This window comes from Giraffa tippelskirchi, chromosome 9 (assembly GCF_054371585.1).
Source record: "Giraffa tippelskirchi isolate mGirTip1 chromosome 9, T2T-mGirTip1v1.2.pri, whole genome shotgun sequence".
Classification (NCBI taxonomy): Eukaryota; Metazoa; Chordata; class Mammalia; order Artiodactyla; family Giraffidae; genus Giraffa; species Giraffa tippelskirchi.
In genome coordinates this window covers 119,800,245-119,912,061 of record NC_137283.1, presented here as the reverse complement: position 1 = coordinate 119,912,061, position 111,817 = coordinate 119,800,245, and the positions used below count along the sequence as shown (strand labels likewise).

General features: G+C 37.4%; 1 long non-coding RNA gene across 1 annotated transcript; it reads right to left on the bottom strand.

The window, feature by feature from the left end:
• Positions 1 to 4,721: 4,721 nt before the first annotated feature.
• On the bottom strand, positions 4,722 to 90,057 carry LOC145521823 (uncharacterized). The gene is made up of 5 exons (XR_014065717.1): positions 89,920 to 90,057; positions 79,374 to 79,472; positions 78,710 to 78,801; positions 53,669 to 53,835; positions 4,722 to 5,869 (listed from the first exon to the last, which is right to left on the bottom strand). It is a non-coding gene; the product is annotated as an uncharacterized LOC145521823 (long non-coding RNA).
• Positions 90,058 to 111,817: the final 21,760 nt, after the last annotated feature.

Below are 111,817 nucleotides of genomic sequence, written 5' to 3'. Positions count from 1 at the left end.
TTCTTCCCAGGAGCAAGCATCTTCTAATTTCATGGCTGCAGTCAGTATCTGCAGTGATTTTGGAGCCCCCCCAAAATAGTCTGTCACTGTTTCCATCATTTCCCCAACTATATGCCATGAAGTGATGGGACCAGGTTCCATGATCTTCATTTTTTCAATGTTGGGTTTTAAGCCAGCTTTTCCACTCTCCTCTTTCACCTTTACCAAGAGTCTCTTTAGGTCCTCTTCACTTTCTGCTGTAAGGGTGGTGGCATCTGCAAATCTGAGGTTATTGATAGTTATCTCTACAATCTTGACTCCAGCTTGTGCTTCATCCAGCCCAGCATTTCTCATGATGTACTCTGCATATAAGTTAAATAAGCAGGGTGACAATATACAGCCTTGACCTACTCTTTTTCCTACTTGGAATCAGTCTGTTGTTCCGTGTGCAGTTCTAAAACTGTTGCTTCTTGACGTGCATAAAGATTTCTCAGGTGGCAGGTCAGATGATCTGGTATTCCCATTTCTTTAAGAATTTTCCACAGTTTGTTGTGATCTCCACAGTCAAATGATTTAGCATAGTCAATGAAGCAGAAGTAGATGTTTTTCTGGAATTCTCTTGCTTTTTCTATGATCCAGCAGATGTTGGCAATTTGATCTCTGGTTCCTCTGCCTTTTCTAAATCCAGCTTCAACATCTGGAAGTTCTCAGTTCATGTATTGTTGAAGCCTAGCTTTGAGAATTTTGAGCATTACTTTGCTAGCATGTGAGATGCATGCAATTGCGAGGTAGTTTGAACATTTAAAGCCTAGTGTGATATTAAAATAGCTACATTAACTTTATTTGGTTAAGGTACAAGTACTATATGCATAGTACATCTTCTTGTATCCTTCTTGTATCTGTTATCAAGCTTTCTGTATTCTTGTATAAAACGTGTGCTTCTAGTATAAAATATATAACTGGCTTATTGGGTTGCATAACTTGTCAATATTAGTGTTTTGCTTATACTTAATCCTTTACATGTCATATTATTATTCATATGCTTTGTTTTATCTCACCATGTTACCTTTTTGTGTCTATTTGATCAATCTCTTTAAAGTTACTCTTTTTAATTTCTTGCATTTTTGTATACATATTTCAATTAGCTTGTTGGGTCAAACAAAAAAAAATGAAAATGCAGAAGGTTGTAAATAAAACTTTATTTGAAGTCCTAAAAATTTCAATTCAAGAAACAGATTTGGGTAAATATGTGAGTGTTCTGGGGAAGAGAAATAGTCAGGGACTTACAGTAGGGCAAAATACATAAGGTTGTACTCTGACCCAGAAAGAAAATTTCTGTCCTTAAGGTATGGCTGTCACGGGTTGTTTTATGGTGTGTGCACGCTCAGTCACTCAGTTGAGTCCAACTCTTTGCAATCCCATAGACTGTAGCCCTCCAGGGTTCTCTGCCCATGGAATTCTTCAGACAAGAATATTGGAGTGGGTTGCCATTTCAACTCCAGGGTATCTTCCTGATCCAGGAATCAAACCCATGTCTTTGAGTTTCCTGCACTGTCAGGCAGATTCTTTGCCACTGCAACTTCTGGGAACCTCACAGATTTGCATTATTGCCCTCTCTCAGCACCAGGCTTCAGCTGAGGTATCTTTCTTTTCAATTCATCGTACTCAAGAATTTTGCTCAGTTGAGCGTAACATCTGGCAGCAAGAAAATCATTTTCCTTCATCTATTTATGATGCTTATGGACAGAGGTTCGTGACATTGTACAGGAGACAGGGATCAAGAAAATCCCCATGGAAAAGAAATGCAAAAAAGCAAAATGGCTGTCTGAGCAGGCCTCACAGATAGCTGGGAAGAGAAAAGAAGCGAAAAGCAAAGGAGAAAAGGAAAGATATTCCCATCTGAATGCAGAGTTCCAAAGAATAGCAAGGAAAGATAAGAAAGCCTTCCTCAGCGATCAGTGCAAAGAAATAGAGGAAAACAACAGATTGGGAAAGACTAGAGATCTCTTCAAGAAAATTAGAGATATCAAAGGAATATTTCATGCAAAGATAGGCTCGATAAAGGACAGAAATGGTATGGACCTAACAGAAGCAGAAGATATTAAGAAGAGGTGGCAAGAATACACAGAAGAACTGTACAAAAAAGACCTTCAGGACCCAGATAATCACGATGGTATGATCACTCACCTAGAGCCAGACATTCTGGAATGTGAAGCCAAGTGGGCCTTAGAAAGCATCACTACGAACAAAGCTAGTGGAGGTGATGGAATTCCAGTTGAGCTATTTCAAATCCTCAAAGGTGATGCTGTGAAAGTGCTGCACTCGATATGCCAGCAAATTTGGAAAACTCAGCAGTGGCCACAGGACTGGAAAAGGTCAGTTTTCATTCCAATCCCAAAGAAAGGCAATGCCAAAGAATGCTCAAACTACTGCACAGTTGCACTCATCTCACATGCTAGTAAAGTAATGCTCAAAATTCTCCAAGCCAGGCTTCAGCAATATGTGAACCGTGAACTTCCAGATGTTCAAGCTGGTTTTAGAAAAGGCAGAGGAACCAGAGATCAAATTGCCAATATCCGCTGGATCATCGAAAAAGCAAGAGAGTTCCAGAAAAACATCTATTTCTGTTTTATTGACTATGCCAAAGCCTTTGACTGTGTGGATCACAATAAACTGTGAAATATTCTGAAAGAGATGGGAATACCAGACCATCTGACCTGTCTCTTGAGAAACCTGTATGCAGGTCAGGAAGCAACAGTTAGAACTGGACATGGAACAACAGACTGGTTCCAAATAGGAAAAGGAGTATGTCAAGGCTGTATATTGTCACCCTGCTTATTTAACTTCTATGCAGAGTACATCATGAGAAACGCTGGGCTGGAAGAAACACAGCTGGAATCAAGATTGCAGAGATAACTATCAATAATCTCAGATTTGCAGATGCCACCACCCTTACAGCAGAAAGTGAAGAGGACCTAAAGAGACTCTTGATAAAGGTGAAAGAGGAAAATGAAAAAGTTGGCTTAAAGCTGAACGTTCAGAAAACTAAGATCATGGCATCTGGTCCCATCACGTCATGGCAAATAGATGGGGAAACAGTGGAAACAGTGTCAGACTTTATTTTTTTGGGCTCCAGAATCACTGCTGATGGTGACTGCAGCCATGAAATTAAAAGACGCTTACTCCTTGGAAGGAAGGTTATGGCCAACCTAGATAGCATATTTAAAAGCAGAGACATTACTTTGCCAACAAAAGTCCGTCTAGTCAAGGCTATGGTTTTTCCAGTGGTCATGTATGGATGTGAGAGTTGGACGGTGAAGAAAGCTGAGCGCAGCAGAATTGATGCTTTTGAACTGTGGTGTTGGAGAAGACTTGAGAGTCCCTTGGACTGCAAGGAGATCTAATCAATCCATCCTAAAAGAGATCAATCCTGGGTGTTCATTGGAAGGTCTGATGTTGAAGCTGAAACTCCAATACTTTGGCCACCTCATGCGAAAGGTTGACTCATTGGAAAAGACCCTAATGCTGGGTAGGATTGGGGGCGGGAGGAGAAGGGGATGACAAAGGATGAGATGGTTGGATGGCATCACCGACTCGATGGACATGGGTTTCGGTAGACTCTGGGTGCTGGTGATGGACAGAGAGGCCTGGCGTGCTGCAATTCATGGGGTCACAAAGAGTCGGACACGACTGAGCGACTGAATTGAACTGATTTATAATGCCTCTTGCCATCCTCATCTTACTAGACATTATTTCTCTCTCATCCCCATGTGTTTCAGCAGGATTCCTGAAATAAATTTGCAGTTGATGCTTCTGAAGTCAGTGCCCCAAGAGCATAGGAGGACCAACACTTGCTGTGTTGTCTTTTCTCAGCTTTCAAATACCCCAGCCCTTGGATGTCTGCCATATCTTTTTCTGTATAAATATCTTGAACATAAGCTCAAATAATAGCATCATTTCCAGAATATCTATGACACTTTGAAACAGATCCAATAATTTGGAGTCATCCAAATTCACTCTCTGAGATTACATGTCTTCAGATTTCACTGGACACAAAACATAACTTCCAAACTAATAACAGCTAATCACCATTATACTGAAAATTCATCTGAGAAGTTAAAACTGGTACATAGAAGTATACTGGTAGGTATAAGTTTCCTTTTCATGTCAGTCTATAATGTCCTTCAATATTTTATTTTCCCAACTTTATCTGATCAGACATTCATCTAAAGAAATCTCTTTCTCCAATTTAATCAATTTACATTATTTTCATTCTTCCACTGCTCCTGTTTCAGTGGTAACCATTCTAGTTTCTTCTTGTAAACTTGATTCTAGAATACAGACCATTATATGTATAAGCCTTGTTAATTGTTTCTTTTACCTTAGGGTTTGTGATAATTTGTGTCAGTAAGTTATGTACTTTCTTCACTATAAGAAGCCTCATTCTTCCTTTTCATTTGTTTCTTAATAAAATCTACCTTTTTATGAACAATGCTATGGGTTGGATTTCTGAAATGAGATTCTCAGAGCTTTTATAACTTAACAAATCCAAAATGTTTGATGTCTTTTAGTGGCAAGCGACACTAGAGATTATGAACAAAATATAGGAATCAGACCCTGAAGACAGATCAGGAAAAAAAAAAAAAAAACAGAATAGGGAAAGGACTTAGGACAGCTAATCTATAGTGCCTGCTGACATCTGACACTGATAAGTCCCTTTCAGAGTTGATTAAGTCACATAGTGAAACAGAAAATAATTTTTATTGGCGATTCCTTTGGCTCAAAGTAAGTTTTTACTAAGCCTAAATGATGACCTTTCCTTTACACTGGTAATGCTCATTACAGCTCTTTCCACTTGGGAAAAGCTGTGCCCCAATGACAAGCTTTAGCAACCTATGCACAAAAGCCTGGGTGTAGCTAAACAGCCTGCATATTGATGAGGCTGGTGCTTTTGCTGAGGGCTTTGTTGTTGTTTAGTTGTAAATCCTCTCTGATGCTTTTGCCACTGCATGGACTATAGCCAGCCAGGATCCTCTGTCCATGGAATTTCCCAGACAAGAATATTGGAATGGGTTGCCATGCCCTCCTCCACGGAATCTCCCCAACCCAGGAATCAAACCTGTATCTCCTGCATTGGCAGGCAGATTCTTTACCACTAACCCACGAGGGAAGCCTGTTGTTGATGGCTTCAGGTATATAAATCCAGGTGGGGGAAAACTGCTATACATATACTGAAGAGTCTCACCAGGATGGAAATTCCATACGTCCTTCCTTTACAAAGGTATCATCAAAGTCTAAAGTTTCCTGCCTTGCCAGAAGCTTCAGTATGCATATATTTTTATGAACTTCCAATTTTACTAATTGACTGTATCTCAAGAGTTCAACTGATACACAAGATTTTGGAGTTTAAAGTGTTAGGGAACCATTGACCAAAACCACTTGCCTTGGCCAGGCACAATGATAACTGCTTGCATGAGGCACCTCACAATAGCAGGTGTCAATAAGGAAGGTGATGCGGCTGCAGAAAATTAACAGGGAGAATTCAGGACGGGCTGAAAGGAGGAAGGAGGAAAAAATGTGTCTTTCCAGCCTCCCAGAAACCCTGAACCTGGAATCCATCTTGGCTGAGAGACGCAGGCACCACCAAGAAGAATCCTGAATCAGACAGCATATGGGCCAAACAAGATGATTGGCCAGAAACGACCTGGAAACTAACCCCATTACCATAAAACCTGAGGCAGCAAGCCACATGGCAGAGTGGTTCTCCTGGGTCCCCTTACCCCTTCTTAATGAAGTCTTTCGCTTTGGCTGTACTTGTGTCTCCTTGAGCAATTCATTTCTGAGTGTTAGACAAGAGCTCACGCTCAGATCCTGGAAGAGGCCCCCGTTCCTGCAACAAAAGTGAACAATACAAATCAGTTCTGTTCCATATATGACTTCTGAACAAACTGATATTTCAAATAAATGACTGGAGAAGTGGGAGATAAAAATATCACCCTTATTTTATTAAAGAAATTTGGTTCAAAAAAATACAGCTAAATAAATTTATTAAAAAAAAAAAAAAATACAGCTTATAACCACAGGTAAAAGAGCCCCTAATCCTGACTGCCAAAGTTAAATGTTTATCTGCCAGCCACAGAAGGTTATGGGAAACAAAGTCATCTCTTTCAAGAGGAGATTCCTTTTACAATCACAGCACGGAGCAGTAGAACACACTTTCAGAGGTGTGTTTGGCTCATTAAAAAGGAAGGAGTTAGGAATGAGGATTACATATCCAGGTCCTTATCATACTTTATCATCCACCATAAGCTTCAGTGACCCAGGGTGAAAATGCCAGAAGACATAAGGTTTGATGTTAAATCCATCCATACACATGGTAAAGCAGCTACACTCTACAACATAGGCTGCAGCAACTACCAAGGTCAAATTGGAACAACGTTCTCAATGCTTAAAACAACATGTTCTAGTTTTTATTTGCATGGAACATGTGGTTTTAAGCACTGGGAACATTGTTCTATCATAAATCATATAGTTGATTCAGTTCATTGTACAGCCGTAACTAACACATTGTAAAGCAATTATATTCCAAAAAAAAAAAACAAAAACACACGTTCTGACCACCGAAACCTCATCTCTACATGTTATCTTTCCACTATCACCTTTATTGCTAACAAAGCTGGTTTTGAAGATTAGGCTGAGGAGAGAACCAATATCATGTCTACTATTATAAAATCCAGAATAAGATCAGTGTATCCACTAGACCGGCCTTGCCGAACCCAGAGGACAGACCTGTACTGTGATCCACACTACCTCTAGGAGCAGGGCACATGCTTTCCTGGCAAGTCAGTTTCCCAGAGGAATCAGGAGGAACTGAGTTGAGAAGGTACCATTTATTCTGCCCAGATTTATTGATCAAATAATCCCCACTTGCCTAGAGAAAGTGAATGAAGGGAAAGGGAAAAACTAAAATTGTTTAGAAAAACCTCTTTTCATGAAAGTCAGAATTAGCAAGATACATTTACTAGTCACAAGACTCCATTTTGTTCAAATTCATTGGCATAAATTGTTTTATACTTTCGTCTTACATAAATTTCTGGAAGCAAAAGCATTTTATTTAGTGATGAAGAGCAACATAGTGGTTAGGCAAAAGGGCCCTAGGACATACTGCCCCAAGTTAATTCCTGACTCATTGTGTGGCCTTGGTCAGATCTGTGTCCTTGGGCAACAGTAAACTGAGACTAGTAATAGTCTCTACTCTGTTAGGTGAGCGCAGATTAAATGAGTTTATACATGTGAAATACAAATTGCTTTTGTTATCTGTGCACTTTCTCTTAGCTTATTTATTTCTGTTGTTTTTGTTCAATTTGACCAAAGTTTATCTGATCAGTTTTTCAAAAACCTTTGCTATTTTCAAAATTTTACTCTGTTTTGCTGCATCATGGCATGCTGTGCCTGCTCAGTAGCTCAGCTGTGTCCGACTCTTTGTGATCCCATGAACTGTAACCTCCAGGCTCCTCTGCTCATGAGATTTTCCAAACAAGAATACTGGAGTGGGTGGCCACTTCTTCCTTCAGGGGAACTTCCTGACCCAGTGATCCAACCCGCATCTCCTGCATTACAGGCAGATTCTTACTTCTATTTTGGTATGACTTTTCTGTTTATCTTTCTTAAATTTATATATTGAATGATTATTATCAATAATTTTCAAACTTTCAAAAATTTCCATTTCAAATACCTGCATTTAAGTTTGTAAATTTTCCTCTAAACTGTTATTTAGATTCATCCTAATGTTTTAATATCTCATATTTTCATTGCTATTTAAAGTATGTCTTAATTATTTTCTTATGCTCCAAAATCACTATGGGTGGTGACTGTAGCCATTGAAATTAAAAGATGCTTGCTCCTTGGAAGAAAAGCTATGACAAACCTAGACAGCATATTAAAAAGTAGAGACATCACTTTACCAAAAAAGATCCATATAGTCAAAGCTATGGTTTTTTTCTGTAGTCATGTATGGATGTGAGAGTTGTACCATAAAGAAGGCTGAGCACTGAAGAATTGATGCTTTCAAATTGTGGTTCTGGAGAAGACTCTTGAGAGCCCCTTGGACAGCAAGGAAATCAAACCAGTCAATCCTAAAGGGAATTAATCCTGAATACTCATTGGAAGGACTGATGCAGAAGCTGAAGCTCCAATACTTTGGCCACCTGATGTGAAGAGCCGACTCACTGGAAAAGACCCTGATGCTGGGAAAGATTGAGGGCAGGAGGAGAAGGGGGCAACAGAGGATGAGATGGGTGGGTGGCATCACCGACTCAATGGACATGAGTTTGAGCAAACTCTGGGAGACAATGAAGGACAGGAAAGCCTGGCATCCTGCAGCCCATAGAGGACTGCAAAAAGAGGTCACGTCTGAGCAAGTGAACAACAACAACAATTTTAGCTCATTTTTTTGATTCCTGAATTTCTTATAAAAGTTATTTTTCATTTTAAATATGTGGACTTACTTTACTCTTTGGTTTCTCACTCTAACTCCTTTCCAATTTTACTCTTAAGATCAGAGATGGAGGTATGATTCACATTGTATTCTAGGTATTGTATTCTGTAAAATCAAATATCCATTTCTAAAAGAATGTAATTTTTGTCATAGTTATTTTTATCTATTAATAAAGTTATCACCAATAAAGAGATATATGAGTATATCTATAAACATGTATGTACAATTTGCATTCTTACAGTCTCAAATGCGAGCATATCTAAACTATGCTGCTTACACTGCATATTTTTTACTCAAAATAACTAGATCTGCAGACAAAGCCACATGATTTAAAAATATAAAACAGAAAAAAAATATAAAACAGCTTGTGAGCATATTTTAAAAGTAGGTATTAGAATGAATTTTCTATCATTTGTTTCAAAGTGAAAACAAAATAAAACATTTGCTAACCACAGATAAAAAAGAGCTAAAAATAGGGCTTCTCAAATTGCTACTAGTATATTTCTATTTATTTCCTCAAATCATCATGTTCAAGTACTTAACAAAAACAGATCTTTAATAAATATTGAGTATAGAGATATTTAAAATTTTTCTATTATTAATATGTACAACCAATGAGGATATGAAAAACTAAACTTAAGTTTATGTTCTTATGACAAAAATAAATACAAAACAAAAATGGAAAATTTACGATTTTCATGTTAGTCATACTATCCTCATAGAAGTCTATAATCTTTAGAACTTTATTTTCCTTTTTATAAAATTGGATTAAACTCAGCTTCATTGAGGTAGATGTAGGAATAAAGGTACATAGATTGATAAATCCCCAATGATGAATACTGCTAAACTGTAAATCTGATGAGTTTTAATACTTTGTGTTTTTAATTCAAGTTTTTTGCCCAAGAAGATATGTCACGAAATTATAGTGAAAAATACATATTTCTCCAGAAATCTTTACATCACTTCAAGCATATTTTTAAAAGGGATTCCTTCAGGTTATCCTGGAGAAGGGAATGGCTACACACTCCAGTATTCTTGCCTGGAGAATACCATGGATGGAGGAGCCTGATGGGCTACAGTCCAAAGGGTCGCAAAGAGTCAGACATGACTGAGCAACTAACACTCTTCAGGTTATATATTCCTGAGAAAATCTGAGCAAGGGACAAGCACTTTTTTCACCATATGATAGCAGAAAAACAAAAAAAACCCACATTAAATATGTAAAATGCACATAGAAACTTAAATTTCATTTGAGCTCAATCTGCAAAACCCATTCATATAATCTGTCAATTTTTGGATTTTATTTCATTTTAAAGTGGTATATGAGACCTGATAGAGCATTTACTTCTGCACACCTTAGTTTCCTTAGTACCCTATTATGTGTGTTGAGTTTTGCTAATGTCTCTGTTGTCCATTCCAGTAGGGCCTCTGTTGAACTATTTTCTATCATATTTTCCCATTTTAATTCCCAACTCCCCTTAGATCACTGGTTGCTTAGCTTGTAATCTGTTTACCTTTTAACTACCAGAAATCCCCTGAACCACCATTTGTTCCCAAGCCCCTGTCTGATATTATAAAAGGTAGCTACAATTCCTTGCAGTTGCAACCTTTTCTAAATTATCCTTGTTGATGTCTTTGTTTGGTGTAAGAAATAATTTGTGACCTCATGCTGTATTCCATCTTAAAATGATCCATCTCTATTTGTTTTTTGTAACATTGTTACCATTTGTCTAAAGATAAATGCCTATCTCGGGCTTCCCAAGTGGCTCAGTGGTAAAGAACCCGGCTATCAATGAAGGAGACACAGGTTTAATCCCTGGGTCGGGAAGATCCCCTAGAGAAGGAAATGCCAACCTCCTCCAGTATTCTTGCCTAGAGAATTCCATGGACAGAGGAGCCTGGCAGGCTACTGTTCATGGGATCGCAAGAGAGTCAACATGACATAACGACTAAACCACCACCAGTATTCTTGCCTGGAGCATCCCATGGACAGAGGAGCCTGGTGGGTTACAGTCCATGGAGTTGCAAAAGAGTTAGACATGACTTAGCAACTAAACAACAACAACAAATGAGTATCTTTCCTTCTTGCGTATATAACCCACCCAGTGCTTATACTCTGGTGCTCAAAGGGCAATGGTTGAGGACCAAGGCACTGTTCCACTTTGCAGGAAGCAAGACTCCTCTTCAGAAAGCAGTAGAAATTCTGGAGGTATAGAATGATCATGGGTACTGACATCAAGGTTCTACCATATCTTTGTCTCTACTTTGAAACCTTCAATGCCCCCAAATCTACATTTGTACAATGAAGGTGATGCATTCTTACATCGGAGCAGCATTTAATCAGTAAAATAGTAAATACTCTAAACATTCCAAATAGGCTGGGCTTCCCTTAGTAAATGATGTACTTACAAAGTGCTCCATATTCTCATCAGTATTCTGGTATTGCCCATATTTTTTTTTTTTAACTGTAGCCATTCTAACAAGCATGTGGCAGTATCTTCAATTTTTTTCTCATGGACAAATCCCCAAATATTTCATAGTATATTCTCACTACAACTTTAAATTACAATGTGTTACAAAGATGGTTTCTTTTTCAATAGAGTTTTTCATTATAATCCATATATTTAAGAGACTGAGAAACTCAAATTAACCCTTATTTTTGCAGTTGAAGGAAGAAGATAGTGTAAGAACACCATAAATATCTCATAGCATAGAAATGATTTTATTGATCTTTAAGAAATAACCAGAATTTACACCTACAAGATTTTCTTGGAATCACATTCACTTTGAGGTTTTATATAAATTACACATTTTCCTTTTAGAGAGAACAAACTAACAAACACTAAATATCTTCTAAGTTTGCAACGACATGTCACCATGGACTTAATGCAAAGCAAATAAACTTATAATAAATTTGTTAACCTTTATTTTTTTATCCAGACACATAATGTTCTGTAAAGATAACCTTTCAGATGAGTGTGTAATTTAATGATAGAAAATAGTTCTAAAGTCTCTTTGCTTCCCAAAGCACGTTTTAAAAAGAATGATTCAGAAACAAAAATATAAACTAAATTAAAATTAGGTGGCAGATGCATTAAGAAAATCATTTTATTGAAATAGTTACTATGACTCATATTCTGTGAAGGAGTTGGATGGATTGGAAACTCAAATTGCTTGCAAACAGCTATTGATGCTAAATATTGGTAAAGGTCTCATCTAGTAAAACTACAAGTGTAAAAAGATAAAGCTGTGTTCTGAAAAGAGATGAAGTGAAGGGCAATCAATACTCATTCTTTTGTTGTAGACTTTGAGAGAAATCTAGAAATAATTGAGCATGTGGCACTAAAATCCTCAACTGTTTTTTAGTCAATGAAACGAGTATCAAATTAAGAATAGTTTGACTAGAAATCCAGTCAGAATGTTTTAATACGTTTATTAAGAGAAGATGTAATTAGGTTCCAAGACATGTAGATATATTTCACATGTTAAGGAAGCTAGTATTGAAGGAATTAATACTGTTGGAACTCAGGGATTTCTGGAGACAGGAAAAGTCATTTTAAATATCACTGGGCTAGTCACAGTGGCAAGATACTGAAGAAGAGGAAAAAAATAAAAAACAACAACTCTGTCAATTTAAAGACTTTCCCTCACCTTTTCAATCTCAGTCCTTCCCGTTAGATATCAAAAGAAATTCAGAAAAAAATTGAGCCAGTAAGAGTTTAGGCTTGCACTGGATTCTGATTTTTGGGAAAACATTTGATAACAATGCAGCATGAGTGGTTTCTGCATGGGCAGTGGTACCCGTGGTGATAGAGCAAAAAGTCTTTGGAGCCAGACTCCATAGGCCATTATTCTGGCTTTAGCACTCTCTATATGTGGCCCAGAAGGGACCATGTAATATCACAAATAGCCGAAAACTTGTTTTTTTCATGTGAGATGAATATACCTCAGTTATTAAGCTGACACAAGAATTAAATGAGAGAACTGATATGGATTTCCTAGTGTATAGTAAGTGCTCAAGAAATATTAGCAGTTTGAATGTTGACATTTATTATTTCGACAGATGCAAGACAGTCTGCCAGGCTGGATATTTTCCAGTTCCATTTATGTCTTTACTGACAAGTTTATTGTAGAATTCAAACAACTATATATATATATATACACATATATACACCATGCAATCTGGCAACCATAGTTATGTCAACATACCTATACTCAGCGTACTGCTGCTGCTGCTAAGTCGCTTCAGTCGCGTCCGACTCTGTGCGACCCCATAGACGGCAGCCCACCAGGCTCCCCCGTCCCTGGGCTTCTCTAGGCAAGAATACTGGAGTGGGTTGCCATTTCCCTCTCCAATGCACAAAAGTGAAAAGTGAAAGTGAAGTCACTCAGTTGCGTCCGACTCCTAGCAACCCCATGGACTGCAGCCTACCAGGCTCCTCCGTCCATGGGATTTTCCAGGCAAGAGTACTGGAGTGGGGTGCCATTGCCTTCTCTACTCAGCATACTAAATTGGTGCAAATTATGAGGCTTCATATGATCAAGAGAAGTTAAAATCAGTAACTACAGTCATCTGAATGTTCTGTTTATGTTGATTTTGCCTTGGTTTTGGCAAACTCATTATATCTGAACCTAAACCTGTTGAAATATGAGATTAGGGTTTATCTTCCATATTGTTGACAGGGTTTTAAGTTAGTTTTTCTTCAATTTGTTTCCTCTTTAAGAATCTGTTTATCAAATATTAACTCTCCAAGTGTTCTCTGATGTCAGCACCTGATTTGGGGTAAAAGTGATATTATATTTGCCCATTAGATCTAGATCAACAAATGCAATATATCTAAAATATTCTTATTTTATATAGAAAATGGACATTCAATAAGTAGAAATATAATGTGAAGATATCTTCACAAAGATCATGTATCATACTTTTTGTCAACTTATAGACCTTTCTATAATAACTTAGTCCACACCATTGCATCAGTAAGCACAGTATTCTGCATATAAATCAAGCATGATTTCTTGACAGAAAGATATTTGAGTTCTCAGGGTTCAACTTTAGATAAATAAGTTATAGGAGACTATGTAAGTGGTTGCCAAGGGGTAAGGGGGAAAAGGAATGATTAGAGTTTGGGATTAGCTGATGCAAGCTATTATTCATAGGATGGATAGAAAACAAGGTCCTACTGTATAGAATAGGGAATGATATTCAGTATCCTGTTATAAGCCATAATGGAAAAGAAGATGAAAATGTGTATAACAAAAAAAGCCCTAGAAGATTAGAATAAAACTACAAGGACCTCAGAGGAGTGCTGTTTAATCTATTTTTATTTAAAATAAACTGCAAACATTAATAATACTTCTCACTTAGTATTATTAAAATTAATCATATTTTAGGAGCATTTGGCAATATGTTTACATTTTGTCAACATATGTTAAAATGCACTTAACAACAATGAAACTGGAAAATCATTGTTTTGAGATGACTTAGTCACCACATTTTTCTTAATTATTTCATATCTCATTTTTCTCTTCATGGTTCTGGAGCATCTAAAAGCAGATTCTGCTGCTTCCTTTGTATTTTAGTGCCTCTTCTCCTCACAAAATGCTTGATTTGTACTTCAAATTGACATTCTTACGTGAGCAATTAAAGATGATGCTTTTGACAGTTAATGATGGCTTTAGCCTAAAACTAAGCAATTCTTGAATCTTACTCTACCAATAACCTTTAACCATCACTCCACTTCCCTTTTGGGCTTCTCAGCTGGCACTGGTGGTAAGGAATGCACCTACCAATGCAGGAGACAAAAGAGACACAGGTTCAATCCCTGGGTAAGGAAGATCCCTTGAAGGAGGGCATGGAAACCCACTCCAGTATTCTTGCCTGGAGAATCCTATGGACAGAGGAGCCTGGCAGGCTACAGTCCATAGGGTCACAAGAGTCAGACACAAATGAAGTGATTTAGCATGCATGCTCTACCTCCCTTCAGCCCCACCATCAGTGTAAGAATCTAAAGTAGCTATTTACAAAAATGAGTTGCTGAATAGGAATCAAAGTACCACTTTCAATAGCTACTAAAGTTTTGGAAACTTCAGTGTATACTTCTAGGTTAGGGGTGTAGGTGGCTCTTGGGTAAGGATCAAGTAAGACTTTCTATTTACTCATTTACTCAAATTTAATTCTTGGACCCATCACACTCTGGCTTACTTGTGGAGAGAAAGAGAAATATAGACAACTAATATGCATAGAAATTTCTTGAGAAACTACTTCCTTGGAAAATGTTGGGCTAGAAGTGAAATAAGAGAAGAGAGTTACAATTCATTGTTCTAGCTGATGGCAGACCTTATCTATCTCTGCTCACTGCGTGGATGAAGAACGAGCAACGTGGACAACATTTGAACACTGCCCTTTGAGCACAGGAATCCCACCACTTACATTCATAGCTCCATCAGTATTTGATTTGCTGCTCAATCAAATTGGAAATATGTTTTCTCTTGAAAGTGATTTAAGAAGGAAACATCAAACTTCCTGGAGGCAAGAAGGGTGATAAAGACGGTTTCTTTGTAAATTGTATTAGGACTACTGTTACTGTTTATGAATTCCTTACCTCCATATATTTTTAAACTATTTGAAAGAAGTAAGTTTTTTTTTAAAGAAATTAAATAACTAATTATATTTTTTAAAGGTCACGTACTACAACCCAAACTGTTAATGTGTTTGGTGCTTTTCAAATGGATAACTGGGCCTGGTCTGGCCCAATGAGTTCTGGAACTTCTTAATCATCCTAGAGGGCAAAATGACATCAGGAAGATACAAGCCTTTGCTGTACAGGAATTTTGCAGCAGACTTAGGTGTTTCCTGTTACATAATAACTCATCAAAATGGAACAGTAAAATAGGGTTTAAGTGTTTTATACATGTATATACATACATACACACACACACACACACACACAGCACGTGCGTGCTCAGTAGTGTCTAACTCTTTGAGATCTCATGGACTGTGGCTTCTCTGTCCATGAGATTTCCCAGGCAAGGATACTGGAATGAGTTGCTATGTCCTCTTCCAGGGGATCTTCCTGACCTAGGGATTGAACATGTGTCTCCTGAATCTTCTGCATTGACAGGCTCATTCTTTACCATTGAGCCACCTGGGAAGCCTATGTGTGTATATATGATTTATATTAATTTAGTCTCAAATGTAATATATTATTAACATTCAAACATTTCCAATCTCAGAATCATCATATGCTTGACAAAAAGCTCAGATTTGAAAGTACAGTTCTCCCAGTTGAGGAAGGTGCTGATAAAGATCCATATTTGGGGATCCTGCATGGCTATTTGGTTAAAATCCCATTCATTCCATGAGTTCTTACATATGCAGTTGACTCCAAATGTTATTCTACCACTTGACTCATCAGTTCATCATAAGCCAAAACTAAAAATATCCATAAAGTGGATGAAGGACTCAGAGAACTGAAAATAGAGCCTTGAAGACTGACTGAAAAGAGTAGATGAAAATTACTTTCTGCTGAACAAAGTATTAAAGAAAGAAAGCAACAATACAATAACAATGAAGGTGGCACAGATTCAATCCTTGGTTGGGGAACTAAGATCCAACTTGGGGTATGGCCAAAAAAACCTTAAATTAACAATAATAAAAATTAAAATTTAAAAATTGAGGTCATTTATGAATTCCATAAATATATTGACCATATTTCTAACTATAATGATTGACATATTCATAGTATATAGTATTTCTTCCCATTAAAATTTTTAACATGTAACCAATCATACTTAAAGAAGAAGTTTAGGTAAGTTATACTTCACATATGAGAACTTAAAGATTAGAAAAAATATAGATAGTATGAAAAATGTTTGTTTTAATAATTAAAATTAGAGTTAGTCATAAGTATTGTTGAAATTGATGGATTTTTTAAAACATTTACTCTGACAATTGCTTGATATATACTAGTGACCGTTCATGTATTGATATATGTATACATACTACTTAGAATAAAATCTTGCCTTGGAGAAAGCACAATAAAACATACAACAAACTTAGGTTAATAGATTTATGGAGAAAAGTTATGCAATAAATGTAAAGATAGATCTTATAAATAAAATCTTACAGATTAGATTCCCTCAACTGACACCAAATTCTTCATAGTCATTTATAGTTGAAACTTGAATGCTGATAAAATGCCTAAAGTTCATACTGTTAGAGAAGACTATATGTTATTGTTAAGAGCAAGACTGATCTACAATTACATTACTATATTAAATTTAGCATATGACTACAAATCTTTTTTCCTCTTCACTTTTAATATGCTTCATGAAGAATAAACAAAATAAAATGCATTAATAAAGGAGGTAAAATAATGTTGTTCTCTCAACACTTGTCTTTTAAAATTATTTGAGAAATGACTTGAGTCACTCTTGACTAAATCTCTAGTATTAAAAATCATAAACTTCCTAAAATTTAAAACATATATTAAAAATTCTTTATAGGAATTAAAGACTACTTTGATGATTTTCCCCAAAACTCCATGCTATAATTCTTGCTATTTAACATGCAACGTCTACAGGGTATTTAATAGCTTATTGTCTTGATATTTCCCTAATGCATAGCTGAGTGACTTTTTATTTCCTTCTTTAGGCTTTTGTGTTCTTTATTCAGAACAATCATTAATGAAGACAATTCTTTTTAAAAGCTCTTCACTTACTTTAAGAATCCAGGATAAAACACAAATAAAGTCTATTGTTCAATGGTCAATACAATAACTGGTTGGTGTAACATATGTTATGGAACCTATGCTCTGATACTCAATGAAATTCTGTTTACTTCTGGTCACCAGCTGACTCTCTGCCCTGTGATGGGCACATGAAGAAAGTCTGTCAGTGCTCCATTTCTCAGGATTCAGTTCAATTCAGTTCAGTTCAGTCGCTCAGTCATGTCCGACTTTGCAACCCCATGAACCGCAGCACACCAGGCCTCCCTGTCCATCACCAACTCCCGGAGTCCACCCAAACCCATGTCCATTGAGTCGGTGATGCCATCCAACCATCTCATCTTTTGTCATCCCCTTCTTCTCCTGCCCTCAATCTTTCCCAGCATCAGGGTCTTTTCCAACGAGTCAGCTCTTTGCATCAGGTGGCAATGCCAAAGAATGCTCAAACTACAATTGCACCCATCTCACACGCTAGTAAAGTAATGCTTAAAATTCTTCAAGCCAGGCTTCAGAAATATGTGAACTGTGAACTTCCAGATGTTCAAGCTGGTTTTAGAAAAGGCAGAGGAACCAGAGATCAAATTGTCAACATCTGCTGGATCATCGAAAAAGAAAGAGCTCCAGAAAAACATCTATTTCTGCTTTATTGACTATGCCAAAGCCTTTGACTATGTGGATCACAATAAACTGTGGAAAATTCTGAAAGAGATGGGAATACCAGACTATCTGACCTGCCTTTTGAGAAATCTGTATGCAGGTCAGGAAGCAACAGTTAGAACTGGACATGAACAACAGACTGTTTCCAAATAGGAAAAGGAGTACATCAAGGCTGTATATTGTCACCTTACTTATTTAACTTACATGCAGAGTAAATCATGAGAAATGCTGGGCTGGAGGAAGCACAAGCTGGAATCAAGATTACCGGGAGAAATGTCAATAACCTCAGTTATGCAGATGACACCACCCTTATGGCAGAAAGCAAAGAAGAACTAAAGAGCCTCTTGATGAAAGTGAAGGAGGAGAGTGAAAAAGTTGGCTTAAAACTCAACATTCAGAAAACTAATGTCATGGCATCCGGTCCCATCACTTCGTGGCAAATAGATGGGGAAACAGTAGAAACAGTGAGAGACTTCATTTTTCTGGGCTCCAAAATCGCTGCAGATGGTGATTGCAGCCATGAAATTATAGATGCTTACTCCTTGGAAGGAAAATTATCATCAACCGAGATAGTATATTAAAATGCAGAGACATTACTTTGCCATCAAAGGTCCGTCTAGTCAAGGCTATGGTTTTTCCAGCAGTCATGTACGGATGTGAGAGTTGGACTATAAAGAAAGCTGAGCACAGAAGAATTGATGCTTTTGAACTGTGTTGTTGGAGAAGACTCTTGAGAGTCCCTTGGACTGCAAGGAGATCCAACCAGTCCATCCTAAAGGAGATCAGTCCTGGGTGTTCATTGGAAGGACTGATGCTGAAGCTGAAACTCCAATACATTGGCCACCTGATGCGAAGAGCTGACTCATTGGAAAAGACCCTGATTCCCAGGATTAGAATTATTAAGTACTGAGCATTGGGGAAATCAGAGCCCTCTGGCTATCATTCCAGTACTTAGAGAAAAGAGCAAATTTTATATATATGTATGTATATCTATGAATATAGGCTATGCATATGGTGGAAAAATTCTATAGAATACAATGTGTCAATATCTAACAAAATTGCATGGACATTTTTACTTTGATCCAGAAATGTTACTTCTAAGGCTCTACTTTGCATATACACATCTGCAAACACAAAATAATAATAAACAGTCCTGTTTACTGCACTGTTATTTGAAATAGCAAATTTTGGATAAAAACTAAATATCTATTCATAAAAGACTGATTAAATAATTTATGCAACAGCCACACAATGAAGTGCTATTCATTTAATATAATAAAAAGATAATTAACTTTGACATTATATGGAGTATTTTCCAGCTATATCAAGAGTTTATATAGTATGATATCCTTTGTGTAAGAATATAGAGGAAATTATGTATGTATTTCTTCTTATATGCACATATATGTCAGACATGACTTAGTGACTGAACAACAACAAATTATCATATGTAATATATTACACATAGAAAGAATGATAAACAGTGATTAAAGCAAAGGATTAATTTGATGGTAGGCATAAAGAAGATGGAAAAGATGAAGAGATGGAGGTGAGAGTTCACACATAAATGGCAATGAATAAATGTGGAGGAATGATAGAAAAATAAGCATTTACAACCTCTAAGGTAAAAGTTGAGTCAGACAAGCATTGTCAATAGATGCTGAAACTGTTGTGTGAAGAGTTGTCAGAAAACAGGATATTTCTACCTCTTCAAGTTAAAGCGCAAGAGATTTCTAATTAATTACTAACAAAAATAAATGATTAGTTACAACTAAAAGATTTGGTGGCCAAACTTTGTATTATCAATGATGAGACAGCTTGACACAATGTTCTTATTCTTGTGAAACAGTAATAAATATATAATAACACCTCTGTACTGTTTTTGCCAGAATTATTAACTTTAATCTATTCATGTGAAAACAATTATAAAAAACAAGAATATGATGCATTTAACAGACTAAAGCCCTAGACTTATCAAAAAATTCAATATTATGAGAAATTTAGAAGATAGTGGGACAGTTCAACATTGAAAAAAAACAGAAGTTAAAAAAATAAATATAATTTACCAACTGCAATTGGTCCTGAAGTTTTACCAAAAAATTCTAAAAGACATTTCAAGGACAATTAAGACATATGAATGTGTGAAAATATAAAGTAGACATCATATATCTAGTGGTGAATCTATATATACAAAGAGGATTTTTCTAACATAATTATAATATATATATGTATATATATATGTATATATATATATATATATTCTTCTCCATCCTCTACCTTCCCATCCCACCATTTGCTCAAATCCCTATAGAGGACATCATTGCAAAGTTGACATTTAAATTAAGAGACATTACAAAAATTAAACAATTTATGAAATATTTTCTTAGCGGGTTTACTCAAATATGCTGCTGCTAAGTCGCTTCAGTCGTGTCCGACTCTGTGCGGACCCCATAGATGGCAGCCCATCAGGCTCCCCCGTTCCTGGGATTCTCCAGGCAAGAATACTGGAGTGGGTTGCCATTTCCTTCTCCACTGCATGAAAGGCAAAAGTGAAAGTGAAGTCGCTCAGTCATGTCCGACTTTTAGCAACCCCATGGACTGCAGCCTACCAGGCTCCTCCATCCATGGGATTTTCCAGGCAAGAGTACTGGAGTGGGGTGCCATTGCCTTCTCCTTACTCAAATATAGATGTTAGCAGAAAGTCTGTCTGCAAAACTCTCATCTCCAAATGCCTCAACATCCCTCAGGAGCACTGCATCATTCAGGGATTGGAGTTGTAAGAGAAACAAAAACAAATCACATGGCCCAAATCTAGAAGAGGACTGACATTGTAACACCTAGGCTACTGAAATTGAAAAAGAGAATGCTCCCCACCCTTATTAGAATTTTTTTAACTTAAAATGTGAGAATGAGGTCTGAGCAGTCAAAGCCAACAGCTGTCGACTACAAGTGTCATGGCAATTTCTGGCCCCAGAACTGCACACTATTTTCTTTACATTTTGTGACTTCAAATAAGCCACATGAACAATTTTTGGAGATTTAAATTTTCTCTTCTAATCAGTATTCTCCCGTATACTTTTATTTTTATAGAATGAACTATCTTTGATTACAATTTTCTTGATTTCACATTCATCTTTATTGAGTGCACACAAGTGATACTTGTTCATTTTAAATTATAAATCTTTTTCTGTATTAATTTATTTCTCATTATTTTCCTGTTATTCAATTTCTAGTCATATTTCTACAGAGTTAAATTAATGTTAAGGGTGAGATACTAACCTCCAAAGCAAAGAGATTTTGATTCAAGGATGATTCATCTTTAATAAAGAACAAAGTTGTCACAGTAATACATTAATTTTCTGGAGCGCAAGGTGCCTTTTACTCTAGCAGCAACATATATCCATCACTTTTACCCTTCATTAGTGAGATAAAATAGTTCTTGATGGGCATGAAAGAGCACTATGTTAATAAATGATCATATTTCTGTTCACATAAAATGAACAGAAAATATAAAAATCATCTTGTAAATATGAGTTTTAAACTTGCCTTATTAGGGTTCAAAAAATTCATGTCCTTAATTCATTATGTTTTTCAGTGATTCATATATACTATTGATCCATTGATCCTTCTGAATTTTTTTCTTTTATAGAATTACATCAAGGAACTTTTTCTTCATAACAAGGCAATCCTAAAATCTCAAACCTCACTGTTTAGTTCTCACTCATCTAACACACGCAGACACACATACACATTATACAAAGCGTGATGGTTGGCTTCATTTGGCTGGGCTTTTTCTGGATTTGGTGGGTTGTCACTGGGTCTTACTGTGTTTGGCTTTGCTCCATGTGAGCAAGACTCCAGGCTGAAACATCAAACACTACAACCTACTTTTGTAATGGCAGAAGGTAGAAGTTCAAGGTGACTGACAGAAAGTTGCATACTTCTAGTAGCTTCTGATAAGATGAAATGTCTGTTATATCATTTCACATTCCCTTGGCCAAGACAAGTCACATGTTAAAGCTCAACATTGTTGGGGCATAAAATTATACTTTTCCCATGAGTGGAGGCAGGTGTTGGTAAGTGGATGGTGAATATTTGGAGACTAATAGTATCTACCATAGAAGGTAGCCAAGAAGCTAATTTGTTTACTGTCTTTGCAACCCTATGGACTGTAGGCCACCAGGCTCCTCTGTCCATGAGATTTTCCAGCAAGAATAATGGAGTGGGTTGCCATTTACTTCTATAGGTGAATATGCTTGTTAGTAGATAGGAAACTATTCACCTACCTACTAATTTATATGCACATTGTCTGAATGTCATTCAGATTTACCCCTATCTATTTGTGAATGCTATGAGATGTATAAACGAGTATTCCAAAAACTGGTATCTTGAGAGACTTAAAAAATGACAGCAGCAGCAACTTGGCACATTTATATACCATAAGAGTAATGAACAAATCTATTTATTTGTAAACATTTCACCTTCAAGTGCCTGCCCTTCAGCCACACAGACATGATTTGAAGACTTTTAAACATCCAGGAATTTAATCACAAATATCTTCTAGCAGCTGGCCAGTAATAGCATTTCTCATTGTCTCTCTTTTTTCTTTTTCTTCTCTCAAAAATACACCAAGTATGAGAAAAACCACCAGAAGTCACAAATTGCAACCTTGATAAACGCGGTGCAGTCTCAGAAACAGATGGAGGTGTGTGAGGCTCTGTGCATTCCATGATGCTGCTTTTCTCTGGTGTGATCACAAGAGGTGATGATCCTGGAGCCCATATGCTGGTTCTGCAGTACCACCCAGAGCCTCACCTTCTGTGTCCTGTACTCTATTCAATGAGTGTGAAAACATTTAAACCCTGCTAGGCATGTGTTTTTGTTTTTGTTTTTTTATGATTAGTCAGTAGTGAAATGAAACGGGCCCTGAAGATAGTAAATCAAATTTAACAAGGAACCAGAAACAATTCTCCCCCCGAGACAAGGCTAGCATTTTGTATAAGTACAATCACAGGAGAGCATGGTGACTATGTAAGATGAGTGTGTTCAAGTTAAGTCACTTCAGTCATGTCCAACTCTTTGCGACCCCATGGAGTGTAGCCCTCCAGGCTCGTCCGTGGGATTCTCCAAGCAAGGACACTAGAGAGGGCTGCCATGCCCTCATACAGGGGATCTTCCTAACTCAGAATCAAACCCGCATCTCGTAGGATGGCTACCACTAGCACCACCTGGGAAGCCCATGTTAGATGCAAGTTGAGGCAAATTCCAAGATTGAACTGACTTTAATGATAATGGCATACTAAGATGCAAACCTAGAAGAAAAATCTTCTTGAGAGCAAGAATTTTAGCTACATCTAGTCCATGTAAGATCTATTCTACCACGTGAAGTAGGTGTTTTAGAGTCAGATGATTTACATTTAAGAATGGAGAAAAACAATAAGAGTAAATTAAATAGTACTAGATCAGAGATTCTAAGTAATCAACCAATATTATAATCATAGGAATCAAGGAAAGATGTTATTGACCAGGGATGAGACAGCACATTGAATTTTTAATATTACAACCTGTTTCACGCATCCACATTTAACAACTGCTAGGTAGATAGATACCCAGAGGAGTTTAAGGATGAACACAAGTCACGATCCAGTAGGTCTTCTTCCCTACATAACACATAGAATGTGGCATACACTTGGGGGAGAATTAGGTTTGTTAAGGCAATTAGTCATTCTTTGCTACATGCATATACTTTTTAAAAGTGGACAGTGGGATAGTGAATTAGAGATAAGGATAGAAAAACTGTTTACAATCTCAAAAGTAAGTAGGACAAATATAAGTTTATTATTAAGGGCAAGGATTGTGTCTTTCTCATGGGTATTATGGCTCCATTGTTAAACCTTGCGAGATGTGTGTGCAGGCATGTCCAACTCTCTGTGATCCCATGGACTGTAGCCCATCAGATTCCTCTGTCCGTGGGATTTCTCAAGGCAAGAATACTAGAATTTGATGCCATGCCCTCCTCCAGGGGATATTCCTGACCCAGGGATCAAACCCAAGTCTCCTACATTACAGGTGAATTCTTCTCCACTGAGACACCAGGGATTCCTGCTAAACTTTATTAGGTAACTAACAAATATTCACTGAATAAGATGAAATACAAAACAGGAGGAATTAGAGTAAAATTCTTATTCCCCAATACGCCAAGAGATAATGGGCATGATTTGGCAGAATCATGGAAGAGAAATCCATGTGGGAGAAATTTTTAGAAAATAGAAGGCATATTATGCATAGCATTTAAATTTTCAGTGTTTGAAAAATAAAGGCTAAATCCCCAACTTTAAGTTCAAGATCATAGGCAAAGAGAAGTTCCATAAGTTTATTTAAGTGATTAAAGAAGTATAAATACCCCCTAAGGAACAGCATCTTTGAGCAATATGTAGCTTGAGTTGTAAAAGAATGACTGAAGGTAGAAAAATGACTTGAAGACTCATAAGTATTCCGGCATCAGTTGAAGAAGGACTAGTGTAGATCATGGGAAGGGAATGCAATGATCAGACATAGTTTTGAGAAAAAAACAATAGAGAGTACCAGAGATCCCAAGCAGCCATCTACATTATAATTGAAGTAAACAAGGAAAGATGTTTTATTGGCTGATGAGATGGTTAGGAGAAGGTAGCATACTGAATTGTTAATATTATAACTTCTTTTGAGCACACAGATTTAACAAATGCTATCATTTTGCTATGGACTTCCCTGGTGGCTCAGATGGTAAAGAATCTGCCTGCACTGCGGGAGACCTGGGTTCAATCCCTGGGTCAGGAATATCCCCTGGAAAAGGGAATGGCTACTCACTACAGCATTCTTGCCTGGAGAAATCCACAGACAGAGGAATCTGGCAGGCTACAGTTTTTGGGGTCATAAAGAGTCGGACATGACTGAGTGACTAACACACACACACACATTTTGCTATATTTGTTTAAATTTTCTTTTAAAGAAATAAAACATAACAGATGCCTTTGAAATTCCTTCATTTCATTAATTTTCCCCATGATCAAAGGCAGGCATTAAATTTGATTCATGTTTACAGCTTATGCTTTTTTACCTTTATTAAATCTGTGTGATTTCATAAAGTATTGATTATGGTATTTAAAATTTATCTTTTATTTTGCAGCTTGCTTTATTGAACTCAGCATTTATGGTTATCCATGTAAATATTTGTGATATAGGCATATGTTGGTGATATTGAGGGTTTAGTTCTAGACCACCACAATAAAGTGAATCACACAAAGTCTTAATTTCCCAGTGCTCATAAAAAATATGCTTACACTATATTGTGGTTGTTCAGTCACTAAATCGTGTCTGACTCTTTGTGACCTCATGCACTGCAGCACACCAGGCTCCTTTGTCCTCTACTATCTCCCAGAGTGTGCTCAAATTCATGTCCATTGAGACGATGATGCTATCTAACCATTTCATCCTGTGTCACTCCCTTTTCTTTTTGTCTTAAACTTTTCCCAGCATCAGGATCTTTTCCAATGAGTTGGCTCTTCCAATAAGGTGGCCAAAGTATTGGCGCTTCAGCTTCAGCAACAGTCCTTCCAATGAATATTCAGGATTGGTTTCCTTTAGGATTGAATGGTTTGATCCCCTTACAGTCCAAGGGATTCTCAAGAGGCTTGTACAGCACCACAATTTGAAAGTATGGTCTTCAGCACTCAGCCTTCTTTATGGTCAAACTCTCAAATCCAAACAAGACTATTGGAAAAACTATAGCTTTGATTATAGAGACTTTTGTCAGCAGAGTAATCTCTCTGCTTTTTAATATGCTCTCTAGGTTTGTTATAGCTTTCCTTCCAAGGAATAAGCTTCTTTTAATTTCATGGCTGCAGTCACTGTCTACAGTGGTTTTAGAGTCCAAGAAAAGAAAATCTGTCACTGCTTCCACTTTTTCCCCTTCTATTTGCCATGAAATTATGAGACTGGATGCAATGATCTTCGTTTTTTGAATGTTGAATTTTAAGTCAGCTTTTTCACTCTCTTCTTTCACCCTCATCAAAAGGCTCTTAAGTTCCTCTTCACTTTCTGCCATTAGAGAAGTTTCATCTGTATATCTGAGCTTATTGATATTTCTTCTGGCAGTCTTGACTCCGGCTTGTGAGTCATCCAGCCTGAGGTACTCTGCATGTAAGTTAAATAAGCAGGGTGACAATATAGGGTCTTGTCACACGCCTTTCCCAATTTGGAACCAGTCGGTTTTTCCAAGTCTGTTTCTAACTGTTTCTAACCGCATACGAGTTTCTCAGGAGACAGGTAAGGTGCTGTGGTCCTCCAGTCTCTGAGAATTTTCCACAGGTTTTTGTGATCCATGCAGTCAAAGGCTTTAAAGTAGTCAGTGAAGCAGAAGTAGATGTTTTCCTGGAACTCCCTTGCTTTCTCCATGATCCAACGAATGTTGGCAATTTAATTGCTGATTCTTCTGTCTCTTTGTAACCCTGTTTGTACATCCAAAAGTTCTCAGTTCATGTGCTGCCAAAGCCTAGCTTAAAAGGATTTTGAGCATAACTTTGTTAGCATGTGAAATGAGCACAACTGTACAGTAATTTGAACATTCTTTGCCATTGCCTTTCTTTGGAATTGTAATGTAAACTGACCTTTTCCAATTCTGTGGCCACTGCTGAGTTTCCCAAATTTGCTGAGATGTTGAGTGCAACACTTTCAGAGCATTATCTCTTGAGATTTCAAATAGCTCAGTAGGAATTCTATCACCTCCACTAGCTTTGTTTGTAGTAATGCTTCCTAAGGCCCACTTGACTTCACACTCCAGGATGTCTGGCTCTAGGTGAGTGACCACACTATCATGATTATCCAAATCTTATCCTTTAAAAGGTCTTATTAAGACCATTTTTGTATGTCTTCTGTGTATTCTTGCCACCTCTTCTTAATCTCTTCTGCTTCTGTTAGGTCTTTACCATTTCTGTCCCTTATCATGCCCATCCTTGTATGAAATGTACCCTCAATATTTTCAATTTTCTTGAAGAGATCTCTAGTCTTTCCCATTTTATTGTTTTCCTCTATTTCTTTACATTGTCCATTTAAGAAGGACTTTTTATCTCTCTTTACTAATCTCTGGAACTCTGTAATCAGTTAGTTATATCTTTCCCTTTCTCCTTTGCCTTTTGTTTCTCTTCTTTCCTCAGCTATTTGTAAATCCTTCTCAGACAACCACTTTGCCTTCTTGCATTTCCCTTTCCTTGGGATGGTCTTGTTCACTGCCTCCTGTACAATGATATGAACCTCCATTCATAGTTCTTCAGATACTCTGTCTACCAGATCTAATCCCTTGAATGTATTTATCACCTCCATTGTATAATCATAAGGGATTTGATTTAGGTCATATCTGAATGGCCTAGTGGTTTTCCCTACTTTCTTCAATTTAAGCCTGAATTCTGCAATACATTTTGATTTCCTAGTGCATATTAAAAATATGTTTATACTATACTCTAGTCTGTGCTTCCCAGGTGGCACTAGTGGTAAAGAACCTGCCTGCTAAAGCAGGAAACATAGGAGACACCAGTTAAATCCCTGAGCTAAGAAGATCCCCTGGAGGAGGACATGGCAATCCACTCCACTGTTCTTGCCTAGAGAATCCCATGGACAGAGGAGCCTGGCAGGCTATGGTCCATAAGGTCACAAAGAGTTGGACAAGACTGAAGTGACTTAGCGTGAACACGTACTCCAGTCTATCGTGTGTTCAACAACATTATGTCTAAAAACACAATGTACATCACTTAATCAAATATAATTTATTGCTAAATAATGCTAACCGTCTTCTGAGCCTTCGTTAAGTTATAATCTTTTTTACTGGTGGAGGGTCATGCTTAGATGTTGATGGTTGCTGACTAACCAGGGTGGTGGTTCCTGAAAGCTGAGGTGGCTGTGGCAATTTCTTAAAATATGACAGCATTGAAGCCAGCCATATCAATTGACTCTTCCTTTCATGAATCATTTCTCTGCAGCATGCAGTGCTCTTTGATAGCATTTTACCCACACTAGAACCTCTTTTAAAATTGGAGTCAATCTTCTCAAGTGCTGCCACTGCTCTAAGCTTACTTTACGTAATATTCTAAATATTTGTTGTCATTTTAACAGTCTTCGCAGTTTCTTCACCACAAATAGTTTATTTTCAATAAGGCACATTCTTTGTTCATTAAGAAGTAATTCCTTGTCCATTAGTTATATCATGAAACTGCAGCAAACCATTCACATCTTCAGGTGCCACTTCTAATTCTAGTTTGCTTGCTATTAATATTTCCACCACATTTGCAGTTACTTCTCCCACTGAAGTCTTAAATCCCTCAAAGTCATCTATGAGGGATGGAACCAACTTCTTCCAAATCTTCTATTAATGCTGATATTCTGAACTCTTCCTATGTTCTTAATGATGTCCAGAATAGTGGATATTTTTCAGAAAGTTTTCAATTTGCCTTGCCCAGATCCATCAAAGCAATCACTATCTATGGCAGTTGTAGATCTATGAAATGTATTTTTAAATAGTAAAACTTGGAAGTCAAAATGACTGTTGGATCTATGTGCTACAGAATTGATGCTGTGTTAGAAGGCATTAAGTCAGCATGAATCTTGTACTTTTCCATTGGAGCTCTTGGGTGATCAGGTACAATGTCAATGAGCAATAATATATAGAAAGGAATCACTTTTTTTCTGACCAGTAGAACTTAACCGTGGGCTTAACATATTCAGAAAACCATGCTGTAAATAGATACGCTGTCATCCAGGCTTTGTTGTTCCATTTATAAAGCACAGGCAGAGTAGACTTAGCATCATTTTTAAGGGACCTAGGATTTTTACAAGGGTAAATAATCATTGGCTTTAACTTAAAGTCACCAGGTGCATTAACCCATAACAAGAGAGTCAGCTTGTCCTTTGAAGTTTTGAAGTCAGGCACTGACATCTCCTCTCTAGCTGTGAAAGTCCTAGATGGCATCCTCTTCTAATAGAAGCCTGCTTTATCTACATTGAAAATCTTTGGTTTAGGGTAGTCACCTCCATGGATTATCTTACCTAGACCTTCTGTATAACTTGCTGCAGCTTCTACATCAGCACTTGCTGCTTCATATTGTACTTTGATGTGATAGAGATGACTTCTTTCTTTAAATCTCATGCATCAGCCTCTTCTAGTTTTAAACTTTTCTTCTGCAACTTCCTCAACTCTCTAAGTTTTCATAGAATAAAAGAGACTTAGGATCTTGCTCTGGGTTAGGCTTTGGCTTTACAGAATGTTGTGGCTGGTTGATTTTCTATCCAGGCCACTAAAATTTTCTTCCTATCAGAAATAAGACTGTTCTGCTTTCTTATCATTTGTGTGCTCTCTGGAATATCATTTTTAATTTCCTTCAAGAACTTTTCCTTTGCATCCACAGTGTGGCTGTTTAGGGCAAGAAGCCTAGCTTTCTGCCTATCTTCACCTTTCATATGCCCTCCTTACTAAATTTAATCATTTCTAGCTTTTGATTTAAAGTGAGAGATGTGGGACTCTTCCTTTCATTTGAACAATTAGAGACCACTTTAGGATTATTAATGGTCATAATTTCAATACTGTTGTGTCTCGGGGAATAGGGAAGCCAAAGGAGAGAGAGAGAGAGAAACAGAGTTATAGCTGGTTGGTGGAGCAGTTAGAACGCAGACAACATTTATCAATTAAGTTAATCATCTTATATGGGGGTGATGTGTGGTACACCAAACACAATAGTAACATCAAAGATTACTGATTATAAATCATCATAACAGATATAATAATAATTTAAAAGTTTAAAATACTGTGAGAATTATCAAAATGTGACAGACACAGAGTGAGAAAATGCTGTTGAAAAAATGGTACTGATAGACTTACTTGGTGCAGGGTTGCCACAAAACTTCAATTTGTAGAAAAATGCAACATCTGAGAAATACAATAAAGGTTTGCCTGCACAAGTCTCATTCAGTCTGATTCATTCACTGTTATTGATTTATTGACTTTGTTTATGGCATCTTGGGTTTTCAATTGTAACGTCTAATCTGTTCTTATAGAGTTTGTAGTTTGAGGGTCTTATCTAAGAGATTCATGCTTGGCTTGAAGTAATAGTGCTTCTGGTTATTATTTGTTTATTGTGCTTATTGTTTTAAATTTACTTCTAAAATGTGGAACTTAAATAGAAAATTATTTATAGTATGGTATGTAAGTTGTTGCTGTTTAGTTGCTCAATCATGTTCGATTCTGTGACCCCATGGACTACAGCACACCAGGCTTCGCTGTCCTGAGCTTGATCAAACTCATGTGCATTGAGTCAGTGATGCGATCCAACCATCTTGCTCTCTGTCATCCCCTTCTCCTCCTGCCTTGAGTCTTTCCCAGCATCAGGGTCTTTTCCAATGAATCAATTCTTCACATCAGATGGTCAAAGTATTAGAGCTTCAGCTTCAGTGTCAGTCCTTCCAATAAATATTCAGGACTGATTTCCTTTAGGATGGATTGGTTTGATCTTGCTGTCCAAGGGACTCACAAGAGTCTTCTCCAACACCACAGTCCAAAAGCATCCATTCTTTGGTGCTGAGCCTTCTTTATGATCCAATTCTCATATCCATACATGACTATGGAAAAACCATAGCTTAGACTATATGGACCTTTGTTGGCAAAGTAATGTCTCTGCTTTTTAATATGCTGTCTAGGTTGTCACAGCTTTTCTTCCAAGGAGCAAGTGTCTTTTAATTTCATGGCTGCAGTCACCATCTACAGTGATTTTGGAGCCCAAGAAAATAAAGTCTGTCACTGTTTCCATTGTTTTCCCATCTATTTGCCATGAAGTGATGGGACTGGATGCCATGATCTTCATCTTTTCAATGCTGAGTTTTAAGCCAGCTTTTTCACTCTCCTCTTTCACTTTCATCAAGAGGCTCTTTAATTCTTCTTTGCTTTCTGCCATAAGGGTGGTATCATCTGCAAATCTGAGGTTATTGATGTTTCTCCCAGGAATCTTGATTCCAGCTTGTGCTTCATCCAGACCAGCATTTTGCATGATGTACTCTGCATATAAGTTAAATAAGTAGGGTGACAATATACAGCATTGACATAGTGTTTCCACAATTTGGAACCAGTCCATTGTTCCATATCCAGTTCTAACTGTTGCTTCTTGACCTGCATACAGTTTCTCAGGAGGCAGGTCAGGTGGTCCGGTATTCCCATCTCTTTAAGAATTTTCCACAGTTTGTTGTGATCTACACAGTTAAAGGCTTTAGCATAGTCAATGAAGCAGAAGTAGAAGTTTATATGTAAGTTAGGGACATAATTTTCTCCTTTTCAATATGTATCCATTTATTAAATAGTCAATATTTTATCCACTTACTTCTAATGTCATCTCTATTATACAGAAAGTTATCTTATATTTATCTGTAGGTAAACTTTTTTTTCTGATATATTTGCTATCCTTGCTCTAACACCACAATTATTTTTACTTTTATAACATGATTAGCAGTGGTGACATTACCACTTGTTAACATCTACCAAACGCTTGCTGGGAATTTAATTGGATTATGTTGAAATTGTGAACTGAATTTTGGGAGATGTGACATATTTATGATACCCTCTTCCCATTTATGAAAAATATATCTTACAGGTTATTTAATTCTGACTCCATAGTCATCATAAAGTTTTTACAATATCCTACAAAAAAGGTTCCTTTTATACTTAGCTATATTTATATATAGATTGTAACTTTAGCTGCTATTTTTAACTGGATCTCTTTAAAATTTCAATTTCTATTTGGTTTTCACTGGTGAATAGAAACATCATTGATTTTTTTTTACTTTCCTTTCTTACACACATCATATCATAGAACTCCCTTAGGGGTTCCAATAGTTTGCATCTGTTGTTTTTAAGGTCTATGTAAGCAATCCAATCACTATGAAAATGTGCAAACTTTATAAGAATTATTACTTAGACATATTTTTATTTATTAATTGCATTGGCTACAACTGCACTGTCCACTATATTTAGTCACCACCCATGTATGGCTATTTAAATTTAGTCAGTTAAGTTTAAATAAAATTAACTACTTAGTTGCTCAATTGCTATAGCAACATTTCGAGTATTTCATAGCCATATGTGGTTATTGGCTACCATGTCGTACAACACAGAAATAGAACATAACCATCATCACAGGAAGTTTATTGGGCAGCCCCAGGCTAGACTCTTCAGTGTAGAAAGGAATAGTACATATAAGATTTCTCACTATATTAATTTCATAATGCTGTATAACTCACAAACTTTGTGACTTTAAATAGCACAAATTTATTATCTCATAGTTTCTGGATGTCAGATATCTGAGCATAGAGCACAGTGTGACAGAATCCTCTGATCAGGGTCTTACTAGGTTGATATCAAACTGTGGACCATGAACGCACTTCTCACCAAGAGACGGACATCTTCCAAGCTGACTGGTTCTGGCAGCATGAATTCCTTTGTGGTTGTAGGCGTGAAGGTCCCCAGTTGCCTACCAGCTATCGCCCATGACTCCTTTCAGTTCCCAGAAGCCACCTGTAGTTCCTTGCCATGAGGCCCTTATGGGAAGTTTACAACATGGATGTCTGATACACTAGCATTTTATAGTAAGAGTTAAACACAGTGAGCTTACACATTCTCCTCTATGAGTTTTTCCAGTTTTGGACTATTATAAATACATCTGTAGACATTCTTGTATGACTTTATTGAACATATGTTTTTATTTATCTTCGATAAATATGTAGAAATGGAATATCTGGGTCATAAGAGTATAGATGTTTAATTTCTTCGAGCTTATCAACTGCCAGTTTTTCAAGCTATTGGTACCATTTTACATTCTCATCAGGACTGTATAAAGAAATTTTCCTTTTTAAATCCTTTAAGATTGCTCCATTATTTGTATCTTTTACTGCATATATTACTTTTATTTTTCTTCTTGTACTTTAGAACTTTAATTTTTATCTCATCTTGAGTGACAATTATCCCCTCATCATCAAGCATTTTTGTAGCCCCTATCTAGCCTCCTGGAGGCCTCTCCTTAGTAACAGTTTTTATTACGACTCTCAGCCCTTGAGATTGAAATTTTAATCTGGTATATTTACCATTTTGGCTAAGGTCTATTTGAACAGATCTCTTTACTTTCTTCAGCTTCTTCAGGTAGAAGTTCAAACCTCAGACCTGGGCAACAATTTCAACTCTTTTCAGCATCCTTTCCCAGGAGAGCTAGAAGAATGGAAACCACTGATTCCACCTTCAGTCTGGCTCTGGTCCCTTGACATGTGTGTCCTATTTTCCATTTAATTAACCAGAAGGAAAAAAAAAATTCCAGACCACCTTTTCATGGGTCCATTTGCAAAAGCCTGGCAAGCATACAGAGTTAACTGTTGGCTACTATTCTTTTTATGTTAACTGGGTCTCACATTAATGCATTGCCCTTGGAGATGTACAGCTTGCTCTTATACACAACTCTGCCTTTTAAATGCATCTTAACATATATTTCTATCATTGCTGTTTCTTTGGAGTTGCAGGTGGTTGATTAATGTCTGAACTCCCAGAATCATCTTGAATGGAATGCCTTTGAAGTTTTTAACTTTTGCTATTGAAATTAATATAATTATGTTCATGATGATTGAAAATGTGTATTAGGGAAATAAATAACCAAGCAAAAACTTCTCATACATATTTACTTAGGTTTACCTGGAAAATTTATTTCCTTATCTTTGTTCTTATGACTCTTTGCATCATTTATACAGAATCATAAATGGAGAACATTGATAAGATAGTTTGTTTTGATTTATTTTTATTAACCAATTTAATGGAATGAGGCTCACGGTGTAAAATATATTTTCAATTATTATTTTCCTATAGCAGTGATGTAATTGCACTTATCCTTTTATATTCACTTTCCAAAGATCCCTTATAGTCAACAATAAATATTTTCCCAACAACTAGCTATGATCATGATATATAGCCTATATGGAGGTTAAACCAATGATTTTGATAAAGCAACTATATATTAATCATCTTGTCACAGAGAACTATGATTAATAGATTACAGTAAATGGTTCACCCTGAAGGTTTCTTAAAATGATGCAGTTATATGAGGTAACAACTGAAATGAGAGTTTTAAAGTCCAAAGAGTAAATTGTTTTACATTTGCTACACAAATATTTCAATACAATCTGCTTAAGTTTTATTGATTTCCTGCAACACTGATATCATGAGAAAGCCCTTCTAGTGGTAGCATCCATCTCAAGAAGGAGAAGGTCAAGATTTATTTCAATGGACTGAAGTTTTATAGAGAACTAGAATTCATTACCTATATCTATTACTGCTAGAGATTGCATAACATAAAATCTAATGGAATACTTTTGAGAAAAAAAAAGTCTGGGTGCACAAACAAAGATAATGCAAGGGGGAAAAAAGATTGTCAAAATCAAGAAAGATTTCTAGCCCTATTGGAAAGTTGAGATGCTGGCTAAACCACTTAAGAATTTCATGAGCCTTCTTGAAAATATTTGGAGACCAAAATCAGAAATGCGCACTAGAGTCATAGTCCTGTTTAGCAGGAAGGAATATGGTAGTAATAAGTGGATATAACACTCTACCATTGAAATAATAAAAATTATGTAAGGCCTGGAAAACATTAAAAGTAAGGAGTAAATGAAAAATTTCCAGTGACAAATACATGGCAGAAATATAAATCCACACTAGACACATGTGAGCGTGAGCTTTAGGTATAGCAGCTGCAGCTTTGGCTCACAAGTATATTGCTGATGATTTCCCACATGATGCAAATGTGCAAATTATGGATAATCTACTGGAAGGTACATTTATAGCTAGCTGAAGCAGAGATGAAATAAGGATGTTGGGAATTTAGAGAAAGCAAGGGTAACACTCTGCTGATAGGTAGTACTCATGAGATAGTGTGCAGTCTGTGTTCCCGGTCAGTTCAATATTGGTCTGCATCAGAGACACAAAGTTTAAAGTAGAAAGGAATTAAGAAGATGATTTTAGAAGGGAGTATGAAATAAGGCTTCAAAATAATAGATGCCCTGGGGACAAAATTCTAATTTCTTTGGATGATAGGTATGTTTCAAAGACCACTTAATGAAAGATTAGTATGCATTAGCAGCCTTTTTCTTTGTCTTCTCAAATGGTAGGCAGAGTAGTGGCTCCACAAAGTGGTCCATGTCTTAATCTCCAAAATCTCAGAATACTTACTTTGTGGGGCAGATGGGCTTTTCAGATTAGATTAAGTTAAGCATCTTCAAATGGGAAAAATTTCCTGGATGTATCTGGATAGGCCCATAATAAGATTCTCATAAGAGGGGGCAAGAGGATCAGACTCAGAGAAGAATGATAGGAAAGCAGGTGTTAAAGGAATGCAGTTGAGTCAAGCAGTACAGTGACCTCTTAAAGCTGAAAAAGGTAAGAACAAGTTCTCTCCTAGAATGTTCCAAAACAATACTCCTGCTGACTCATAGAATATGACCTCCGGAAGGATAAGAGAAAAGTCTATGTTGTTTTAAGATGTGAAATTTTTGGTAAATTGTTACAACACCAATAGGGAACTAGCACAAATATGTAGTCATACTCTCCCCCAGTTGATTTGATCTCACAGATCATTATTCTACAAACCTAGGACAAATTGATCAGTATTGTGATGAGGATGAAAGAAATATTATGTCTATCTACTTTCCTCTCTTCATATTCTGCTTTTACCTTAACCAGAGCCTAGGGACATCATCTTTCCTGTGATAACTTCTCTGAGATCTAAGATTAACTTTTCCTAATTTTACTATATGCAGAACCAGGCTTGTGACAGTATTATATGCTCTATGAAGGAGTGCAATATATGAGATCTTCTGGAGAGATTGATTGCTTACATCTACACTTGCTCCACACAGAGAATCTGAAAAGACCCCTATCCAAGACTAACTGTTGGTTTGAAAAAAACTTGTCTCTTACTCTCCATTAGGTTTTAATAATGTTAGACTTTCAATATCTTAAATACTAACAATAATACAAGGATTACACTTTTGGATTTTGATTTCTTCCTGGATATTTGACTATGAGAAGGACATTGTAATTTTTAACTTCAGATCATTTTATGAAACACTGGTTCAATATCAAGGTAATGGATGTTATCAAAAGATCTCTACAAAATGTCTGGAGAACTATTCTATACTATGTATTAGTCTGATCTGTTTGCCATAGAAAAATATTATGGACTGGGTGGAATAGACAACAGAAATTTATCTTTTAATAGTGTGGAGGCTGAAATTCTAAGATAAGAGAGCCAGCATGGCCAGGTTCTAGATAGGCCTCTCTTCCTGGTTTATAGATAACCATGTTTTCATCGTGTGCTCACATGGCCCAGAAAGCATGTGACAAAATCTCTGGTGTCTCCTCTTACAAGGGAACTGATCCTGCACCATGAAAACCTCACTCTCATGACCTCATCTAAGTACTCCCCAAAAGCTCTACCTTCAGATACCATCACTACAAGAGGTAAAGCTTCAACACATAAATCTGCAGTGAAAACACATAATTCAATCCAGAGCAAACCACAAAGCTGGGTACTATTTGAACTAGAAATTAGAATAAGGAATTTTCAACTTGAAGTATGATGAGAACTTATATTTACTTTCTTTAATACATTTTCCTTAATATCAAAGCCTTTTGTGTGAAAATATCAACTATTCAATAGTGGCTTCCAGAAAATGCACAAGGGATCAATGAGTGATATTTAGTGTGAGGGCTACTGAAAGTGGGAGCGGGATGTCCAGTTATAAGAGCAAACAGCTTGGCAGGATTATGGAGGAAGTCCTTATTTTTCATGTTTCCTTATGTGAGGAAGAATTTTCTCTCCACTCCCAGAAGGAAAATACAGTTTTTTTTTGTTTTTGTTTTTGTTTTTAAAGTCTAGACTATTCTTACCCAAATCTACTGCTCAAAGAGTAATAGGTGAGGTTGGAAGAAGATACTGGGTTCCTACTCATGAATCATACATGAGATCTCTCTTAAAGCAGCTTACCCTTAGAAATTAGGCTTTTTCTGCTTATGTGTGTACATTTATTAAGGTACTCTTGGAGGCATATTATTTGGGCAATTGAAGAATTATGAAAGCCTAGTTTTGGCTGTGGCTCTGAGCCATATTTTCCAATTCCGTATTTTCCTTTATCAATAATAAAACTCACATTTCAGTATCTTAGTGTATTAGACCATTCAGGCTGATACAACAAAAATACCACAGGCTGGACGGTTTAAACAACAAACATTTGTTTCTCACCATTCTGGAGGCTGGGAAGTCCAAGAACAAAGTGCAGGCAGATTTGGTGTCTGGTGCCAGCTGCTTTCTGGTTCATAGATTATCATCTTGTTATATCTTCACATGATGAAAGGAGAGAACCCTCTGAGGTCTCTTTTATAAGGACATCAATCCCATTCCTTGAGGTTCCAAACTCATGACCTAACTATCTCCCAAAGACCCCAACTCGGTATACTATCACAGTGGGGACTGGGATTTCCACATGTGAATTTGAAAGGGATACGTTCAATTCATAACAGTTCATTTCTTTTGCAGTTTTTTCAATTTGTTAGAAATTATACTGGAGAGAAAAGAATGAACAGTTATCATTCCTAAAGCTCAGTTCCTAAAATTTGTAAATCAAGAGGTTCTGCTATAAAGAGAAGAATGTTTTATAGTTACATACACACACAAAAGGCACCAGCCTAATTTTTGCTGAACTCTCTGATAGTGCCTTGTTGTTCCTTACAAGATTAACAATGCTTCATATTTGTTCATCTTTTCCAAGTTTTTAGGTTGATCATACATCTTTTCTCCTCTGATCTTTGTAGACCTTGTAATCTAAGCAGGCAGGTATTTTTGCCTCATTTTATACATGAGGTAATGTGAATTTGGAGAATCTAAAAGTGGCATTATAAGAACTAGAAAACGATTGAGATGGAAAATGGAACCCACACTTGTAACTCTGAGTTCACTGCCCATCAACTCATTAACTAATCAATAAACTAGTTCAATAAAATCAATTGATTGTCAGACACTGTGCAAAGTCCTACAGATACAGTGATGAGCTACATAGACATGATGACTGCTCTTACAGACAGTTTATGGTCTAGAAGGTAAAACAGACCACAGCATTTTAAAGTTATTAAAGTTAAAAATGTACAATCATAGGAGAAAGTCAGGATGTTAGGGGTCACAGTAGAGAACACCTAAGCCAGTCTATACCTTTGACATTTCTCTAAATAGTAGAATTTTAATGCCAACTATGTATCCAAAGGTCATCACTATTAGACATAAAGGATCAGAGTAGCTACTATATATTTCTATCTAACAAAAACTATTATAAAGAAACTCCAGTCATTCTTCATTATTTAACTTATTCATAAACATTCAATACAAAGGATACAAATATGAATATGACATGGCTTCTATCCTCAAAGCACTCACAACATTGTAGGAGATATATATATGTCAGTGTATAATTGCTACAAAATAGGGCACTTTTTGATGAATATGTGTGCCAACTGCAAGTATCCAGAGGTATCACTAAGATAGTAAACTTTGAGCTAATTCTTAAAAGATATGTAAAAATTGATAAAGTAAAGAAGATGATGATATACACAAAAAGAGACAGCATGTGAAAAGACAATCTATTGTTATAGTCGTGACATATGTAGAAGATGGAAAATGTTTAATTTTCTTTCACTGCTGGATACTTAGAAGGAATATATAAAGAGGTCCAGAGTTCTATGGGGAGTTATTCTGAGGTGAGATTGCAAAGACAAAATGATTATAACCTTAACAAGGAGGCAGTGGAGCCATTAAAGGTCTTTTTAAATATAGGATTATTATGAAGATATTTTAGGATTCTGCATTGTAGATGGGTTGTCAGTGAGTGCAGATAATAGATGCAGAATTTAGAACACTTTCTAAAAACATTTTTCAGTGCTTTAGTGTTTGCGATGAACAAAAGTCATAATGATTAATGCTTAGTTACTACAAACATTTTAGGTAGAATAGATATCCAGGTATGGAATTGTGACTATGGTAATAATTTAACTAAATGTGACCATTGAATATTTAGTGATACCAATAATAGATTTTTCCAGAGAGCTAATTGTACCTGTTCAAAACTCCTAGAATATAACTTGGTTGAACTGAAGTTGAACTTCAAGATTTGAAGGATAAGAAGATCAATGGGTTTCAACATTGGAATTATATCTTATTGCAAGATTGTAATTATAGTCTGAGTATAGGAGTTTTGGGAGCAAGCATCTAAACAATATAAACAAAATAACTAGTCTTTGGTTAATTTTACTTTAGGGTAACTAGTGTTCTAACTTTAAATTTAAATATTTTATTTTACTAAGATGAGTACATTCTTTGTTTTTACTAAATAGCATATAAATTTTACACAACAAGAAATACAGCTTACTGCATTTCTTTTATGCTTTATTTTTTAAGTTAATCAAATAAGTTGCTATTTTTAGGAAAAATACTTGTACTATGTAGCCAAAATCAGAAATAACAACTTAAGCACAGAATTGGTGATCCTCACTGTTTAGTTTAATGTATTCTAAAGAGCCATTATACATGTATTAAATATAAATGTAATGAACTTCTGTAAATTATTTAAAATAAAATCGGATGTTAAAGTCACATAAATAATTATTAAATAATACAAAATATTGTGACAATGAATGAATATACAAAGCCACTTCATGCTTGAATAAAAATTTTAAGCTAAAAAGAGCATTTTCATTTGAGTATCTTTGTAAAGTGCAAAAATATTGTCAAATAAATGTAGGGAAATTAACAAAAAGATGACAATAGCTTTTAGAAATAAATTTTCCATTTTCTCAAAATGAAATTGCTAAAACAGTTGTAAAATCCTAGTTGTAGATTTTTGACAACACACTCCCATGAGAGTTTCCATCTATTTCTAAGGAGTTTAGTTTTCAAAGTAACTCATGTTAGCTTAGCAGGAGATGTTAGTTGAATCACACATAGATCATCATCAGAAGTACCTATCCTATTTTAAGCTCAGATGAGGTTCAAAAGGAGTGCATGAAAGGGCAGGGCTAAAAATTCACAAGAGAGCAAATCTGCTAAGAATGCAGCTTCTGCAATCAGAAAGACTCAGGTACCAGGCTTGTTCTAGCACTTTCTGGCTCCATGGCCTTGAGAATTTAACATTTTGTGCCTAATCTCCTATTTGTAGAATTAGCCTACTAATAGTAATCATAGGGATGTCAAGAAAATTAATGATATGAAAGAAGTACATATATAAGCATAGTACCTAGAACATTGTAGGTGTCCACTAATAGCAGTCAGCAATTTTACTTATAGTATTATTCTTTTTTAAATGACAAAGAAAGTGGAAGGAAAAGTCAAAGGAAGAAAGGATAATAAAAATAGCAGTGAAAAAAAGATCTATTACTCATGAAAGAGTCAATTATTTTGATAACAGACTTGTCAAAAGCAACAATGAAAGGCAGAAAATAGTAAAATATTTTTGAACTACTGTGAGAAAATGACTGTCTACCTAAAATTATGTACTCAATAAAAGTATTTTCAAGGACACGGATGAAATAAACAATTTTTACATGAATAAATCTTGAGTGTTTTTGCCAAGGATTTTTCAATAACAGAAATTCTAAAGATTATATTTTGGGAGAACGAAAATGATCCCAGAAAGAAGAATAAGGTGGTTAAACATGAAAACCAAACCAAAAATGTCAGTCAGTTAGGTATATACTTAGAAAAAGTCTATATGTGATGATGACTAATTTATAGGGTCAAAATATCAGAAAAAAAGGTTTGATGACAAAATAATGTAAATCCAGTTGCCCAGTGTCTACCTGCCTGACAATGTATCCTTCATTAGATTTCTTCCTATTTCTGTCTTACTTTTCTACTCCCTTACTTTTGCTACTGTCACCTACTAAATAAAATACTTTTATTAAAAATTCAGCATCATTAATAATTAGGATAAGTCAAATCAAAACCACAATGAAATACTAGTGGACATAGTTTTAAAGGCAAATAATAATGAGTGTTGACAATGATAAACAAAATGTGATATATCTATCAAATGGAATATTCTGCCCCCAAAAACAATGATATACTGATATACAGAATTATATGGTTGGACCTTGAAAACATTACAGTAAGTCTAAGTAACCAATTAAAAAAAAAAAAAAACCCAGATATTTTATGACTGTATTTATATGAAATATCCAGAATAGGAAGCTCTTTAGAGACAGATTAGTTGCTGTTCAGGGCTGTGGATGGGTGAAGAACTTTGGAGCTTTTGCTAATGAGTATATTTCTTTTAGAGTGATTGAAATGATCTAAAATTGACTGTAATTATGACTGTATAACTCTGAATAAAATCATGATCATTGAATTGTATATTTTTAATAGATGAATAATATCATACATGAAATATATGCATATATTACATTCTCAATAAAGCATACATACATTGATATATTAAATTTTATTCCACAAAAATGGAAAAAACTGCCAATGCACTTATAGAATGTTGTTCAATCATACCAAAAAAACACAGAAGATAGCAATGAAATAATATTTAGCATGAACTAGATAGGCAAAACTTAAGAAGTCTGAAAACACTAAGTGTTATTGAAAATGGGGATAAAATAGAAAGACTATTGCCAGGAGCTGGGAGAGGGGATGAATGGGGAAACTGTATGGATACAGAGTTCCAGTTGGGGAATATGAAAAAGTACTTGAGATGGATGGTGGTTGTGACACAATGTGAAGGCACTTAATGTTAGAGAAATGTACACTTAGAAGTGGATAAAATGGTAAATTTTGCTATGTATATAATAGATTCTTTAAAAGCAGAAAGAGAAGAAAGGAAGGTGGGAAGGAAAAGAAACTGGAAATCAATGGAAATCTTTGTCCACGGGTGTCTGAAGTGTATATCAGAAAAGAAGTTAAAAAGTGGAGAACCAGATTCGGAATCTGACATGTGATGCAGATCCTTCCCCTCCTATTGGTATCTTCTCACCTCAGCATATCTATGATGCCCTCACTGGCTTGTTGATCACAACAGTGAATGCTTCCCTGCCTGGAGCTCCTGAGGAAAGTTTTCTCTCATTCCTGTTCAAAGAAGAATCACTGAATTGAAACCAGGAAACCACAGACTTCTCTCTCTCTCTGACTTCATTCTGTGTTCTTTGCTGTCCCTAAGCAAGCATGCTTTCTGCCTCTACTTTCTGTCCTCATTTATTAAATTGGTTATGGAAGGTTAATGAGGGGAGTCTACACTTCAGGTATGCAATGCTAATATCCTCACTTTCCACCTACAGGTATCCCTCTCTTTGGCTTGAATTGTGTGGTATCAGAGTTGAATAAAACTCTCTTTAATTCTTCGATTTCTGAGTTGCATCTAGAACTAAAAAGAAAAACAATAGCTTTGATATTGAAGAAATCAAGGAGAGTAGCATCAGTCTTTCCCTTCCTATTGTAAGGGGACTGAAAAAATTAGCCATAAAATTATTTCTGGTTCATCAAGAAAAATATAAAGCAACAAACACAATTCTATTTTGATACTGAAGTTTGGAGTGGAACAGAGGAATTTGGAGAAAGTATTGTGTTTTTGTTCCTATGAATTGTCATTATTGGCACATTCATTATGTTATAAGAAATCAAAAATATTTAGTTCTTTTAAGGTTGCTTGGAATCAATATACTTGGAATCAAATAAGAGATTTAAAGAAAAAACTAGCCATTAAATATCTACTAATATCTGTCAGACACATTTCTCATTAATGTCAATAACTTCCTTTTCAAGAGTTTTAGCATATTTCCCACAGGGGACGCCTATACGGTAGTAAAAATACAAATGAAAATAAAAGACCTTGAAATGGTAAAATAAATTAAAATTTTAAAAAACTAAACAGTATCAGTGTTTGAGTTTTAGCTAAAATTCTATCGCTATCTAATAATGGGATCTTGGAAAATCTGGTAACGATATGTAGGTTGCAAAGTGCCCTGTTCAGTTCAGTTCAGTTCAGTCACTCAGTCATGTCTGACTCTTTGCAACCCCGTGGACTGCAGCACACTAGGCCTCCCTGTCCAGCATCAACTCCTGGAGTTTACTCAAACTCATGTCCATGAGTTGGTGATGCCATCCAACCATCTCATCCTCTGTCATCCACTTCTCCTCTTGCCATCAATCTTTCCCAGCATCAGGGTCTTTTCCAATGAGTCAGTTCTTTGCATCAGGTGGCCAAAGTATTGGAGTTTCACCTTCAGGATCCTTCCAATGAATATTCAGGACTGATTTCCTTTAGAATGGGCTGATTGGATCTCCTTGCAGTCCAAGGAACTCTCAAGAGTCTTCTCCAACACCACAGTTCAAAAGCATCAATTCTTTAGTGCTCAGCTTTCTTTATAGTCCAACTCTCACATCCATACATGACTACTGGAAAAACCATAGCTTTGACTAGATGGACCTTTTTTGGCAAAGTAATATCTCTGCTTTTTAATATGCTGTCTAGGTTGATCATAACTTTTCTTTCAAGGAGCAAGTGTCTTAATTTCATGGCTGCAGTCACCACCTTGTAGTGATTTTGGAGCCCAAAAAAGTAAAGTCTGCCACTGTTTCCACTGTTTCCCCTTCTATTTGCCATGAAGTGATGGGACCAGATGCCATGATCTTAGTTTTCTGAATGTTGAGTTTTAAGCCAACTTTTTCACTCTTCTCTTTCACTTTTATCAAGAGGCTCTTTAGTTCTTCTTCACTTTCTGCCATAAGGGTGGTGGTCATCTGCATATCTGAGGTTATTGATATTTCTCCTGGCAATCTTGATTCCTTCTTGTGCTTCATCCAGCCCAGTGTTTCTCATGATGTACTCTGCATATAAGTTAAATAAGCAGGGTGACAATATACACCCTTGACATCCTCCTTTCCCTATTTGGAACCAGTCTATTGTTACATGTCCAGTTCTAACTGTTGCTTCCTGACGTGCATACACTGTTACAATGGAGGATATCTAAGATATTCCAGTTTTAATTTCAGAGTCTTTACAGTTATGTCAGGTATCTAAGTTGGTGCTTTATACAATGTTAAAATCTACACCTTAAGAAACGACTGCCATATGTTTTCAATCTATTATTTGGGCTTGTGTAGACAAAACTTGAATCATCAGCATACTTAGATTATCCCCTGTTCCTAAGCAATAAAAGATGCTGCTTTGCATAGAATACATTATTTCTGTATTTCAAAATATGTTTACGTTTGGCTTCCTGCTAAGACAACATATTCAGTATGAATATGCTGCTGCTGCTGCTGCTAAGTCGTGTCAGTGGTGTCCGACTCTGTGCGACCCCATAGACGACAGCCCACCAGGCTCCGCCGTCCCTGGGATTCTCCAGGCAAGAACACTGGAGTGGGTTGCCATTTCCTTCTCCAATGCATGAAAGTGAAAAGTGAAAGTGAAGTCGCTCAGTCGTGTCCAACTCTTCGCGACCCCATGGACTGCAGCCTACCAGGCTCCTCCGTCCATGGGATTTTCCAGGCAAGAGTACTGGAGTGGGGTGCCATTGCCTTCTCCACACTATGAATATCTTAGCTTTTTATTCTCTCCCTTCCCAATATTTCTGATCTAGTCATTTGTTATAATGAAGGACCAATCAATAAAAGAATGTTAAGAAGAATGTTAAGACTCTCGATGACTCTTGATAAAGAGAAGAGTGAATAAGTTGGCTTAAAACTCAATATTCAGAAAACTAAGATCATGGCATCTGGCCCCATCACTTCATGGCAAGGAGGTGGGGAAACAATGCAAACAGTGACAGAGTTTATTTTCGGGGGCTCCAAAATCACTGCAGACGGTGACTGCAGCCATGAAAGTAAAAGACGCTTACTCCTTGGAAGTAAAGTTATGACCAACCTAGATAGCATATTAAAAAACAGAGACATTACTTTGCTGTCAAAGGTCCATCTAGTCAAAGCTATGGTTTTTCCAGTAGTCATGTATGGATGTGAGAGTTGGACTATAAAGAAAGCTGAGTGCCAAAGAATTGATGCTTTTGAACTGTGGTGTTGGAGAAGACTCTTGAGAGTCCCTTGGACTGCAAGGAGATCCAACCAGTCAATCCTAAAGGAAATCATTACTGAATATTCATTGGAAGGACTGATGCTGAAGGTAAAACTCCAATACTTTGGCCACCTCATGCAAAAAACTGATTCATTTGAAAAGACCCTGATGCTGGGAAAGATTGAAGGCAGGAGGAGAAGGGGACGACAGAGGATGAGATGATTGGATCGCACCACCAACTCGATGGACATTAGTTTGAGTAAGGTCTGGGAGTTGGTGATGGACAGGGAAGCCTGGTGTGTTGCAGTCCATGGGGTCACAAAAATTCGGACACAACTGAGCGACTGAACTGAACTGAAGACTGCCTCATGGTTCATCCCTAAAAAAAACTTTAGGCAAGAGGTATATTTAGATTTTTTCCACTACATTCATCTCTTGCTGGAGACTGGAAACAGAACTCACCGAGTTCAGTAATCTTCAATAAAATATATAGTCCATAGAGTTATATTAAGTCTAAAGACATCCCCAGGACTGGAATGAGATTCTCTGCATGTTGGAGTCTCTGCTATCTAGCACCAGGTGAAATATATGACAGATTTTCTATAAATGTGTGTTAAACTGAATTTAACTGAAGGAAGCAATGAAATGAAGAATAAGAATAATAATAAAAACAGCTTCAAATCAATTAGGCCAAACACATTTTGAGTACACTGCAAAAGTTACCCCACAAACGTCACCAACTTTACATAGATGTTTTAAATAATCAATCTGAAGCTGCATTTGTTCAAGGGGAAAGAATACCACCCTAAAGATTTCATTAATATATTAGAGTCTAGTTGCATATCTCAGGCTTGATAAACCAGTTTCCCCTCAGATTCAAGGTTTGGTCCCATGTTTATTCAATCTCATAATTTGCCTGGAACTCAATGTTTTCTCTAAGCACTTGGACTTCATTAGAGGGTAGGAGAATAAAACTTGTAGGTTAATAGAAATGAACATGGGCTGTGTATTATAAGAATTATTTGTAAAGTTGTAGAATTCTCAATTTATAAGAACTTGACTGCCTTTTTGAGTGTTCTTTGATTGCAATTTTTAAAAAGGAATCAAAGAATAGATAAGTGAAAAATGAGTATGGTTCATTCAATCCCAGCAGCATTTTAAACACTGGCTGAATATACAGTCATGACAGGCCAACAGATTTAAGTTTAAAAAATAGACATTATGAAAATGAATTACTGAATGTATCAAAGTTTTATCAAGTTATTACTGAATTCCAAATACTTTGTCCTTTGGCCTAAAATTTACAGAATCATTCAAAGACTATTTGCTTCAGTTGAATTGTCAACTGAATATTCTTCAGGAATGTTGTATACAAAGGGCATCATGTTTATACTCCTGAGGATCTACAACAAATATTTATGGAGCAGTTTCTATGTGCTGAGCATTGTTTTAGGGTAAAGCCCTGGAGATAAGGCTTCAACTACACTTGAGAGCCACACCCTAGTAAACTATTCAAATAGATATAAACCTTCCCAAAGTAAATAAAATGTGTATAATTAAAAACAAAGTAACATAAACAAATAAGTAAGACATATTCATTTAAACAAATAAACCAAGGGGATTTCCCTGGCAGCCAAGTGATTAAGGCTTCACCTTCCAATGCAGGGAGTATGGGTTAGACCCTTGGTCAGAAGCTAAGATTCCACATGCCTTGTGGCCAAAAACCCAAAACATATAACAGAAGCAATACTGTAGCAAAGTCAGTAAAGATTTTTAAAATGATCCACATAAAAAAATTATTAAAAAAAATAAACCAAGTCTATGGAAAAAAAATTGATTGATGATTTAGAAAGCGATTACAAAGATCTTCTCTGAAGAAGAGTCAGTCATGTGAAGATGGGGTGAAAAAAGCATTCTAGGCAGAGAGAAAATCAATTGCCAAACCTCAAGCACAGGTTTGACTGATCTTGTTTGAAATACAGAGAGACCAGTGTTCCTGGAATTTACCACAGAGAGGAAGGGAGGATGGAGATGAAGTCAGTGAAGGAGGCTGAGATCAATCAGGTCATGTCTTCCAGGCAAAGGGGAGGAAAATGGATTTTACTTGACTTGAATTACAAAGAGAATCCATTGGAGTGGGGGAGGGGTGAGGAGCTTCCAATTGCCCAGGTCCACCTGGAGGGTAAACTAATGCTAATAACTTCCTCCAACAGTGTGATTGTTATTCTTTTTCTAAAACTGAGGCAACTACTAGCAACTCCATGGCCCAAATGCATCACAGAAGTCTGTGAAGATAAAGCGTTATTCACTCAGTTGTGTCTGACTCTGCAACACTATGGACTGTAGCCCACCAGGGTCCACTGTCCATGGAATTCTCTAGGCAAGAATACTGAAGTGGGTAGCCATTCCCTTCTCCAGGGGATCTTTCTGACCTAGGGATCAAACCCTTTTCTCTTGCATGGCAGCAGTCAGATTCTTTTACCATCTGAGCCACCAGGAAGCCCAATTACTGTATAACAGGCATTTAATCAAGTGCTTTGAATGAATTACCTTATTTAATTTTCACAATAATTCTGGGTTATGTATTAATATATTTTTTTGTTTGGAAAATAAAACAGATCAAACATCTTGACCCAAGGCATACAATTGGTACATGCCAGAGCCAGAATTCAAACCAGGTCTGTCTCCAAGTAAAAACTCTTAACTAGACAGTCATGCTGTTTCCATGATCATGAAAAGGGAAGCAAAGTGCTAGTAAAATGGAAGGAAAAACAAATAGTCACTAGTAATCCAGAGTAAATTCACTGCATCCAAAGCATTGACAGGAACTGATTCAAAATTAGCCATACTTCTAAGATGATAGCAGTTTCTCAAATAAAATTTAATGTAACCTACTTTTGTGCTTGATAATATCAAGTTTCTTTTCTCAGGTCTAAAGTCCTAAAAACATCCTTAGTCCTATAAATACCTATAGTACTTCTGGGTAATATTTATGAATGTATCAATACAGTGTCAAAGTTTAAAAATTAATCAGCTGGATTTTTTTCACAGAAATACCAAATAATTTATTACTTTTGTCTACTTATTACTTTTTGTCTAATCATCTATTCTGTCCTACTGGTTTTGTTAGGGGAAGCACAGTGATTGAAACCGCCCGCCCTGGCCAGGCACCGTATAACCATTTGCATGAGTTATTTTATGACAGAAGGTCCTGGTAAGGAACAGGGAACTAATAAGCCTCCACAAACCTGAAGAGTTCAGGAAAGGTCAAAAGGAGACATCACCTGTCCGACCACCTCCCAGACTCCTTCTCTCTGGCATCCACCTTGGCTGAACAAGTCGTGCACCACTAGGAAGGACTCTGAGCCAGATGATTGGCTAAGGACAACCCGGAAGCTAATCCCATCACCATAAAACCCGAGACTGCAAGCCATGTGGCAGAGCTGTTCTCCTGGGTTCTCTTACCCTACTGCTCTCCACCCCAGCGCCCTTTCCCAATAAAATCTCTTGCTTTGTCAGCACATGTGTCTCCTCGAACAATTAATTTCCGAGTGTTAGACAAGAGCCCAGTTTCAGGCCCTGGAAGACGTCTCCCCTCCTGCAACAGTTTGACAAAACTGGTCTTTTATTTTGGCATAAGGTAAACAAGTATTACTCAATAAATAATAGGAAATCAGAGCCTTCGAGGCATATTTCAGAAACAACAAGTTCTTTTCACTCATTTATAACCAGCTGCAATGTGACACACCCAGCTGGTGACAGGCCATTAACTACAAGTAGATTAATCACATTAAATATCATGCTTTTATGTACCATTAGAAATATTGCTTGAATAAATCACTTTAAGTATGTTAGAAAATGGGTGAACTGAAATAGTTAACATCTCTAAAATTTTCAGGGTTAGCCATTAGTTTCCATATTTCTTATAGTGATGGTCAAATTCAAATAGACCACAGTTATAAAATAACACTAGAGAAAACTCACCGCTAGCACCAGGACTAATACAGTGTTCACGAGTATGGTGAATACTAAATATAGGTATGGTGTGACTGCTAGAACCAGAGTTCACAAATATGTACAAAAGTCACAGACTCTCCCTTAAGAAGCTCTCATGAAGTATCAGCTCTTTACCTCTGAAGAAGCCATAGAACCTGACTATAGATGAAAAATCAGTGATCAGAGTCAACATCACTAATATTGGGTACAAACCAATGATATGTGCTTCTTGTAGCACTGCACTGAGGATCCAGCATAAGGTCAGTGGCATTCTTTCCAAAAATTCATAACCTGAACCAAAGAGGAAACTATTAGACAAACCCAAAATGAAGGAGAATCTACAAAAATCACTGGCCTATACTCTTCTAAAATATCAAGATCAGTAAACACTAAGAAAAGTCAAAGAATTTTTCCTGATTAAATGAGATTAAAGAAATATGATTACTGAGTACGATGAGTAATCCAGTTTGAGTCCTGGACCAAGAAAAAAAATGGCTATACAGGGCATTATGTGAGAAATTCATGAAATTTGAATAGAGACTGAGAATTAAATATGAAATCATATAAGCTAAAAGAAGATGTAAGAACATGTTTTTGTTCTGTAAAATTCAACTTCTCCTATAGAAGTATCTAAGGTCAAAGGAGTCTCGTGTCTCTTACTTGCTCTAGAGTGGTTCAAAAAATACACTTACGTTTTAATTTACATGAATATACATCATTTTAGTTTTACACAAATGCAATCACCATCTGCAGTGATTTTGGAGCCCAGAAAAATAAAGTCTGACACTGTTTCCACTGTTTCCCCATCTATTTCCCATGAAGTGATGGGGCCAGATGCCATGATCTTAGTTTTCTGAATGTTGAGCTTTAAGCCAACTTTTTCACTCTCCTCTTTCACTTTCATCAAGAGGCTCTTTAGTTCCTCTTCACTTTCTGCCATAAGGGTGGTGTCATCCACATATCTGAGGTTATTGATATTTCTCCTGGCAATCTTGATTCCAGTTTGTGCTTCTTCCAGCCCAGCGTTTCTCATGATGTACTCTGCATATAAGTTAAATAAGCAGGATGATAATACACAGCCTTGACGTACTCCTTTTACTATTTGGAACCAGTCTGTTGTTCCATGTCCAGTTCTTACTGTTGCTTCCTGACCTGCATACAGGTTTCTCACGAGGCAGGTCAAGCGGTCTGGTATGCCCATCTCTTTCAGAATTTTTCCACAGATTATTGTGATCCACAGAGTCAAAGGCTTTGGCATAATCAATAAACAAAAATAGATGTTTTTCTGGAACTCTTTTGCTTTTTCCATGATCCAGCAGAAGTTGGCAATTTGATCTCTGGTTCCTCTGCCTTTTAAAAAAACAGCTTGAACATCTGGGAGTTCGCAGTTCACATGTTGCTGAAGCCTGGCTTGGAGAATTTTGAGCATTACTTTACTAGCATGTGAGATGAGTGCAATTGTAGTTTGAGCATTCTTTGGCATTGCCTTTCTTTGGCACTGGAATGAAAACTGACCTTTTCCAGTCCTGTGGCCACTGCTGAGTTTTCCAAATTTGCTGGCATATTGAGTTCAGCCCTTTCACAGCATCATCTTTGAGGATTTGAAATAGCTCAACTGGAATTCCATCACCTCCACTAGCTTTGTTTGTAGTGATGCTTTCTAAGGCCCACTTGACTTCACATTCCAGGATGTCTGGCTCTGGGTGACTGATCACACCATCGTGATTATCTGGGTCGTGAAGATCTTTTTTGTCCAGTTCTTCTGTGTATTCTTGCCATCTGTTCCTAATATCTATAGCTTCTGTTAGGTCCATACCATTTCTGTCCTTTATCGAGCCCATTTTTGCATGAAATGTTCCCTTGGTATCTCTAGTTTTCTTGAAGAGATCTCTAATCTTTCCCATTCTGTTGTTTTCCTCTATTGCTTTGCATTGATTGCTGAGGAAGTCTTTCTTATCTCTCCTTGCTATTCTTTGGAACTCTGCATTTAAATGGGTGTATTTTCCTTTTCTCCTTTGCTTTTGGCTTCTCTTCTTTTCACAGCTATTTGTAAGGCTTCCTCAGACAGCCATTTTGCTTTTTTGCATTTCTTTTTCTTGGGGATGGTCTTGATTCCTGTCTCCTGTACAGTGTCACGAACCTCCATCCATAGTTCATCAGGCATTCGTCTATCAGATCTAGTCCCTTAAATCTATTTCTCACTTCCACTGTATAATAACAAGGGATTTGATTTAGGTCATACCTGAATGATCTAAGGGTTTTCCCTACTTTCTTCAATTTAAGTCTGAATTTGGCAATAAGGAGTTCATGATCTGAGCCACAGTCAGCTCTGGGTCTTATTTTTGCTGACTGTATAGAGCTTCTTCATCTTTGGCTGCAAAGAATATGATCAGTCTGATTTCAGTGTTGACCATCTGGTGATGTCCATGTGTAGAGTTGTCTCTTGTGTTGTTGGAAGAGGGTGTTTGCTATGACCAGTGCGTTCTCTTGGCAAAACTCTATTAGCCTTTGCCCAGCTTCATTCTGTCCTCCAAGGCCAAATTTGCCTGTTAGTCCAGGTGTTTCTTGACTTTCTACTTTTGCATTCCAGTCCTCTAAAATGAAAAGGACATCTTTTGGGTGTTAGTTCTAGAAGGTCTTGTAGGTCTTCATAGAACCGTTCAACTTCAGCTTCTTCACCGTTACTGGTTGGGGCATAGGCTTGGATTACCGTGATTTTGAATGGTTTGCCTTGGAAACGAACAGAGATCATTCTGTCGTTTTTGAGATTGCATCCAAGTACTACATTTCGGACTCTTTTGTTGACCATGATGGCTACTCCATTTCTTCTAAGGGATTCCTGCCCACAGTAGTAGATATAATGGTCATCTGAGTTAAATTCACCCATTCCAGCCCATCTTAGTTTGCTGATTCCTCGAATGTCAACATTCACTCTTACCATCTGCTTTTGACCACTTGCAATTTGCCTTGATTCATGGACCTAACATTCCAGGTTCCTAGGCAATATTGCTCTTTACAGCATCGGACCTTGCTTCTATCACCAGTTACATCCACAACTGGGTATTGTTTTTGCTTTGGCTCTATTCCTTCATTCTTTCTGGAATTATTTCTCCACTGACCTCCAGTAGCATATTGGGCACCTTCCAACCTGGGGAGTTCCTCTTTCAGTATCCTACCATTTTGCCTTTTCATACTGTTCATGGGGTTCTCAAGGCAAGAATACTGAAATGGTTTGCCATTCCCTTCTCCAGTGGACCACATTCTGTCAGACCTCTCCACCATGACCCAGCCGTCTTGGGTGGCCCCACACGGCACGGCTTAGTTTCATTGATTTAGACAGGGCTGTGGTCTGTGTGATAAGATTGGCTAGTTTTCTGTGATTATGGTTTCAGTGTGTCTGCCCACTGATGCCCTCTCGCAACACCTACCGTCTTACTTGGGTTTCTCTTAACTTGGAGTGGGGTATCTCCTCACGGTTGCCCCTCCTGGCCTTGAACGTGGAGTAGCTCCTCTCGGCCCTCCTGCACCCTCACAGCCACTGCTCCTTGGACATGGGTTTGCTCCTCTCAGCAGCTACCCCTGACCTCGGACGTGGGGTAAATCCCGGTAGATGGTACCAAGTCACCTTCTAAAAATCTGAATAATTTACCATATTCTTTAACAATGTATGAGAGTCCTATTTGCCTTCACACTCCTCACCATTGAACATTAACTATTTACATTTCATCCAATTTGTGTGTATCATTATTGTTTTAATATGACTTTTGCAGATTACTGATGAGGTTGGAGATTTTTCAATTCATGCATTGGTCATTTGTACTTATTTTCCATAATGTCTATATTTTTCACTTGCCCATTTTTTTCTATTTTTCCATTTTATTGTTGAATCATAAAGCCTCCTGTATATTATGGTAGCGGAGAAGGCAGTGGCACCCCACTCCAGTACTCTTGCCTGGAAAATCCCATGGACAGAGGAGCCTGATAGGCTACAGTCCATGGGGTCACTAAGAGTCGGACACGACTGAGCGACTTCCCTTTCACTTCTCCCTTTCATGCACTGGAGAAGGAAATGGCAATCCACTCCAGTATTCTTGCCTGGAGAATCCCAGGGATGGCGGAGCCTGGTGGGCTGCCGTCGATGGGGTCGCACAGAGTCGGACACGACTGAAGCGACTTAGCAGCAGCATATTATGGTAGATAATCCATTCTGCATTTAAACAAACAAACAAAAAAAGGCTTTTTCACCCTGTGCTTGTCCTGTACCTTTGTTTATGATGTCTATATGAATTTTTAGCTTTGTGTAGTGAATTTTTTCAATCTTTTATTTACATGTTCTTAATTTGACATCTTGTTTAATAAGTTTTTCCTGTCCCTAAATTGTACACATATCCTTCTACATTTTCTTCTATTACTTTAAAAATATATATATCCTAATCAACTAGTAATTTTATATACTATGAAGTAGCTATTGAAATAAATCTTGTTTCCAAATAAATATTCATTCCTACTTCAAATAATGCTTAATTTTACACTCCTTACTAACTTGAAGTTTAATCTTTTTCATATTGTGAATTACTACCTAGGTATTATCTGTTTCTGTTCTCCTCATTCAATATCATCTATGTATTTTCCAAACAATACTATGTTATTTTACCTCTGTGACATATTAAAGTTTGTGTCAGAACAATATTCTGCTTCCACTTCCTGAATTATACATGTGATGCAATAATTAAGAACACAGATTGCAGAGCCAGTCCTGTTCATAGCACTTTCTGACCGCTGGGGTGTCAGTTGAACTTTCTGTATCTCCTATTCCTATCTCTAAAATTTGCAAGAGAATAGGATTACTACCATCATTATAGGATTGCTAGGAGTATAGCATTATTATTCACTGTGATAAATAAATTAGTTGATACAGGTAAAATTATTAGATCCGTATTTATTTTATAATAAATACTCTATGAATGCTTCCTATTACTATTACACCTTACATTTTATTTTAGAAAAATATGATCATTCTTTTGCAATTTTTGCTTCTTATAAATTTCTGCTATTTCAATAAATATTACCATGTATTTATACTTTGTTTAACAGGGCAGTGGGCACAAGGTTAATCAGACCTGAAATACTTTTTGTGTAGTTTGGTATTACTGAGTAATGGAGCCCTGCCTTCATAAGAAAGTTTATAAATAGAGTCCAATATATCACTCCCTTTATTCTGGACTTTCTATGGTGAAAGCTGCCCACTCCAACCACTGGCAAACAGCTCACAGGACTCTGAAAACAGTTAGAAAATTTCCTCACTGGAAGAATTTTGTTTTTACTACACAATCTCTCAACACATGTATGTTTGTCTCAGTGCACTGTGACTGAGTTACTGTGTTTTATCATCTGCGAGGAGGTTGCCATTTGGTGTACATCATAAGAAGAGCATCCCTAGACAATATTCCATAATTGGCAATCTCAGAAGAGAAAGTCATAAATGACCACCATCCCCATCTGTTTCAAGGCTGCATTTTACTAAAAAGGCATAATAGATTAATGTGCACCATATGAAAGAATTTTTGTTTAACCAAATTCAGTAATGCCTGTTTTTAAGGGTTCTCACTAAAACATGTGGTTAGGTGAGATGGTATAATTAAATCCACATTGCTATGGTAAATATGATAACTGTACTAGCCTTTTGTATAAAACATACTACTGGATTTTGTGGTCCAATCATGCTGTTACTGATTGTCTTCTTGATTTAATAAATAGCTCCCTAAACTGCAAGTAATCTAATCAGTCTTTTGTATTTTTTATATTTATGACATCATTTCTGTAGAACTAAAAATTCAGTTCACTAGTTATTGTCATAAACATGCTGTATTAAGTACAAGGAGTGATAATAGGCTGTATTTGTTCTATTGTTTTACTTTGTTCAACCAAGTGACAGCATGAACTTGCATCTAAAACACAAGTTATTGTACACCTCAGGCCAAAACATATGCTGGTTCTGGAGTATAAGCTAATAGTGTAGACATGGGATAACAGTGAACAGCTCTCTGAGTTCCAGTGAATAACGCAACTTTGTAGTTCATCTGAGAGAAGCACAGTCCAGCATCATCACAGCAGTGTATCCATCTGTGAGTGTTAGTAGCTCTGAATAAGCCTATTGCAGAGACTGTGTCTAAGTTCACCAGTTATTGAATGTTGCACACTGCTTTGCCTGTATGATAATAAAAGGGACCATAGACAGGACTATTGTTTTAGAAGGGTACCAATAGTGAGTATCCTGATGCACTGTGTCATCAAAGTGTACAATATCACTGAAAAAAAAGGATGACTTTCAACAGAGGGCTATTATGTTGAGCCATGCTAGGTACTTTGAGACACTTGTGAAGAAAAGAAGAATACATTTCAATTATTCACCAGAGATAGTCTCCTAGATGTTTTGTAATTACTGGGTCAGTCATTAAAAATGTGACTCATATAGAATGCATTTTTCAATGCAGAGATTAAATCTATGGTTTTTAGTTGAACAATAAACAATAACTACAAAAATTGAACTTAGAGTCTTTAGAATTCATCAAAATCTTTGAGCAATTTCTCTTCTCTAACCTCAGAAACACATCTGCAATATGATTATATCCCCCATGTGACATACAAGATAAATGAGTCTTAGAATTGAATAGATTTGGCCAATATCACAACTAACAATTTTGGAGCAAAATTCAAATTGGTTTGTCTAATTTCAAAGCCTTTAACCTAACTTGAAATCACGCTTGTCTTATTGTAAGTTCAATTTTCCCTCCAACAAATTCCTCCTTGTTTGTCTGCTTACTTTGAAAATTTATCAAGATATATATAGCAAACTTCAGACGCAAACCTCCAAGTTTAACATAGGTTAATCTCTGCAGAGTTGCTCCAAATGTTATCTATTGGGCAAATGATTCTACAGCTTTCTTCTTGTAACTTGATAAATACAATGAATTTATCTATGTTTTATTTATCTATTCCATTTTGATGAATATTTAGATATCAAACTTTGCCATTTTAAATAAGTCTGTAGGAAATAGCCTTCTGCATATCTTCTTGTGCACATACACAAAGTTTTCCTAAGGTATATACCTAGGTGTATTCTCAGTGGTCAGTCCACATAGTCTAGTTAATTATTTTAAATACAACCCTTTTGTACAAGGTGATTTTGTCCAATATTATACAACATAATATTCCATCATCAATATAGAAATAGGCCTATTTATGCATATTTGCCAATACTAAATTCTTCTGAAAAAATTGTATTGCCTAATCTAGCATTGCTATGTATTGAATATATTCCCCCCAAAACTCATAAACTGAAATACTAATCCTCAATGTGATGGTACTATTCCCTTTGGGAAGTGATGAGATCTGTGAGGTTACAAAGACAAAATAGATGCCTGTGAATCTGGAAGTGAGTTTTCACCAGACACCACATCTGCCAGAAGCTTCATCTTAGATTTTCCAGCTTCCAGAATTGTGAGAAATAAATGTTGTTGTTTAAGTCACCTAATCTATGGTATTTTTTTTATTGCAGCCTGAAGTAAGACACACAGATGCACATTTCTATATATGTATGGCAATTTTCAAAGAATAATAACAGCACAGTACTAACCATGTCCAAGGCAAATTATTCAACATCACAGTAATCCAAGTCTATGCCCCAATCACTAATGGTGAAAAATATGAAGTTGAATAGTTCTATAAAGACCTACAAAAACTTTAGCATTAACACCTAGAAAAGATGTCCTTTTCAACATAGGGGACTGGAAGCAAAAGTAGGAAGTCATGAGAAACCTGGAATAACCAGCAAGTTTGTCTTTGGAGTACGAAATGAAGCAGGGCACAGGCTAATCATGTTTTGCCAAGACAACGTACTGGTCATAGCAAACACCCTTTTCCAACAACACAAGAGACGACTCTATACATGGATATCACCTGATGGTCAATACCAAAATCAAATTGATAATATTCTTTGCACCCAAAGATGGAGAAGCTCTATACAGTCAGCAAAAACAAGACTGGGAGCTGGCTGTAGTTCAAATCATGAGTTCCTCATTGCAAAATGCAGTCTTAAATTGAAGAAAGTAGGGAAACCACTAGACCATTCAGGTATGACCTGAATCAAATCCTTTATGCATATACAGTGAAGGTGACCAATAGATTCAAGGGACTTGATATGATAGACAGAGTGCCTGAGGAACTATGGACAGAGGTTCATAACATGGTATAGGGGGCGGTAACCAAAACTATCCCCCCAAAAAAAGGAATGAAAGAAGGCAAAGTGGTTGTCTGAGGAGAGCTTACAAATAGCTGATAAAAAAGAAAAGCAAAATGCAAAGGAGAAATGGAAAGATATACCCAAACTGAAGGTGTACCGGGCAGCGATAGTGGTAAAGAACTCGCCTGCCAGTGCAGGAGATTTAAGAGACATGGGTTCAATTCCTCAGTGGGGAAATTTCCCTGGAGGAGAGCACAGCAATCCGCACAAGTACTCTTGCTTGGAGAATCCCAGGGATAGAGAAACCTGGCTGGCTACAGTCCATAGAGTTGCAAAGAGTCAGACACGACAGAAGCGACTTAGCACGCAGCACACACATATCCAACTGAATGCAGAGTTCCAGAGAATAGCAAGGAGAGATAAGAAAGCCTCCTTATCTAAACAACACAAATAAATAGAGGAAATCAGTAGGATGTGAAAGACTAAAGATCTCTTCAAGAAAACTGGAGATACCAAGGGAATGTTTCATGCAAAGATGAGCACAATAAAGGACAGAAATGGTATGGACCTAACAGAAGCAGAAGAGATTAAGAAAAGGTGGCATGAATACATAGAAGAACTATATAAAAAAGGTCTTAATGACCCAGATAACTACAATGGTGTGGTCACTCACCTAGAGCAGACATCCTGGAGTGTGAAGTCAAGTGGGCCTTAGGAAGCATTACTACAAACAAAGCTAGTGGAGGTGATATAATTCTAGCTGAGCTATTTAAAATCCTAAAAGCTATTTTTTAAAGAGAAGTTGTTTTAAAACATCTGTGTAAAATTCCTAAGGATTCATTTTTGTGTATGGTGCTAGAAAATATTCTAGTTTCATTCTTTTACATGCAACAGTCTAGTTTTCCCAGCACCACTTATTGAAGAGGATGTCTTTTCCTTCATCTTATATTCTTGCCTCTTTTGTCAAAGATAAAGTGCCTATCATGCTTAGATTTATCTCTGGGCTTTCTATCTTGTTCCAATGGTCTATATTTCTATTTTTGTGCCAATACAATACTGTCTTAATGACTGTAGCTTTGTAGTATAGTCTGAAGTAAGGAGGTTGATTCCTTCAGCTCCATTCTTTTTCAAGATTGCTTTGGCTATTTGGGGCCAGAAACTATAAATCTCTTAGAAGGAAATATAGGCAGTGTACTCTTTGTCATGAACAGCAAGATCCTGTCTGACTCACCTCCTAGAGTAATGGAAATAAAAACAAAAGTAAAAACAAAAGGACTTAATTAAACTTAAAAGCTTTTGCAAAGAAAAGAAACAGTAAATAAGATTAAAAGACAATCTTCAGAATGGGAGAAAATAATTACAAATGAAACAACTGACAAAGGATTAATCTCCAAAATATATAAGCAGCTCATGCAACTCAATATCAGACAAACAAACAACCCCTCCCCCCCCAAAAAAAAGTGGCAGAAGATCAGAAGACCTAAACAGACATTTCTCCAAAGACATACAAATGGCCAACAACACATGAAAAAATGCTCAACATTGCTCATTATTAGAGAAAAGTAAATCAAAACTATAATGAGGTATATAGTTTTGACCTCACACCAGTCAAAATGGCCATCATTAAAAAATCTACAAAAAATAAGTGCTGAAAAGGATGTGAAGAGGGAACCCTCTCACACTGTTGGTGAGAATGTGAATTGATACAGCCACTGTGGAGAACAGTATGGAGGTTTCTTTAAAAAACTAGGAATAAAACTACCGTATGACCCAGCAATCTCACAACTGGGCATATACTCTAAAAACACACAATTGAAAGAGACACATGTACCCCAATGTTCGTTGCAGCATTTTTTGCGATAGCTAGGACATGGAAGCAACAGTAGATGTCCACTGACACATGAATGGATACAGAAATTGTGGTACATATATACAATGGAATGTTACTCAGCTATAAAAAAAGAACACATTTGATTCAGTATTAATGAGGTGGATGAACCTAAAGCCTATTTTATACAGAGAAAAATGTCAGAAAAAGACAAATATTGTATATTAACACAGGCATATGAAATCTAGAAAGATGGTACTGATGAACCTATTTGCATGCCAGCAATGGAGATACAGACATAGAGGACAGACCTGTGGACACATTAGGGGAAGGAGAGGGTGGGATGAATTGAGAGAATAGCATAGAAACACATATATTACCATATGTAAATAGATAGTAAGTGGACTTTGCTGTGTGACACATGGAGCTCAACTCAGTGCTCTGTGACAACCTAGAGGGGTGGGATACAGACGAAGATAGGAGAGGAGTTCAGGAGAGAGGGAGACATACCTGTGGCTGATTCATGTTCATGTATGGCAGAAACCAACACAATATTGTAAAGCAATTATCCTCAAAAAAAAAAAAAAGAAAAGAAAAGAAAAAATACCTTAAAAGGGCTTAGCAGGTGGTTCAGTGGTAAAGAATCCACCTGCCAAGCATGAGACACAGGTTTAGTCCCTGGGTTTGGAAGATCCCCTGGAGAAGGAAATCAAAACCCATTCCAGTATTCTTGCCTGGGAAATCACATGGACAGATGAGCCTGCTGGGCTCTGGTCCATGGGGTCGCAAAGAGTAGGACACAACTTAGCAACTGAACAACAACAACAAACAACTCGATATGCCAGCAAATTTGGAAAACTCAGAAGCAGTCAAAGGACTAGAAAAGGCCAGTTTTAATTTTAGTCCCAAAGAAAGACAATGCCAGTGAATGTTCAAACTACCATACAATTGTGCTCATTTCACATGCTAGCAATGTGAACTTCCCAATGCTCAAAATCCTTCAAGCTAGGTTTCAACAGTACATGAACCAAGAACTTCCAGATAGACAAACTGGATTTAGAAAAGGCAGGAACCGGAGATCAAATTGCCAACATCCATTGGATCATAGAAAAATCAAGGGAATTCCAAAAAAAGAATCTACTTCTGCTTCATTGACTACCTAAAGTCTTTGATGGTGTAGATCACAACAAACTATGGAAAATTCTTAAAGAGATGTGAATACCAGACTCCCTTACCTGTCTCCTGGAAACCTGTATGCAGGCCAATAAGCAACAGTTAGAACTGGACATAGAACAACTGGCTGGTTCAAAATTGGGAAAGGAGTATGACAAGACTCTATATTGTCACCCTATTTATTTAACTTATATGCAGAGTATATCATGTGAAAAGCCAGGCTGGATGGATCACAAGCTGGAATCAAGATTGCTGGGAGAAATACCAACAACTTCAGATTTACAGATGATACCTTGCTAATTACAGAAAGCTAAGGGGAACTAAAGAGCCTCTTGATGATGGTGAAAGAGGAGAGTGATAAAGCTGGCTTAAAATTCAAATTTCAAAAAACTAAGATCATGGCATCCTGCCCCATCACTTCATGGAAAATAGATGGGGAAAAAGTGGAAACTGTGGCAGATTTTATTTTCTTGGGCTCCAAAATCACTGTAGGTGGTGATTGGGGCCACAAAATTAAAAGACACTTGCTCCTTGGAAGAAATCCTCTGTCCATGGGGATTCTCCAGGGAAGAATACTAGATTGGGTTGCCATGCCCTCTCCCAGGGGATCTCCCCAAACCAAGGATTGGGCCCAGGTCTCCCTCATTGCAGATGGATTCTTTACCATCTGAGCCACCAGGGAAGCCCATGACAAACCTAGATAGTATATTAAAGAGAAGACACATCACTTTGCCGACAAAGGTCCATATAGTAAAAGCTTTGGTTTTTCTATGGATATGAGAGTTGGACCATAAAGAAGGCACTGAAGAACAGATGCTTTCAAATTGTGGCACTGGGGAAGACTCTTGAGAGTCCCTTCAACAGCAAGGAGATCAAACCAGTCAATCATAAAAGAAATCAACCCTGAATACCCATTGGAAGGACTGATGCTGAAGCTGAAGCTCCAATACCTTGGCCACTGATGTGAAGAGTCGACTCATTGGTAAATACCCTGATGCTGGGAAAGATTGAGGGCAGGAGGAGAAGGAGGCAAAAGAGGATGATATGATTGGATGGAATCACCAACTCAATGGATATGAGTTTGAACAAACTTCAAGAGATAGTGAGTACAGGGAAGCCTGGCTTGCTGCTGTTCATGGCGTAGGAAAGAGTTAGACGTAATACAGTGACAAAACAACAACTAACCATCAAGATTAAAAGATAGAACATTATTGGCCCCTTAGAAGTTGTATGTTTCGGCCAAATCACATCACTTTCACCCTCTAGGATGACTTCTGTGTTCATCATTCCCTTTTCTACATAGATTTACCATATGGGTATGAAGGTCTAGTTTTGAAAATATGGGAAGCAACCACACACCTAGTAATATAAGGAAAAGAGACATTGTTGGTATTAGAAAAAGGCTTTCAGGAGAAGCTCCATTGATGGGATTTTGGAGTCCCTGAGAGCATGAGAGCCCCTCCTTGGGAAGTCAGTGGCTAAGGCCACTAACACCAGCCTGTATTACCTAATTTGATCAGAACTTTGGCTTACAACTAGAAATGCTTAAATACTATCCAAAAACTTTAAAACAAAGGTAGACTTCTATTGATAATTGATATTCTCTAGCAATCATTAATTGATGTTATATAATTAAAATTTAATAGAATAATAGAAAATTTTTATTAAGTTCTGCAGACGTTATATGCTATAGGATCCCAGAACAATCTTTCCTGACATCTCTTCTTATTCTGATTAATATTATTTTTGTGTATGATTACTCTTCTAGAGCCTGAATGAATATGAAATTTATTACTCACGTTTAACTATATTGCTTTTAAGTCAAAAAAAATCTCAAAATAAAGGGAAAAATTATACTTGCTAATCAGTCTACATGACAGAATATAAACATGGTGGTGGTTTAGTTGCTAAGTCGTGTCCGACTCTTGCGACCCCATGGACTGTAGCCCGCCAGGCTCCTCTGTCCATGGGATTTTCCAGGTAAGAATACTGGAGTGGGTTGCCATTTCCTTTTTCAGGGGATCTTCCCGACCCAGAAATTGAACCTGGGTGTCCTGCATTGCAGGCAGGTTCTTTACAAACTGAGCTATGAGGGAAGCCCGAATATACACATATGCTGATTTAAAATAATATTTTTCACCCATAATAAAATTTTTGGTAATACTCTAAGTAAAATAAAAATTTCAGGTTTTAAAGAGCTTCAAACCAGAAGATTATTAAATTTTAAAAAATTCAGACTTCAAAAAATTATAAAATAGAATGATAGTTTAGATGTGGAGAAGTCAGGCATCCTCATAAGCTGATATTTGGAATTAGAGCCTCCTTGGAGTAAATTAAATTATAGTCAGACACAACTGATGCGACTTAGCAGCAGCAGCAGCATATACAAAATGGTCATATGATCTAGCTTTTAAAATATTTGAGTGTGTGCATGCTAGGTCGCATCAGTCATGTCCAACTCTATGGACTTTAGCCTGCCAGGCTCCTCTGTCCGTGGGTTTCTCCTGGCAAGAATACTAGAGTGGGTTGCCATTTCATTCTCCAAGGGGATCTTCCCAGGGATTGAACCCACATCTCTTATGGCTCCTGCATTGACAGGCAGATTCTTTACCACTAGTGCCACCTGTGAATTGTGTATATATATGTGTGTGTATGTATATATATGCAAGTTTGTGTGTACATGAACAGAAATAACATAGCTATCAGATCATTCTGAACAATGGAATCAATGGTGATTTTATTTTTTTCCTCTTTATTAATCTGCACTTAAAGTAGTTTTGTTATAACAAAAATTATTTTTACATAGACTATCAGTCTCATTACATGGCAGTTGAATATTATTATTACAGATATGATTGCCTCTCTGAAAAGCATACAAAAATAAACTGAAAAACTCTTGGGACTTAGAACAGAATTCAGTACATGGCTAGCTATAAATAAAACATATTTTTTAAATAGCCAATAAAAAACAAACATAATATCAAAATCTGGTAGTCCACTGCTCTCAGTGAATCTGTGAACTCTCTGATATGTCAAAATAAATCAATTTGTATTTAAAATAACAAGATTTGACTCCATTGTTGACAACTAAAAGTTTTATCTAAATCTAAAATTACTGACAAACTTAATGGGGCAATATCAGATAAATAGATAAACAGAACTTTTGTACACATATAAACATTGGGTATGCCCTGCATCATGGCTTTTGGGGTGATTTTCACCTCACTGATCTGTTAAATTTTTATTTTACTAGTAACATGCATTTCTTGCAAAGAAATTATGCAATATAAAAATAGAAGTTATTCATCTACCCTGAGATTTTCTTAACTATGACTATAATTAAATAGTAAATATACCATAAGTAAAATGATCTCTGTGGGAGATAGCTAGTTGTCCACCACAGAAACAAACACACACAAAAATAAGCCATATCTATTGCACATCTTCTGGGGGACACAGCTAGACTGCAGTTCTCAGCCTCCCTTGCAGTTTGGGTGTGGACACAGGATCATTTTAATGAATAGATGATAAGGAAAAGTGATGTGTACCGCTTCCAAGACTGGCCCATAAACACATCCCAGGAACAAATCTCTCCACACTTCACTTCTGGCTGATGGTCATGCCCCTGTTTACCTTGGAATCCACATATTAAAAATGGTAGAGTAGCCACCAGTCTACCCTGGAGGTCAGCATAGAGAACAGTCAGCCTTCAAATATGAATAACAGCGCAGGATCATTAGATAAGAAAGAAATAAACTTTTTTTAAGACCCTAAACTTTTGGTGTTTATTCAGCCAGCCTACTGATCATTACAGCAGTCTCTATCTCTCCCCTAATCTACCTTTCCCTCTTGCCTCATCCTTTCACATTAGGATTACTTATAGTGTTACTCTGTGACGTTTTTACTTTTCCAAAAAAGATCTGCCTTTAGTGCCTGGAGACTTACAAAAAGCCTCATCTGTAATGTTGCTAAGAGAATTTGTCCAAAATTTAGAGATATGTTGCCATTTCCCCCGAAGCTGATGAATAATTTTTTATATTCTTATTTTTATATGGACATTGCTATTGGTTAATGAAAGAAGACTAAATGCTTATCCTTCCGTTGACATATTGTACCAAAACTTTGATTTGGAATCCTTTTTTCTTTCTTTATTATTATCCTTTAATTTTTCTGTAATAAACATGAATTACTTATGTAATTTTTTAAAGAGAAAGGGAGGAAAGTTTTGTTAAAGTAAATATTTATCCTGCTGTTCATGCACAGTATTGGATTCAATTAAACTCAAGTTCAGGTACAGACAAAAATTTCTGGCATTCTCAGTCTGGCTTTCATTTCTCATCAAAATCTTCTGCATGGGCCTGTCACAGTTACAAACATTGCCCAGACAGCGTGCATCCACTGATAGAGACAGCGTGCTCTGTCTAGTTTTCATCTTTAATTCTCTAACTTTGACCAGAATTAGAAACTGAAAAGCTATGCCCTCCTTCAAAATCTCTCATATGGAACTGCTCAAACAATATTCATGCCCACGGGAGCCAAACTCCCAACTCTGATTTTCCGAAGTCCCTTGATTGTTCAAGGTCTATCTCTACTGTTGCCTGCTCTAGGGAGTTTCCATGATTCCCCAAACAGATGTACTTAATGTCTCCATTTGTACAATTTTACTTAACACTCAAATATGGTGTTTTCCAGACCAGGCCTTTTCATCAAAGGAATCCTATTCTCTCTGTGCTCCTCAAACTGTGAGCTCCTCAAGTCAGAGACTGTCTCATTTGTCTTCTTATCCTCTATACCTCCTGGCACTGTTCAGGTCAGTTCAGTCACTCAGTTGTGTCTAACTCTTCGTGACTGCATGGACCATAGGACGTCAGGCCTCCCTGTCCATCACCAACTACAGGAGTTTACTCAAACTCATCTCTATTGAGTCGGTGATACAATCCAACCATCTCATCCTCTGTCATCCCCTTCTCCTTCCGCCTTCAATCTTACCCAGCATCAGGGTCTTTTTCCAATGATTCAACTCTTCGCATCAGGTGGCCAAAGTATTTGAGTTTCAGCTTCAACATCAGACCTTCCAATGAACACTCAGGACTGATCTCCTTTTGGATGGACTGGTTCGATCTCCTTGCAGTCCAAGGGACTCTCAAGAGTCTTCAACACCACAGTTCAAAAGCATCCATTCTAAGCGCTCAGCTTTCTTTATAGTCCAACTCTCACATCCATACATGACCACTGGAAAAACCATAGCCTTGATGAGACGGAACTTGTTGGCAAAGTAATGTCTCTGCTTTTTAATATGCTGTCTAGGTTGGTCATAAGCTTCCTTCCAAGGAGCAAGCGTCTTAATTTCATGGCTGCGATCACCATCTGCAGTGATTTTGGAGCCCAAAAAAATAAAGTCTGACACTCTCTCCACTGTTTCCCCATCTATTTGCCATGAAGTGATGAGACTGGATGCCATGATCTTAGTTTTCTGAATGTTGAGCTTTAAGCTAACTTTTTCACTCTCCTCTTTCACTTTCATCAAGAGACTCTTTAGTTCTTCTTCACTTTCTGCCATAAGGGTGGTGTCATCTGCATATCTGAGGCTATTGATATTTCTCCCGGCAATCTTGATTCCAGCTTGTGTTTCTTCCAGCCCAGTGTTTCTAATGATGTACTCTACATATAAGTTAAATAAGCAGGGTGACAATATACAGCCTTGACGTACTCCTTTTCCTATTTGGAAACAGGCTATTGTTCTATGTCCAGTTTTAACTGTTGCTTCCTGACCTGCATACAGATTTCTCAAGAGGCAGGTCTGGTGGTCTGGTATTCCCATCTCTTTCAGAATTTTCCACAGTTTGTGGTGATCCACATAGTCAAAGACTTAGGCATAGTCAATAAAGCAGAAATAGATGTTTTTCTGAAACTCTCTTGCTTTCTCGATGATCCAGCAGATGTTTGTAATTTGATCTCTGGTTCCACTGCCTTTTCTAAAACCAGCTTAAACCTCTGGAAGTTCATGGTTCACGTATTGCTGAAGCCTGGCTTGGAGAATTTTGAGCATTACTTTGCTAGTGTGTGAGATGAGTGCAATTGTGCAGTAGTTTGACCTTCTTTGGCATTGCCTTTCTTTGGCATTGGAATGAAAACTGACCTTTTCCAGTCCTGTGGCCACTGCTGAGTTTTCCAAATTTGCTGGCATATCGAGTGCAGCACTTTCACAGCATCACCTTTGAGGATTTGAAATAGCTCAACTGGAATTCCATCACCTCCACTAGCTTTGTTCATAGTGATGCTTCCTAAGGATCACTTGACTTCACATTTCAGGATGTCTGGCTTTAGATGAGTGATCACACTATTGTGATTATCTGGGTTGTGAAGATCTTTTTTGTACTGTTCTTCTGTGTATTCTTGCCACCTTTTCTTAATATCTTCTGCTTCTGTTATGTCTATACCATTTCTGTCCTTTATTGAGCCCAAAGGATATTTGATTACTGCAATTAATTTCCTTGAATTAAATTGAGCAAATATCCACCATTAGTCAATATTTTGGCGTCTTAACCACCCCTGAAATCCTGTCTTTATGACAATTCAGGTGATAGTATTACTGCCTTACACGGAAGGATTCAGTGAGAATGGGCAAGAAGTACAGAAGTCCTGGATGGAATAAATGGAAGAAACTCATTTCTGAAATCACTAATAGAAACACCTTTAGGAAAAAAAATCTCGAACAGTAGTTTTGGTGGCATATAATCTGGAATTTTTAGATTTAGCTATACATCAATTCCAGGTGGCTTCCAGTTGGCTCAGTGGTAAAGAATCTGCCTGCCAAGCAGGAGATGTGGGTTCAACCACTGTGTTGGGAAGATCTCCTGGAGAAGGAAATGGCAATCCACTCCAGTATTCTTGCCTGGAGAATCCCATGGAAGGAGGAGCCTGGCGGGCTACAGTCCATGGATTCAAAAGAGTTGGAAACAACTGAGAGACTAACACTTTCACTTTTACAGAGGTAAAGAACCCACCTGCCAGTGCAGGAGACATAAGAGATGCTGGTTGGATCCCTGGGTCAGAATATCCTCTGGATAAGGGCATGGCCACACACTCCAGTATTCTTGCCTAGAGAATCCCATGGACAGAGGAGCCTGCTGGGCTACAATCCATGGGGTCTTCACAAAGGTTGGACATGACTTAGTGACTGAAAAACAACAGCATATCATTTTGCAAGATTGATAAGGAGCCTAAAAGTAGTTTTTCAGACATTATGTCATTGGGAAATATATTCCAAGCTTCAAAACACCTGGTTGAAACTGTTTTGTTTTTTATTTTTAAATAAATTACTTCCTTAGTAACAAATTATGATAGTAAAAAACATCTGGCACTGTCGATAGCACAATCTATGATCAATCCTAAGAAGTGTATCCTCTGCAGTTCTCTCAATTTACTTGATACACTGAGCTATATACAATGACAGATCTTTCTGAAATGCTATGATCCATCTTGAGTAGAAGGCTTTGTAGTGTTGTCAGACATAAGAGTGATGTGTATTCCACAAATATTTGTCATATCATAGAAAGCTTAAACCTTGGGAGGAAGTATATATAACTGTTCTTGTTCTAGTTAATCTCACTGAGTTACTGTGTTTTGTTTTATATTTCAAGAGCATCTATAACTAAAAAGTCAGCACATCATTAAAATAGTAGTGAAAATCCAGTGGTAGTTAATAATCTAGACTTTATTGGTCTATAATTTCCACCACAGGGTTTTTTTTTTTTTAAAGTAGAGCGAAGGGTTTACAATGTATTTTTATTATTTATCACTAACTTTCACTCCAACAGAAGGTATTTCTATATTTCACAAATTTAGAAGGATTTTTTGTTTTCAAAAATTGCCATTAAATGTATTACAAATATACAGTGAAATAATATTCATCCAGGAAAAGAAATGAAGTTCTGATATATGCTACAACTTGGATGAAATTTGAAAACATTATGCTGAATGAAATAAACCAGGCAAAGGACAAACATTGCATGATTTCACTTACATGAAGTATCTAGAAGAGGCAATTTAACACAAGCACAAAGCAGATCAGAGGAGACCTAGAGCTGGGGATTGAAGGGGGAGAAAGTTAGTTACTGCCTAATGATTACAGAATTTCTATCTGAGTTGACAAAAAAGGTTGGAAATAAATAGTGATGATGGTTGTACAACTATTTCTCTAGTTTTTTTTTCCCCCATTGATCCCAAAGCTACTTTCTCTCTTATCATTTAATATAATCAAATCTTTAAGTTTTCTTTTGATAGATTCTAAGGATGAGAATTTAACAAGTGGAACCACCACTTGGGGCAGGAGGAGAAGGGGACGACAGAGGATGAGATGGCTGGATGCATCACCGACTCGATGGACATGAGTTTGGGTGGACCCTGGGAGTTGGTGATGGACAGGGAAGCCTGGCGTGTTGCGATTCATGGGGTCGCAGAGTCGGACACGACTGAGTGACTGACCTGACCTGAACTGAAGGATGAGAATTTAACAAGTGGAACCACCACTTGGTTCGATGTCACTGAAACTTTCCCAATCAAAAAAAAAAAAATTGGTTTCAGTCATTATAGTGATATTTAATTCCCCTGAAAGAAAGTGAAAGTGAAGTCGCTCAGTTGTGTCTGATTCTTTGCGACCCCATGGACTGTAGCCTACCAGGCTCCTCCATCTATGGGATTTTCCAGGCAAGAGTACTGGAGTGGGTTGCCATTTCCTTCTCCAGGGGATCTTCCCGACCCAGGGATCGAACCCAGGACTCCTGCATTGAGGGAAGACGCTTTACCCTCTAAGCCACCAGGGAAGTCCTTAATTCCTCTATTGCACCAGAAAAAAATCTACAAATTCATTTGAAAGCTTCTGCCATTCTGTGTGATGGACAGATTATTTTAATTCATACATCAACTTCTTTATTACTTGAAGAATAAAAAATGAAATAAATATTTCATCCTTTGGATATAAATTGTGTGTTGATTTCAGTGAGATAAGTGATGTGATTCAGCTGATGTCTGGTACAATCTCTCTTTAACCTTTTTTTTTTTTTCTTTTTTTGTCATAGGCCTGGCTTTGTTGTGGAAGAATTGTATATGCCCATGTTTTACTGTCAATTCCAACTAAGTAGAGAGTTCACGCACTTCATCTATTCTTTTGACTTTTTCCCCTTAATGTTAGCATTTCTCACATCCACCTGTACCAACAGCACTCCTTTGAAGAGTTAGGTAGAAAAGGGGAGGAGAACTTGAAAGAGATAAAACAACACAAAAATTGACAAAAATACTTGATTTTAGAAGGTATGGGAAAATTTTTTAATTTATCTCTACAAGAATGGTTTTAAATTAAAAAAAATTAAGAAGCTAGTGCATATTTCCAATATATAACACTCAGTTTATCCTATTATTAACACATTTCATTAACATGGTATATTTGTTATCATTAAAGAATCAATATTGATACTTCACTATTAACTAAAGTCTTGCTTATTTACATTTAAAATTTTTACTTAATATCCCTTTTCTGTTTCAGGATCATATCCATGATACCACATTACATTTGGTTGTCATGCTTCCTTAGGTTCTTTTTGGCCTAACACTTTATCAGACTTTTCCTGTTTTTAGTGATGCTGACTATTTCGAGGAGTACTGATCAGGTAATTTGTAAGATGGCTCTCTGTTGCATTTTATGTTTTTCTCATGATTAGATTTCAGTTACAGGTTTAGTGTAGGAAGGTCACAGGTATAGAGTGCCATTTTCATCACATCAGATCAAAAGTACTAGCAATCCACATGATTTATCATTGTTGATGTTGACCTTGATCCCTTGCTGAGGTAGTGATTGTCAAATTTCTCCACTATAAAGTTACTGTATTTTTCCCCTTTTCATGCTGTACTCTTTGGAAGAAAATAAAAATCACAAACTGCACTTAAGAGAAGAGGAGTTATGTTTTCTCTGCTTGAGGGCAGAGTATAAACATAAATTATTTGGAATTCTCCTACATCGGAGATTTGTTTCTTCTTCTCATATATTAAGTTACCCAAATATTTATTTATATTACTATATATACATACAAATTTAGTTTATACTTTATTTTATTGCTCAAATCATTCCAGAATTGGTCATTAGAAGCTCTTTTGGTTCAGTTCAGTTCAATTCAGTCACTCAGTTGTGTCTGACTCTTTGTGACCCCATGGACTGCAGCACGGCAGGCCTCCCTGTCCATCACCAACTCCTGGAGTTTACTCAAACTCATGTCCATTGAGTCGGTGATGCCATCCAGCCATCTCATCCTCTGTCATCCCCTTCTCCTCCTGCCTTCAATCTTTCCCAGCATCAGGGTCTTTTCAAATGAGTCAGTTCTTCACATCACATGGCCAAAGCATCGGAGTTTCAGCTTCAGCATCAGTTCTCCCAATGAATATTCAGGACTAATTTCCTTTAGAAGCTCTTTTGGTTAGCTTCTGTGTATTTTTGGTTTTTTTATTTTTTTACCACATTCTTACTTTCTGGTACTTCATGATACTATAGGCTCATCTTGCATATTTCCTGCCCCAATCCCAGAAGTTGATATTTCCCTGGGAAGCCCTGGTTCCTGTCATTGGAAATAGTATTAAGAAACCAAGATCTGGGCACTAGGTTACTTGGTACTACAGGAGGGTCATTTCTTTTGGACTCTTTCAGCTGGTAAAGCAAAGAAATACACGTGGTGCACACCAACATGTGTGTGTAAACCATAGCAGATCTCCTTTATTTGTGTATTTTCCTATTTGCTAAAATTTATTTTTAATCCCAAATTCAATACCCATTGCCCTTTCACAGTCATTTATAGACATCACAGGACAGTAAAAACTTTGAGTCACATGCATCTCCCAGCTGAGGTCAAACAAGGACACTCTGCCTCCTTGTTTCAGCTCTCATAATGTAAGAAAAAGTCCTTCGTATGGTCTACTTATGCAATGTTTTCACATTTTTCTTCTTTACTTAGAGATTGCACTGTTTAATCTGATCCTCAAGTATCACGCTAAAGTGATTTCTAGTGTTCTTAAATCCAAGAAGTTTGTCATGTCCCTTATGATGAAAACACTACTGTTAGATAAGCTTCACTCAGGCATGAATTATACTGCTGTTGGCTGTGAGTTCAACATTAAAGAATCAACTGTATATATTAAATAAGATGTCTTTAAACAGAATCACACACAAAACAGGTTATGTATTGATGACTTGACAAAAATGTTGTGACCAGAGGCTTATAGGAATCTCACCTTATACTTCCTTTAAGAGGGATGGCTCAGCATTTGCTAATTCAATGTTGAGAGTAACTTTATAGAACATAACTGTCATGGCAAACAAGAATCAACTTTACCTAAAACATTTTTATGTCACCATGTGTATCTATGTTAAACTAAACATAAGTTCTTACTGATGGCTTCAGATCTAAACCATCACTGCATGAATCATTCTAGCCTCCTCCTTTCAATTATTTGTAAACTCCAATTCCAAAATAAGCAATTACCCTCCTCCATTCATTTGCTTTATTGTTCTGGTTCACTATACATGTATGACCATATTAGGATTGTTAATTCATACCCCTAGAGGAAATAACTTTATCAGCTTTATCAGTACAGTGCTTTCTTTTATGTGCAGTCTTACAGACACAGTTCATTTCCAAAATTATTTCAGATACAATCTTTTCACAACAGCCCCTTCAGGGATGCTATTTCATACATTTGTAGTACAGTTGGAATCTTTTGTCACAGTCTGGATTCTGTCCTCAGAACCTTGACCTCCTAAATAATATTTTTTAATTAGCATAAATTAAGGTTTCGTCTTTGGCTGTAAAGTTCTACATGCTTGACACATGCATAATGTCGTGTATCTACCATTATAGTATCATACAGAATAGTTTCACCATCTTCAGATTTTCCTGTACTTTGATTATTCAGTCCTTCTCTACTCCCAACCCCTGGCAACTACTGATCTTTTTATTGTCTCTATAGTTTGTCTTTTTCAGAACGTCATATAATTGTAATCATTGTTCTTCAGTCTGAGCCAAATGATTTAAGTTTCCTCTGTGTCTTTTCATCACATAACTCAAATATTTTTATCATTCAATACTACTGCATTGTATAAATGTGCTGCAGTCTGTTTATCCACTCATCTTGCAGGTTTTTTACATAAACGTAATTTTTTAATCATTGGGAAAATACCTAGATTTTTAATCACTGGGAAAATACTTCTAGGTAAGCTGATTATATGGTAAGACTATGCTTCCTCTTTTATTTCTAAATTTTTCTGTCTCCACTAGCCAACTAAATATGGCATTGTGGGATGTCTATCTCAGGTAAATTCTCTTTCATGGTAATTAAGACTTCACTGGCTTTATTGACTATGTCTAAGGTTAAAGAACTTTTGAAAAAAATTAAATTAGAGATATTTGGTAAAATATGATTGACAAAGTTCATGCTTCTTCTATTTTTACCATGAAAAGGCTACCAAAATGAATGCAAAGAGAAAAGAATATCAACCAGGCAACTAGGAAAATGATACAATTTTTAGAAAATAGTTTCTCTGAAAGTTGTTTGCTACATAAAATATGGTTTGGACCAAATTAACAAAGTAAATCAAGAGATGATATTTATCAAGGTCTTTAACAATTACAGATTTACCTTGATTCAGCTAGCAGACATGTGGGAGACTCAAATAAAGATACATTTTTGGAACAAGGAAGAATGTTAAGAGAAGTGGACAGGCAAAGGGGAAAACAAAAAAAATACCTGAGTGGGCCATTTTCACTATACAGAGCAAAGCATGTTTAAATGAATATACCTAAAAAGGAACCAAAAAAGTGAAAATGATGAGAAAGAGATAGTAGATAGGGGAAAGTCAATAGGAGATATAAAATATAGAGAAGAAAGAGGGTAAATGGAGAAGAAAACAGTAAATAGAGCCGAAAAAATTGCACTGCTGGTAGTATGCAAATTGATACAACCACTATGGTGAATAGCATGGAGATGCCTTAGAAAACTAAAAATAGAACTATCATATGACTTAGCAATCCCACTACTGGACATACACCCTGAAAAAAACATACTTCAAAAAGACACATGTGCCCCAATATTCACTGCAGCACTATTTAGAATTGCCATGACCTAATGAACGAAAACAAACTAAAGATGAATGGATAAAGATGTGGTACATACATGCAATGGAATAATACTCAGCCATAAAAAGGAACAAAACTGGGTCATTTGAGTGATGTGGATGAACCTCAAGTCTGTCATAGAGTGAAGTAAGTCAGAAAGAGAAAAACAAGTATTGTATATTAATGCATATGTGTGGAATATAGAAAGATCACACAGATAATCCTGTTTGTAAGGCAGAAATGGAGACATAGACATAGAAAACGGACATATCGACACAGGTGGGGAAGGAGATGGTGAGACAAATACAGAGTATAGGATTGACATATATACACTGCCATGTGTAAATAGATAGCTAGTGGCAAGCTACTGTATAACACAGGGGCGAGGCTTGGTGCTCTGTGATGACCTAGTAGGGTGGGATGGAGGTGGTGCAAGGGAGGTTCAAGAAGGAGGGAGTATATGTATACATATGGCTGATTCACTTCAAGGTACAGCAGAAACTAACACAACATTGTAAAGCAATTGTACTCTAATAAAAAACAATTTAAAGATGCAAATAAAGTAAACAAGAGCTGAGTTTATTAGGAAAAGATAGTGTTGTTCCAAAAAAAAGTCATGATGAAGTTATTGAGTATCAAACAAAGGTATTAGGCAGAAAACCAACACATTCACATACAAGAATTAAAAATCAGCTTGTATAAGTAAAAGTGCTTTTAAAAAGAATATCAATACTGAAATACAACACTGATGTGAATCTACTGGAAAATATATATACATGTATATATATATATATACGTATATATACATGTATGTATCATATTGAAATTAAACCAACCAAGACATAAATATAGAATCTTTATTTTAATCACTTCAGGAAAAAAAGATATTAATAGGTATTAATAATGCCAGGATAAAAATAACTAAGAAAATTCTGATGTTTAGATGATAGAAGTTGAGAGTATATGTATACATGTGCTAATATATGCATATTTCAGAATATGGAATGAATAGATATCATCTTAAGTAGGTAAATAAATTAAAAAAGAAAAACCTCCCCTTCACCCTAGTGGAATGGACTACAAAAGTATCAGTCACTCATAGGGCATCCAGATTTATCTTTGCTGTGTAAACAACAGTTTTGAACAATCAGTGTTCCAGTCTTTGGGTGAAACCTTCCCCTGAACAGCTGACAGCTAATCTATAAACTTTTCCATCCATCACCAAACATCTGCAAGGCCCTTCTCACCCAGTCCTATAAAAGTTAGAATATGGTGGTGACAGAGCCCTGTTCCTACAGTAGCATTCTCTGCAATTTCCTATTGCAGTTTCTCTGTGTATGTCTCTCCAAGGAGAAATAAGAATGTAAAGGGACAACATGCTTCATCTTACTGTTCCTCTAATTATAAATTTCCCCAATAAAGTTTGTTTCTGTGTCTATACCGGGTGCCACTGTGACATTTGCCTTTGCCTGCCACTCTGCAAGACCGTACCACTCTACAGGACAAATTCATGCTGCTGTTCTCTTTAAAATATTTATATCCCTTTTAAGCACCAAAGTTCTATTTGGCACATAACAATTAATTAGGTTATAAATTCACTAGTTACATTTTAGTGTTCTTAATAAGATTTCAGAGAAACCAAATTCTCATCAGCAATACATCCACAAATCATATTTTAGAATGTTACTTCTGAAGGTAATAATTTCAATATTTTATTGATTCTAATTACATGCAATTTGAAGAGCATACTTTTCTATTCTGGGGGTGCATCAAATGCAGCCCTCAATATCATATATATGATGTGGGAAAGTGATCCAGCATCGCAAGGCATCTATAATTATAAGATTCATAAACTTAAGAAAACGTAGAAATATATAAACTACAAAGATAACTATCCTTTAAATGATAGTAGAAATATAATAAGTTGCCTAAATTTCATGTTATATATCTTGCAATATATAATAATTATGTATTAGGTACTACATAGCCTGTGCTGCTTTAAGAGAGCTTACAATACAGTTCTTCAAGCAAAAGTAGAAGCATATTACTCTCTCTCGTGTAACAGCCTCAGATGGAGGGGCTACCAGAGTAGTTCTCTATGAAGTCATACAAGGATGCAGATGCCATCCTGCTGCTTTGTCTTGTCTTCAATTAGCATTTATCTGTATGATTACGGTGAATTCACACCATAATTTCTATGTTTCAATTTGAGCCAAGAGTAGAAAAAAGAAATGACTGGTAAGCAACTTCTTTCTGGAGTTATGATTGCTTATAGGGTTGCACAGATAACCCACCTTCACATTCCATGAGCTAGAATGTAGTCATGTATCTAGACCTATCTGCAAGGGAAACTGGGAAATATAGTCTGTAGCTGGATAGATGTAGCTGAACTTGAACTTGGAGGTTTCTGTTACTGCAAGCAAAAAAAAAAACACATGTACTAGAAACAATTAATTTGTGTGTGTGTGTGTGTGTTGCAGATTGCTACCCAACTTTCTGCGCAAGGAGAAGCAATAAAAAGGTCTTTTGTACATATGTCTTCCGTAAATTTTTAAAGAGGTCACTGACAAACAGCCAGAATGCAGGATATTAAATGTTTCACCATGTTTTCCTTGTCTAATTCCAACAATTTTCTCTAAGATCTGTTTTCTTATTTTAAGTTTCTCTTCCTAGTCCTGAAGGAAACTCAGCAAAAAAGCAGAAAGGGTTTACTCCTCAGCCCAAATTGATCTCAAAGTAATGAAACTGCCAGTGTTTGGATATCCCAACACCTAAGCACTCCACGACTACCCTTATCAGAGGTATTCCTAAGTGTAGTAAGTTCCTATGACTCAATGACACAAAATTGGCATTCATTCATTTACTACTATGCATTGTAAACCCCATCGCTTCTTACTTTCTACTGCTACAGTCCTACAGCAAGATATGACCTTCCAAACACCAGGGATGCTGCAATTGGTCCCCTCACTTCTATCTCTCCTTTTAAGAGGAATTTTCCATGTAGTACCCCCAAGTGATTATGAATCAGATAACATCACCATCTACTGAAATTCTCCATAGAAATCCCCATCACAATTAAGATAAACCCCATATTTTTTATCATGACCCTCCAGGTTTTAACCCAAGCTTATCTCTTCAACCCCATCTTCTATCACTCTGCTGAGCAATCAGATCACCTATATTAATCTTCAATTGCATAAAGGATGACGTAGAACACATTATTTCCTCTTATGACCAAGGACCTCATTTCTGTACTTTCATCATTGAAGGTGGTAATAACCTCAATTTTAAGCCCTATAATACAGCAGTCTCAACCTTTTGGGCACTAGAAACCACTTTAGTGGAATACAATTTTTCCACAGACCTGTGTGGTAGGATGGTTTCAGGAGTCTCATTAGGAGCTCACAACCTAGATTGCTTGCATGTGAAGTTGACAGTAGAGTTTGTGCTCCTATGAGAATCTAATGCCACCACTGATCTGACAGGAGGTAAAGCTCAGGTGAAAATGCAAGTGATCTGGAGTGGCTGTAAATACAGATGAAGTTTTGCTTGCTCTCAGCCACTCACCTCTTGCTGTGCCACAGACTGCTACCAGTCCATGATCTGGGGGATTGGGGACCCCTGCTATAAAAGATCTTTTCTCTAAGATCTGTTTTCTTATTTTAAGCTTGCATGTTAAGTTTACCATAGAGTTTGTGCTCCCATTTTTAACCATTGGAGTATTCTCTAGCAACCCTCTGAAAAGATATGGAGTAGAGATATCAGCCTTGGTTTGAACTTTCTTGATGAAAGTGAAAGAGGAGAGTGAAACTTTTGGATTAAAACTCAACATTCAGAAAACTAAGATCATGGCATCAGGTCCCATCACTTCATGACAAATAGATGGGGAAACAGTGGAAACAGTGACAGACTTTACTTTTGGGGGCTCCAAAATCACTGCTGATGGTGACTGCAGCCATGAAATTAAAAGATGCTTGCTCCTTAGAAGAAAAGTTATGACCAACCTAGACAGCATATTAAAAAGCAGAGACATTACTTTGCCAACAAGGTCCATCTAGTCAAAGCTATGGTTTTTCCAGTAGTCATGTACGGATGCGAGAGTTGGACGGTGAAGAAAGCTGAGCACTGAAGAATTGATGCTTTTGAACTGTGGTGTTGGAGAAGACTCTTGAGAGTCCCTTGGACTACAAGGAGATCCAACCAGTCCATCCTAAAGGAAATCTGCCCTGAGTATTCATTGGAAGAACTGATGCTAAAGCTGAAGCTCCAATACTTTGGCCACCTGATTTGAAGAATTGACTCATTGGAAAAGACTCTGATGCTGGGAAAGATTGAAGGTGGGAAGAGAAGGGGATGACAGAGGATGAGATAGTTGGGTGGCATCACCGACTAGATGGACATGAGTTTGAGTAAGCTCTGGGAATGGACAGGGAAACCTGGTGTGCTGCAGTCCATGGGATCACAAAGAGTTGGACATGACTGAGTGACTGAACTTAAGGGTCATGTCTAGGGACTTTGAGAAAATCATGTCACAGATAGTTACTTTGTTTTCTGATTTACTCCTTGCATTTCTCTTCATAACCAGACACCATTAGAATTTAACTTCTTGCTTAGTGATGTGCCAATAGGGTGTGGAAGGGAAGCACAGAAAATTGTGGACTAGTATAATGAACCCAGGTCTTCCCTGGTGGCTCAGAAGGTAAACAATCTGCCTACAATGCAGGGGACCCAGATTCAATCCCTGGGTTGGGAATAGGCCCTGGAAAAGAAATGGCTACCCACTCCACTATTCTTGCCTGGAGAATCCCATGGAGAGAGGAGCCTGGTGGGCTACAGTCCATGGGGTCACAAAAGTCAGACACGACTGAGCACCTAACAAACATACAACACACACAACACACACATAATGAACTCAATCTCTTAGGTCTCCAAAGGCAAAGCAAAATCTCAGTATGGAGACTAGAGGAAGATCTACTGTATATATATCCTTCACTACTAATATAATAGACACTAATAGATAATATACTACTAGATACTACTAGGTAATATAATAGATAATAATTTCTCCAGAATATTTTGTATTTCATAAGTGTCACATTGCTTTATTATTCTCATAAGCGATTTGAGCCCCACTTACCATGATTACTTCAAAAATTTTCATATCAGTGATATCTCTGGATTGTTGCTCACTCTTTTGATTTGGGTCACACAAGGTCCCAGAAAATGGAAAAGAACTCTTGTCTCAACTGGTGGTGTCAAGAAAGAGGTCACTCCTCACTTCAATCTTTGACATACCTTGCCTCCATAGTGAATTTTGCTTGTACAATCTCAAAGGATAAGACTTGCAACTACAAAGACTCATATTTTATCCCAGTGATTTCTTCTTCCTGAGGAGGCAATACATAATGGCTAATAATATAGAACTTGGAATCAGGCCGCCTGGCACACCAAGTAATTTATTGGCTATGTGATCTAAGACATGTTATCTAAGCTTCCTTTCTCTCAGTTTCCTCATCTATAAACTGAGGATAATAACAGTACCTATCTCAAGGTTTTTATGAAGATCAAATAGAATTAAATCCTGAAGACCTTCTCAGAATTTTACACAGTGTAAGTCCTTAGTAAATATGTTTGTTATTGTTGCTGTGATAGATATATTCTGAAACCTATAGTAGAGAATAACCTCTATCGTGCCTCCTTCCCTAGTCCCAGTGCAGAAGAGGTTCATTAATTCCCTGGTTAGGTAGAAGGAAAGGTGGAAAGTGGGCTAATGATTCTATAGGTAGAAAAAAAAATAATGTTATTCTCAGCCTTTTTCCTATTAATAAATAACTTCCCTAAATCAGTCTCTCCCTCTCCTTCAATATTCCCTTCTGTGCCCCACTCCCAACTTTGTCCTCATTGTCTAAGGTCTTCTAACCCCTTTCTCAGGTCAGACACACTACTTCAATTTACCTACCTCAAGGATAGCAGGTCCTAGTCCCTTCTTATATCTTATAAATTGTAATCTCTGCTGCTTTGAACCATGTCCATATGCCGTCTGCTCTGTTTCTGGAGCCTGCAGTGGGAAGACATTAGGTTGATTCCCATAAGATAAGAAACAGAAGGACTGAGGACCACAACTCTAGTCTCCCTTCAGCCACTGTGAAGTGCTGCAGCCAAATGATCTTACTGCAAATATGATTCAACATTATGAGATTCAGATTATTTCTTGAAAATAAGAGAATCTAGTCTACATGTGGTATATTATTTATTCACTCATTAGGTAGTATAATGAAGGGCTACTCGAATTGACTAAACGACTTACATGTTCACCTGGACAAAAGGTACCATGTTCATATAATTATTTTATAATCTGGTCATTTTTAACAATTGTTACAGTTTTATGCCAGCACACTCTGGAAATGGCAATTTCACAGTACATTTATGTATAGGCACATGTTATACAGTTCATAGTCTCTAATTTTCTCTCTAGAGGGTTTGGCCTGAAGGGCAAGGATGGGAGAGTGGAAGGATTACAAACGGCACATGAAAGCAAGAAGTACAGAGAGATCCATATTTTAAATACCAACTTATCTTTTGTAAGTTATATGACCTTAAACATGATTTAATCTCTCTAACCCTCAGTTTTTCTGGTCCTAAAATGTAGCTACTTATATTCATTATTTAAAATTAGATCTAAATAGAAAATATGCCCAGGAATAAGTTAGACTTTAGAATATCCATTTTAATCTTGGTAATCTAGATCAGAAAACAATGATTAAATTCTAAAGTCACAATTAAGTAGTTTATTACTCTCAACTAAACAAAGCAATTGGAACAGTTTTAGTAATTTCCATACGGGACAAGAGAAGCAGGAAGTCCTCAGAAGACACTATCCTCACATGAGTTCCCCTAGTGTCACTGCTTAGAAATATGATTTCTCTTCCCATAAGGAAAAGTGAGTGAAAGGGCAGGATGGAAGTGAGACCAGCAACTTTCCCTTCAGTACTGTTCTCTCCTGGAAAGATTAGCTACTCAGTTGTAAAGAAAATTGTCAAATGAAAGACAAGAATTACTCTCCAATGTCAGCTTCACTGGACACTTGTAAGGACTGAAGAAGGCTTCCTAGAAGGTACAATGTTAAAGAATCTTCCTATCACTGCAGGAGACACAAGAGACAGGTTCTATCCCTGGGTAGAGAGGATCCCCTGGAGAAGGAAATGACAATCCACTCAGTAATTTTGCCTGGGAAATCCCACAGACAGAAGAGCCTGGCAGGTTATAGTACATGGGGTCACAAAGAGTTGGACACGACTGAGTGCAATAATGACTAAAGAAGATAGCAGTAAATGTTTAGCAGAGCACTGGTCATACAAAGGAAGCTCAGTATATTATGTATTTTTATCACTGTTGTGTTGTTTTTACAATATAGTTTAACAAATCTGAAGTGAAGATGGCCGAGAATTTGTCTTAATGTACAATGGGCCGGTTGTTTCTTTAACATAGTAAATCCGATTTTATCAATCTACCCAAGTCCCTTCATCCACTCCCATAATTAGCTTCATGTAAGCCTTAAATTTCATGGTTAAACAATCAATTTCTGACCTTCTAAGAAGGGAACATAATTCACTCTTCCAGTGTCTTTCCTCTTTTCCCAAATCCTACAGATTCCAGTTACTTAAAAATTCTACTAAATACAGTTTAAGCTGAACTTAGTTTTCATTTAATATAAGAGACCTAAAACAAATATTCATAATTTAAGAGGGACCTTGAAGGTAATTTAATTGTATTATATATTCTTCAACTTGTATATAATTTTCTTTTACAGTTAATATATTTGACTCTAGAAACAGATATTAATTAAAAACTTTCTGCTGTGAATATCTCATTCTAACTTGTCAGAACCACAAATCACAAAAATTTTCAAATTAGTTAGCATGAGGTCATCATTACCTCCACCAGTTAACCCAACTTTCATTCCCCCAAATATGCTTATAAATGACAATGCTTTTCTATAGTATTACAGTCACTGATGTGAAAAAGTAGGTTATCATAGGAAAAATTATATAAAAGTTTAAGCATGAGTTTCATAGCTGTAAGACAGCCCTTAAACTGTAAATTTCTTAATTTTTAGCAAAGAATTATTGAATTACCTTTATCAAGTATGTATGCATTTATTGTTTAATTCTACAAATATTCCTAGAGTACTTCCTCTGCTATTTATTAGAGATAGAGCATTAAAAACATGCCTAACAATAGGTTTTTCCTCTGAAGTCCTCACAGTCTCATAAGGGAGATAACAACTTATTTTATACTACAAAGAAGGCAGTGATTCATAGCAAGATAGAGCTGTGAAAAAAGTAATATGGAAAGAGCAAAGAGCTATGAGTTCTACTTTTGGGGTCTGGGTGATATTTACAAAGACACCATCTGAATTGGTTATTTCAATTGCAGCCCTTCAGTGTTTACTTTTTATTTCAGTATATGCATATTTTTTAAAACTTTGCCCTACTTACCTTTTCTGTGTTTCCATATTTACCCTTATGGCTATGTATTCACTTGAAGGATTTCACAAGAAAACAAGAAAAATAGTCTCAGGACTCACAATTGTGTTTCTTGGAAACCTGAGATTTTATGAAGCTGTGTCAAGAATTCTACAACTGTTTGACTCAGATAGAAACTATACTAAGAAGCAAGTTAATTAAATTAATTATGTACTGTGAGCAGATTAAGTTTTCAGGCAGGTTATAATACACTTTAAAAAAAAATATTGGAATAGAAGTTCTCTTGCTATCTCTGTGTATCTATTTGAACAAACACGTCTCTTGCCATTGGTTAGAAAATTGCATCACTGTTCATTTTTTAATTAATGACTGCTTTCAAGAGTGAATAAATAAGTGCACCATTAGAATACATATACCTCACTCTTTCTAAAATACCAGACAAGCTTCAGACAATGTTCTCAAGATGGTGTAAAAAATGCACAAAATAATCAACAAATGAAATTATAATACAGTGTAATAGATAATTTTAATGATTATGGTATAATTTTAATAAAGCTAAATATACATAAAATATAAGTAGACAGCACAGCCAAAAATAAATAAATAAAATTAAATATATATATATACATATACGGGTATATATATATGTGTAGAGATATTTGTCAGGTATTGGTTAGAAACTAGAAATAGTTTTTCTTAGTAGAAATATGTAATTTATAAATAAATTTGACTGTAAGATAATTATATTGATAAGGATCGGCATAAAACAATCTGAAACACACCAGACTCAACTGATTTTCAAGTAATACCAACACATTCACTGCAGTGGTTAGTATTTATTAGAACCATTCATCAAACAATAGAAAAAGTAATGAAAGCATAGTCATAAACTGTGAAAATCAACTTTTTCCAAAATTTAGAAATTAACCAAAGGCTTACAACAATCTGAAGAGCAGTTATTAAAGAATAAAAATGGTTGAACCACCGTAAGAGTTTTGCCGCATTTTAACTTCTCCTGTTCCAAACTTCCTCTCTCCAGCTTTACAGTGGCCTGGAAACCAACAGCTTTGTAACATTACTAACTGTGAAAATCAGCAGCCTGGCAGCAACTAATGAAGGTAAATTGTGTAGGAATCCCATGACCAGAGAAATTTTAGTGAGTTGATCTCCGTGGAAGTTAAAATCACAGGGGTTTTCTTTATTTACCCTGACTCAGTGCTCACACTAATACAGTGGAAAGAATCTTCTCCCCAGGGTATTTGTTGAAAACAATCAGTGGTAACTATTCCACATCACATTTGCCTGAAGCAGCGAGACAATATAGGGCAAGCAAGCTGTACAAAAAATTAAAGAGATTTGGTAAATGAGACGTCCATAGAGATATTTGAACAGCTTCAATATATTCCTGGTAATTAAGAAGGATCTAAATAAGCACAAATTAATATATATTAAATAGTCTCATAAAACATAATGTTGAAAGACAAAAAGAAAATTTACATGAATAAGAAAATATTAAGGAAAATATAGTATAAGCAAGGGCAAATTGTACACAGATTTTCTGGTGGTTGAGATGTTACTGAATTCATGACATTGGTGTTCAATGCCATTCAAACCTGGGAGCTAAAAACCATAATTTCCTCCCTCTTACTGTCTCCTTACTTCTTCCTTCCAAAGCAAAGGGTGAAGCAATGCCACACTAAGTAGCCTAGAATTGCAGGGTCATAAAACCATCACTTCTCACCTTGTCAGTTGTATACTATCAATTAATTAATTAATTAAGGCACAGCTATTTTCCAGAAGATTATATGACAGCCATCAGACAACAGCCTATGAAAGGAGGTCATATTCTCAACAAAAGAGAAATTTATTCTTACGGAAATGGTAACATCATAATCTGAAAAAATTTTAAATGCTCATATATATTGTCTACACAGAGATAATCATATCTATGAAGCAATCATATCTAAGCATCTATATGCAATCATATCTATGAAGCAAGAATAGTAAATGATGTAGCAAGAACAGTGACTATGAATCAAGAAGAAGCAATTTTGCAAAAGAACCAGAAATTTTGCAAAGAACCACATCAAGACCTTGTTAAATGAAAATATAATTATTAAAATAAACAACAATAACAAAACATTTCAATCGATAGGATAAGCAGAAGACCAGACTTATTTACATGTAAAATCAGTAAACTAGACAATTAAATTAAGAAATAATTTCAGATGACAGTAAGGATAAAAAGAGATAAGTTTGAAAGAAGTCTGAGAGGAAATAGAAGATGATTCAAATGTCTCAATATTTGTTGTTTTGGAGGTCTCTGTACCCCACAACTTTTGATTCAAAGAATTCCAAAAAGAGTTTTGCCTTTTTTTCTTGGTTAGGGTTTATTATTGGAGAAGGAAATGGCAACCCATTCCAGTATTCTTGCCTGTAAAATCCCATGGACAGAGGAGCCAGGCAGTCTTCAGTCCATGGGGTCTCAAAGAGTCGGACATGACTGAGTGACTTCACTTTTCACTTTTAGGGCTTATTATAGCACAAGGTTACATAGCAGTAGTATGAAAAATGCATGTGATGAATGGAGTCTAGAGATCATGAGTAATCTACTGAGTCTTTCTATGCCTCAGCACAGAATGTGTTTTGTCCCTAGTGGTGAACCATAGTAACCTGTAGTTACTGCTCGAGTAAAACATCCACTCAAGCCTTCAATGTCTGAGGCTTTAAGTGGACTGTCACATAAGCATATCCTGCTAAGTAACCAATCATGATAATTGAAACCCAGCACCCAAAAAAAATGACACCAGGTGCATATCGTCAATCTCAATTTTTGTGCAAGGCAATCCTGACAAGGTAGAATAAGCAACACAGTCCACTCCTCTAGGTGTGTAAAAGAATATCTTTAATCATTAACTTGAAAAACTTTCTAACAGCCACATTCAAAGACATTTTTGGGTCAATCATGGAACCAGGCTTACATAGAGGTATACAAAAATGGGGCAAACAGGCTATATTAACTCTTTATTCATATTTGTCTCACAAAATTCATAGAAGAAAATGAAAAAAAAGACAGGAAAGTGTTTTAAAAAATTATTGGTAACAATTTCCTAGAACTAAAGATTTAATTATTTTCACATGGAAAAGCCTGTGTGTGTGTGTGTGTGTGTGTGTGTGTGTGTGTGTGCATGTGTTAGGTGTTCAGTTGTGTTCAACCCTTTGCAACCCCATGGACTGTAGCCCACCAGGCTCCTCTGCCTATGGAATTCTCCAGGCAAGAATACTGGATTGGGTAGCCATTCCTTTCTCCAGGGGATCTTCCTGACCCAAGGATTGAACCCAGGTCTCCTGCATTGCAGGTAGATTGTTTACCATCTGAACCACCAGGGAAGCCCTGGAAAAAGCCTACCAAGTGTCAAATAGTATGAAACATTCAAGTGACACTTCTGAGAAGAATAGAAATAAATCAATATCCCTACAAGTGAACAATGAGAAAAGAAAACTTTAAGAAACTTAAAGAGAAAGAAAAATTAGACTAACACTAGCAATATTGGAAAGAACTTATCAAGAGAGCACAAATTTCTCTTGTTGAAATTTGGTCCATTGCATGAACAGGCTAAAGCAGACAAACAAAAATACACTTTGGCCACATTTGCATTATGAGTTGCAGCCTCAGCTCATCTTTCAGATGTTTATTAAACAAGAGGAACTGAAAAATGAGGTGTATAGGTGTATACGCACACACACACACACACACACACATATAGTATTAACAAAACCAAAGCTAGTAACAGCCTTAATATTTTAAAAAATAGAATTCATGGGGGAGGGAAAGCTATAAAAAGCAGGGAAGAACCTTAAATGCATATTACTAAGTAAAAGGAGTCCATTTGAAAAGGTTACATACACTGTGTGACATTCTGGAAAAGGCAAAAGAAATGAAAAAAGTCAGTGGTTTCCAGGGGTTAGGGAAGAAGGAGGGAGAAGTAGGTGGAACAAAGGATTTTTAGGGGAGTGAAACTATTCTGTATGATTTTCCACTGGTGGGCATATGTCACTATACAGTTGTTAGACCCACAGAATGTGCAACACCAAGACTGAATCCTCATGTAAACTGTAGACCTGGGGTAACTCTGCTTCAGTATAAGTTCATCATTTGGAAAAAATGTACCACTCTGGTGCAGAATGTAAATAGTGACAGAGGGTATGTATAAGACGGGAATACAGATATAACTGAACTCTCTACCTTCTGCTCAATTTTGCTGTGAATCTAAAACTTTAAAAAAAAATTAAGTCTATTAAAAAAGAGAGAGAGTGCACTTATATATTAGTAATATAATTCAAAATTATTTTTAAATGGATAGTTTTCAGTACACTCAGAATCTGCAAATTGATTTTAATGCTTAGCAGTATTTTAATAATAATACAAAAAGAACACATGACCTAAAAATTAATAATGAAATCCCTGAGGTAAAGGGGCAAAAGATGAGAATGCAACATTAATAAATCAACACAAGTTTGTTATTCAAGAAAATGAAAACAAGATTTATATTATTATCATAAGCATAATCATTTTTAAATATCTTTTGAAAGCTGATAAACACAACAGATAACATTTATAAAGAGCTGACTATATTTCAGGCACTCTTACTAAAGATTTTGTGTGCAATAACTCTTTAAATCATTGTAGAAATTCCTATAAACTGGGTACTGATACTTTATTTTCATTTTATAGATGAGGAAGTGATGAAGTATGTAAATAAATTTTCTAGTATAGAAATGTTGTTTCCCTTAAATTTTTGAGAAAAATAAATCACACTTGGTGATGACATTTTGTTCTTTTAATACTTTTTTAATCAATTAATGTGTTAGGGTTTATTTGTTAATATTTTAGCTAGAATTTTCCATTGATGCTCCTAAGTAAGTTAGGGCTGGAAAGAGCACACAATATTTAATCTTTAATATCTTTGTTTATTGTCTGTACATGTGGACTCTCATTTATTAAAAGTATTAGTTCAGTTCAGTTCAGTTCAGTTGCTCAGTCGTGTCCGACTTTTTGTGACCCCATGAATTGCAGCACGCCAGGCCTCCCTGTCCATCACCAACTCCTGGAGTCCACCCAAACCCATGTCCATCGAGTCGGTGATGCCATCCAACCATCTCATCCTCTGTCGTCCCCTTCTCCTCCTGCCCCTAATCCTACCCAGCATTAGGGTTTTTTCCAATGAGTCAACTCTTCGCCTGAGGTGGCCAAAGTATTGGAGTTTCAGCTTCAACATCAGTCCTTCCAATGAACACCCAGGACTGATCTCCTTTAGGATGGACTGGTTGGATCTCCTTGCAGTCCAAGGGACTCTCAAGAGTCTTCTCCAACACCACAGTTCAAAAGCATCAATTCTTCAGCGCTCAGCTTTCTTCACCATCCAACTCTCACATCCATACATGACCACTGGTAAAACCACTTGACTAGACGTACCTTTGTTGGCAAAGTGATATCTCTGCTTTTTAATATGCTGTCTAGGTTGGTCATAACCTTCCTTCCAAGGAGTAAGCGTCTTTTAATTTCATGGCTGCAATCACCATCTGCAGTGATTTTGGAGCCCCCCAAAATAAAGTCTTCCACTGTTTCCACTGTTTCCCCATCTATTTCCCATGAAGTGATGGGACCGGATGCCATGATCTTAGTTTTCTGAATGTTGAGCTTTAAGCCAACTTTTTCACTCTCCTCTTTCACTTTCATCAAGAGGCTCTTTAGTTCTTCACTTTCTGCCATAAGGGTGGTGTCATCTCCATATCTGAGGTTATTGATATTTCTCCTGGCAATCTTGATTCCAGCTTGTGTTTCTTCCAGCCCAGCGTTTCTCATGATGTACTCTGCATATAAGTTAAATAAGCAGGGTGACAATATACAGCCTTGACGTACTCCTTTTCCTATTTGGAACCAGTCTGTTATTTCATGTCCAGTTCTAACTGTTGCTTCCTGACTTGCATACAGGTTTCTCAACAGGCAGGTCAGATAGTCTGGTATTCCCATCTCTTTCAGAATTTGCCACAGTTTACTGTGATCCACACAGTCAAAGGTTTTGGCATAGTCAATAAAGCAGAAATAGATGTTTTTCTGGAGCTCTCTTGCTTTTTTGATGATCCATCGGATGTTGGCAATTTGATCTCTGGTTCCTCTGCCTTTTCTAAAACCAGCTTGAACATCTGCAAGTTCACGGTTCACGTATTGCTGAAGCCTGGCTTGGAGAATTTTGAGCGTTACTTTACTAGAGTGTGAGATGAGTGCAATTGTGCGGTAGTTTGAGCATTCTTTGGCATTGCCTTTCTTTGGGATTGGAATCCTACTAATAGCATACTTCATGCTATCTTGTACATGTATAATTTCTGATATGTTGGGTTGGCCAAAAAGTTCATTTAGGCTCTAAATCAGAATGAACTTTTTGTCCATCTCAGTAGTTATGTTGGTGTTATACTGTTTGGTACATAGATTTTCCTGCCAGGCTCCTCTGTCCATGGAATTCTCCAGGCAAGAATACTGGAGTGGATGGCCATTCTCTTCTCCAGACATATATATTCATAATTCTTTTGTATGCATATTAAAGCACCTATTACTATAAGCATAAATTATCCTTCTTCATTTTGTTTAATGGGTTTCTGGTTTATATGACACCTAGCCTCCAATCAAGAGTATGTATTTGCCTGTTACATGTTTGCCTATCCTTTTATTTTTCTAATACTCTGAGTTATCTTGTAGGTATACAATTTTATTTTGTTTCATTATCCAATCTAAAAAGTTTACTTTCTTATAGAGGATGAGATAATCCTATTCACATTTAATAATATGAAGGATATGTTTACTCTAAGTTCTGCTATATTATTTTATGTTAGGTTTTTGCTTTTTAACTTCATAAAATTCTTTCACTCTATGATCTGTTTTTTTAATATTTATTTCTATATATGTGTATTCTCAGTGTTTATGGTTTATTCTTTGATGCTTTTATTTCTTTGTTACTAATGCAAAAACAACTGCATCTTCCATTACAGTGTATCTATTAGTTTGCTAAAACAAGTAATGATAAAAATTAGTATTTAACATTATCTTGATTACAGTTTATTCTTGTATTGTTAAATATGTTACCACTTATTTGTCCCTTTGAATGATTCTCTTTGACTCCCAGCATTAGACAATCAATGCCTTTATATCTTATCTTTTCCTTTGCCCTTCTCATCCAAATTCTGTCTAGATATGTATTATTATACTGTCTGCATCTATGCGATTTATATTGTATCATTTTGCTCTAATTCTTACATTCTCGTATTTCAGGTCAATAATTAAATACATTCAATGCTCACAACCAGTCCTTGATCCAAGATTATCACTTCCATTTATCACTTAGAAGCTAAAATCCATGCTTCTATTCTGAAGAAAGGTTCATGAGAATAACAGTCCCTTAGTTCTTGGATGTTCAAAACTTTGTTTACAACTATGAAATTTGAAGGACTGGCTAAATAGGAAAAGTCTTAACTCTTACGCAGGCATTTTGTGGACTTTGGTATCTTGTCATAGTGAAGAATCTTGAGGCCAGTCTCAATAATTTCCTTTGTAAGTTAGTGATTGCTTTTTTCATCTCTTTCAACCCCAAAGATTCTTCATTATATTCACATTCTAGTTATTGTATTACGATACATCTTGGTGGTGATAATTTTTTTTAGTGATCGCTATATCCTTTAAAAATAAAATTTCAAGTCTTTCACTTCAAGAAGGTTTTATTCTTTAATAATATTGAAGATTTATTCTTTTTCATGATTTGTATTTTCTTACTTTTGCCTGTCTTCTCCATCTTTAATATTCTCTCTAATCCTGTTCTCTCTTTGTTTGTTTCAAGTTTCTCTTACTGGTCTTTCTTATTTTTTGTCCTCTTTCCCTTACGATGTTTATCTCAGTGTATGTTCTTCCATATTAATTCTTAATTTGTGATGTTATAATTTTAGTTTTACTTTTTACTTAAGTTTTACCAGCTTTTGGGTCATCATCTTCTATTGCAGCTTCAACCTCACCCAATGAAATTCTTGCCTAAAGTCTTGTAGTTTTCATTCACAGATGCAATCCCTTCATTGTGTCCTTGTGAAAATTCATGGCAGAATGTTAGAACAAGTTTTTCAACTTCTCCATGGCAACATTGTTATGGTGTATGTTCTTCAACAATTGGTCATTTTGGTGCTCCTCTATATGTTTCTCCTATATTATTCTTGTGTTGTGATTCTTTTTTTTAATCACTCATAATTAACCAAGTTAAATTTTTCTCTAGTTTCCTGGGAAAAGGAGAGGGGAAAATAGCCATCTAGAATTTGCAAAGGGTCTATATTCCTTTACCCTTAATCTTGTTAATGTCTATAAGTTAGTTAAAAAATATTTTTTTCTTTGGATTTAGAATTTATCATAGTCATAACACCTTTCTTAGTGATAAAACACTCTTAGTGATAAACAGTTTTATTGGATCACTAGACTCTAAGCTTCACAAAGGCACAGTTACTAAGTTTCTCCACTGTGATATTTGTGAAGCCAAACGTGTTGCCTGCCCACAAGGGGTGCTTATCAAATATGTGTTCAATAAACAGATAAATTACATTTCTTTGCTAACCAATCTTTGACACCAGTGCAGTATTTATTAAAGGATAGAGTCTTCCTGCTTTCTGATTTCAGAAAATTTTAATGTATTTGTTTTCAACTAAGTAAATACAAAGAGTCATTGTTTAAAACGAAGCTTTGTATTTTAATTATTTACTTGGCTTCCCAGGTTGTAATGCAACATGCAAGTAATAAAAATGTAGAAGGGGAAAGAAACACAAAAGGGGAGGAATGCTATGGTAGAGAAGATGGGACAGTTTACACCCAGCCTGAGTATTTAAATTTAAATTCAAGTCCTCCAGCAGAAGAACTGCGATGTCATTCCATCTTTTATCATCCTAGTCTTGTTGCTGGTGGACCAAGTGGATGGGGAGTAAGGAGTTAGAAGCTTATCTTGCTGTGCTTTATAAGTTATCCCTTCTCTTTGTTTGGCTTTAAGGCATTTTAGTTTGCATTTTTTCTTTACCTTTTACAACCACAAAATGAGATTATACAGATATTGCTCTTATAGTTTCATAATCAAATATATGAGGAATAGGAATATCCTAAAACAGGGGAAAGAAAATAGAGATTTAATTCTCAGTAACCACTCTGCCCAAACAGCTACTCCTATTTGAAAAAAAAAAAAAAACCACGAAAATTTCTGTAATACAGACACAACTGAGAAGACTTAGAGAGTCAAATGAGCTGTTAAGTCTTCACCAACCATTTCGTTCCTGTGGTCTTCTTTGAAAGAATAGCATATGGTGAATTTGCATGGTGTAACAGTGAACATCTGGAGACAGTAACAGGTTTTTTAAAGATGAGGTGTGTTAGGAGAGTTTGATATCTCTTGTTCCCTAAGGAGGTGCTTGTCTCATTCAGATTATCAGATAGATGTGAAACCAAATATTTTTATTAACAGATAAACTCTGCAGGACAGATTCTAGAAAGTTGAGAATACCATCTAGTACTACTTTATCACCAACATTTTTTCTTCTCACATGAATGTATATGGGAAAAGCTAGAGGCTCTTCATCAATATTTGAGTATGCATTACTGCATTAAAAATGTTTCTCCATACTGCATTTACAATTGAGTATGCACCTATTTTAACCTGAGTACATGTTATATGAGACATACTTAGGTAAAATAAAATGCCCATTTCACTTATTCTAACAGAAAAGGTTCTTTTGGCATTGAAACGATGACTTTCAAGTAACTAAAAGCCTAATAATTTGAATAACATATAAACAAAAATCAGAAACTTTTCATAGGGAGTAATGTGGCTACTTTATATGTTAGATTATTTGAGGAGAGTTTTAGGAGACCTTTTTTTCTAATCATATCTTTTATGCATATAATCCACCTGCTCCCTGCCTGTTCTCAACTACCAGGTGAAGATTATGAAACTAAATACAGTTCACGGAAATCAGTCAATAACGTCCATTTACCAAAGTGTGGATTCACCCTCTGGATCTTGAGGGTACAGGCGCTACAGTATCTGTTTTCTTTCCAGTCTTTGCAGTTTGCGAATAAACAGGACTGTTTCACAGTCTAATAAAGCAAAGCAAATCCTAACAGGAAAGCAAAGCCAGTTCTAAGAGAATGTGAATAAAAACAAAAAGCTCTGCAATTTAAAAAAAAATAAGAAATATTTCGATTAAACTGGCTAAGTTGTGTCCTGATTTTTTAGGATATTGAGAAGAGAGAGGAGGAGAGCCAAGACAGGGCAATAGACTGCCCCTGTGCCCTTCATACTGAAACCTTCCTAGATTACTGAGAATGGTCCCAAGAAATCGGGTCAAAGGATTACTAATATATTTATATATGTATATATTTTTTTACCTCATTAGCTGGTCAACCCAGGAGGCAAACACTGCCACCCGTGCCCAAGCAACTGCTCCAAGGAGCTGGCGACGGTTGCCTGCATCGAGTTCCCTGCCGGCGGCTCCTTCTGGCCGGACACCCTGTGCCAAAGAGAGCCCGGGGAAGCAGACAGCAATAGGGGAGTACACAGATGTTATGGATGCACAGGCATGATCGTAATCTGACCAGAAAGGAGAGCGAGGCAAGGCGACCGCCGGCGGATCCGAGTCGGGGAGCCGCGGCAATTCGGCTGCAGGCGGTGCGTGCGCGCACAGGTGCCTCGGGTCGACCGCGCCGGGAGCGGGCGCAGCCGCCTCTCGGCCTCAGCACTCTCACCAGCGCGCCGAAGACCCGGCAGCGGCCGAGCCTGGCCACCCCCAGCCCAAGCCGCGGGAGGAAGAGCCCAAGGAAAGGGCGCGAAGGGGGAAGGAGGGGGAGGGGGAGGAGAGACCCTACTCCTCCTCACCGAGACCTCCTCCCCGAGCCCTTCTGGTGGGAACCTTGGCGGGGCTCGAGCGCCCCTCCTTCCCTCCCTCCTCCCCACTCTGGGAGTCCGTCTCCCCTCTCCCCTTGCTCCCCCATCTCCCTTCTCTGCCCTCCCTCCCTGCCGCGTGCCTCCTCCCCTCCCCCTCTCCTCCCTCCCTCGCAGCGGCGGCAGCAGTAGCCGCTTCAGCCGAGCCTGAGATGGGCAGAGAGCGCGCGCGGCGCAGCAGCTCGGGATCCGCCGCCCTCCCCGCCCGCAGCTCCCCGCGCCCCCGCCGCCGCTGTCGCCGCCTCGGCGTCCCCCGGCTCCAGTCCCGCTCCTAGGACAGCGCCGCTGCCACCGCTCGGCCCTGCCCGCCGCCTGCGCCGCGCAGCCCTTACGCGCGCCTGGATGGCGCTTTCCACCCCGGACCGGTGAGTAGCCTCGAAAGCGCAGAGGGTCGGGCGGCCAGGCAGCCAGCTGAGAGAACCTCTGGCATTAGGGGTTACCCCCCAAACCACCTGCTGTGATTCCTCAACCTCCAGGCGGGGGTCTCGGGAGAGAGCTGCTCCTTGATCCCTTGGGGGCTTTTTGATTTCAACTCCACCTGCTGGGAACCCTCTCCCTCCCGAGGACAGCTGGGGCAACTCGCTGTTTCCGCTTCACCTTCCATCCCCAGAGCTCCCACTTTCGCAGCAGCCATGAATGGCCCTGACCCTCCGGTCACCCCATCAGGGTCCTCTCAGCCCCCATCGTCCCCGCGTCGCCCCCTTTTGATTTCCCGCTTCTGGCAGCCCGCAGACGCCCCCACCTGCCACCCTGCGCCTGGTTTCGCACTGACAAAGCCTTCCTCACAAAGTACGTCCCTGACCCACCTTCCCTCCTTCTCTGAAAGCCGGGCTGCAGAGTCCTACAGTCCCGCCGTATTTCTTCGCAGAGCGAAGGGTTCTGCCGGTGAATTCTGACCTTATTCCCTCGAAACTGTGGTACCTCTCCAGCTTTTTCTGTCACCTCAGAAAACTGATACAGACAGTTTTCTGGCATCTGTACAGTTACTTTGTGTGTTTGTCAGCACCCGGGCTGTTTAGGGGATGATCAAACATGAAAAAAGAAAGACAAAAACCAAACCTTTGGAGACTAAACTTTTTGCTATTGTTGCTTTAAAGAGCACAACTCTTTACGTCGCTCAGATTCCTTGTATTCATTTAGAGGCATTTTAGTTGGGGACGGGGACCGCCCCTATTTTGCTTGTTTCCCTGGAATCGGTCTTAATTTCAGGTTGCGAACTGTGCACCTGACTGAGTGATGAATCTGCTTTGCAACACTAGCAGAAAAAGCCCAGCAACTCTTGAGAATAAGACGCTTTTTCTTGAAAGAGGCGAGAATAGCATCAAACTCACCCTTTAAAATCTCCTTTGAGTTTGCAATGAGCCAAGCCCTGATTTTTCTTTGGGCTTAGTGTTTGAGAGAGGGATATAAGAAGATCAGAAAACGTTGTATTAAAAAGCCTCTGCACTATCTGGGTACTTCAGGTGTTGAGTAGTATCTTAGCGTCCAGACAATCTTTCTGTAGAAGTTTTCTTAGGGCATCAGCCCTTTCTTCCAAAACCATGTTTAACGTTTTAGTATTTCTAGTTGGTTTAAGGGGAAAAAAAAGTAAGTTGTGTTCAGTGAAGGATGTGTTCAATGAAGGTGATGAGACTGAGAAAAAAAAGGAAGTTGTGGTCAATGAAGGTGATGCGACTGAAAAAAAAAAGGAAGTTGTGTTCAGTGAAGGATGTGTTCAATGAAGGTGATGAGGCTGGAAAAAAAAAAGGAAGTTGTGGTCAGTGAAGGAATAATATGAGTAAGGTGATGAGGCAATGAGTGATGCAGGGAGAGCCGATTTAAACGCTAAAATGTGTGCTCCTGATTCCTTGTGTATTGCAATCTTAAAAACAAAACTACCACCACACAATTTTTGATTGAATTTTCAAAGAAGTGATGAAACGTATTAATTTCAGCATATTTTACTCTCTAGAACCCTTGGTCATAGGGCTTGAGTTCGAGTTCGAAGCAATGCAGGTAAGAGTATGCAGAAATAGATGTTAGAAACTTTAAAAGGTGTCCCATTTGAGTATGTAGTGTGTGAATATAAATTTCCTGGTGATAACTTTTTTATTCTTTTAAATAATTTTGAGAAAATAAGAATCCAGTTGGCATTCTTGTTCTTGCAGTCGAGGGAGAGAGAATGCTACCTCATCTTAAACGAGCAGATCTCTGCCTACACAAGAAACAGGGAAAGGTGAGCAATTACCTGAAGAATTTATTTAGTGAAGATTGTCTTAAAATCTTGCCTTCCACAATGTAGAGATTTTTTAAGAAATTTAACTTAGACTGTATTTGAGCCTTTAGTTCTCTTTTCTTGTGTAGAGATAGGTAGAAATGCATTGAGAAGGGATGGTTTTGAGAAGGGTGGGAAGGGATGGTTTTCAGTGTGTTTTTGAGCTGCATGTAAAGTCAGGAGCGGCTATGAATAACGGCTTTATTGTTTTTTAAATTCAGAAATTTTAGTTGGTTAAATTTAGTGCTTGACTATGAAGAATATTCAAACTATGTAAACTTGTAATTACTGCAAATATGCACACATGGTCATATCAGGTGACTAGGGAGTAGGTAGGTTATGAGCTGAATCAAAAGATCATTTTTTTCTCTAAATGCCTTTACCTTTTGGATAACAGTGGATAACAGTGTATTCTTACTAATACAATGTCTCCAACAGTCATGAAGCTCTATTGGAAAAAATAAATTTCCATTGAACAAAAGGGAAAAAACAAGTACAATGCTGACTTTATTAGTTATTGCCCCAAATTGTGTTAATGATAAGTTCACAGCAGTATGTGTTAATGTTATTCTATTTAGCATCAACTTCTAAACAATGTCAGAAGTGCACACCTTTTGTAAGGATATATGCTTGCACAATGTGCAACATTAAAATGGCCTTAGAATTGTCTGTGAGAATGCAAATAATCAGTCTGTCATAAATAGTGGCAAAATTTCTGTTAATAACTTGGTGAGCTGAAACTTAGGAAGATCTACCTAAATTTAGTGTCACTGTCATTATTAAGGTCCTGCAAAAACTGTTAGATATAGCACATGCCGAGACAAGACATACCAGTATTTGAATGGCATATCTTTGCATTTGTTTAAGTTGAATCTTACAATTCTTGGAATTATATGCCACCCAGAGAATGGGCTGGGTTGAAATGAAATGTTTACAGTGATAAAGAGAAATCAAAAATTGATAAAGAGAAATGAAAAATTGTGAAAGTGATATAGATTATTTCACCAATAGACTGCTATTAGTTGAATGTTCCATGTAAAATTGTGTTTTGGCTTTTGTGTGGTGATGAGAGAGCCTGGGAAGGAAAAGCAGGCAAAAAGAGAGAGATAGAACAGGTACATACCTATGGATACTTGATTAAATTCTTTACTCAGGTAAAACTAACTAAATACAAGCTGTATTATTTTGGTATGTGGGACAACAGCTATTTTCCAACTTGCATTTTAAAAAATGTCTCCTTAATTACAGCGATAAAAATATAATTTTTTTTGAAGTGCCTCCTTGATTTTATTTAGTAAGACTTGGGGATTATAGGCAAGCTATTTTATGTGAACTAATTGACCTAAATGAAATTCTAAACAATTTTAAAAGCAAAACCTTGAAAGAAAACACACATACTCACACACACCTAAAGTTACAATATTAGATAAAGAGCCAACCAAGTGATTTAGTGTCTTATGAAGGCAAGATGATTTGGTCAAGAGATAACTACACAAAATATTTTCATAGCTTAATATACATTTTTCATATTTCCTATTTATATTTGTGGATATGTTATTCATATATATGGATATTTGCATTTTTATTTACAAACTCATGAGAGTGTATATTACAAAATGCTGCAAATTTTATGAATTCTAAATCCTGAAATTGTTCTTGCAAGTATCAAATGATTACATAAATGTTTACAAATGACTTTGTTTTCTATCTTTATTCTATAGCTCAAGAAATATTTAACAAAAAGCATTCTCAAAGAGCAAAGAAGCAAAAGGAATATTTCAAAACAGGAGTGGTTACTCAACCAAAGTTTTACAACAGTGCTGTCAAAGTGATACTCTCATAAGGTCAACTCTAGTGTACAATTAAAATTCCTATAGGAAAGAAATATTTAGATTCTCTGAGTTTACATGTGATTGTGAAAGTCACTCTTCTTCATTTAGCTGCAAATGGAGTTCTTGACACTCTTATTAGAAGGAATCACAGAACTTAGGTGTCAATTAGAGGATGTAGAAGGCATTCCATTCTCATCATTTTACTAATAATTTACCCAAGGTTCTTCAGTAGTTAATAGAAACAGGATGTCTCTGTTTCTTGAGGCTCCTGACTTCATCCTGTACATCTTTTTATAAAATAAACATTAGTTTTCCCCCTTATTTTATTTTCAGTTCAGTTTAGTCACTCAGCTGTGTCCAACTCTTTGCAACCCCATGGACTGCTGCTCGCCAGGCCTCCCTGTCCATCACCAACTCCTGGAGTTTACTCAAGCTCATGTCCATTGAGTCGGTGATGCCATCCAACCATCTCATTCTCTGTCATCCACTTCTTCTCCGCCGTCAATCTTTCCCAACATCAGGGTCTTTTCAAATGAGTCAGTCCTTCGCATCAGGTGGCCAGAGTATTGGAGTTTCAGCTTCAGCATCAGTCCTTCCAATGAATATTCAGGACCGATTTCACGTCAGTTTAAAATAAAAGAAAACCAAAAATGAAATGAAATAAAAGTCTGTGCTTCCTCAGTAAATACCTAGGTCTCAAAGCATCATAGTTGAAAGAAAGGTTTTCTGCTTACTCTGTCCTATCTTCAAGTTAGAACTTGGGAAATATTTTAAATATTTAAACATTTTAATTGTCATTGGTCTACCTGAAAATCTTTTAAAATTTTTATTTAATCTTTACTAATTTAATATTTTGTAACTTAATTTTAATTGCCATCATAAATTCTAACAGGTATAATAAGGTATACATTTCTTTCATGGTAATCGTGTATCAGTGGACCCTTCCATTTTAATTTTTTATAGAGGGTTCATTATAGTTTCATCTCTATGCATGTTTGATATTTGCCACCATAGACAAAGTTAGTACATCCATATGTTTTGGGGTTTTTTGTTTTTTTTTTGTCACCATAGTTTATGAATAGCTCAAGAGGTCAAGGAAAATAAATTTGTTGCACCAAGTTTCAAGTTCACAGTTGAAAGTCCTGGCACTTTTAGCCTTTTCTTCACTGATGGTCAGAGAAATCAGTGAAAATGAATGACTAAATCAATGGGGAATTGCTATCATTACTAGCTAAAAAATAAACGTTCAAATATATTCTTGGTGATGGTGACTCATCAGTGTCATCTCAGCTAGGAAGAGTAACATGGTAATATAGATTGAAAACTCAGTGATGTTGTCTGTAACAACACTGCTTTATCTAAGAGTGCCCAGGTTGATGAAAGTAAGGGGATTCTGCCATCTCAGACCACTGGGTGATGGGTTCAAAAGCTGAGGAGGAAGTCTTGTCTTGGGAACTGGCCTTCTTTAAACCATTTAAGATGCAGATTTGACTGAAAGGAGAACTACATCTCTTAAGACTCCCTTGACCCAGTTTTTCTGGAGTGTAATTCAGCCTCCACTTATTGAAGGTCCAGAGTATGGCAAAAACTCAAGTGATGACTACAGACATAAGGACAAACTTGATATAGGTTCTGACCTCAAGCAGCTTACAATATAACTGAAAAGACAGATAAGAACAAACATGTTGCTGAACACAGGTGTCCAGAGAGAAATCAAAAGGATTACAGCTTAATCATAATATGCCTTGCCAAAATGTATGGACATGTGACTTGGCTAAGTTTGGCACAAAAATAACCTATGTCCTTAAAAAAACATGTTTCCATTGCTTCCCATATTACTTCTAACTCTAACACAAATGTTTTGACCATGCAGGTATTTATGAATGTGCATTGACATAGATGTTGTCGTTGTTGTTCAGTTACTAGGCTGTGTCCAACTCTTTTTGACCCCATGGACTGCAGCATACCAGGCTCCCCTGCCCTTCACTATCTCCTGGAGTTTGCTCATGTTCTTTGAGTCAGTGAAGCTATCTAACCGTCTTATCCTCCACTACTCTTGTCTCCTTTTGCCTTCAGTCTTTCCCAGCATCAGGGTCTTTTCCAGTGAGTTGGCTCTTTGTATCAAGTGGCCAAAGTATTAACAAAAATAGTCTCCTGCTAATGAACCTAATAGTCAGTTCACTCCTTGTAGTTCCTAGGGTAATTTTTTCTAATGGATATGTAACTAATTATCCACTTTAATATAAGTTTGAAATAGCAAGTTTGTCTTTCAAGAAGCCTAAATCTTCCAGGAACACTCAAAGGGACAGAATGTACAGAAGAAAGAAGAAATGTAGACAGTGGACAATATATATAATATCTATTCAATAATTAAAAGTTTATAAACTATTTTAATAACAGATATTTAAATTTAAACAGATAATTCAAATATTTGTACCCTACTTACTCTGATAGTGAACATTTATTAAATATGAGTGCATGATGTACAGGGACATAGAACTGTTAGTGTTAACGATGGCTTCACTGCATTGACATGTAGGAGACAAGTGGGCTATTTCAGTAACCAATTTCTCCTGATTTTCAAGACCCATGAAGGGTCTGAGATTTTACCCTCTAAATTAAGCATGAATAATTGATTGTAGTCCTTGCTTTGGAGTGGCTGCACGAGGGCAGTTAATCTAACTTGCTCCATTTGTCCACATCAGCAGCCTGATGCCATTTGTCTGCCCCACTGAACGGCTAAGCAATAGTTACAGAAACGGGAGCAGGAAAGACATCCAGAGGTGTTGACAGGTATTTCACAAGGGAAATGCAGGGCTAGGACCATCTCCTGCTAGTTCCAATATATTTCTTGCTAAGATTAAGGGGACTGTAGATCAAATCATGGTAAAAGCTGTCTGGCTGAGGATGGCAGATTCAGCAGAGAGTTAAATTTAGGACCCTTGCAACAGTTTGGGAGAGCCATTTTTTTTTTCATGTAAAACTAAGATGACACTGGAGCTATGCAAGCTGAAAGCTTGAATATACCACTTCCATTTATGGATGGGTGGGTATGAGAGGTCTGTAGGACTCTTTCTCACATTGAGCCATTGAATCTGGGTTGACCCACCCCAAAATAAAGACAGTAGGCTGGACAGTCAACAGACCTCCATGGATTACGAGTTCAGTTTTGACAACAGCTCAAGAGTATGCTAATATCTGCTTTCCAAAAAAAGTGTACCCAGTAGTGGTAAGCCCTGCAAATTACGGATGTGACTAGTCCAAAACCCTGAAGAGAACCTACAATGAAGGTTGCCACCCTTTTCCAGAGGCTCTGGTCAACAAAATTATTGGTCACAGAGACGTATTTCACAGGTTTATCCATGATGTTGGGCCCCGAATACAGATAGCATGCCACATCTTACAGGAAAACTTCCAACATGAAGTATTCATTTGGACCTCATTCAAAGGGTGCTAGTGTTTATATTGGCCAATATAAAGGTCCAAGTAAATAGTCTAGGTGATGTACATACTGTTATCAGTCCTCGATATTCCAATAAGATGCTGGACATCTTTTTTGTTGGTTGGAGTTGAATAGACAGCAGTTTTGTTTTTTTGTGTGTGTGTGTGTGTGTTTCTTTTCTTTTTGACTGCTATAGGGACTGATTATTGTGAATCTGCCAGTGTAGTCCCATGAGACTTTATTTAACAAACAAACCCCCGAGTTTTGTGAGGGCTTATCAGATACCCCATCTGGTGGGAATGTGTGACACTATAGTCAAGGCATTGCTAACAGAAGCCTCTGACTTTGTCATCAACAACGTATCATTAAAGCTTTGTTAAAGTTTTGTACTATAGAGGCAATCATACTACCCATCTATGGATGGCAAATGGCAGAATTTATGTACCTCTGAAATAACTGTAGTAATTTGAGGGGTTATTGCAAATGTATATTCCTTGGATGGAGAAGCCTGGCAGACAGTTCATGGGCTCACAAAGAGTCAGACACAGCTGAAGACTGAACACGCATGCACACTCTCAGTAGTATATTGGTGGCCGTGACACATGAATGTGAATGGTCTTTGTCCCCAGAAGTCACTGACACAGTCCATGATAATATAGCAAGTGTTTCTTCTGTGCAGTGGGTTCAGTTATGTGAGCAGTTAGGTAATAATCCATTCAGAGATTTCAGTTCTAGTCTTTTCCCACTGGCCATCCAGGGATGTTATATTAAGATTCTATATTTCTTCTCACTTGTATTGTCTTAAAGGCTATACGCAGAGCTGTGATTTCCTTTTCTCCTCAAGGGATTTTATACTGTTTCTGGGAAGAAGCAGACAGAAGATTGGAAAGTGATTTACATGTTCCATTAGCACTTCTCTACATGTGGCCTATCCCAGTTGTGATAATCCTTTCAGGCACTTAATGCATGATAAAATATGAGCATATAACACATTAATTCCTGCTGTACCGTCAGATATAGAAACAACAAAATGGTACATTTAATTGGCCCAAAGATCTTTCTCCACAAGACCGAGTTATCTTGTCTTTCTCACTGTGAATCTTGCCGAACCTGAGTGTTTTGTAGATCTAGGTGGGAGTGCAACGTGGGCATCCATGTCCAACATGTCCATAAAAGTTTGATTCCTTCTCCTTCCTGAAATATTCCAGCATACTCAGGTAGGTGAACGTTGTTGGAAAAAGGGATACCTTAGTCTCTGCTCATAATTTTCTTTAAATTGTAAGCCAGGGGAGAGGAAGAGAGAGGAATCAGGGATTAGGAAGAGAGGCTTTATTTGTACTTTCAAATAACTTGGTGGTGGCTCATGAAATAACCAAATGAACTTTGAACAAATTTTGGCCCATCCAGTAGTCTATATTGAGGAACAAGCTCATCATGGCTAACACCATCTGTTTCAACCCTTGGGATGCCTGGATTCAGAAAACATAGCCACACTGCTTTTTTGCTAGGGCCTTGGGTTTGCAACTTCTGGCTTACTCAGTCTGGCTACACAGTGGTGACCATCTTTAAGGAATCCACCTTAATTTCAGGACATTAGCTGCCCCATTGTCTAGATGATATCCTTGATGATGTCAACCATCAGGGCTGGGAAAGTTTTCCAATACAGTGGTGAGATCTCAAGAATTTATCTCAATTTCTTTGGGTGTTTTTCTCATTCTCTGGTGGGTCAAGATCATCAGAATTCTAAACTCAATTCAGGACAGTTAAGCGCTCACATGGGGCTTCCCTGGTAACTCAGCTGGTAAAGAATCCGCTTGCATGTGTGAGACCTGGGTTTGAAAGATCCCCTGGAGGAGGTTGTGGCAACCCATTCCAGTTTTCTTGCCTAGAGAATCCCCATGGACAGAGGGACCTGGCAGGCTAAGTCCATGGGGTCACAAAGAGTTGGTCACAACTGAGTGACTAAGCACAGCACAGCAAAAGCTCGCATATGAGGCAAAGCCTCATCTCTGGTTCTCCATAGGAGTTTTCTGTCTCAGAAAAATCTTCCCAAGAGAGCTAAAGCTCCTTTAGAGCTGACAGAACCCACTGTAGAAAGTTGAGAGATTTTACTGTCTCTTCCAAGTGGATCTAAGTTTGGCATGATAGAACAAGGAGAGGTTTGGCCATAAGACAGCCCACTACTTGTCATTATTCCTTAAAAGGAAATGTGCCCTGTGCCACCTTTCCCATATGAACCAGTCAAAGTTCTAATGATTTACCTGCTTTCTAGTAATGAAGTTCTCCCTTTCACACTCCATTATATGTGTTGTTGCTGTTCAGTCGCTCAGTCATGTCTGATTCTCTGCGACCACAAGGACTGTAGCATGCCAGGCCTCCCTGTCCTCCACCATCTCCCGGAGCTTGCTCAAACTCATGTCCATTGAGTTGATGATGCCATTCAAACATCGTCCTCTGTCATCCCCTTCTTCTGCCTTCAATATTTCCCAGCATCAGGGTCTTTTCTAATGAGTCAGCTCTTCACATTAGGTGGCCAAAGTATTGGAGCTTCAGCTTCAGCATCAATCTTTCCAATGAATAGTCAGAACTGATTTCCTTTAGGATTGACTGGTTTGATATCCTTGCAGTCCAAGGGACTCTTAAAAGTTTTCTCCAACACCACAATTCAAAAGCTTCAATTCTTCGGCGCTCAGCTTTCTTTATAGTCCAACTCTCACATCCATACATGACTACTGGAAAAACCATAGCTTTGATTAGAAGGACCTTTGTTGGCAAAGTAATGTCTCTGCGTTTTAATATGCCCTCTAGGTTTGTCATAGCTTTTCTTCCAAGAAGCAAGCATCTCTTAATTTCATGGCTACAGTCACCATCTGCGGTGATTTTGGAATCCCCAAAAATAAAGTCTGTCACTGTTTCCATTGTTTCCCATCAATTTGCCATGAAGTGACGGGACCAGATGTCATAATCTTCGTTTCTTTAATGTTTGAGTTTTTTAAAGTGAGCTTTTTCACTCTCCTCTTTAACTTTCATCAAGAGACTCTAGTTCCTCTTCACTTTCTGCCATAAGTATAGTGTCATCTGCATATCTGAGGTTGTTGATATTTCTCCTGGCAATCTTTATTCCAGCCTGTGCTTCATCCAGCCCGGGATTTTGCATGATGTACTCTACATAAAAGTTAAATAAACAGGGTTACAATATATAGCCTTGCTGTACTCCTTTCCTAATTTGGAACCAGTCAGTTGATCCATGTCCAGTTCCAACTGTTACTTCTTGACCTACATACAGGTTTCTCAGGAGGCAGGTAAGGTGGGCTGGTATTCCCATCTCTTGAAGAATTTTTGACAGTTTGTTGTGATCCACACAGTCAAAGGCTTTAGTGTAGTCAATGATGCAGAAGTATATGTTTTTTCTGGAATTCTCTTGCTTTTTCTATGATATAGCAGATGTTGACAATTTGATCTCTGGTTCCTCAGACGTTTCTATATCCAGCTTGAACATCTGAAAGTTCTCAGTTCACGTGCTGTTGAAGCATTGCTTGGAGAATTTAGAGTGTTACTTAGCTAGCATGTGAAATGAGTGCGATTATGTGGTAGTTTGAATGTTCTTTGGCGTTGCCCTTCTTTGGGATCGGACGCACACATTGTGTGCATCCCTCTAACTGTTGTCTGAAGTGGAAAGAAACTGTCTGCTTACCCAGGACAAGTCTTAGTAATAAGTTGTAACTAGTGCTACAGAACAGAATCTGGACATGTGATTGGCAAGGCAGTCCTTCCACCTAGAGGAAAATTCACAACAGAGAAGCATTTTGATATCTGTATTTACCTATTTCCTGTTACTTAGGCTGTGGTGACCTCCTCAATTCCTCTGCATTAACAGGCAAAAAGGTGGAGGACCATTTATTGTCCGTTTGACCATGCCATTTACTAATGATTCCCACAGACTTTTTTAGAATCCCATTAATGGACCTGTGAGGTCTTCATCATTCTTTTTCCAGAATGAAATCCATGTTTCTGTAAGCATCTCATCCTCATTACCAATGTTAGAAAAAAACAAAAAACAAAAAACGCTGAAAAGTCTAAGATGTTTCCCTGCTTGCATGCTGACATATAAAAGCCTGCCATAGATTCATAGATGCTTTTAGGAGACACTGTACTCCTGGATCAGTGAGGAAGGACAGTTTATTTTTCACATAGCAATAGTAGGTGTATCAGCTTTTTTATACTGGTTCCCTAAGTGAACTGAACTGAAGCCCTAGTTTCCACAAGGCAACACAAATCAGACCATATGATACCTAACCATTACAAGAAAGTGATCCTGAAATTCAGGAATGTATAACTTTTATAATAGATGGCAAGTCTGCCTCCCTTTCCTCAAGAAGGAGATGCTGTGCTATTTCTAAGGCTGTTTGCTTTACAAACATCTTTTAAAAATAGTTCAGAACAAAAGCAGCCACTGCTTCTTTCATAAGATGTGTAGAAATGTAAGAAACTCATGGGAAATTTTTTCTCAACAGTGGCAAAAGATTTCAACAAATGCTTGTTTTGGTAGCCTCCTTATCTATGGTATGCTATATGTTCATTCTTGTGATTTCCTATTGATGGAATGCTTTAAACATGTGAGACCTGAGGTTGATTAATCTCTCAATAAGAAACCAAGAAGGAAGCTTTTAAAGGAAATATATTTAAGTACAACATTAGATTCTTAGTTACTCCTTACTTACAGGTTATAGTGTGAAGCAGATTAAGGAATTGAGAATTTTTATGTCAGGAAATTAAAAATTTGAGCCTAAACCACAGAATATAGGGCATCCCAGGTAGCTCAGCTGATAAAGAATCTTCCGGCAATGCAGAAGACACCGGTTCGATTCTTGGGCTGGGAAGTTCCCCTGGAGAAGAGATAGGCTACCCACTCCAATACTGGGCTTCCCTGGTGGCTCAGATGGTAAAGAATCTGCCTGCAGTACAGGAGACCTGGGTTCAATCCCTGGGTCAGGAAGATCCCCTGGAAAAGAGAATGGGTACTCACTCCAGTATTCTTGCCTGGAGAATCCCATGGACAGAAGAGCCTGATAGGCTGCAGTCCATGGGATTGTAAAGAGTTGGACACGACTGAGCAACTAAAGCACAGCACACAGCACAGAATATAAGAATTGTCTATTATCCATAATTATAATATATTTTCAATAAAAATAGGGTAATCTATGTTTCTGTATTACTTTATAGTTTTAAAAATAAACTTCTTCAAATAACCAAAAGAAAAAAGGTTCATTGCTATTTTATTTTGCTTAGTTGTAGACTGTTCATTCAGGACTGAGCATAGCAGTCATTTTTTATAATAGGCATCTCTTATACCTCAGTCCGTGTGCTGTATGTATTTGTATAATGTTCAGGCTTATCTGGAGAAGGCAATGGCACCCCACTCCAGTACTCTTGCCTGGAAAATCCCATGGATGGAGGAGCCTGGTAGGCTACAGTCCATGGGGTCACCAAGAGTCGGGCACGACTGAGCGACTTCACTCTCACTTTTCCCTTTCATGCACTGGAGAAGGAAATGGCAACCCACTCCAGTATTCTTGCCTGGAGAATCCCAGGGACGGAGGAGCCTGGTGGGCTGCCATCTATGGGGTCGCACAGAGACGGACACGACTGAAGCAACTTAGCAGCAGCAGCAGCAGGCTTATCTGTACCATATTGTGACCTTACAACATCACACTGGCCTGATACATTTATCTGTGTTTCCCCCATTAGCTTACTCAGAAAATGTTTGCTTACCAATCTTCATACCCCTTGTGTCTAGCCCCGCAACTAATACGTGGTGTGTAATCAATAAATATTTATAGAAGTAAACTAAAATAAAAATGTCCTTCAACACTGAACTTGCCATGAGATATTTTGGAAAATCATTTTTCCACGAGGAATAACTGAATGGAAGATTTGTAGAATATTTGAGCTGGAATATTATTTAAGAATTCTTAGTGACCATTGGTTTGAACATTCTTTGGCATTGCCCTTCTTGGGGGTTGGAATGAAAACTGACCTTTTCCAGTCCTGTGGCCGCTGCTGAGTTTTCCAAATTTGCTGACATATTGAGTGCATCACTTTAAGAGCATCATCTTTTAGGATTTGAAATAGCTCAGCTGGAATTACATAACCTCCACTAGCTTTGCTCATAGTAATGCTTCCTAAGGCCCACTTGACTTCACATTCCAGAATGTCTGGGTCTAGGTGAGTGGCCACACTATCATGGTTATCCAGGTCATTAAGACTTGTTTTGTATAGTTCTGTGTATTCTTGACACCTCTTCTTAATATCTTCTGCTTCTGTTAGGTCCTTACCATTTCTGTTTTCTCTATTGTGCCCATCCTTGCATGAAGTGTTCCCTTGATATCTCCAATTTTCTTGAAGAGATCTCTATCCTTTCCTATTCTTTTGTTTTTGTCTGTTTATTTGCATTGTTGATTTAAGGAGATCTTATCTCTCCTTGGTATTCTCTGAAACTCTGTGTTGAGTGTATCTTTCCCTTTCTCCCTTGTCTTTTGCTTCTCTTCTTTCCTCAGCTATTTGTAAATCCTCCTTACACAACCACTTTGCCTTCTTGAAATTCTTTTTCTTTGAGATGGTTTTGGTCAGTGCCTCCTGTACAGTGTTATGAACCTCCATCTATAATTCTTCAGGCACTCTGTCTACCAGTCAGATTCCTTGAATCTATTCATCACCTCCACTGTATAATCATAAGGGATTTAGGTCCTACTTGAATGGCCTAGGTTTTCCCTACTCTTTTCCATTTAAGCCTGAATTTTGCAATAAGGAGCTCATGTTCTGAGCCATAGTCAGCTCCAGGTCTTCTTTTTTTCTGACTCTATAGAACTACTACATCTTTGGCTGCAAAGAACATAATCTGATTTTGGTACTGACAATCTGATGATGTCTATCTAGAGAGTTGTCTCTTGGGTTGCTGGAAAAGGATGTTTGCTATGACCAGTGTGTTCTCTTGACAAAAACTCTGTTAGCCTTCACCCTGCTTCATTTTGTACTCCAAGGCCAAACTTGCCTGTTATTCCAGGTATCTTGTGACTTCCTATTTCTGTATTCCAATACCCTGTGATGAAAAGGACAATTTTTGGTGTTAATTGTAGAAGGTGTTTGTAGGTCTTCATAGAACTGGACAACTTCAACTTCTTTGGCGTCTGGTTGGGGCATAGACTTGGATTACTGTGATGTTGAATGGTTTGCCTTGAACTGAGATCATCCCTGTTTCTGAGTTTGTTCCCAACTGTCTGCATTTCAAGCTCTTTTGTTGACTATGGGGGCTACTCCATTTTTTCTAAGGAATTCTTGCCATAAATATAATGGTCATCTGAATTAAATTCACCCATTCCCATCCATTTTAGTTCACTGTTCCCTAAGATTTAATTTCTATTGCTTACTCGTGTTCTAAAAATAAGAAAAAACATAAATAAAAAGCTTTTCTCTAAGGTTTACTCTTTTTTTTTTTTTTTTCCTATGCTGTGAACTTGAAGGATCACATGAAATGCTGGCCTCTGTGGCTTGTGTTCTGTTTATGCTGGTTGTTCATGAGCTGGCTGCATCTTCAATTCAAGGCTGTGTTTTCCTGCTTTTGTTCCAGAAACATATCGGAAATATAAGAATTCTAAATTCTTGAATTTTTACTAACTGGATTTTTGAAGTTGTCCTCATAGTAGATAGGTCTTTGGTAATTGTTTTGCCCTATGTTGCCTCATTATTTTAATAGCAATTTTAACAAGTGAATACTTTAAAGTTGATAAATAAATGTGTTATTTAGAATAATAAAAAGTTGGAGTAAATTAGATACAATAGAGATTGGATTATATAGGAAATGTAGAAGATCAGGAATTGATTCTTTGGAACATGACAATGGCAGCTTTGTGCAAAGAAAGGAAAAGATGAAGCATTGGACAATTGCTGTTGTTGTTTAGTCACTGAGGCATATCCGACTCTTTGCGACCCCATGAACTGCAGCATGCCAGGCTTCTCTGTCCATCACTGTCTCCCTGAGTTTGTTCAAACTCATGTCCATTGAGTCAGTGATGCCATCTAACCAGCTCATCCTCTGTCGCCCCCTTCTCCTCTTGCCCTCCATTTTTCCCAGCATCAGGGTCTTTTCCAATGAGTTGGCTCTTTGCACCAGGTGGACAAAGTATTGGAGCTTCAGCTGCAGCATCAGTCTTTCCAATGAATATTCAGGACTGATTTCCTTTAGGATTCACTGGACCATTGTATCTATTACTATGGGCAAGAATCCCTTAGAATAAATGGAGTAGCCCTCATAGTCATCAAAAGAGTCTAAATGCAGTACGTGGATGCAATCTCAAAAATGACAGAATGATCTCTGTTCGTTTCCAAGGCAAACCATTCAATATCACAGTAATCCAAGTCTATGCCAAACCACTAATGCTGAAAAAGCTGAAGTTGAACGGTTCTATGAAGACCTACAAGACCTTCTAGAACTAACACCCAAAAAAGATGTCCTTTTCATCATAGGGGACTGGAATGCAAAAAGTAGGAAGTCAAGAGATACTGAAGTAACAGGCAAATTTGGCCTTGGAGTACAAAATGAAGCAGGGCAAAGGCTAACAATGTTATGCCAAGGAAACACACTGATCATAGCAAGCACCCTCTTCCAACAACACAAGAGATGATTCTACACATGGACATCACCAGATGGTCAGTACTGAAATCAGATTGATTATATTCTTTGCAGCAAAAGATGGATAAGCTGTATACAGTCAGGAAAAACAAGACTGAGGGCTGACTGTGGCTCAGATCATGAACTCCTTATTGCCAAATTCAGAATTAATTGAAGAAAGTAGGGAAACCCACTAGACCATTCAGATATGACCTAAATCAAATCCCTTATGACTATACAGTGGAAGTGACAAATAGATTCAAGGGATTAGATCTGATAGACAGAGTGCCTGAAGAACTGTGGACCGAAGTTTGAGACATTGTACAGGAGGCAGTGATCAAGACCATCCCTAAGAAAAAGAAATGCAAAAAGGCAAAATGGTTGTCTGAGGAGGCCTTACAAATAGCCAAGAAAAGAAGAGAAGCTAAAGGCCAAGGAGAAGAGGATAGATACACCCATTTGAATGCAGAGTTTCAAAGAATAGCAAAGAGAGATAAGAAAGACTTCCTCAGTGATCAACACAAAGAAATAGAGGAAAGCAATAGAATGTGAAAGACTAGAGATCTCTTCAAGAAAATTAGAGGTAACAAGGGAACATTTCATGCCTAGGTGGGCAGGATAAAGGACAGAAATGGTATGGACCTAACAGAAGCAGAAGATATTAAGAAGAGGTGGCAAGAATACACAGAAGAACTGTACAAAAAAGATCTTTATGACCCAGATAACCATGATGGTGTGATCACTCACCTAGAGCCAAACATCCTGGAATGCGAAGTCAAATGAGCCTTAGGAAGCATCACTATGAACAAACTTAGTCGAGGTGATGGAATTCCAGTTGAGCTATTTCAAATCCTAGAAGATGATGCTATGAAAGTGCTGCACTCAATATGCCAGCAGATTTGGAAAACTCAGCAGGGGCCACAGGGCTGGAAAAGGTCAGTTTTCATTCCAATCCCAAAGAAGGGCAATGAGAAAGAATGTTCAAACTACTGCACAGTTTCACTCGTCTCACATGCTAGCAAAGTAATGCTCAAAATTCTCCAAGCTAGGCTTCAACAGTGCATGAACCATGAACTTCCAGATGTTCAAGCTGGATTTAGAAAAGGCAGAAGAACTGAGATCAAATTGCCTACCTCCACTGGATCATAGAAAAAGCAGAAGAATTCCAGAAGAACATCTACTTTTGCTTTATGATTACCCCAAAGCTTTTGACTGTGTAGATCTCAAAAAACTGGAAAATTCTTCAATTTACCGGAAAAGCAGAACACCTTTCCTGCCTCCTGAGAAATCTGTATGCAGATCAAGAAGCAACAGTTAGAACCAGACATGGAACAACAGACTGGTTCCAAATTGGGAAAGGATTAGATCAAGGCTGTATACTGTCACCCTGCTTATTTAACTTATATGCAGAGTGCATCATGCAAAATGCCAGGCTATTTGAAGCAAAAGCAGGAATCAAGATTGCCAGGAGAAATATCAATAACCTCGGATATGCAGATGATAATATCCTTATGCCAGAAAGTGAAGAGGAACTAAAGAGCCTCTTGAAAGTGAAAGAGGAAAGTTAAAAACCTCACTTAAAACTGAACCATTCAAAAAACAAAGATCGTGGTATCTGTTCCCATCACTTCATGGCAAATAGATGAGGAAACAATGGAAACAGTGACAAACTTTAATTTTGGGGGCTCCAAAATCACTGCAGATGATGATTACAGCCATGAAATTAAAAGATGCTTGCTTCCTTGGAGTAAAAGCTATGACCAACCTAGATAACATATTAAAAAGCAGAGACATTACTTTTCCAACAAAGGTCCGTCTCGTCAAGGCTATGGTTTTTCCAGTAGTCATGTATGGATGTGAGAGTTGGACTATAAAGAAAGCTGAGTGCTGAAGAATTGACACTTTTGAATTTTAGTGTTGGAGAAGACTCTTGAGAGTCCCTGGACTGCAAGGAGATTAAGCCAATTAATCTTAAAGGAAATCAGTCCTGAATATTCATGGGTAGTACTGATGCTGAAGCTCCAATACTTTGGTCACCTGTTGAGAAAAACTGAGTTATTAGAAAAGACCCTGATGCTGGGAAATATTGAAAGGAGGAGGAGAAGGGGACACCAGAGGATGAGATGGTTGGATGGTATCACTGACTCAATGGACGTGAGTTTGAGCAAGCCTTGGGAGTTGGTGATGGACAGGGAAGCCTGGCATGCTGCAGTCCATGGGGTCGCAAAGAGTTGGACATGGCTGAGCGACTGTACTGAGCTGAACTGAAGATTGTCTGGTTTTATCTCCTTGCTGTCCAAGGGAGTCTCAAGAGTCTTCTCCAGCACCACAGTTTGAAAGTGTCAATTCTTTGGCACTCAGCCCTCTTTATGGTCCAGCTGTCTTCTGTATGGACAATAGGAGAACATAAAAATAATGTAAAGAGAAGAGTGGACAAAGCAGCAGGTTATCAACTGATAAAGCAAAGATTTACCCAAGTTATATAAGGTTGCATAAAAACGCTGTGTTAAATAGAAGAAAAGTACAAATCTGTAATCAGATAATTCTGCGTTCATATCTCATCTGACTATTTCAGTTCAGTCATTCAGTTATTTCCAACTCTTTGTAACCCCATAGACTGCAGCACACCAGGCTTCTGACTATTTAATAGCTGAGAAAACAAAGTCAAATTTCTTAGTGTCTCTAAGACTCCTTTTGGAAATTTCAATG